The sequence below is a fragment of the Drosophila willistoni genome (genome assembly GCF_018902025.1).
Source record: "Drosophila willistoni isolate 14030-0811.24 chromosome XL unlocalized genomic scaffold, UCI_dwil_1.1 Seg142, whole genome shotgun sequence".
Classification (NCBI taxonomy): domain Eukaryota; kingdom Metazoa; phylum Arthropoda; class Insecta; order Diptera; family Drosophilidae; genus Drosophila; species Drosophila willistoni.
In genome coordinates this window covers 7,243,564-7,387,742 of record NW_025814053.1, presented here as the reverse complement: position 1 = coordinate 7,387,742, position 144,179 = coordinate 7,243,564, and the positions used below count along the sequence as shown (strand labels likewise).

General features: G+C 38.0%; 8 protein-coding genes and 3 long non-coding RNA genes across 12 annotated transcripts; 6 read left to right on the top strand and 5 right to left on the bottom strand.

Annotated features, from left to right (window-relative positions):
- Positions 1–14,121: 14,121 nt before the first annotated feature.
- LOC6644478 (microtubule-associated protein RP/EB family member 2) lies at positions 14,122–14,856 on the bottom strand. The gene has a single exon (XM_002067384.3). The coding sequence runs from the start codon at positions 14,854–14,856 to the stop codon at positions 14,122–14,124; it is 735 nt and encodes a 244-aa protein (XP_002067420.1).
- Positions 14,857–16,799: 1,943 nt separating this feature from the next.
- On the top strand, positions 16,800–17,796 carry LOC124460540. Its single transcript, XR_006954453.1, has 2 exons — positions 16,800–17,509; positions 17,593–17,796. It is a non-coding gene; the product is annotated as an uncharacterized LOC124460540 (long non-coding RNA).
- A 7,879-nt stretch (positions 17,797–25,675) lies between these two features.
- Positions 25,676–26,350, bottom strand: LOC124460565. Its single transcript, XR_006954463.1, has 2 exons — positions 25,804–26,350; positions 25,676–25,737 (listed from the first exon to the last, which is right to left on the bottom strand). It is a non-coding gene; the product is annotated as an uncharacterized LOC124460565 (long non-coding RNA).
- A 9,772-nt stretch (positions 26,351–36,122) lies between these two features.
- Positions 36,123–37,118, bottom strand: LOC6644479 (microtubule-associated protein RP/EB family member 2). The gene has a single exon (XM_002067385.2). It carries the CDS (start codon positions 36,998–37,000, stop codon positions 36,266–36,268), a length of 735 nt encoding a protein of 244 aa, XP_002067421.1. The 5' UTR covers positions 37,001–37,118; the 3' UTR covers positions 36,123–36,265.
- A 7,581-nt stretch (positions 37,119–44,699) lies between these two features.
- LOC6644481 (trans-1,2-dihydrobenzene-1,2-diol dehydrogenase) lies at positions 44,700–45,914 on the top strand. The gene is made up of 4 exons (XM_002067387.3): positions 44,700–44,936; positions 44,993–45,284; positions 45,345–45,591; positions 45,654–45,914. Exons 1-4 carry the CDS (start codon positions 44,726–44,728, stop codon positions 45,912–45,914), a joined length of 1,011 nt encoding a protein of 336 aa, XP_002067423.3. The 5' UTR covers positions 44,700–44,725.
- A 2,656-nt stretch (positions 45,915–48,570) lies between these two features.
- LOC6644482 lies at positions 48,571–49,778 on the top strand. Its single transcript, XM_023177015.2, has 2 exons — positions 48,571–48,926; positions 48,994–49,778. The coding sequence occupies exons 1-2, from the start codon at positions 48,679–48,681 to the stop codon at positions 49,328–49,330; spliced, it is 585 nt and encodes a 194-aa protein (XP_023032783.1). The 5' UTR covers positions 48,571–48,678; the 3' UTR covers positions 49,331–49,778.
- Positions 49,779–54,190: 4,412 nt separating this feature from the next.
- On the top strand, positions 54,191–55,172 carry LOC111518896. The gene is made up of 3 exons (XM_023177026.2): positions 54,191–54,561; positions 54,622–54,804; positions 54,865–55,172. Exons 1-3 carry the CDS (start codon positions 54,349–54,351, stop codon positions 55,084–55,086), a joined length of 618 nt encoding a protein of 205 aa, XP_023032794.2. The 5' UTR covers positions 54,191–54,348; the 3' UTR covers positions 55,087–55,172.
- Positions 55,173–90,247: 35,075 nt separating this feature from the next.
- LOC6644483 lies at positions 90,248–98,738 on the bottom strand. The gene is made up of 4 exons (XM_023177014.2): positions 95,963–98,738; positions 95,799–95,886; positions 94,387–94,465; positions 90,248–92,033 (listed from the first exon to the last, which is right to left on the bottom strand). Exons 1-4 carry the CDS (start codon positions 98,535–98,537, stop codon positions 90,714–90,716), a joined length of 4,062 nt encoding a protein of 1,353 aa, XP_023032782.1. The 5' UTR covers positions 98,538–98,738; the 3' UTR covers positions 90,248–90,713.
- Positions 98,739–98,740: 2 nt separating this feature from the next.
- LOC111518888 lies at positions 98,741–100,882 on the bottom strand. Its single transcript, XR_002724133.2, has 3 exons — positions 100,859–100,882; positions 100,215–100,409; positions 98,741–99,256 (listed from the first exon to the last, which is right to left on the bottom strand). It is a non-coding gene; the product is annotated as an uncharacterized LOC111518888 (long non-coding RNA).
- A 16,506-nt stretch (positions 100,883–117,388) lies between these two features.
- LOC6644484 lies at positions 117,389–141,142 on the top strand. Of its 2 annotated transcripts, XM_047011620.1 has the most exons (11): positions 117,389–117,577; positions 131,796–131,972; positions 134,518–134,730; positions 135,950–136,768; positions 136,835–137,014; positions 137,073–137,459; positions 137,515–137,977; positions 138,353–138,862; positions 139,807–139,908; positions 140,227–140,385; positions 140,452–141,142. In XM_047011620.1, exons 1-11 carry the CDS (start codon positions 117,511–117,513, stop codon positions 140,684–140,686), a joined length of 3,312 nt encoding a protein of 1,103 aa, XP_046867576.1. In that variant the 5' UTR covers positions 117,389–117,510; the 3' UTR covers positions 140,687–141,142. The 2 variants fall into 2 exon arrangements, with proteins under 2 accessions (XP_046867576.1, XP_023032751.1); XM_023176983.2 differs by lacking the exon at positions 138,353–138,862.
- A 1,101-nt stretch (positions 141,143–142,243) lies between these two features.
- LOC6644485 (probable 60S ribosomal protein L37-A) lies at positions 142,244–143,102 on the top strand. The gene is made up of 3 exons (XM_047011563.1): positions 142,244–142,321; positions 142,584–142,719; positions 142,798–143,102. Exons 1-3 carry the CDS (start codon positions 142,319–142,321, stop codon positions 142,941–142,943), a joined length of 285 nt encoding a protein of 94 aa, XP_046867519.1. The 5' UTR covers positions 142,244–142,318; the 3' UTR covers positions 142,944–143,102.
- Positions 143,103–144,179: the final 1,077 nt, after the last annotated feature.

Here is a 144,179-nt window from a genome sequence, read left to right as displayed (position 1 = left end):
CTGCACTTGAGATTAACTCTCATACACACACACACACGCACACATGCATTAAGTTTCGGGAGTTAAGAGAGAGAGAGAAGGGGCTAGTGGTTAAGGACAAGCGAATACAAAAGCAAAGTGAAGCAAAATACAAACACACTCAAAAGTGAAAATGGAAAAAGTTTCAATGGTTTTATCATGTTTACTTTTATTTGTGTCACTGAGTGGTTATATAAGCCCCGGACATGGACACGGCCAAAGTAAGAGTTGGGCTAGAGCTCTACAGCTCCAGAGCCCCAGAGCTTCAGAGCTATGGGGCTATGGGATAGCAATTGGGACAGGGATTTCGACAGGGAACTTGGGAGCATACACCGAAGCCGCAAAATACACACATAAGGAGCGTACACATACATACATACATAGAAAAGCGTATGTTCAACACACTCAAGGGAGATCACTGCCTGGCCGTGAAGTGCTGCCCGGACAAGTGACAGCTTTGGATTTTCGATAAGGACCCAAGGACAATGAAATTTGCCCAAGAACTAGAAGTCCTCACAGCAACACCAACAAGCAGCAGCAGCAGCAGCACTAGCAAAAGAAATTTATGCGAGGAGTGTTTAAAAAGTAAGTAAGAGTAGTGAAAAAAGTTCACTATATTCCGATTATGGTGAATCAGTTGGACTTTCCTAGTTAGTTCTTGTTTAAAGAAGCATACAAAATTTAGCAAATTTTGTAACAAAAACATCTATTTTCGAACATCGAATATTGATACATACATATATCCTTTTCATTTGTTTTTACATCATACTTTGCTTCTGTCATGGAAAAGTCGTCTAACATTTTGTGTTGAAGCACACCTCGTAAATTTTCGGTCGGGTGGAGGGAGTGGCAAAACGGGGTTTCTGTATTGGACTTGGGTTTGAGCCTCAGTTTGGTTGACATTGTTGCCGTTATGCCTTTAATGTCAGTTCACTGGCTCTCTTCAAAAGTGTGTGTGTGTGTGTGTGTGTGTGTGTGTGCATTGTTATCCACCTTACCTCAGTTTACTCTAGCAGTTTACTTAATAAGCTGCTGCTGCTTCTGCTTTTACCTAAGCTCCATTGAACTCATGATTTGGCACAGTTTATGTGGGTCTCTGCCTCTCTCTCTCTCTTTCTCTCTTTTGATTTCTTTTTTCCATGCCCCAACAAAGAGTCTCTCTATCTCAAGTTTCTGTTGCATTATGAAAGAAATGACAATTTGTAAGCCTTTTTTATGCTTCAACTTCCTGTCAAAAAGGGAGTTCCTTTTCACATGCAAAACTAAATGGACACAAAACTTTCAAATGTAAAAGGATTATCAATAATTTATACAACTATTTTCTGGTAGAGGGCTAGAAGGCGAGGGTTATAGAAGAAGAATTATCAAATTGAAATTTAAATGGTCTCATTTCTCTTAGGAGCAGAAAGTAAAATATAGATTTTAATAGTTGTAGAGTCATTGAATCATATTGAGTCATATTTCTATATATCTTTGATGGAACTTCTGATCATAAATTTTGTGTACCTACATTTTTGGATGAACAATTAAATGTCAGGATTTCCGTTTAATCAATAACTAAAGTTAATTTTTATAAGATGTATAGAAAACCACAGAGCCGGGACTAGACTTTTGTTGAATTGTCATCGATGACTTTTTTAGAAATGTCATCGATGACTTTTCAGAAGTGTCATCGATGACTTTTCAGAAATGTCATCGATGACTTTTTTAGAAATGTCATCGATGACTTTTCCTGAATCGTCATTTTTTTTAGAAATGTCATCGATGATTTTTTTAGAAAACGTTTCAAAAACGTTTCAAATTTTGACCCTTTGTACAGTTTATCAAATATAAGATTAATAAAAAACATTTAAAAATTTAACAAAAAAATCATTTACTAAAAAACTAAAGCATTAAATATGCAAAAATTGTCCACTTTATATTGGTTAAAACGTTTATTTTTTTTTTGGGTTTATTACGATTATGTTGTGTGTGTGTATATATGTACATATATTGTTATAAAATACTTGTAGTTTTCGATTAAAGAATTTGATGCTGGGATTGCAGCCAAGCACAGGACGATGGCTTCTGGATTAAGCATAATTTATGTTGGCCAAGTGGCGACCATTAGCGCCACATTGTCAAAGAGAGCCATTGCCATACCGTCGCCATGGTCGTCGACCAAACACTTGTGCCCATACCAAGAGACCACCTCCAACCTCTAGCATCCAACTTCATTCTCATCCGCATCCTTATTGTCGTTGTTGGCCATGATAAATGCTTCACATTAGCGCGCAATGGCAGCAAACAATAAATCCCATCTCCATTTCCATCTACATCTCGCACCCTCGGCTTTGGTTCCCATCATCCATGATCGGTTGGACTTGGACTTGTTTGTTTTTGCCCCAGATGAGAGAACGAGAAAGAGAGAGAGAGAGATAGAGAGAGCGTTTGGTTAATTTCGCTGCGGGAATTTTAAATCATCTTTAAATTAGGGTCATGCAAACTCAATAAACCAAATGCGGAAGTATGCCATGAGGACGTTTGCCCAGCAACTAGTAATGGAGGCGAATGTGAGGTAAGGAATAGCTTGGGGAATGCTTTACGTGTATGTGTGTGTGTGTGTGTGTGTGTGTGCAGCAACAACTCAATTAGTGGCACACTAACAGACACAGTGTAACACACACACACACACATAGACATGACATAGAGCGAGGGAAAACATTTGCCACAATTTGGCAAACAAATCACGTAGGAACTGGCGTTGCTTCGCCGATTCCCTTTACACTCACTTCCCATCATTTAGTTCATTGCATATATTTATATATGTACCAACATATATACACACATCTATATACACATATATATGTATATATTTTCTTAGGTTGTTTGTGTCGACAGGCAGTGTTATGGAAATTTAAAGCCTTTTTAATAAATATTATATAATCAAACAAAGCAGACAATTTTAAGCATCATAAACACCTATGGCCACATAATTAGATGAACTTTATGCAATACATAGGTGTAGCTAGAGGGGGTTAAATGAGAAATATTTACTCCAAAAAGTATGCTATAACTGTGTAAATTATTTATTATTTATACCTTGTCATATATCTTGTAACTGAAAAATGAAAAAAGGAAATTTTTGGAGTATCTATTGCATACTTTTCGGAACAAATTTCCCATCGTAATCTATAAAATTCGAGAAGAGTTTGAACCCCAAGCTAGGTGGCGCTTTCCCCTTGAAAGGTCGTTCCAACGGGAAAATTGGAAAGGGTAAGGATTAACAAAGCTTTTAGAACAATTTTTTAATTTTTTCGGAATGAAAGTATTGTAATTCTATTCCGAAGCAGTTTCTAGTGTAAATTTGCTTTAATTTGGTTAAGGATTTACTTTTAGGAATGTGGGAAATGCAGTTTTTATAACAAAAGTTTGCAAGTCTTCAGAAACATAAAAATTTGTTAATGTTTATAAAAAATTTAAATTAAAAAATTAAGTGTCTATATTTTTGTGATCTGCATCCTCAAAAAAAGGATAAATTAGTAATTGGTGCAATAAAATGATTTCTAAGGTCTTCATTCTATTTAAAACAAAGAAGAGTTATTAAAACCAAGACATTATACTAAAAAACTGTATTTAGTTTATTTATTATTCTTAAGATTTTGTTTTTGTGCGACTAAAATAAAATTTTCTGCCTTGAAGGGTTAAATCGCATGCAAAATTTGTGAACTCGTGACATTGCATGACAGTTTGTGTGTGTGTGTGTGTGCAGGTATGTATGTTTAAGGCTAATCAATAAGATGCGGTTGAGATTGAATTTCATCTGCAGGTGAATGCGAGAAATTTGCATTAATTACATTTGAAAGAAGAAATATGTAAATTCTGCACTTCGGTATGGGTTAACTTCGCTTCACTTTGGTCTGAATAGTGAATCTTTCACTTTATGCATATGCATGAGAGTCTTAAGTAATGCTATTGCTTCAAGCCCCAACCCTCTCTCAATCCTGCGTTGCCTGCTCTCGTCGTGTACGAAATTATCGACACTTAAAATGTTGCAAGCGTCGCGACGCTTGGTTTTATATATTCTGGATGCCAGTTTCCCCAGATCCCCGTCGACGTTTATGTAATCTTAATGTTAATGCAGCTTATGCTTCATAAATTCGCTTCCCTTTTTTCGGTTCCCCCCTACCTCACCCCAACTCACCGTCCTTTAGCAATGGTTTGGCGCTACGAGACGCGACGTCGTCTTCCGGTGCGGCATTCGCCATTTTGTGCTTTGCGCCCGTTTGCTTGCTACGAATTTTTCGTTTCGTTTCGTTTCTTTTCACTTCTCAGTATTTCTTTCCTTTGTTGTTATTGTTGTTGTTGTTGTTGCTGCCGCTGCTTTTGCCTGCACATCCGTTGCCATTTGTTTATTGCCAGTTTCATTGCTTCATTGCGAGCGCATTGCCTTTTGCCAGGGTTTTTATTTCCTGTGTCGTCTTTGCCGCTTTTCCTCTTTTTTTGGCTGATGAAAATATTTTTACGACAAGTTTTTCGCGAAGATTTGCAACATTTGCAGAAAAAGCAGCAACAACAGCATCTCAGTCCAAAACGGAAGTGGCACAAGTTGTGCGAATCAACGCAAAAATGTGACCAAACAACAGGAGATCGGTGGGGTTTGGGGGTAACGGATGAGAATGGGGGAATGGAGATGAGGATTAAGGCCGGGGCTCAAATGAAACGCACACTTTGGTCATAAAACGCTTAACGTTTACTTTAACAAAATCTCCTCCAACTCTCTTTCATGCTGCTGCTGTTGCGCAAAAAAAACCCTGACCTCCATGTCCGGAACATGCGGAAGTGCGGAAGTTGTCAAGTTTTATGTTAACATCAGAGTGAAATGGTAGTCAGCAGGGGGGACGGTGGGAGGTTGCTTGCTTTGAATAGGTGGAGCTACATACAAATGTTTGTACGAATGGCATTTCCTCTTTCCCATCATCTTTCCATTCGTTCTCTTCTTACATTCATGAATTTTGTATGCGCCAGCAGAATGCAAAATTATAATTAGGCAACCTACCCCACTCGGTTGCCCTCTTTGGCCCAACAACATGTTACTGATACCAGAAATAAGCGAAGCGACAGTGACAGCAGTAGCAATATCTCTTTCCCTCGTTTTGTCTTTCTCTCTCTCTCTCTCTCTCTCTCTCTGTTGTTCTCTCTAGCTCTGTGTGAGTGTACCTTTCACTGTCCCTGTCTGGCTCTCGCTCCTCGTTTCATTTGTGTTTTGGCATTTTGGCTCTTCGAAGTCCACGCACGTTCGTGCATAAAGTACATTTTATTAGCTTTGCCTTTTGCATTCTCTGCAACCATTTCTAATCAAGCCGACGGTGCTGCTTCTGTACCGTTAGTCTTTGTGAATGTAACTGTGTATGTGTGTGAGAGTGTCTCGGTTTTCTGTGACCTGTGGTGCCTGCCTTTTGATGCCATCAGAAATTAGTGTGCCCAAAGCAAGTTGGCAAATTAAGTAAGAATTCAAAAAATATTCTAAATTTAAAGACTTTTCGCATTGATCTATCATTTTTCGATTATTTTTAATATATTTAAAAAAGAGGTAACTTTTACTAGCTATAGCGCTTAAATGTCAGAAAAAAAAGTATTTGAAGAGCTTGATTCATTCCTGTGAAAAAAAAACGCTTCTAGCATGAAAGGCAGGTAACTATTTGTTAGGCTAGGATTCTTATTACCAAAACCTAAGATGAGAAGACAAAAAAAAAGAAGAATCACCCAGTCAGTATTCCAGCTGAAATGTCACTCACATTGTTATCTGGCCACACTGACTGAGGTCAGAATCTGACTTGTTTTTGGGTGAAGTTTAATGCTTAGCGTAATAATTTTTTAGTTATACCACGCCCAGTTGGAAGCCAGTAGCAATGCAAATAAATATTCAATTGCGAATGTTTAGGATGGCAAAGAGAATGCCGCCAAATGAAAATGGAAATGCCTAAGGAAGGGACGATAAAGGGAGTATAGAAGTTGGATGAAGCCGGAATGGACGCGTTCAAATTGCAAATTGCGTTCGTTTACAAGCGAAATAAATGAGAGAACGCGCGCCCGGCCATTAGGCAAAAGTTAGGACAGGACAGGACAGGCCGAGTTGAGTTGAGTTGAGTCAAGCCACGCCTAACATTTAGCAACAATTCGCCGCACCACCACCGAGTTCCTGCAACCTCAATCGCTATGTGGCTGTGGTGCCTGTTTAGCCACATTAGAAAAATGAAACGTCGTGCCATAAAAGACAACTTTTTGTCGGTTAGGTTAGCTGCTGGTGGGGTGGGTGATGGGGGAGGAGAGGAACTTGGCATTTTTGTGTTGCGTGCTTTTTTGGGCGCGCATAATTAGATAAGCAGCGTGATGTCTAGCCTGGTAACTTGAACTATACATACAACTCCTGCCCTTTCCGCTTCAGGGCACCCACTGCGTCTGTCACAACGAGCTGCTGACAGATGGCGCGTCATAAAAAAAAGAGGCAAAAGAGACCAAAAAAAAAGAAAGGAGCAACAATGCGCCACAAAATGTCTGTGGTTAGAGGAATGAGGGATTAACATGGAGGTTTGGAGTGTTTTCATTTTCGTTGCTTACCTGTCTGCGACGATAGAGGACACAACAAGAATGTGGACACAACATGCAATTATACGCAATCAACATAAATCATTCAAATTGACCCCCCACCCAGCAGCAGCAAAAAAAAAAAGAAGTAGAAAACGACAAATGGAAGGAAGGATACATATACACTTTAGTCGTACTTGTACATATATGTATATACATACGTAAGTATGTATGCATGGCCAGGATAAGAGGTAGGAGAAAACTGCTCTGAGAGTCCTGACTTTTGGCTAATTTGCAATTGAAATAAATGCCTAAGTCAAAAAGTACTAAATTCTGTATTAAGAATTTCGAAGGCGCGTGGCCTTCATTCACCTGTTTTCATATATCAAAAGCTTTTGACTCAGACAAATGTGATTAAGGCATGCAAAAACAAATGAAAACAGCAGGCAAACGAGAGAAATGTAACATGAAACATAATTAAAGTACAGTTATATGTATATGTACATACGTACGTGTAAATATTAAGTATACGACCTTTTGTGTAATAGAAAAATTAGAACTTTCCAAGTTTTACAATTGCACATTTTGAGAGAAAAACAAAACTATGTTCTCCTTTAATATTAAGACCTTGTCCACCATTTAGATGACAAAAAATTTATGAACTTGACCTGCCCTATTAAAATTAAAATGAATATTTTTAAATTTACATATATATCTCACGTTTTAATTTAAAAAGAAAAAGAAAAATAAGAGTAGGAATGATTTTTGATTATAACTAAAACGATATACCAATGTATAAACGTTTTATCCCTAAAAGCGAGCAATAGAAATTTCAGATAGTAACCTGCTTTCACTGCTTGCGCTGCTTGTATTGTTAATTAGCGTTATACTAACAGAATGTTAGTCTACTATGTTTTTTCTTGTGATCAGAAAATTTTCTTTGAATTTTCCAAGGGAGTATCCGATTACTTTGTCTTAGATTTTTTTGTTTAGGGGTAATCGAGGTGAAGACAGAGGTCCAACAGCTCACAATAAAAATGTAACAGGTGATAAGTTACAATATCTGGGTTTTTATTTTTACAATTAATCATAATCTGATATGCCTTAGAAATAGAGATAGCTATAATTTTAGTCGAAACGGCAGTAGTTGACCTCAATTGTATTGAATAGGGACAAGGAAACCAAATCAAAATAGACCATGAAAATAGTATGATAATGCATGTTTTGAACGAAGGCCGAAGTCTGACCCTCTGTACCACCCAACCCCCTAGATAAGTGAGATAAGATAAATGGAAAACTAATATCTTAAAATCTAACCACAAGTCTCTTGTGTGTTCTTGGATTAATTTACTTTATATATTGCCAAGACCAATTTCAGTTTGATCTCAAGACTTGAGTTGTTCAATCTTGATCTACCAGAAATCATTAAAGAACGCACTTAATAATTATTTACCAATTAAAAACAGAATCTAAATAGTATATATAGTGGAGAGATAGCATCCATCAATTACATTCTAACCATCTTTCAACCATTGCTTTCAATTCAGTTTGTTAGCAATTTGACTTGACTTGAGTTCAGTTGAGCCAAGTTGAGTTAGACAACTTGCTTGTAGTCTCTATCGATCGGGGGTCTAAATCAACTCAAGTTAAAGCCAGTCAAATGCCCAAAGGCTGTCATCGTATCATGTCAATCAAGAGCAGCACGAAACACTTTAGCCTCGGTTCAGACATAAGACTCAGCGCCTGGCATGAAGTGGGGGGTTTTTTGGTGGCAAAACATTAAACTAAGCTACCAGCAAAATGGCAAACTAAGTGGCCAAGAGAACCAACCATCTTTCTAGCCATTAAGAGCAACACAACAACAACAACAACAACAACAACAACAACGCCAACAATATCAAGCATCTACCACCAAGCGACACCCACCATTAACGCATTTATCTTAAATCGAGTTGAGCTTGAACTGGCCTACGTGCTCTCTCCCTCTCCCTCTCTCTCTCTCATCTGTCTCCATTTGAATGTTTCCACTTGGATTGGCGGCGCACTCAACGCACATTTTCATTTTTCCTGTATGCCTTAAAGTATGCAATTGAAATTAAGAACCAAAGCAGAAATCCAACAATTCTTTCAACCAAAGCCATCACATAAAGAGACAGCAAAAGAGCATGGAAACAGAGGTGAGAAATAACTTCAGTCAAAAGACAGCTCAAGGGGTTCAAAGAACAAAAACAGAATGAAAAAACCCAGCATGAAAGCAAAGAAAGAATGGAACAAAAACGAAGAAAAATTCAATTGAAACGATAGAATATGCTTTGAATATGGATTAAGGAAAGCAAAACTAACGAAATTATACAGCACTTGAAAAACCATTGACCAGCTGAAAGAGATAACTTTAAACTGAATAAAAGTCTCAATAAAAGTATGAAACAATGAAATATTAAACCAAATGAGAAGGGAATATCCGTATTAATTTGCTTTTGTTTCACCTAGGGACTTACTTTTCTTGACTTTCAATTAGCCTGTGCTTAGCCCAAAACCAAAATTCTGTAATTTTTAAATTCATTTCAGTTTTTGTGTGCTTTGCCACAAACACTTTTATCACAGAATCGAATCCAATAAATTTAGCTCTCCTATTCACTTTATTTTTGCAGGGGTCTATCCTATTTTTGTATCCATCATAACTCTTTCTCACTAGATTACAGATCAGATTTCATCTAAATGAAAAAGGACGAACCAACCCTTTAAAAGACGAGGTATATTCATTTTGTTCAGAAGGTTGCAAAAGGCAACTCTTCCGACCAAATAAAGTATTGTAAGAGTATTTGGTTTTCAATGTGGTCAACTCTAACTCTGTCTCTTTGGTTATCTTTCATAACGTAGGCAAGCTGCATACAACACACAAAGAAAAAATAAAAAGAAAAAAGAAATCAAATCAGCAGGAGAAAAATTCCCAGCCAAGAGTTCACCTTGGTTGCCTCTTCACAGGATGAGAATGCAGGACCTAGGCGATGGCGACGACCCTCGGGCCGCTTTCATTGCGCAATTTATGAACGCGTTTTTGGCCTTTATTTTTTTTCTTTTGGCACACTGCCGGACGGGAATTTTGGTTGTGTGTGTGTTTTTGGAGTTGGGGCTGGGGTTTTGAGTTTGCCTTATCTCAACATGGAAAATATGAAATCATGTCACTCGGCGTATACTCTTACCCCACTAGCTCTGTGTATATACATATATACTTACTTTATATCGTAACAAATATCTCTCAAAGATCCTAGACCTAGAGGCGTAAGTTGTCATTTTGACTGCATTTGCAAGTGTATGATAAATTTTGCCTTTAAACGCCTCAAACTTAACTCCTTTACCCTCCATACATTACCCTCCGTTGCCCCGCTGGATTTTCCTATGGTCCTGTGACTTTTGGGAAAAATTCCTGAATACAATGTAATTTATAGCTGGGAATTTTCGTTGCGATGCCAAGGCAACAAGGAAGCGAAAAAAAAAAACACACACACAGACACTCACACAAGAATAAAGGAAAAGCAACGAAAGAGGCAAGAGATGAAATGAAAAGGCAAAGCCAAATGCAGAATGACAGCTGGAGGAGGTCATAAGAGGGATAAGGAGTAGCCGGAGGACATTTCATTGCCGGGTATGAAGATGTGTATGCGTTTTCTGCGGACTCCGAGTGTTTTAATTACGTCTGATTTACGTAACGTTAAGCCAAAGTGCAAGCATTCCGTGCGGAGGGGGCGACAGCGCCCACAGCGGTGGCTAATTTGCATTGACGCCATTGCATAACGATGATAGCCATACATTTCCATTTAAAGAGTGCAAGAAAAGCCAACTTATTAACCATTGCCAGTCACTTAGAGAGACTGAAACGAGAGCGAGAATGGCAAACGCTCCATCAGCTGATCTAAGAAATAGTTGTGCAATTGATCCAGTCCAGCCCTCGGCCATAATGAACAGCTCCTTGTGCTCGACGAGCTATTGACCACTAACCACCAGTATGTTAATGCAATGGCCCGGATAGTTATAGCCGCATCTTTGTGGAATGCGACGCGGGTCTACGCGTGGATTTAGCTGGCCAGCAACGCATACCTTTTGGACGTCAATCGTCATGAGATGCTGCTTCTGTGCTCGACGAGCTGTCGACCACTAAACACCAGTATATTAATGCAAGGAAAGTCTACCCGTTGATTAGCTGGCCATCCTTCTGGCCAATATTGTTGTCCTCCAACGCCATGAGGAGCTGCTTTTTGTCAATGGCCCTGATCGTTATAGCCGCATCTTTGTGGAAGGCAAGGCAGGTCTTCCTGTGGACTTAGCTGGCCAGCAACGCAACCTTCTGGCCAATATTGTTGCCCTTCAATGCCATGAGGTGCTGCTCCTTGTGCTCGACGAGCTGTTGACCACTAAACACCAGTATGTTAATGCAATGGCCCGCATCGTTGTAGCCGCATCTTTGTGGAATGCGACGCATGTCTCCGTGGATTTAGCTGGCCAGCAATGCAACCTTCTGGCTAATAATGTTGCCCTCCAATGCCATGAGGTGCTGCTCTTTGTGCTCGACGAGCTGTTGACCACTAAACACCAATATGTTATGGAACGCAAGGCAAGTTTACCCGCTGATTTAGCTGCCCATCCTTCTGGCCAACATTGTAGCCCTCCAACGCCATGGGGTGCACCTCCTGCTGCCGCGTCATCGCCAGGAACTGGAACAGCTTTTCGAAAATCGGCACGATCTTCTGAAGCGAGGGGTCTTCTATTTCGCAGCCAGCCAGTTTACGTCCCTATAAGTCAGCCAGTTTACGCCGGGACTGGTCCAGGGCCAAAAATGGATGGGATTCAACTACTCCAACTGCATAACGCCCTTCCATGCATAATACAAAATATTCCAAAAAACACTTTAAACTATTTTGAATTTTTGTATATCCTTTTAGTACTTTAGTTAAATCCCGCACATTAATTAAAAAACACTTTACACTTTTCGTAATTTTGTAGTTTCAACCAAAAAATATTAAACTTTTTTTGTGTCGTAAACTTTTTCACATCGCGTTGTTTATGTTAATACATTTGAATAGAATTTCACAATTTGGCCAGGATAAAAATATAAAAAAAAAATACACTTTTCGAAGCTGTTTTTCATACAGCATCTAAACACGAACTGAATAAAATGAACACAAATTTTCATTACGTTAGTATTTTTTGTGATTTTCGTTTTTGACATTAGTTTACCAAATAAATTGATTTGAAACTAATTTCAAAGTTCCTGTCTAAGAAAAATGTTGGAAAAATTGAAATTATTATTTAAGTTTCTTAACTGCCAATTAAAATCTGAAATCATTTGTTTTATGCAATAAGCAAAGAGAAATGCGAATTTCTTTGTCTACCAATTCAGATTTTGAACTTTAAGGTCATATGACACCGATCAGAATGGGAATAAAATAATTTGAGCAACATCAGTCACCATAAGTCATAATAAAATGCACCACATGGTGTAACAGCACCACCGGCACCACCCTGTAATCTGTGGTCCTTCGAAACGGGTCAAGGGGTGCGAAATTGGCTATGAATAGAAATTTTCGGTCTGACATTGGGTTCGTACAACTTCGGGCAATGCAAACATGCCAATTTAATTTTAATAAAATATAATGAAACTTTATGAAACAAATAAAAAGAGTAAAATAACAGAGCCACAGCAGCAACAAAACACAAAATACAAAATACGAAAAATGTTCATAGATGCAAAAGCAAGAAAAGCAAAATACGCACAAAAACAAATTGCAAATAGCCTCAGGTTTATATTGTCCGACATAGATGGATAAAGAATGGTGGTGGTATCGTTTGTTGGCCAGAGGGGGAACAGCAGGCCAAAGACAAGCAATTAAAATGGTTTTGTTGCCCAAAACCAAAACCGAATTGAAAATGCTCTGAACAAACGAATCATAGAGCCAAGTTCCACAATGAAGTTATATAAATAGGTAAAAACAAATATCAAAAAGTAGAGGGAAAATTATTTATAAAGTTTTGAAAGCTTAAATACATTAAGTTGAAAAATTTTAAGTTTTTTTTAGATAGGTAATAAATTGCATCGTGTGCATTCTCTCGGCAAAGTGACTTTAAACTAATTTAGACGCCATTTTCCCCCTTTTTATATAAAAACATTTGCCAAGTTCTTTACACTAGTCACAGTGTCTATAGAAAGTGTGTGTGTGTGTGTGTGTGTGTGTGTGTGTGTGTGCAAGTATCTACATATATGTTTTGTGTGCTTACAACTTTAGACAAACTCAATGACAAAGTCCATGTAATCGCTTTTAGTTTGTGGTACTGCTGGCGCCACCTGCTGGCCAAATGGTGTCGCAGACATGAGAGTTGCACAACAAAACTTTGTCAAGTTATTGTTGTTAGTGGTTTTGCACAAATCTCAATAATTGCACCCTGCAGCTAGGCACACACACACACGCACACACATTCTATCCTCATATTGACCTAACCCCAAAAAACACACCTTTCTTCTCCTCTGCCATCCACCATCCTCCCCGCCCACACCTCCTTCAACAACCATGTCGATGAATTGATTTATGGGCTTGTTTGTCAGTTGAACTGCAACTTGTGCATAAATTTCAAAATGGCAAGACCACCCACAATTTTTTGTTTTGAGTTGCTTGTTTGTTTCAGCCTTAAACTAATATACATGCACACACACACACACACACACATATTCACGTTTACCATAAACATATATTGTTGAAAAGATTTTTCCTAAAATGAAAAATAATACAATTTTAGGTAGCCAACTTTGCCTACGCCGAATTTGTATATGCCCTTGCAAAGCCTTTAATTTCTTCCAAAAATATCCTCGGCTTTTGATGTTGATCCTTTTCTGCATTACAAACATCTAAGTTTGTAATATCCCCTAAATGGGTAAAAAGATGAATAAAGTAGGCATCTATCTATCTATATGCAAAGCAAGTGTCAAATCCAACAACTTAGAGCCACCTAGCGCCTAGCTATACAACATACATTGATACCTATGTCCATCGAAACACGAAAACGAATTCTATATAGACTGATCGTCTTTCTCCCTTGACTTGCCAAATAGATAAATGAAAATAGTTTGAACCATTCAGTTAAAAAATACTTATTAATCGATTTGGTTATAGTCTAAGACAGATTGCAAACAAAAAAACATTTAACGTAAAGTGATCTAAGTGGGCACGGCGATTTATGATAGACTCATATAAATCTGTCAAATTTCATAAAAACTCTCAAGCTCGGAAAATATGTAACTATGGAAATTGGTTTATCTTTTGTCACCAACTGCTGTGAGGTATACCAAAAGGTCAGGCCGATGTGCCATTTAAAGGATATCTCTCCAATTTAATAAAAAAGTGTTTTTTGTTCCTTTACTACCAAAGTAGTAGTAGTAAAGGGTTTTTGTAATGTTCATTGCTTTAACGATTAACAGAAATATATAATTTTTTTTTTTACTTTTTGCATCCATATAAAGTGAATGGATGGCACTACAAATTGTAGTTATTGCTCTTCGTCGCGGTTGGCAGCCATGACAATTTCGGCAAGAGTTTTGGTCACAACATCGATTAATTGGCGCTGCTGCGATGGCGATTCAAATAAATTGCATAGCTGCTCGACGTACTTCAGCTTACGGATATAATAGTCACGAGTTGCTTCCATCCTTTTCAACTCCTCACGTGCCTTTTGCGCCTTGGCCTTCAATAAGACAACCTTCTCTGCAGTAGTCAGGTTATCCGGCTCGTGCGAAACATCTTTTACCGAACTGATCTTGGCTTTGGGCACCGTGCATTTTGGTGATGCTATTTGTTGAGTGCTAGCCGACTCGAGCTTCTCCTTCTCTATGTAACCCATGCGACATCCGTTCCGCTCTTTCAAAACGTCGTAATTGCGGCCCGTGTAGTTCAGATCGTAGACGGACTTAAACCATTTGAGGAGTTGCAGATTTTGTGAGTGATTGCCACGAATCAGCTCGAGAACTGGCAATTCTCTCTTTATGTCCATTTTCTCCAAAGCCTTGCTAAATAATTTTAAATTTTTCCGGCTTTCTCTAGGGCATGTGGTTGAAAAGAAAACTTCTCGCAAATTGATCAAGGATTGCGGGAACAGCATGTCCATCAATTGACAATAGGCCGCGCCATTTTTCAGATTCTCAATTCGCTCATATTCCGAAAGAAGTAGTCGGTTGAGCCAATTCAAAAGTTGTTTATCCTCGCAAAGATGGGGATTAAGGGCCATTGCTTTTTCTATACAATAAAAAACTGTAGAAATTTTAGTCAATTTTGTTGTAAGGAATACAATAAGCTACGTATTTTTTATATTCTCTATACGAATTTCTATGAAGTTTTGAATGCTCGATATCGTGCTCGTTAGGTATATGGTTATGGGCATGCCCAAATTGAAGTCAAGGCCTACTTGGATTCTTAAAATTTGATATCAATTTTCTGTGAATATGTAAACAATTGAGTGTAAATTGTGCTTGGTGACTTCGACGTGTGGATGATGAAGACGATCGATAAACTTGGGCAATTGGCAGGTTAATCTACTTATTATCCAACTTATATACATTCCCATGATGGTCTGCCATACAAACACACAAGGGTACACATACACACACACACACACACACCTATTCCCTATTGCTCTCGTCTCGATTATCAAAACATTTGAATGTAATGCACACACACACACATAGAGCGAAATGCAAAAAGTTTGCTTCACTGACATGCCCAAACACTTACACAGTTGCTGCTGTTTCTAGTGGTGTTGGTGTTGGTGGTGGTGGTGCTATACAAATGTATGGTCTGGTGCTGGCTGTGCTTCTTTGCAGTCCCCTACGTCCTTTGGCTCGGCATAGGACTCTCTCACAGCAGGACTCTCACACAGCAGCCTTACGGTACTTTTGCCACTTTCAAAACCAGCAACAAAACGCATAAATGTGCACACAAAAGCAGTTGTGGTAAGTGTTAGAGATGGCCCTTGGCCATGTTGTTGATTATGGCAAATGGAGAATAAGAAAAATCTGAAGAGCAAGGATCCATCTGTTGGACCACAATTGGAATGTAAATGGGATCAATGAAAGAGGTTTCAAGCATCCTTCTCACGATCGTGACACGTCAGTCACGTGCTCTGGCTCTTGCTGGCTCTCTGTTTAGCTTTTTGGCCTTGTTTGCACCAGTGGGGCCAACTTCAATTCAAAGCGAACAAACTAATTTCCTATGCAAATTGAATGGCAGTCAAGTGTGCGAAGTTCGAGATACATTTGCAGCAAATGCTTTTAAAAACAACCCACAAACCCCACCAACACCACTGCCACAACCAACAACACCCACACCCAGCATACCCAGCACACCCAACACACACACACACACATATGCGGCCGAAAAACTATGTCAGTATACGGTTCTGGATCCTGGGCTAGATTTGTATAAGGAAGTGTATGCGGGTGAAACGATACCCGTAAGCTAAAACTACTGCTGTTCTAGATGCTGGTTTATCCCTTTGCCTTGGCTTTATAATTTACTTTTCATTTTAATTACCAAGTGGTTTGTGTAAATTAAATGCCATCCAAAATAAGGGCCTTGGTCCCTTACTTGCTTACACAACAAAAAGAAGAAAGAAAATAACAACAACAACAACAACAACTAACTAACTTTATCTATGTATCTAGCCTATCGCCTATCTATAACCATTTATTTATCCAAATTCTCAATTATCTGCTTCATATGGGATTGCTGCTTTTATTGCTGCTGTGGCAGCTGTTGATATTTTGACAATAAAATTACAACAACAACAAATACAACTACACCAATGTCAAAAACAACAACGACAAATTTGATGCAGTTGATTTTCCAAATATTTGCATTGCATCAAACTTAATATGCATCGATATATTGATATGAATTTCAAATGAGGTAGATTGATATACATGACTACATATATGTACATATATATATAAATATATATGTATGTATGTATGTATAGCAAATACACATACACAGTAGAAGAGGCAATATCATGGTATTGGTATTGAAAATTTATCACTTTTATAATATAAACAAAAAGGCTAGGCTAAATTTGTCATATCACAACACTGGCAAGTCATCCGACAATAAATTTTTAACAAATTTCCATGAGTTAACTGTCAAAATATTCAAAATTTTATAAAAAATATAGAAATATAAAAAAAAAAACACAAAAAAAAAACTAAAGGAATTTTGGAAAGTTTCAAAGGATAATTGTGAGAAAATATAATAACAAATAAATATAAATTAAAATAGTTAAAGTCTTGAAACAAATTGTTTAAAAATTATTCAGTTGCCATTGCAGTATAAATGTAAGTATGTAATGGGCGTATGTATGTGAGTATGTAAAATATTGCCCGGAATCCACAAAAGTCATCTTTGAAATTGGGATATCCTTTGGGATTCGCCTCCCCCCACCCACCACCAACAATTGATATCGGTAGATTGATGATGCACACAGATGACAAAAAAAAAGGGCAAAACTTTGACTACTATATCCATCATCTTCACATACCAATGACGATGACGAGAAAGATGTGGCATTCTGGAGAATGGTTTCTAGCCTAGGGGCACTTAAAAATTCTCAACACAAAGAAGATAAGCCTCCATTGACAAGTAGCTAGTTGCGTGGCTAGTCCTAGAAATGAAAACTCATTCGTCATACGCAACGCAATGGAAAAGAAAAAAAAAGAAGAACACCCAAAGAGGAACAAGAAGGGGAACATGTGTTGGCATAACTCAGAGAGTTGGAGTTGGAGTCGGAGTGGCACGTACATGAAGACCTGCCTTCAGTTGGTTGCAACTATGGCAGCATTTATGATGCTTTGATATATCTGTATATACATACATACATATATTATATATATGTAAGTATATCGAAGTGGCACGAAGCCAAAATAGCAGCAAATAGACGTTTTCTCTTATTCTTTTATAATTACCATGCATCTAGAAAGTGAAATGATATATTGAATTCGACGAAATCTATAAAAGGTCATCAAGGTTTATCATATTGTTAAAAAGTGACTCAAATTTTCTGATCTCTCAACTCTACCAAAATTCTGTTATAAGGAAAATTATTATAATTATAAAACTTTTTGTAAATTATTTTGATAAGGAAATAATGTAATAAATATAATAGGCATGTGATCAATTAGTTGAAAGCTGATACAACATTAGGTAAGTAGATGTTGCACTTGATGCATGGTATGGTAAAGTCGGTGAGATGACTTTATATAATATTGCTGTTATTGTTGTTGTTGTCATGACAAACATGCGCCATCAGTTGACAGTCATAAAATCAAACGCACACACATCAGAGAAGAAAAAAGCGGAAAAAGGTAAGCAAGAGCAGTGGTAGGGTCTGGGACAGGAAACAATATATATGTACATACATACATACATATATATGTATATAAAACACATATGTATATGTATGCATGGCATGGCAGCTGCTACTCCTCCATATACACACAGAGACTCGCACACATTTCTCTCGCTTATGCAGTTCAAATATTTTTGCAACAATTTCGTTTCGCTTACTAGGTAAATTTACTTTTAGTTATGCGTCCGTTTTCAACACGAAACTTTTGTGCATTTTTTTGTACTGGGTGTGTGTGTGTGTGTGACAGAGTTGGACTCAGGACACAGGACTTTGATTGACAGAACTTTCGCCATTGCCGCCCCCGTTTCAACAACAAATGGCAGCGAATGGGCAATGTCTAGGCTCTCAAGATATAATTAAAAGTAAAAAAAAATATATACATATATACCTATGAATGTATTTATTTACCTGTATCAATTGTCGAGGCCAATTCAAGCAAAAAGTGTTGCCTGCATTTCAGGGCAATCATAAAATAAATCAAATAAATCAAAATGTTTCTTCTCTCATTCTCTCTGTTTGTGTGTGTGTATGTGTGCGTATCATAATTTTCAATTACATTTAGTTGGCTGCCCAGCCAACAAGAGACTGAGTTGCCATGCCACTTAGCCCTCCCTCTCACCCCGCCTTCTCAATTATTCTTTAGCCATTGTTCCATTAATTGTAATTGGGAAAATTTATTTTGAGCGTCTGCAAATAATTGCGCATTAATCATTTTTGGCCATAGGAAAAAATAAAAGACGAATCGTTGGGAAACCAAACGACATAGATACTAAGTGTTTGTATTTGTAAATTCAAAATTTTCTACGAATATTCTACCCAGTTGAGCTTGTGTTTATTTTATGGGAAATCTCATAACCAGGAGAGTGGTACGAGGGGAGGGACACTGTGGAATTGGTGACTATTACGGCAAAGACTCAACACAATGTACAACAAAAGAATATTTTTCATTTATTGCCCTGTTGTATTTCCCTTTTGTAGTTTGGCACTTTTACTTAACGCATTGACCTAATTCAATTTCACGCTGCGCCAAACACAAACAACAGTGCACAGCACAACGCAACACAATATGGAAAAATGGGAAAATGTGAAAAGCGAGAAGAATGGACAAAATAATGAAAAAAAACCAAAAAAAAAAAAAAAAACAAAAACCTAGAAAAGGAAAATCAACTTAACTTAACTCAAAAATTGTGTGCAACGACAAGCTTCGGCTAAATTATGAAATACACTCTGCAGTGCACTGCAAAAAGGAAAACTGCGATAGAAAACAAGAAAATGAAAACTCTTGGAAAAATGAAGAAAAAAAGAAACGGAAAAGAATAGGACAGCAACTACAATGGAGGGAGTATTGGGTCCAAGCTGTGCAAAAACTTTAGAAAACTCTTTGCCTTGCTGCAGATTTTTCTATTAACTGAACAGCAACACAAAAGGAGAAAAGAAGTGGGAAATAAGAGAGCAACGAAAGACAGGAGAAGCAAACTAATGTAATAATGGAAAGAAACTTGAAAGGAAAAGAAAGCAAATGAAAAGAAAAGAACAACCAGTAGCCTAGTGACTAGTGACTAGTGACCTGCCCTTTTGTTTCTTAACCCTCCCCTCACTCCACCAAAAAGCAATGCACCAGTTGCAGTTGTGTCAAACCAATGTTTAATAAGAAAAGCGACAAAACAATAAAAACACTTTGCAGCCCCCCCAACACCCTTCGTTGGCTTTTGATTGTTAATATCTTAAATCTTCTAATTGAATGAAATTACAAAGACCTTGGGCTCTTTCTCTCTCTCTCTCTCTAATTAACAATTAGTCAACATAATTTGCCCATTCGATAATGCCAATTTTCATACTTACGTATTTAAGACTCATTTCTGGTCACATATTGCTTTTTGGGTTTCAGACTGGACTTGGTTTATATGTACTTGTCCCTTTAATTAAACTCATATCGTTTGTCAAAGCAAAACTCAAGCTCTATTTAGCTCTGCTTCAATGGTCAATAGTTTTGCCAGAGAGTAGCAATTAATATCGTTTCATTAACAAGTAAATTGGAAATTGAAATAGGAATTTGACAAATTTCATCTAAATGGCCAAACCTCAATTTCATTTGAAATTTGATTTGCAAATGCCTTATTAATAATATTCTTCATTTACATAGAAAATGGCATTTACTTTGATCTGATATATGTATGTTGATATGATTTTTCAATAGAAATTTATATTTATAGATAAGACATCGAATTGGCTATGGATTAATGTTAAATGTGAATGCAATTGATGTGGTCATTTATAAAGTTGACCATGAGAAACAAATATGGAGAAATATTGAACAAATATATTTGTTTAAAAGATTAAAAAAAAAAACAAATTTTTAGATATTTCAATTTATTTTCAGCATTAAATGAAACTTAAATTTAAGTGCTTTATGCATGGCTTTTGGTATTTTGTTATTGTTTTAAATTGAGTAAAATAAATGTTTCATAACCATTAAGAAATATATTAAAGAACTTAATTTTGGCTGCAACGAAGTTAAAATGCCCTTACGAACCATTTTAAAGTCTTAAATATCTTCAATTAAAATCCCTACATTCTATTTAGAGAAATAGAAACTTCTCACTAAGCCTAATTTAAATGGATTTTTATAACTTTCTACTTATTGTTAGATATTTCACAATAAGTTAGACTTCTTGATTGTTGGTTTCTATGCCAGCTATATGTTATATTGTTCTGATTTGAACAATCTTATCCTTCTCCTCCTAGAATACTACGTTTTATTTTATTAGCTTTATAATTAAGGGCTTGAAATTGAATTTGATAGGTTGACACATACATATATACATAGAATCGCCACATAATGCTGATCAAGAATCTTTGTGGTACAAACATTTAATTGTGCAACGATATAGAAATATGTAAATATGGTTATAAAAACTTTAAATTAAGCAAACTCTTGAATGGCAGCAAAAATAATAATTACATGTATGTACATACATACATATAAACACACACTTACACTCGCATGAATGTGGTGTGGGGGTTGGGTAAAGAAAAATATTTTATGTTACAACAACAAAACTGTTGTACCATGCAAATATATACATATATATGTATATATATATATAACATTTTCATTTCATTTCCATTAACATTTTTGCAACAAATGAGACCAAACTAAATCATAATTATGACACCGATTGTTACGTACAGTCAACGCGGCAGTTTTTGCAGCAGCAGCAACAACAACAACAACAACACTGACGGCAGCAACAGCAGCGCCCATTAACAAGTTCAAATAATTTCACATAATTTATTGGCCGCCTGAAAGTATGCCATGCAAAAAAAAAACCAACCAACACAAAATGGCACAGAAGGATACAACACAACAACAACAACAAGAGAAAGAAAAAAAACAACAGCAAATACAAATTACAGGCAAGCGAAGGAACGAACAAGTAGAGTAAAAAAAATGTGAAAATATGTATTCAACTGCTGCTGCTCATTAATTGAATTTTCGCTCTAATAAGTCCGCCAGGAGCATGCATAAATGGATAATTACAATACAAGATAATATACCATGGTGGTGGGTAATAAGTTCATACGGTGGGGGGGGGGTTGGGGCGGTGATGACGACAGAATGTAGACATTTCTATAATAATAAGTGTGGCATATTAATAGGAAGCTATGAGAAATGGTTGTAAGAAGGATTGGCACAGTTAGCCCTCATTTTTAAATACCCTTACGACTACATTGGCAAAGTATTTGTTTCATTTCCACAACATCTGCAGCGCCTGCTTCTCTTGCTCTTCCTCTGTCACCTCCTCCTCCTCCTAGTGATTAACACTAGGTTATGCGTTTGATTGCTCCATAAGACATTCCCTCTGGTTTCCGTTTCTCTAATCGACTAGATATAGATTCGTTTATGACTTTTAAGTAAAATAAGTTCATACGAAATGAATGATAGCTGATGACTAAAACTGTTTGCTTAGAGTAAATACTTTACTACTTATTTTTAAATTTGTCTTAACTGGTCTTGGAGGCATTGCAGTCCATCAAAGAAACTTCAAAAAATTTCAGTAAAGATTGAAACTTTGGTAAAAGCTTTGCTCATGTGCCAATGCAATCTCTTCCAATCTCTCATTTAATCTAAACAAAATATTCAAACAAAATCCAATTTTATTCTATGTATTTTGCAAACTTTTAGCATTAAGCATTATAACCATTTCGGAAAGGGAAAAATGTTAATTTGATTTTGATTTTGGGGTAAACTTTTATTTGACTCTATATAATTTAGTTGCCAATTAAAGTCAGTTGCGGTTGTCAGTAGCGAGAGAGAATGTTTTGTTGTTGTAGTAGTTGTTGTTGTTAATTAACATTATCCTTTTATAACATACGCTGATGATGTGACACCCCCAAATGCAGGCATTAAGGCACACCCAAAGCCAACTAGTGGAAGCTAGTGTGGAGAAATGGAGAAAATTGCTATCATTATATCAAAGAAGCAATGCAATCATTATCATCAACATCAACATTATAATCATCATCATTATCATCATCATCATCATTGTCATCATCGTCATCATTCTCAATCTCATTATATGCTGTTGTGAGTGATGAGTCTACAGTTGTCTCCTCCTTCTCCTTCTCCTGCGCCCTTCTTCAGCCGGATATCCCGCCTCGGCTATGGCATCGGCGTCATCTTTAGCTTAAGCGAAATTTGCATTAACTAAGTGCTGAATGGGCTGCGGGGTAAAAGGGCAAGTGTGTAAGAGGAAGATAGAGACGAGAAGAAGAGTAAAAACAGCAGGTGGAGCACAAAGCAACACAAAAAGGAGTCAGTCGTCTCCTGATGCTATAACAGGTAACGCAACTGTTCAGTGAGTGTTCAGAGTATTCAGTGTGCACCGCCATAAACAAAAACTCATTAACCCAATTTCAATATTAACGCAATGAAAGTGCAACGATGCCAAAAGGCAAACACACAGAGCCACAGAGAATCGAGATGATGGCGAGACTGACGGTGATGATTATGATGACGATGTTGGTGATGGTGAGAGAGCTAAAGGAGAATACGAATAAGAATAAAGGCAAATTGCTACAGCTAGAGCTGTGTTTCTGCGTTTCTGTGGTCAGGTTACACATTTGGGTGTTGGTGGTGATTTTCTCTGTCATGGCATCTTAAATCTAATATATATGTTAACCACTTTAAATGCCATTGGTCATTCATTTATCATTGACAATGCCAACACGAATTGTTTGCGATAAATTTCTTGTTATTGTCTTTAAATATGTTTGACTCTTTATAAATTCATAAATGGAACAGTTGAGCATGGGTTAAATTAAAGCTATACATATGTTTAAAATTTATGACAATTCCAGTAGAGGCTTTGTTTAAACTAAAAGTTGGTCAAGCACTTTGTAGATGGTCAAGTACTTTAAAGTGTTAAGTATCGATTAAATTGAAACCCATCCCAAATTGTGATCATTTTAGAAGATAAATGTTGTGCAAAGACAGCAAATGGGTAGTAAATTGAATTATTTTCAGTATGAGATCTTTTCAACACTAATTATATAGAACATTTTTCCTAGTTGTTATTGTGTTTTTCCTCTCGATTCTCTTTTGGGTTTTCCGCTTGTCAGTTGCATAATTAATCATGACCCAAATGACATCAATATTTGTCATTTGGGGGCAACAGAGAGCAAAATGCATGCATAATAGCAGGTGCAGGTGCTGTTGTTGTGCAGGTGAGAGAAATCGGCCCGAGTTTGAAACCAGAAATCCCCCAAACCTCTTTCCAAAATATATGTAAATACATATGTATATTCATACACCTAACCGATGCCTTGTCCTGTACCTCTCTTGTTAGTTATATTTGGGAGAGCTGCAATTTGTTTAATGTTATGTCCCAGTACTGTTCTCTGCCTTACCCTTCCTTCCATCCACCGTCGCTGATGCCTCTTGCTGCTGCTGTTGCAGCAGTTTGCAGATTGCATAGCCTCAGGCAAACTTTGCCAATAACTGCAAATGCAATGCATTAAGCCACACCGACATACACACACACACACACACACACACACACACAAGTTTGTCCATTCCTGAAAGCTTTTTGGCCCAAACCAACAATCTGCACCCACATCCATATACCCACTAACATCCTTTGCCACTGCCACTCAACGCACCTGTCGCAAAACTGACATTAAATTCACATTACAAAATTGGTTGCTTGCATTCGGCGTATCAGTTCAGTTGAGTTCGTTACGGCTTTTCTTTTTTTTTTTTTTTGGTCGACACTTCTGGGTTAAGGGTTAAAGGGGTTAGGCAAAAAGTCATCGATGCGCTTCCACCTGCCGAAAAGTTTTGCTTTTTAATGGACAAAGTTGTTGGTTTGCCTTACATCTTGCTCTATTTGAGTTTTAAGTTGCAACTTTAACCAACCAACCATCGAAGCACCCAACCACCCATCCAACCACCCATCCACCCAACATGCCAACCACACACAAAATTAAATTATAAGTCAGATTCAGTTCACAGAGGGAGAGAGAGGCCGCTGCTTTGCCGCTTGACTCACTCTCACTTTGAGTGATTTTGCTTTGCTCGTTAAATTTTGCTGCTCTGCCGGTTGGACGACAACGCGGCGTATGCGTAATCTGATATCGGAAGCCACTGACAACGAACTTTACCCTACACACACACACACCCACACACAGCTTACTTAACTGAATACTTTGTGGCCTGATTGCAGTTTTCCCCAACTAACCAGATAAAACACATTTATATTTTATATAAATGAAAATGTTGCCCCAATGTTTAACCGCAAATTTTTGCAAATGAAATGTTCATTACTCATGGTAAATTGCAATTGAGCTAGAAGCCACACCCACTACCAATCAACCAGCAGTAATTAATTACTCTAAAAAAAACATAGACAGATCAAAATTTTTTTTTGAATTTTATTTTAAATGGCAATCAAATTGACATGCCATAAGATTGGAAAATATCATTGATGCTTACAAACACGAATGCCAGGACAAATACATCCGATTAGATTTTGTTTAACAGATATATCGGAAATATTGGCAAACAAAAATTATTGTATGACTATATAATTTTTATGTAAACGCCAAGAAATTTTCATCGGATTTCTAGTTAGAAGCAAGTTGCTTCACGAGCTGAATGTAAAAATTTAAAGGCAAAGATTTAGTCCAAAATGTGGATTACCTTTAAATTAAAACATAAATTTTCCGTTAATCGAGTAGAAATTCATAGCCTGATTTCTATAATCTTCCAAGGAGCTGACCGCTGTAACAAACTGTAATAGATTATATAAGGTGCGCGCAATAAATGGATGCGAAAAGTCACTGGTAGTGACTTTGTATGGGAGCTATACGATATAGTGATCTGATATGGCTGAATCCGAGATATACAAACTGTGCAGTGAATATAAGCCTCAACTCTGTAGCTCTTACGGTCTAGGAGTTTGCGTTGATCCAGACGGACGAACGGACGGATGGACGAACGGACATGGCTTTTTAAACTCGTCTCGTCGTGCTGATCAATACCGAAGATGCTTCCTTCTATGCGTTGCAGACTTCTGACCAAAATTGACTTATCCTTTTTGCAAGTGTATATAAAGAGATAATAAATAATAAATATAAAGAATAAAGCAAGTAGACATGATCCAAAATATATATATTTATCGTTATCCAGAAATATAGAAAGTTGTACTGGTCCTATTGGAAAAAATTAGTTAATAAAAGTTATTGATTGTTGATATTTTCAAGTTGTATGATACGTACCTAAAAATAAGTTATTATATCAATAATTGCTTGTTTTGAATGTTTGCCAGTATTGAAATGTTAGTGTTATTTCTGCTCAACATCTTGTATGATTGATAACTTCAAATGCACTCCAAGGATATGCAACACATAAACAGGAAAGGATACCCAAACTACGTATCTTCTTTAAACATCATGAACGAAACTAGATTTTATTTAGGGCTAGCAATTGCATCTTACGACTTCTTTGGAGACTCCGGAGACTCGATAACTTCTTCCGTTACTGTCTCAGTCGGTGGTTCGGTATTTTCCTCAACTGGCTCTGATGGTGATTGATTAAGATTTTCAAGAATCGTGCCAATAATAATTTCTTGCTGCAAGTCTGTTAATTCAGCCAAGACTTCTTTTTCTTTTTTAGGTCTACGTGTATAAGCACGTGGCTTGCGTACTGTGTATGGTACGACGCGGTTCCTTAGACGTTTATAGCACTTATCTTCCTCCATTGGATACAAATGTTGTTATAAAATTTAGACTTTTCTTCTTTCTATATATATTTTAATTATATAAATTTATATTTTTTATTGTATGTGTATGTTTTTCATACGTTGAAGCAGTTTATGATTTTATTTTAGTCAACGGTTAACGAGGTTAACTTTTTCGTTAACTAAATTTTTGATTAATATCGCTTGGGCCATGTGATCTGGTGTTTGGGACAATTTTTTGTGAATTATTTTTTTAAGTTTGATTGTCGTTATCTGGTTCACTTTAACAGCAAATCAAGTGGGCAAATATTAATATAGAATTTAATATATTTACTAAATTTCCGCTGCAGCAGAAAGAGAAAAGAAAAACAAAAAAAAAAAAAAGGAAAAGAAAGGTGCCTGCTCTCTTTCCGGTCTTTTGTGTAGCTTGGAGCAACAATTTAGTCTTGTGTTGCATTAAATGCTTCAGCTGTTTAATGAAGGAAATTAGCAACGCTGGCAACAGCATGAGACGCGGAGCTAAGATTGTGGGACAACAGGATACAGGACGCAGGACGCAGGACGCAGGACTACAGGACCAACCATGGAGCGAACATTGCACATTGTCTGCTCTGGCCTGATGCCCTGCTGCCCTGCTGCTGCTGATGGGCCAAAGATGGAGGCGAAAAGTTGCTACAAACGACTTCACGCTGTGGCCCAGCTACAATCCTCTCTCACTCCATCTCCATAGACTCAGTCTCTTTCTCCCGGCTCCTGCCCAGTGGAGCATGCAAGTTATGGTTTCTTTGAAGTTTATGAAGCAAAATGTCTTAATTACTAAAATGAGTTGACGAGGACGAAAACGAGAACCAGAACGAGGACGATGCCTAAGATGCAAAGCGGAGTTGGATAATGATGTTGACGATGCTGATGCTGATGATGATGATGATGATGGGCCACACCCTGGCATAATTGAAAGAGATGCCAAGCAAGAAAAAAAAAGAAGCAACAAACAAAAAAAGGATTCTTCATTTTAATTAATTTGTTTTCGGATGTGTGACATTTGAACGAAAAAGAAACAAACAGAACGAAAAAAAAAAAATCATAAAAGAAAGCAAAGCTATTCAAATGAAAATCCTGCATGTCCTGTGTGTCCCTCTGTGTGTGTGTGTGTGTGTGTACACATCCTGCGGCCATAACTCACGAGCACTTTATGCGCTTAAGTGATTTCTAATGCAAACCAATTTCCGAAATCAGCCAAAAAGCACTCGAAGCCATTTCGAAACGAGTCCTTGTATTCCAAAAAGGATGCTTCCACAGGCAGCAGAGAGACGGCAGCCAGCAGTTGGCTTGTCTATCAGTTACCAAAATTCCAAAGTGACAGTCGCGTTCGGCCTGCTATGTCCTGCTTGTGTCCTGTATGTCCTGGCCCTGTTTGTCTTACAAGGCAAAATGACTTCCCTTCACTTCGTTTCGTTCCGTTTCGCTTCGCTCTGGCTTAATATGCTAAGGACGAGAAATATGCACATGATACGAGTATATGCCAGACCAAACAAGACAGCCAAGTAGCAGGCGGCAGGCACATAAAAACCAGCATCCCTTGGAAAAGGGGATCACGGGCAGGACATAGCAGAAGCAAAATCATAAAGGAAATATTGAATTTACTGCAAAAAATGCAAATTTCTTTCTTCTTATGCAAGACGAAACAGAGGAAGGCGTCAAGCAAAAAAGGCACAGAAGCCCAAGACGGAGAAGATATGAAGAGAGAGAGAGAGAGAGAGAACGAGAGAGATAGATAGATATATGGGTTATACATGTATGTACGTATATGTATGTACAATATTTGCTGAATCAAGACTTGAGGGCCTTCATAGTCCGTGATAGTGATTGATGATTCCATTTTGCCATTTCGTCTTTAAGGAAAACAATTTTTAGATTTCCACAAATTGATTAATTTAGAGAAAAGTCTAGTAAAGCATCAAGTAAATCTTTGTGACTGACCTGATATACTTTGAAAATACATTTTATACATCATTAAGGGTACTCACCTGGTCGTCATCATCATCATCATCGGGAGAGAGAATGGATAAAATGTTTATTTTCGAAATACCGCGAGCAATAAAATTTAATATGAAACACAAGAGATAAACAGCGAGTGCAAAAAAGAAGGGTATACTTTTGGGAGTAGCTCAAAACGATGGGGATGGGTTGGTGGGTTGATGGGTTGATGGGGAGGTTTATGTAATAACCACAAATAAAACGGCTGGCAAAGGCAATGACAATAAAGAAAGCAAAAAGTAAGCAGCCAACAAAGTCCAAATCGGAATCAGAGTTATGTCATATGTGTCTGCCAGTGTATGTATGTGTGTGTGTATGATTCTCTTCTTTCTCTTTCTCTATTTCTATACCTACCCCTGTCTATCTTACTTTTTCTTTGTGTGTGTGTGTGCTCGGGAGCGATAAAATTAACAATTCAATGAAGTGAATTCGAAATGGCAAATCGAAAAGCGAAATCAAAAACGGCACAAATAGACACACACATACATACATACATTGCCATTGCCGTTAGCTCGTAAAAGAAATGATGGCAAAAAGGAAAAAAAAAACACGAAAGAAAGAAAAGCTCATTCAATAAAAATTAAAATAAGAAACAGCAGCCAAAAAGTTTTCTCTTTTCGTCTCCGTTTTTTTTTCTTTTGGTTGGAAAATTTTTATGGCTTTAGCTGTAACAATTACAAAGAAGGGGGGAAAAATACATACACACACACACACACACACACATAAGTATTTGTAAGGGTAAGGGTATTCTATATGTCTACAGACAGAGACAAAGAGAGAAAGAGATTGAGAGAGAAATGAACAATAAAATTCGCATTACAATAGACTACAGAAAAAAAAGAAGAAAGAATATGACAAAGAAGATGAGATAAGCAAAGAGATATTTAAATTGGGTAGAAGAAAATATTTTATGAAAATTTTCCAATAAATAGCCAATAGGATATATACATACATATATCAAACTAGATAACTTCTTTAAATCGGTAAAAGATAGATATTTATATATACATAGACATGTAGGTTAGGTAGCTCCTATTTGTGAAATCGTCAGCGAAATAATAGAAAAATGGTCGAGTAAGTTAGGACTACTAATAAATTAGCACAACTTGCCAAGTTAAGTTCAAAACAGGCTCGAAGAGAGAGCAAGGGAATGCTGAGCGGGGGCCAAAAGGGAAAGAATCTTATTCGAATGTATTTAAGATAAGAAACATACAGATTAACTAATTTTCAGCATTTTGTTTGAAAAGAATGAAATTGCTTTTTTTTTTATCCCGGTCATAGGGGAGCTTCAGGAGCTTCACAGGAAAATGCCCATTTCAGAAAAAGAGACTACAAAATTGAGGAAATGTGTTGTTTTCTTTTGTCAAACTAATATTAAGTGAGTACATTTAAGACTGTAAGATGGTAGATGACCTTTCCAGATGAAAATTTTCCTAAACCTTTGCTTATAATTTACTTACTTACTACTTTTCATACAATATTCTGGCTTTTGCCATAAATTATGCAATATCCAAAGTGAAAAAAAAAGAAAAGGGAAACCTTCTGCTAAATCAGTTTTGCCAGGTAAACCTAATTCATTTCATTTGCTTCTCATTTTTATGGTTGCTGGTACTGGTCAGTTTTTTTCATCAGGCGAGAGAAATCGAGAGAGTGTGGCCATATCGATTTCTCTGGGGAATACCAAAAGTAAAAAGAAGAGGAAGAAGAAGCAAAAGTGAGGAATATGTAGACGCCAAGAAGGAAGATGAAACAGAACTTCTGTTGGCCCTGGCTCCTTGCTCGGGCTGCGGTCATAACTCATGGGTCGTGGACTGCTCTCGGTTAACTTTAACATGGGGGAAAACTTGTGTGTGTGTGTGTGTATGTGTGTTTTGTACTTATGAAAATTAGTTTCTGCTGCTACTGCTGCTGCTTCTCATATTTTTCATAATTAAAGTGCAAATAAAAACTAGCAGGCGAACAAACAATTGCAATTAAATGTTCTTGTTTGTAGTCGCTGCTGCTTTAATACAGTTTTCTTTTTTGCTTTCGCTCTGTCTCTTTTCTCTTTCCTGTTTGGAGTTGCCTGTGCACATAATTCACTTTTTATTATCTCATATTTTATGAAAAGTTCAGGCGGAAGGCAAGTGGGATAGAGGAGCAATGAGTATAAGGCTTGTACTTGTAGGCCCCTTTACCTTCCCTCTGTCAGCCTCCTTTTCTCTCATTTCCTTTCTGTTTTATATCGTTTAATTCATTTAGTTTATGTATTTAGCGCCTTATTTGCTTAAATGCTTTTGTACCCATGTGTATGTGTGTGTGTGTGTGTGTGTGTGTGTGTGTGTGCATAGCATACAGCACATATTCGTACAAATATTGCCTGCATTTTGCAATTACTGCCGCTTGGCAAACAGCAATACCAACAACAAGGATCTCTGAGAAATTAATCAAAATATGAACAATTCAAGCACGCCCACGCGTATGCCACGCCCACAGAACACAGTACACAGTACACAGTACACAGGCAGTCGACAACAGCAAACCGCCGCACCCTCTGCCCACTTACCCACAACTACCTTCTTCCTCTCCATTGCTTTCCGCCATTCATCCTTTTGCATGTTTGCCAAATATCAGCAAATTTTGCATTTAACTAAATGTAAACATTTTCGCTCTCTCCATCCGCCTTTGCCTTAGCTTTTTGCCACAGCTGGAACTGAAGTTGAAGCTGAAACTGAAGCTGAAGCTGAAGCTGAACGCTGCTGGCAACGCAGCCATGAATTCATTAAGAAAATGCACACACACACACACACATACGCGAACAAGGTTCAAGTGTGTTCAAAGAGAATTCTTCTTGATTTTTTTCCTTAAAGAATATGCATAGCATACTTTTTTGCGCTTCCTCCTTCCTTAAACCAAAAGCAAATGCCACTTAATTAAAGCAATTAACTTTTCGTCCATATCAATTGAAATGAAGTGAGCCTCATGCTTCTCAAGTTTCTCTTAGGCATTTGTTATTTTCAAGTTTTAAAATTTTTTGTCGTTTTCCAAACTACATAGATTATACAGCCTAAGTCGATGTATATAGCTAGTGTAGGAGTTATGAATGAAAACCACTTTTCTCTTAGTTTTGTTATTGCCGTTTGCGGTTTTCTCTCCATTTGCGAAAGAGCTTTTATCCTATGTAAAGTAAGAAGTATTTTTTCATTTTCCATTTCAATCAATGGAATTTTGCAATTTTGTTATGTTCCGAGTGACTATTTTTTTCTTTTTTTTTTTTTTGTCACAGAAGAAGGAGAAACCTCTTTGATGGGATAGATTCATTTTTTGTTTTTCTTGTATTTTCTTAAGGGTAACGAGGCAAAAGTTCTCAAGCTCCTTAAAAAGCACTTTTTACAAACTGAACAGAAGCAAAGAAGTGGCTACAAGCCGAAGAGTATACATAGCCGGTAGTTGAACTACTTAAAAAAAGAATATATGTATATACATATATATATTATAGTCTGCAAATGTTTTAAAAGTCTACTTAAGTATTGCAATTCATATTTTGCTCCTTTTACACACTTTTTCTCTTACTCATTGTCTTTACTTCTAATTGCTTTATGTAACAGATGTTGTCTGTTAAGTTAAACCAAAGTAAAAGTAAAAGAATATGAATAAAATAGAAGAAAGAAATGCATATTAATGCATTATAAAAGGTTTATTGTGAATTTTTAAGAGCTTACTCTCTTTCATTCTGGCATTGGCACTCTGACTTGATGGCCAAGTTAAACAAACTCATCGAGTACAAATGCACTTACACACACACACACAAACACACACACATATACACACGTGAGTGGTAACAGTTTGATGCTGCCGTATCCAATTTGCATGACCATTGTGTTTGAATCGGTTGCCTTTCTGTCACATTCAGCATACAAGCATGTAGAGTACCCCTAGAACCCTCAGCACACCACTCCCCCCTCCAGCACCATTACGACCGTGCATATTTCCTCCTCCTGCCGGCAAATGAGCGACTGTGTCAACTGTGTGGACCACATTTCCGGTATTTATCAATGGTAATTTCGTGTGTCAACTTTTGAAATAATTTCAGTTGACGGAAATGAGAGCATTCAAGTGTATATGCATCTGTACTTGTGTCTGTGTTTGTATGCCTTTCTCTTTCTCTGTGGTAGTGTGTGTGTGTGTTGGGCGTGGTCTTGCCTACAAAAATATATATGTTAATATATATAGATGTCAGGCATTTATTTGCATTTGTTTAAACCAAAGAGATTGGCATGCTTTTGACTAGCAATTTCTCATCACAATTCGTTACTCAACACTGTTAGCCAAGTGTGACCATCTCCACATCTTCATCTTTGTATCTACATATACAAAAAAGTTATGTCTGTCTGTCAATTCCTGATTTTTTGATTCTGAATATCCCAATATTTACGTACTATTAGTTCCATTGATTTAACATTCAGTTATTGTTTTGACATTATATTAAAGGCAACTAGTTTTTGTTATTTTCTTATAAACAAAAATTACTGTCAAAGATTTCAAGGGTACATTACTTGAACTTTGGGCATAACCAAAGCAATCCTCATTGAAACTTTCCTTCTTTTTTTTTAACATGTAGTATTTTTATCAAGCCTTGAGGGCAATTTTCTTCGTTTTTCTTTTTTGTTGTTGTTGGTCTTGTAAAACAATGACAAGAACAAATTTGTGACACAGACCTTTCGAAGGGTATTATTGGGGGGTGGTGGTGGGGCCAGTTGTAGTGGTCATCTGCTTAAAGTGTCAATACACATATAAATCAATGTTCTGCTCGGAGCTGAACAGGCCGAAAGGTACCTTGGCCTAAGTATGTATGTATACAGATGAGTTGTTGTTGTGGCCAGTAGGCAAAGCCAATCAATTTTAACAAGCAGTCTGCTCCCCTGTCTTCCTCTTTCTCTATCTCTCTGCCTCTCTAAGCATTTGTCTGTCCGTTCTGTGTGTCTGTTTTTTCCTGTTGCTATTGTTGCCTATCCTTGGGGTGCATTTATCATATTTACAAAAAGTTTGTTTTTGTTTATAAAGAGAAAGAGTCAGAGCAAAGTTGCCATACAATTCATGTTTCCATCCTAATTGGTTGCTGCTGGTTGCAGTTTGTTGTTGTTACTGCTTCTGTTTTTCCTCTTCTATTTTTCATTTCTTTCGTTTCGGTGACGGTGACTAGGTTATCAATGTGATCGCCATCAGTTTGTTGCACTAACTAACGAAGTGTTTTCCGAGTGCTTTTAATCAATAGAAGTCAATTGTTACGCAAAATGGCTGAAAGATTGGCATTTCCTTTAGCCAGCTCTAATTGGGTACTTGTTAAGAAAACATTGAATGAATACTTTCCATTTAAGAAGCTTATTTTAGTTTGAGAGCTCATGTAGCATAGACAGAGAGAGAGAGAGAGAGAGAGAGAGAGATCTAGAAAGGGCCATACGAAGCAGAGTATCTACTCTGCCCACATATGTATGTATATAAATCTAACATAAAATCAGCAGCTTAGAGTTCACTAATAGTCAATTAAATAGACTCACTTCAACCAAATGAAAATGTCCTTTGTTATGGAATATCCCTTTTCAAAAAAAGGGCTTAAATTATATATTTCGTTGAATTTCAGTTTTTTTCAATTCAAATTGGTTGGTTTTAAGTGTTTAGGGAGTTGGCATATTCAATTTGGTTATTTATTTTTATGGCAATCGGAGACTGTGATCGAATGCTATTTATGTCATGTCAATGTCAACATTATCCCTGGCACCGAAAAAAGAAAGTGACAAGGCAAACGAATACCCACACACACACTCATATACACACACAAGCACCTGACACTTGTTCCCCTTTTTCTTTTACCTGTTCTTTTGGAGCTTAATGATGCAAAAAAGCAAATGCCTTGACTTCGTTTTTCTTGCTTTTTGTCTCGTATGCTTTATTTCTTTTTCAGGCTCTTTCTCTCTCTGTCTCTCTGTGTCTATCTATCGTTCTCTCTTTCTAGCTGTAGCTGTCTCTGGTTTGCTTGTTTGTTTGTTTGTTTATCTAACGAGTAAATACGATTTTAATTAAATGTAAATCACATTGTCAACTCACACAACAGACGCCCAGACAGCCATAAAAGTTGCACCATATATGGAAAGAAAGATAGAGAGAGATAGCAAAAGAGGGAGAGAGAGAGATAGCAAGAGAGAGAGGTAGAGTGGTAGAGTAGAAAGTTACCACAACAGCTTGAAAATGGCGCAGCGGGGTGTCGACTACATCAGCTGCCGCTTGCCATTCCGCATGTTTTGTGGCAAAACGGAAACCAGGACAACAACAACAACAACAAGAACAACAGCAGCAACAAATATTGCTTTCGCATGTTACGCATACGCCCCGTTGGCTCGTTTATTTCAACCAAAACCGAACACGAACTCCCATCCTCATTGCCATCCACCCTTGAGATTATTAATTAAAAGACAAGAAAGCATAATTTCTAAATTTCCATACAAAACCAGAAGCAGTCAACACACAATCACACACACACATACACACACGCACACAAACATACACATACGCACACACACACACACATATTCACGTTTACCATAAACATATATTGTTGAAAAGATTTTTCCTAAAATGAAAAATAATACAATTTTAGGTAGCCAACTTTGCATACGCCGAATTTGTATATGCCCTTGCAAAGCCTTTAATTTCTTCCAAAAATATTCTCGGCTTTTGATGTTGATCCTTTTCTGCATTACAAACATCTAAGTTTGTAATATCCCCTAAATGGGTAAAAAGATGAATGAAGTAGAGGCATCTATCTATATACCTATACAAAGCAAGTGTCAAATCCAACAACTTAGCGCCACCTAGCGCCTAGCTATACAACATACAATGGGAATATACCTTCATCAACATTACCATTCATATCTGATTCCTATGTCCATCGAAACAAGAAAAGGAATTCTATAAAAAATACTTATTAATCGATTTGGTTATAGTCTAAGACAGATTGCAAACAAAAAAACATTTAACGGCCAACTCTGGCCTTATGGAAAAACATTTATATGCATAACTCGACAATTTTTTGTCCGATTTTAATCAAATTTGGTATTTTGCTGGATATTAGTATCAAATTTGAATGCACAAGGTAGACAATTACGGGAGTTAATCGAGTTTTTTCAAATTACGGGGGCGGAAAGGGGCGTTGTAAAATCTTTACCCAAACAAAATGAGCGCATTTACTAAGCAAATATACATACCAAATATTGTGTCTCTAGCTATAATAGTTTTTGAGATAAACGATTTTTTTAAATTACGGGGGCGGAAAGGGCGTGGCAAAAATTTGAAATAAACTTGATCACTTTACATACTACACGAGTCTACATACCAAATTAGGTGGCTCTAGCTCTTACAGTCTCCGAGATCTAGGTGTTCATACGGACAGACGGACAGACGGACGGACGGACGGACGGACGGACAGACAGACATGGCTAGATCGACTCGGTTGTTGATCCTGATCAAGAATATATATACTTTGTGGGGTCGGAGATGCTTCCTTCTGCCTGTTACATACATTTTGGCGACTTTAATATACCATTTCACCCTATGGGTGTATGGTATAAAAACATCTATCAACTTATTCAACGTAAAGTGATCTAAGTGGGCACGGCGATTTATGATAGACTCATATAAATCTGTCAAATTTCATAAAAACTAAAGCTCGGAAAATATGTAACTATGGAAATGGGTTTACCTTTTGTCACGAACTGATGTGAGGTATACCAAAAGGTCAGGCCGATGTGCCATTTAAAGGATATCTCTCCAATTCAATAAAAAAAGTGTTTTTGGTCCCTTACCACCAAAGTAGTAAAGGGTTTTTGTAATGTTCATTGCTTTAACGATTAACAGAAATAAATAATTTTTTTTTTTTTTACTTTTTGCATCCATATAAAGTGAATGGATGGCACTACAAATTGTAGTTATTAGTCTGTAGCGTCGAGGTTGGCAGCCATGACAATTTCGGCCAAAGTTTTCTTGACAGCTTCGATTAATTGGCGCTGCTGCGATGGCGATTCAAACAAATTGCATAGCTGCTCGACGTACTTCAGCTTACGGATATAATAGTCACGAGTTGCTTCCATCCTTTTCAACTCCTCACGTGCCTTTTGCGCCTTGGCCTTCAATAAGACAACCTTCTCTGCAGTAGTCAGGTTATCCGGCTCGTGCGAAACATCTTTTATCGAACTGATCTTGGCTTTGGGCACCGTGCATTTTGGTGGGGCTATTTGTTGAGTGCTAGCCGACTCGAGCTTCTCCTTCTCTATGTAACCCATGCGGCATCCGTTTCGCTCTTCCAAAACGTCGTAATTGCGGCCCGTGTAGTTCAGATCGTAGACGGACTTAAACCATTTGAGCATTTGCAGATTTTTCGAGTGACTGCCACGAATCAGCTCGAGAACTGGCAATTCTCTCTTTATGTCCATTTTCTCCAAAGCCTTGCTAAATAATTTCAAGTTTTTTCGGCTTTCTCTAGGGCATGTGGTTGAAAAGAAAACATCCCGCAAATTTATTAATGACTGGGGGAACAGCATATCCATCAATTGGCAGTAGGCTGCTCCGTTCTTCAGATGCTCAATTCGCTTATATTCCGAAACTAGCACTCTGTTGAGCCAGCTCAAAAGTTGCTTATCCTCGCAAAGATGGGGATTAAGGGCCATTGCTTTTTCTATACAATTAAAAACTGTAGAAATTTTAATAAATTTTGTTGTAAAGAATACAATATTTATATACGTATTTTTTATATTCTCTATACGAATTTCTATGAAGTTTTGAATGCTCGATATTGTGCTCGTTAGGTATATGGTTATGGGCATGCCCAAATTGAAGTCAAGGCCTACTTGGATTCTTAAAATTTGATATCCTCGTAGGTGGAGTTTCCCCCTGATGAAGCAATACTAAAAGGTAGTTCCGTCGGGGATAATGAAAACGATTGTGGATAACGAATAATTTTTTACATACACACACGCAGAGCTTTTGTTGTTGTCTTCCTGCTTTTCTATAGTATAAATTGTTAGAAGCAAGAACAGCAGCTAAAATATTAACATACAAAATATACTACAACTGAAATTCATACCCAACAAAAGGACAAACAAACAATGCAATTTTGAAAGAATGCTCCTCTGCAAGAAATTCAATGGATTCCTCAAACATTATCAAACGAGTTAATAGTTATAAAATTACATAAATACATAAATTTGCCAAATTGACCCCACAGCATGCAAATATTTGAGGTAGTATGTATGTACATACAAGCAGACAACAACTAACATTCTAGGTGTTCTATTTCTAATTAATAACTCGTTGTAATAAGGAGCAGCAAAAATGCAAAATCCTTTTGCTACTGCATTGTTTTCTCTGGTCAACTGAATGCCGTAATTGGATGATTGAGAATATTTTTGAAATTAATTACCAGTTGATCCCATTTGCTTGATTGCCTATTGTCTATTCGAATAGTCAGTATTAGTCAACGAGTACTAGTCGGCTAACCGGAAAGCAAGGATATTGGAGAGAAAAAACCTAGATTTTTCATCTCCATTACTTATATAACTTTCAAATAATTTAAGGAAGCTCACTGATCAAGTTAATAGCTTAAAAATAATCAACATCATGTATACTAAATAGGAAATTGAGTAAATAATTTCGAACTCATCGTAACCTTTTAACCTTTTTATAAAATATTCAACGAATTGTTGAAAAACCTTTTATTTCATTGCCATTTTAAGGATTGTCAATCAAGTCAAGTCAAAATGTAGTAGCAAAGAGTAACAGATGGCCATGCAATGGCAATTCGATGCCAAAATATGAAAATGGGAGAGATTGACTTTGGCAAAAGTTGTTCGAGCATGTGACTTGATGATAATGATAAAGATAATAATGTTGATGTTCAATTCCAAGCGTTGCCATGACCAATAAAAGATATGAAGTAAGTAAGTCGTCTCGCCGACTTAGGTATACCATACACCAGTAAAGCAAATATTTCAACTTTATTAAACAAATGCATTTTCACATGCTTCTTACAAGCATATCTTAGTATCTCGCTCACTCAAGCATACGAGCACCCTAGCGCCCCCACCAGCCAACGGCCAACTCCGGCCTTATGGAAAAATGTTTATATGCATAACTCGATTGTTTTTTGTCCGATTTTAATCAAATTTGGTATTTTGCTGGATATAATATCAAATTTAAGTATGCCAAATTTGATTGCATAAGGTAGAAAACAACGGGAGATAATCGAGTTTTTTCAAATTACGGGGGCGAAAAGGGGCGTGGCTTTAAATTTTTACTCATACAAAATGTGTGCATTTACTAAGCGAATATACATACCAAATATGGTGGCTCTAGCTGGAATAGTTTTTGAGATAAACGCTTTTTTTAAATTGCGGGGGCGGAAAGGGGCGTGGCAAAAATTTAAAATAAACTTGATCACTCTACATACCACACGAGTCTACATACCAAATTTGGTGGCTCTAGCTCTTACAGTCTCCGAGATCTAGGTGTTCATACGGACAGACGGACGGACAGACGGACATGGCTAGATCGACTCGGTTGTTGATCCTGATCAAGAATATATATACTTTGTGGGGTCGGAGATGCTTCCTTCTGCCTGTTACATACATTTTGGCGACTTTAATATACCATTTCACCCTATGGGTGTATGGTATAAAAAAACGCGTCTGCGACACTTTTGGAACTGGCAGAAGGAAAGGAGTTAGATAGGTAGGTAAGATGTGTGATATCTTCGTCATATGCATACATATATTCATTTTCTTCGCAAAGAAAAAGAGAAAGAGAGAGAGAGAGAAAAAAAGGCATGGTATTGTCATCGTTTATGTCGTCAAAGTGAAAATCCATGCGAGAAATTATATGTCAAAGTTTCACTTTTGATATGGCAAAGCATTTGCCCAACTGCAATGTAGTGTAGGGAGATAGAGGCTTGGCAGACAATAGAGAGGATGAATGGGTAAAGGCTGAGGTGAGGTTGAGGGGTGTGGGGGGAGATCTGCGGCTACTGCTGGTATTGCAACGCACCACGCTTCAGTGACGCAGTGACAAAGACACATTTGTGGAAGACATAACGTTCAACATGGGGCATACGGATGAGGCCACTGCACCAATGGATATGGGTAAAGGGGCTTGGAGGGATTTGCAGGGGAGTGTGGCCTACCAATTACTCGAGTTACTAGCCCAGTCAAAGTCCTGCACGCTGGAATCGGAGCAGAACGACAACTGGGATGCAGAGAGTGAGCGAGGGGGAGAGAGTGAGGATGTCATTTGAAATGTATCCTGCTTTTTAGTCTTTCCTTCTCCGCCGCTTGTCGCTCTTTTCTAGCTATTTGTGCGTTATTCTCTACTTTATCTTCTATTCTATACATTTTTTGTTCTCGGTCTTGTCTTTTTGTCTATGACTCTGAGTCTGCCTTTGCCTTTGCCTTTGCCCATTGCCCATTGCCCGTTGCTTCCTCTTTGAGTGTTTCCTTTCTGTTGATTTTTCCTTGAGTTGTTGGCGCCTGCACGACGACGCCACCCAATTGTCCCTCAGCCACGTTGCCTCAATGGATTATTCCACTGGCCGGGTATATCCGATTGCAGTTCATTTGGTTAACAGTGGCTAAACAATTGTTCGAGCACCATTGGTGTATACGGGGCATCCTGTAGTCCATTCGGAACAAACCCTTTCCGCTTCCTCATGTCTCTGTGGGCATTTTCCGGCATCTTCTCGGCTGGGCATCATTCAAAGCTATGTAATCTACCCTACTTTACAGATGACAACGCAAAGAATGTTGGTCCTGATGGCTTGCCACCATCATCACAATCCATGCCAGTGTCCGGCTATGGCCATCTCTGGCTCCGTGGCATACTCAGTCTCAATCTCACCCATCTCTCTGTCGGTTGTGGTTCATGTCTCAGTGTGGATACAACTCCACTCCGAACCACTTCACATTACTGGACTCAACACGATTCTTGCAATTGCATTGCCACTTTATCAATGTTTGCGCAGTTTGCTTAATTTAATTTGATTTCACATATGCCATTGTGCCTCTTACCAATCCCCCCCCCTACACATGCTTCACGCCCACTCATTGTCTTTGTTTTGGCAACCCCAAAGGATGATGACTCTCAAAATGTGACATCAATCTCCAAGTGCAACAAAAACAAAAGCAGTTGATCAGTTGCAAAATGTTTTCTTAGCCAATTGATTGGCCAAAAGAAGGCGCTCCTTTTGGTCCTAAAGCAAATAAAATTCTAGCCAAGAAATTGTCTTTTTTATTACAGATAAGCTATTGAAAAGAAAAGCAAAGAAAAGATGAAAAATTTCCATTTCATTTCTTAAAATTTTATGCTCTTTTAAATAGAAGTAAACTAAAAAATACGATAAAATTATGAGAGAAATTCTAATATAAAAACCAAGCTGAAATTTTAAGTATATAAACGATTTTGAAAATTGTCTGGCATAAGATTTAATTCGATTGATTAGTCATACAAAGGGGTTGCTTAAATAAGTCAATTATAAATGACTTTTCGGGTGGTCTAGAATATTTTCGTGACAAAGTTTCATCCAAGGATGAAAGGATACAAATTGGTCAACTGGTTAGAGCGAATACAAAATTTTGGGCTTGTATGCAATCAAGGTAAATGTAAACCAATAAACATGAATGTATTCAATGGATTCAAGTTGTTGCCACTTGGATTTATCCAGCTCGCATCGAGGATTTCATAATCATATCTACATATATGCAAATGTATCAAATTTGTAGGCACACAAAAACAAAATGTAAGCCAGGCGGCAACTGACCCGTAACATGTGTCGCCGGTCCCAGTTGCCACACATTCTCTCCATAGGCTCACGCCCCCCTCCCACTCCCCCCTTAGCAGCTTCCCCAGCCACTGGCCGCTATCCACTTACCTAGAACGCCCAATTTCTATCTGGTCTGTCTGGTTGGTTTGGTTTTCATTTCGTTTCGTTCGTTGGTGTAACGTAAGCCGCAAAAGGATTTTCGACATCAACAGGGGCCATGGGAGAGGGGAGGAGGGAAGGAGGGTCTGCAGGGTGGCCGCATATAAAATGTGAAAACCAAAGAGTTATTGCCTTGTCGCTTGTCCCTGACCCGCATGGCCAGTAGACTGTGTGTGTACTTAGATGTGTGTGTGTGTGTGTGTGTGTGTGTGTGTGTGTGTGTGTATGAGCCCAAGCATAATCTTTTTGCCAGGAGCTAGCAGTTTACAATTTGCCACTCCCCTCTACCGATGCTACAACCTCGCCTCCTCTTGAACCTTTTGCATGCGAGGAGGTGTTTGGTTAAGCACATAATTAATACGAAATTTGATTGCCTCTGCCGCGATGGGAATGGATATGGGTATAAGGACGGCGGTTGGCTTATAGAAGGGATGGGGGTAAAGGAGACGGATGCGGGTGTCTACTGTGCATGTGTCTACTATGTGTGTGTGTGTGTGTGTGTGTGCGAAAAGTGAAAGTCAAATTAAAGTAAACTTGGCTTGCCATCATGACTGACGTTGCTTGCCTGCGGTTTGCCGCTTAAACGCTTGCGGTTTAATTAATCGACTCATATGTTGCTCTAGAGCTGATTGTTTCGGCATTCTACAATAACACACAACACACAAACACACGTTACTCGCATACCCATAATCAACAGCAAAAGGGATTTCCAATTTAGTTACACAATTGTTTTGACAAGAGCTTTACCACATCGAATTACCGAACTCCCGCTAATCCAATCAATCAGAAAACATATCACTTTAAAATACTTAAAAAAAAAAAACGAACAGTTTGTATGGCAAGTCTTATGAAATCATAAATTAGAAAAGAAATACTTGTTAGTTTCCTTTTTGTTGGCCAGCTAATGAGACTTTGAGAATGATGAATGAAAATTTATTTCTTTGTGACTCGCATGTCTAAGCGACTTTGCATAGTTTCGGTAAATTTTCGTATGTCTTTTTCCTCGACTTCTTTGCTTTTTTCTGTGTTTTAATTTGCTTTTTGCTATGGTTGTTAGATGGTTTTTAATAACTTGGCCTAGAATGCTTCGCCAGTTGCTTTTGTTGTTGTTGTTGGTATTTTCAGGGCGTTGGTGTGTGGTGGTGGGGGAGGGGTCATTGAGGGGGCGCGCCTGCCTGTCAGCAGATAAAAACTTTAACTTTTGTGTGTTGCGGTCTGGTCGTCGTTCTGTTCGCTTCTTATGGCCAAAAATAAATCAAGCTAGCAAACTACTTTTGCCTCAAAATGATTAATTAACTGCATTTTGTGCTCGACCACGTCCGACCATGGCGACGATGACTTCCTTGGCTCCTCTTGGCTCCCAGTTTCAGTTTCAGTTTTGTGGGCGCCACTTCAATGTCTGAGTTAAGATATTATTAATGTGCTTGTTAGAATCGGAGGAGCCTTTCCAAACCCAACCCAAACCCTGTCCAAAAGAAATGAATTATGTGGGGGGAGTTTTTTTTTTCTTGTTTGTTTCCCATCACAATTAACCGTAAGTGATGAGGCGGATACCAAAAACGTAAGCTGATGGGGTTCAAAGTGGCAAATGGTCATCAAGCGATCAGCTTCATAGGGTAAAGTTAAAGCAGCATTTGGCTTCGCTCTTTATTTTGTAGTTTGTTTTGTTTGCTGCTGTTTTCTTTTCTATTTCTTTTTTTTTTTTTTGGAGGTGGGAGGGTATTTCTCAATTTCTTTAGAAATAATAAGCAGCTTAAGCTGAGTCCAAGCTCCAGCAAGGCGAATAAAGAAAGTGTAAGAAGAAAACTTGTTAACGCTCCAGTTAGATTTCCCTCAGGTATCGAGTCGAAGAGAGTGGAGCTGGCAAAATGAAGCAAGGACGCCAGGCCAAGCATTGTGTAAGCCAACAATGACAGCGCTCGATATGATAATGATACAATTTCGATGAAGCTTAACAAGGATTAGGCTAGGAGCAGGCGCTGTCGATGTCGTCGTCGCTCTACGGATGAACGATGATGGCAACTAATTGGCAATGGGTGGATAATGTCCTGGCACCAACCCACTAGATATATATGTATATACATACATACATATATATATGGGTAAAGAAAAGCCAAGCCCAAAATCAAAATGGCAATCAACTATAATGCGAAGATGGAGAGCATGAAGAGCATGAAGAGCATGAAGAGCATGGGCTTGTCTGGCTTGGCCTTGGTCTGGGACGGTCTGGTCTGGTCTGGTCTAGTCTGGGGATGCAAGTGACAATTTATTAATAAACAGCAGTCAGGTTGACTGGAGAAGGGGGCAAGTAGTCGGTACAAGTAGAGCGTCCTCGTCGTCCTCGTCTGCCAATTACCATTCCGGGCTATAAATTGCATGTCAGACGCCGTCGCGTTGCTTTGCTCCCTTTCCAATCACCAACAAAATTCGATAGAGCAAAAAGAAATACACAGCATGAGAAAGATAGAGAGAGAGTGAGAGAGAGAGACTGAGAAATTGGGTACGAGAATTTCTGCCAGAGCTGCGTTTAATGGTGTCGATAAATTTCTACAGCCTGTCAAAGAGTATGAATGAGAGACGATTAAGGGAATGGGAGTGGTAGTAGAAGCAAAAGAAGGCATAGGATTGTACTGAGACGTCCTGGACTCTCGCTCATCAAATGTTTTGATCAACTCCAAAGCATCAAAGGACATATATGTATATTTTAATCAAGCCATTGGAAACTTTCGAGATAAAGATGTTTATATGAAAGCATTTCCAACTATATAAAGGCCAATATGTTTTTGGAACTAATCTTAACTCTTTCAGACTGGCAGTTAACAATCATTCATTTGCCTCTTTAGCTATCAGTAAATATTAATTTGCTTATTAATATTTGTTTGTTGCAATCCAATAATAACAATAAAAGACCAATGCAAAATCAATAAATTATTTGAACTTAAGTTTCATATGGTCTTAAATTGATAATTGGCTTTGCATGGTGATGATTTTCTGTTTATAACCTTGACATTCAATTGAACTTGGCATTGTTTTTGTTTGGTTTTTGTTTTTTTGTTTACGGCCTTCAATGAAATCTGAAATATAAGTAGCCACTTTAAGTTATAGATAAGTAAATGTTATAGTAATGTGACGTCAGACAATGACAAAGGCTGTTTTAGAGGCTCGCTTTAGGTTATCTTTTTTTTTCGGCTTTTCTAGTAAAACTTTTGTTTGTCCCCTTGAAAATCAGAGAGAGAGGTCAAACTGAATTTCATTGTGAAATTGGCTAATCAAGATTTCGGTTGTGTGTGGAGGTGTGTGGGGGTGTGGCAGACATCCGAGTAACCAAGAGATAAGCCAACATCAGTCTGATAACATTGAATTTCAAAATTACGAACTATTTAACACAGCCACAAACACAAATTTGGACATTCATCAATTAAATATCATGTCGTCGAAACTTTTGCGTTGGGGCATTGCATCCGCTGGCAAGATCAGCGAGGATTTTGTCATTGCCGTCGGAGCTCTACCCTCCACTGAGCATAAGGTGCAGGCTGTGGCTGCCCGCTCTCTGGAACGTGCTCAGGAATTTGCCCGCAAACATGAGATACCCAATTCCTATGGTAGTTACATTGAATTGGCCCAAGACGAGGATGTGGGTAAGTACGATGGAATTGGAGTTGATTTGCCATCGGTATATAACTCTTTTTTCCAGATGTCGTCTATATTGGAGCCTTAAATACGCAGCACTATGAGTTATCCGTGCTGATGTTGAACCATGGCAAACATGTGCTCTGCGAGAAGAGTCTGGCTATGAATAGGAAGCAAGCGGAGGGCATTGTGGCTGCTGCCAAGGTTAATAAACGTTTCTTCATGGAGGCCGTATGGTCGCGTTTCTTTCCATCTTATCAATATGTCAAGGAACTCATTGCCACCAAGAAAATTGGTGATATACAAGCTGTGGAGGCCAATTTGGGCTTCCCTATGCTTGAAGTGGAGCGTTTACAGTAAGTACCAAAAGTAATTGCATTTGTGTGACCTAATCTGGAAAAAATGTATGTTTCTAGGAAACGTGATTTGGGCGGTGGTGTAATCTATGATCTGGGTATCTATGCCATTCAAGCCATTCAGTGGGCTTTTCAAGAGAAACCTCAAAACATAGAAGCGACTGGCACCTTGAATGCCGAAGGCATCGACAATGAAGTCAGCGCCACATTGACTTACAGTGGCGGTCGTCAGGCTCACTTGCATCTCAGTTCCTTGGAAAAGCTGAACAATACAGCTGTCATCACAGGCACCAAAGGCCAAGTTACGGTAAGACACAATAAAAACGAGTTTAACTAGGTAAATCGTATTGACAACTCCCACTCCCCCAGCTGATTGATTTCTATGGTCCCAACATACTAATCGATATCGATGGCAAACAAAAGGAATGGCTGCCACCTCAAGGTAAATTTCCCACAAATTATACCAATACCATTTGCCTGCTTTACGAGGCTGCTGCAGTGCGTCAATCCATACTTGCTGGTGAGAGGGAGAATCAAACTGTTACCTATGCGGACAGCTTGTTGTTTGCCGAAATTCAAGATAGCTTAAGGAATCAAATCGGTGTACTCAATCAATATGATGAACAATAAATACAATTCTAAACAATGCAATGTGGTCCCGATATGTTAATATATGATCTATCTTATTAGAGAGATATAGATTATGGTCGAACAGACCAGAATAAAGTAAACTGTTAGGTAAACAGATGTAACTGTAATAATCAGTTTATATTCAGAAAAAGGCCTTACATTTCATTTTAATGAGGCTTAGGAGCTAGTATATCGTACTCTTCTTCTTTAGTTTCTTTATTGTTAGTTACAATTCACAATTAGTTCCAGCAGTTATTCGCCCTGCCGCTATGACATTACAGGGTTCTATGTTGTTGTATCAAATTCATATGAACCAAATAGTCCTAACCATACGCACTTACTTACGATTAGCAACAATTTGTAAAGCAATTAAATTCAAGTGCTATAAAACTTTATTTCTTATTTTTCTCTTTTTTCTTTTGTTAGCAAGTAGCTGAAGAAAGAACAACAATGTAAAAGCCAAAAGTTATGCACTTTTTTAAGTGAATATGATTGCATTCTAATGTCAAGCCATAAATTAGCAACTCGGCTTGGACTCGCTCGCACTCTCTTTCTCCCTCTCCCTCCCTCTACCTCTGTATGTTTCAAAACTACTCCGTTCTAGCCAGCACGCGATCCGTCCGGCACGTTTTCTCCACCACTTGTGCACCAGCACCACCACCACCACCGCCACCAACATCATCCACTGCAGTGGAGTTGTTAGAGGAAAGAGAATCCCCACTGCGTGTTACGTGACAGGAGTATGTGAAACTTTTCAACTTGAACGAAAATTTATATGCTGAAAAATATATACGTAGCGGCAAAAAAAAACCGAGCAAAAATGTGCGAAAAATTCGTAGCATATATAGTGGATGGGGCGGGGAGGGGTCAGTGGTTGGAGTAAAAGGGTAAGGAGATTTTTGTGCGGTTTCGCGTGCCACTAGAAAGTTGGAACGTGGCTACAGCTTCAGCAGTTTTAGCTTCAGCTGCTGCTGTGGGGTTTCCCCACCCCACCCCCAACGTGGTGGCTTTATGGTGGGCGTGGCAACATCATTGCAACGAAGGCTAAAGATGTCGGGATGAAAAACTACGTCTACGGCGGCTTATGTGGCGGCAAAACTTTTTGACGCTTGATTTTCATGTTGATTGTAATCTTTTATTACACACACACTCACACACACACACACCCACACACACACACACACACAATGCACATTTTCTATTATTTTTCACGGTGAAAAACCCTGAATGAAGAATGGTTTGGTGGGTCGGAAAATGTGGTTTAGTTTTGTGCACATGCCTGGCAATTAAATGTTTTTTTCACGAGACGCAATTAAAAATTGTTCTGCCATGAGAAGAAGTTTTAATCAACTCATTGGCTTAAAGAATTTCATAATTTGATGATATCAAAAGTAATAGAGAGAAACATTGGGATTAAATTAAAAATGTGCTGAATGTGCAGTTCTTCAGCATTTCGAATTAATTTCGTGGAACACTTGATGTGCCCTGGTTGCACATGGTTGCATCAACTGGATGGACAATGCGTTTCTAACTCAGTCTGTGACTGTGGCATTTGCGGCCGAAACTTTCGCGAAATATATTTCGCTGCAAGGCGAGACACATGAAACATGCCCGCCAGTTAACGAGGAGGCTTCAACCAAAAATGCAATTCTCATTCGCTCATCCCATCTCATTCCATCGCAACTGACCACGGCGCTGATTTGCATTTGCCGACGTAACCCAGAAAAGCCATTGTTAACCATGTGTACTGGGACAAGAAGATGCCTTGCATGCCATTTGCCATTTGCCAGTTGCCAGTCCCCAGTTCCCAGTTTTCCAATGTGTGTGTCCGAGCTTCCAATTTCCACTTGCCAGAATGTTACCATTCCCCATCCATCCAGTTTGTTGTATTTGAAATTTTTGGTGTGGGCGTTGCTTGGTCTTTGGTATTTTTTGGTGCCCGCATTCGTAACCGAAACTAATTTATATCCATTAGTCGTTCAATGGCGACGACGACGGCGTTGGCGGCGACGAAAACCCACGGGAAATATTTTCGCTAATTGGCATTTGGCAGGCCACAGTGAACTGGACAGGACAGGGATAGGAATAGGGACAACGACAGGGACAGGGACAGGGACAACGACAGGGACAAGGAATGAAAGGAAGAGATCCGCCATATACCAGTAGGAGTCGAGCGGCAAAGCATTTTGTAATTAATCATTTTCTGATTTGGATTTGGCATTTGGACGAGAGTCAGGGAGAAAGCGATGGGGAGGAGGTCTGAATTTTTCCGTTGGTCCTTGAGCATTTTCCGGCTATTTGGCTTTGGCATTTTACGCGCCGTTAAAGTTTAATCGAAAAAGTATTTTTGTGGGCATCGCCAATGAAAATTCCAATAACAAAATGCCAGCAACAACAACAACAGCAACTTGAACTTTTTGACTTTTTATGCCCGCCAGGAGAAGCCAACAGAAGAAGTTTCTGTCCTGGACAGAACGCACAACAAACAGGACCAAAATGAATGAGGAATGAAAATGATGGAATGGATGGGGCAAAGGGAAAGACAGGTAATTTAGGCTTGATTAGTTGACCCAGAGACTGACATGAGACAGGAAACAGACGAAAACAGAGTGACAGAGAGAAATATGTTGCTCATCATTCTTAAACATGAAACATGAAAACTTTTCACATCATTTTGATTAAAACTATTGCCATGAATACTACTTCAATATTTTAGATTGTCTTTTAAACAAATAGTTAGTAATAAACCGTATATCTAAACAAAATGGGCGCCATGTTGGGCGTTTCCCGTGGCCATGCTGGTGGTAATTTACCCACCACATCGGAAACAGCAACCGCATCCACATCGCCAAGTACCACATCCACAGAAGAGAAGCAAGAACAGCCAGAGAAGTCGGATATCTCTTCTACAGATGACCAAATCAATTCAAATCCAAATCAAAAGAAAACAATCAAACCAAAGAAATCGAAATCGGGAAATGTTTTAAGTGTTATTGAAGATTTGCAGCGACTGTAAGTTGAATTTATTATTGGCCTTTTCAAAAGGCCATTTAAAGTTCTATTCTCCTCTCCTTATTAGACCCAATGAAGCCATCCATCAGGAATTCGATCGTCTGCTCGTTCATACTGGTCGCCACTTTAAGAGTCGAGATCCAAGACCCTGCGAGGATGTGTCGGAAAAATTGCAATACTGTCTACACCAAAATCATCAGCGTTCGTGCAAATGTTTCACTTTAATGGAACAGTATCGCCAATGTGTTTACCGGGCCACACAAGAGAAACTGGATATGTCGAGCGAAGAGGAGGAGCCGCCCCTGTTGCCAATTACGCCTCCAGTTATAATGCCCCAGCCACAGATGCCAGTCCAACAGCAACGTCGTCGCAGCAGGTGGAAGTTCTGGACATGGTTTCGCTAAGCTAATCCCTAAGGCTTCGCCGTACCTTCCCCCCACCCTTTAAAGACCATTGCAGTCTGCTCAAACCTTTCATTCACATCAGTTTTAGTTTCTTTTCTGTTTTCATTATTTTTTTTTTTTGTTTTTTTTCCATGCTTTTGTAAATCCTGTTGCATTTATCTATTCAAAATTTGTAGTTCAGTGGCTAGCCCCTAAAGTAGATTAGTCTGGCCCTCAGTTGAGTCCATGCCACAGTTTCCTTTTATCTATTCAGTGTGTAAAAGGTTGGAATAGAAAATGCTCTTATTAATTAGGCAACTACACAAAATCGTAAATGTTTACAGTGTATATTCCATATAAGCAATTTTTAGTTAAGATCGTTACATAAGAACCGTCAAAATTAAATTCTCTTCAGTTGTTAATTTCAAAATCTAATAAAATGTTTTCCATGAACAAAATTCCCACATTATCTCGACAACAAGTGTTTAAATTATTAAGCTATACTTATTTTATTTTACTTTATACGAGTGTGCTTCTTAAAAGTTAAAAGTACTTAAAATGTCAACTATTTTTCCATTACTTTTAAGAGTTTATTTCTTGCACATTGTTTGCCATTGATTTGGATTAAATGTTGTATTAAAACTGCCAGTTATTTGAAAAAGATGAAATTGTTTAGATAATTTCTTGCGCTGCTGGAGAAGCTGTCAAGTCTTTAGCACTAGACATCACTGTAAGCCATTGCAATATGCAATTCATGCACATATCCCATCCCATTCCATTTGCCAACAGGCCCCACGGGCGATTTTCCTTTGACCCGACTCGAAACTACTGTCGAAACGCTGTCTTCCTTCTGCAAGAGAGAATAACTGTCTATTCATTCATTTAAATGTCTATATCCAAAATGCTCTACTCTATCCAGAAAAAAATAAAAAGAGAGAGAGAGAGAGAGAGAGCTAAGATCCGGACGCATCTTTTACTCTGCATTGCAATTTGCAATAAAAGTAAATCTGTTTGCCCCAACGCCGCCAACCCAACTCAAGCTTCATCTGGTTTGCTTCCAACATTGTTGCCTGGACATTCAGCGTTTGCAGCAGCAGCAGCAGCAGCTGCTGCATGTGCATGTGTGTGCGGTTTCAGGTTGAAAGCCTTTCGGGCAAGGTAAGCAAACATTAGAATTTATTAAATCCAGCTCTTGCTGCTGCTGCTGCCACCTGCTCATGCTTATGTTTCTGCCATCTCCGCCTCCGCTTTCATTTTACCTGTTTCACGGCGATGGCAAGTAGAAACCAGAAAAATTATTGCATATAGAACTCAACTTTTCGGTTTCGGTATGGCATAGAGGATTTTGTATAAGTGTACTGGTAGGGACAACTAGGACATTCAACTTCACACAGTCATTCATGGATAATAGCCGAAAAAAATAAACAAACAGCAGCAAGAAAATAGAAACACCTAATGACAAACACATTTTAGGACATTCAACTTCACACAGTCATTCATGGATAATAGCCGAAAAAAATAAACAAACAGCAGCAAGAAAATAGAAACACCTAATGACAAACACATTTTAATTGTATTTTGTTGTATTTTTTTTGATGATTCAAAAAACAAACTCAGAATCTCCAAACAGATTTTACTAAGGCTTGTTTCAAGTTCATGCATATGGTTACTTTTAAAAAGGGTATCAAAAATGTAACTGCCATCCAAAATCTTGTATATTTTTCTTGTAGTACAACTGAACATTTCTCAGCATCCTTTTAGCATTTTCCATCAGGCAGCATGACAAAGCCATAAAAACCCTTTTCTCTTCTTTTTTCCGGTGTGTGTGTGTGTGTGCGTGTTTTTTCCTCTTCTGTTTCTGTTATTCTTTGTTTTTTTCTTTCTTTTTTTTTGTTAAGTTTCATTGCGCGTTTTTGGTAGTGCGAAAAAAAGTGTAGCATACATTTTTGGGTCGCTTTATAAAAAAAGCAAACAAGTAAACTACACACACATACTAATAGTACATACATAAGAAGCGTATCACAAGAAGGAGCAAATCACAGCTCTCTCAAAAAGCCCCCGCCACCGCCCCGTTCCCACCCACGCCCCTTTTTTTGGCATCCTTCCTTTTGGCTGTTAATGCCCTTTGCCTGCTTTAGCACCAGTTCGTTTAGGTGGCGGTTTTTCTTTTCTGTGTGTGTGTGGGTGTTGGGTATGTTGTTGTACTCTATTTTTTTGGCCAACAACGTTGTGCCATAAAGATTATTATGAAAGTATTTTACTAAGCTTTCTCTCTCATCCAACTCTTGCTCGCTTTCTGACCATTTACTTTGGGATACCCACAGTTTGGTAGTTGGATTGCTCTGCATCTCTGTCATGCCATTTGGCTGGCTGGCTGGCTGGCAGGCACCAGCCTGGCACTTTTGAGGCTTTAAGTGTGCATGCATTATGCCATATGCATACATATACATATGTAACGGTGTGTGTATGTGTGTGTGTGCATTCTCTCATATAATATGTATGCATGGATAATTTATATCAGCATATGTTTGTTTCCACAAACGAACGCACATAGATGCATAGCTTTAAATTTGATTTAAACTTTGGCCTTAGACAATTTGGATATCCACTTGGAAGCTCAAATGCAATTAAATGGTCAAGCCGCAAAACAAATCAAGCGCACATCATAGACAAAGGAGGAAGGAAGAAAGAAACGAACATCCATATCAACCTAGATGCCCATGTACATATAGTAGCTAGTACAACAGACGTAAGATGTTCTTCATGTCCTTACTCACTCTTGCACTTTATCTATCTATCTCAGTCACTCCTTCTTAGACCATATCTTGATGTCTCTCTTACTCTTGGCATAAGGCAAAGTCTGAAAATTAATGACAGCACTTGCTGTAATGTCATTCAGTCAAATCAGTCAGAGACACTGAACAACATGAAACCAAAAACCAAGTGTAAAATTATCTTTTGAAGAAACTTTTATTATCGATTGAAATTTTCAATTAAATGTTATTTCTTTTGGATTTCCAGTTTAATTAAGTTTAAAACTTATAACTTGCTGTATAGTGTCTGGAATAGCTGGCAACAGAAATAGCCATTTCAAAAACAAAGAGCAGCAGCTGCATCCAACCAATTCCAACAACTCTGGCATTATGCCCATGGCCTTCAGACCTTGGTGAAATTCTTGTGATATGCTTGTAGTTTTGGCCAGATGGCAGATGCATCTCTTGGTTGGATGTCAGAGTAGTAAGTAGCATATGGAAATCAGATGGAAATGGATAGAAGACAGATAGACATAGAGAGTGAGAGAGAGGGGGACTGAGAGACGGGAATAGGTGTGTCTTAGTGTGGGGGTGAAATGGTAAAGGGTAAAGGAAAACTAAAGCCAAAGTTGTTTGTTTTTACATATGTATGTAGACGTCAGTCTTCAGTCTTTCAGTCATCTTCAGTTGCATGGCATAAGTGCATTTGTCTGTTATCCTGACGAGCTTTTGTTTCACGCGGCTTCCAGACCCAGACCCAGCACTGAACCATACAGCATGCTACACTCCTGCCCAACCCCCTAGCAACCCAACCCAGACCAGCCCAGTCGAGCCCAGCCATCATTCCACTCCATTCCAAGCACTTGTTTTCAACGGAATCAATTTAGCGTAAGAAGTTTCTGCTCCCGGCTCACAAGTTGTTGTCATGTGCAGACAAGGGAGCCGAGTTCTCCCTCCAAGAGGGTTGGCAAGGAATGGATGGATGGATGGTTGGGTGCCGGATATTTTCTGTCAGTGGTCTCAGTGTAGTGCAATTATGCCAACGCCAGCTGCCACCCGGACCCATTTTCCTGCTCCGCCTGGTTGTCGTCGCTCTATTAATCAAAAGTTATACAAAAAGCCAAGAGAAGTTCGCCACACGACTTGCCTTCAGATCTCCCCATCTTCGGCTCTTGCTTATCCTGTTTTCACTGCTTATGCTTCTGTATATGTATATATCTTTTTCTTTTTGGGTTTTTTTTTCTGCTTTTATCCTGTTTGCAATTTAACTTTGCTATGAGACGAGGCTCTTCATAAGTTGAATAAATAAAAAAACCGACAAAAAAAAGAGAACAGGAAAATAAAACAAGATATAATATTTTATGAACGATCCCCCCAAGAATCCCTCTCACATTTCGCCGCGCTGCCCCTCCACCTTTCTCTCGCTCTCTCTCTCTCTCTCTGTTTTTCTCTTTCTTTCTGGCCACTCTTATGGCCCTCATAAATAAATAAAGCAGCCAAACACAATCAAAAACCAATGAAGCAGACCAGCAACCGCAAATGATAGGCGGAAGGGCAGAGGGGTATGAGCAACCGCACACACACACATACACAACATCCTCATCATCAGCGGCAACAGAAACAGTTTCCTCATCCTCATCCTCATCCTCGTCATCATCATCGTCCTTATTGTTGTCGTTGTCGTTGTAGTTGTCCGCTTTGTCGACGTCGTCGTGCCGTGTAATCCTTGCCTCTTGTTGACTTTATCTTCATTTGGGCCCTAATCGAAGCCATCAAGCTAAGACCTATTGAACCGGTAAACCATTCTCAGACAACCGAAAACGTTAACCATTATTTATATATTACAAATTTATATTCTATTCCAATTTTAAACGGGTAAAAGAAACCAAAAATTTCGGTTATCATTAAATATATTGAATTTATGTTCGATTTTAAAGGTGCCAAGGAACCTGCAAATTACTCAATGTTAATGCCAGTGTTGGTAAATTCCCCCTATTGCTCTAGTGTTGATAAATCACAAAAGAGAGTCAGATTTCAATTATTAGAAAGTTGAAATAAATTTGAGCTAAAAAAATTCAAATCGATATATCCATGACTTTTTCCGTCAAATCAAATTTAGCTATGAAGGTCATAGCTATTCAGTATTCAGTTGTTTTAGTTCAGTTTGTACTTACTGTGCTCCAAACTATATCGAAATTTTCAATATAAAATATAAGATTTCCTTTTACACATTACAAATAGTTTTTTGTAAATTTTTCAGGTTGTGATTTTACCATAACAAGCATAATGATGGGTTTACGTGAAAAATCATGCTATATAATGCAGCATTATTTCCATATATCGGCCATTAATTGTGATTCGAATGACATGTGGAAGTTGCCCGAACTAATATCCGGATTTGGGAAACTGCAAAAATATGTGGGAAGCTGCTCGGTTTGCACAGAGGATATGCTTCCATTTCACAGGTTTTGTCTCGCGCTCTATGGTATTGTGGGATTGGTAAGTGAGCCTCCTCTCTTGCGATAGGTATTTCGACTAATCTGATCGAATAATGTTCAGATCTTCCATATTATGCTATTTACGTCTATATATTACTACCACGATGAGAATGAATTATGGTCCGTCTTGCGTACGATAAAAAAATCGAATAATTGGAAAACATATTGCTTTGTTCGCCTTCGTCTTTTGATTAAATTTGTTGAGATTCAGTGCTGGATGATGCTCCTATATGCTGTGCTGAAGGTAAGTGAAGATCTGTCTCTCTCTCTATCCCCCTCGTTTCATATTTGACCTTTTGTGTAGGAGTCCCCAGACTATTTAGCACCATTCTTACTAATAAATGGTTTCGCTTTGGCTATAAACATTTACTCACAAATAATGAATTATGTCCTTCGCAAGCTCACATTGCGTTCCATATGCCATTTTATTCTGCTGCTGATGACTCAGTGTTTGGTGATCTGTGTCAAAGAATTATACACCAAGACTTTGAAGGGCAATGCGAGTTCCTGGTATGGAACTGAGTAAATCAAGAGAAGATCGTATGAAACTCAGTAAAACAAGAGGAGATTGGATTAGATCAGAAAAGCTTAAATAAAACAACCTCTAGCTAATGTCTTTTGTTTTCTTTTTCACTGTTATGGTAAGTAGTTGCCACTTGATATGGCACAGATGTCCAAACACAAAAAAAAAAGGAAAGGTTTTTGCCTTTCTCTTTTGGCATTTCCACAAATACACAAGAGGGCGGAATTTGTAGCAAAAAGTTTTACCAGTTTCTGTTTTCTGTTTAATTTAATTTGCTTTAGCATTTTAACTCGATTTTGCCTCATGAACGCTCGTTTAGCGCTAGGCGACAACTTTTTTAATTGCCAAGTGTGTTTGTATGTGCGTCGAGATAGGTTCTGTCATTCGCGTGGGTTGGTGGTGCTGGTCGTGGTGTGGGTGGTGGAGCGGTTTGGGTGTGTAATATGTTATCATTTGAATTAAAACTCGGCAAAAAGGCAAAACTCTGCAAATGAAAACCTACCACAAGTATTTTAAAAATACATAAACATAAATGCAGAGGCGGATCCTTAAAAGGTTAGTGAGGGGAATTTCTTTTCTCCTATAAAACTAGACGAATTTCGATATCAACGAGAGATTTTTTCTCTAAAATGCTCAATTTTCCCCACTAAAAGTTGAGATAGTTACGCCACTGCCTATATGTGTTTAGTCGGAATTGGGAATTTAGGTTTATGTTTATTTAATTTATCTTTATATAAACATTGTACATGCATTCAAAACTCTTTGTGGGGTGTAAAGCTTTTTATAGCAGAGTTTACATAACGAATGGAGCCTTATTGCGATAGTTTGTATTTACGAAGTGTAACACCTAAAATTTTAGAATGTATTTAAAAAACCTTTTTGAAAATTTGAAGCAAGTGTGATAAATAGATTCAAAGATTTAAGAATGCTGAAACTTAAAAGTGAAATAGATTCATTTGTAAGGATGCTGAAACTTGAAACGTGTTATTTCTCGAAATTCACAAAAGTCCATACAGTTTTCGTACAGGAACTGATTTATTTGGTTTTCTTATTTTGTATATTTACATGTATGTACATATCTTATTATGTAGGCGATTTCAACTCAGTTTTGTCGTAATATTTTAAAAGTATCGTATTCTATATAATGAATAATCCAATTTTCACTGGCTTTTAAATTTATAATCTTTTTAATTTCCGATACTTTTTAAGAAGACTAGTGATAACAGCAGAATCTGTTTTGATAAATAAAACACCAATGATCAATGTAAAATAATTCTTGAAAAAATTGTTAAAATTACGAGTTTCTGTTGCTTTCAGATGTACATACATATGTATGCTATATTCCCTTAAATATCGACTAAAAAACTAGCGAAAAATCTTCGAAGTGTTTGCTATCAAACTGAGACAAAACTTTCGAAAATCGTTTAGAAACTGAGGTAAATATAGTCAAAGAATCTTAAAAAATTATGTGAATGTGTAATTTTGCCAATTTTAAACAGATTTACAAAATTCATGTCTGGACTTTTAATTTGTAATCTTTGATCAACTTGGTGGACCCCAATACCATGATATCGGATTCGGCGAAGAGATCTAGTTATCTAGTTTCTTTCTGGTCGAATTTTTATTTAACACTTAGACATGCCCATAGTCTAGTCTAGTCTTCAAGTGAAAAGGATTTCAGATTCAATTTTATATTTGAGTTAATAAGTAGAAAAAAAGAAACACATACATATGTAGGTACATTTGGGTCTAATAACGTCTTCTGGTGGTATGAGTTTGGTCATTGATGAATTTTGTTGGCACCAAATTTGGGTAGTCTTTTATATTTCGGTCTTGAACGTTTTGCATCATTTGACTTAATGAACCTTAAAGACAATAAAACGCTTAAGCACACTGTCTTGACACGCCTACGCTACACACACCCGCACACACACACACCCGCACACACTCTCACACACACACACATTGTGTCAACGTCAAACGTCTTCTGGTGGCACTTCCGTTTGGCCTGCCATCTCATTCTCTCTTCAGCATTTTGCTCTTTCTGGTCTTGGTGCCTTTTTGCAACTTTTTCTGTACTCGCGTCATAATTTCTATGAATTTTATACACTTTGATAAGCATTCCATTGGCATGCGAGTCACGTTCGCAGTGCTTGCTGCCACGCCCTGAGCTAAGACCAGCCCCCCAAAAGGCCCTCTCCCCCAACTTCACAGCAGTTGCCATAAACCCCCACACATTTCCGATCCCCTCTTAGTGTTTGTGTTGTGAACTTTTGGCGTCATTCATGTAAATCAGGCCAGCGACAATTAAAAGCGCCAAGCACGACAATACTTAGAGCTAATGGACACAGACCTGAGACAGGGACACAGAGACAGAGAGAGGGAAAGAGACAGAGAGATCATGACTGAATGTGAACGGTGATGGAGCAAGGTGTTTAGAGATGGCAAAGAAATGGGTGGCACGGGGCATATTGGTGACGTCTCGTGGCCAAGCCTTTGGCGCTTCCGTTGCCATTTCCGCTCGTTTGTCGAAAAGTGTAAACAATTAAATTTTAATTACAATTCGCATCGTTTGACAAGGAAAGTGGTAACTTGGACATCAACATGGACATGTCACAGCGTTAAGTGGGCGTGGCATGCAACTTTTTTCAACTTGACAAACTCATTAGACGGACGAGAGAAAGAGAAGCCTAAGTAAAGTAAACCAAATGAAACCAAACCAACAGACCTCACTTCCGGCCACGGCCTCAACCTCTATGTATGTATGTATGTGCTTTTGGTTTAATTTATGGGGCACCTACGCTCCAGACTCATGTCTAACTCTCTCTCTCTCTCTCTCTCTCTCAGTCTAGGACTTTCACGTCTTATGGCCAAAGTGCTTGTAAATTAAACTCCTGACAGTTAATAGAAAACCGAAAGCCTCTCATTTGGCACATTTGTGGTATAGGTTTTTATAAACTTCATGCGGTTTGATGGATTGCCAGCTTAGTTTTAGCCAGTTAACTGCCAAGAGTCGACAATTTATGCACACACACACACACACACGCTCAGAAAAGGTGTTGAGAGCCATAAAAAAGCACAAAAACACACACAGGCACACACAATCTCACACAGGTTAAAGAAGAGGGGAATCCTAATGCCCTTTAAAATGATGGGTCACGTTAAGGCAAAAGTGTGAATATGATTTGTTTGCTGATGGTTTCAATGAGAGGAGAAAACAGAACGAGCAGGATATGTTATAAGAATGTTAATGACAGTCCATTTAAGGGGGGGAGGAGGCTACAATTAAAACTTGTATCAATTTTTTGCAAGAAAGGAAAAGTTATATTCCCTATTAACATATTCTACCTACTGACGATTGTGAATATGGGAGATAAAGCATTCTTATCTCTTATTTGGGAGATAAAGCATTCCAAAGTAGAACAAAATTTGATCTTAAATTTTATAAAAATTGAAAAATAATGCAAATTTACTGTGCAAATATGTGGAATGAAGTTGTTAGTGCAAGATAACGAAACTTTTGGCCGGCATCTAAATTTAAACTGTGTATAGAACTTGTCAACATTTTTGGCTAATCTGAAATGTCGTCGGCTGGCATATAGGACATGTCATGAGACCTATGAGATCCAAAAGTCCAGAGACCAGAACCTTGTAATCGGTAACAGCAGCAGCAGCAGCAGCAGCATCAGGAAGAAAAGGATGACACCACTGATGAGGACTGACAGCGTTCCTGACAATGCCGCTGCTTCTAGTCCTGCTGCTGCTGACCCAGTTTATGTCAAAAGTTATGGCATAAGCCGCCATCTCCATGCAGCGACAAGTGACTAGTAAGCTGGGGGAGGGGGAGGCGATGGGCCGAAATGGGTAACATGGAACGGTAGTTGCAACACATTTCCTGTTGCCAACATGCAGACATGTTGGCGTTACCGACTCTAGCTAGTACCTACATATTACGTAGGAAGGAGTCCAGGAAGAAATCCATCAGGATTTGCTGTGGCCTAACTCATTGCTCCAGTGAGATATGGCATACACAGAGGAACAAAGAGGGTGGAGAGGATGAGAAGGATGGAGAGTGAGAGAGAGAGAGTGAGATACACGTTGACTCAGAGATGCTCATCGATGTTTATTTGCTGCCACTAAACTTCGATAACAATAAAATATGATTTTTGCCTTCTACGTAAACACAAGGGCAAAAACACAAACACACAAATAAAAAGGACACACACACACACACACAGAAAGACACACTTATATACACACAACCAAAAAGAAATTAAGGAACTGGCCAAAATCTTCGTTTCCTTAAAAAAAAAAACAAGGAGAAAGGGGAAAAAGAGACCAAGTCAGAAAGTAAAGATTTTAGGGGAAAAAGCAAATAACAATAACGAACCAGAAAAACATACGAATAAGAAATTACTCTTTCGAAACGGCACGCAAAAGAGAGTAACTGTAAATAGATGGGGAGGCAAATATAAACAGGAAAGCAGAGAAAAGAAGAAGCAAAAGGGCTAATAGCAAACACATCTAACACATAAAGGAAAACTCAAAAGTATCTTTAACATCTTATCCGAAAGATAGTGGCAAAAGATTTATACATATATACATACATATATAAAAGAAAACCCGAGAAAATGCCTAGAAAACCTTCTTGAAAAATGAAAGAAAAGCCAGCAAAGAAAGAAAACGTGATAAAAAGAAAGTTAGATCTAGAAGCTGAGAAAAAAAGCAGATTAAAATAAAAGTTTGGAACTATGAAAAAATAATTGAAGTAAAATGGAATAAAGAAGAATTGAATCAACAGGAATGAAATGAAAAGAAATTAAAAGAAGGGAAACAATAATACAGAGATAATTGAAGAATGTAGAGAAGACTATCTAAAAATAATGGAAAAAAACAGATATTCAATAATTAAAAGAAAAGAAACGAACAAGAATGAAGAATTTAAGTAATGAAATGGGAAATGTATAAGAAATCTAAAGATAAAAGAAATAAAATGGAATGGAAAGTAGTTAAATATAAAGAAATAGAAATAGGAAAAATAGAATACAGAGAAAAATATTGGGTTAAAGATTAACTAAAAACTTTTAAGTAATAAATAATGATATTTAAAACTTGGATTAATCAAATGAAAAGGTATTCATTCAATAAAAGAATAGAAACGAATAAGAATGAAAAATGGAAGAAAATGGAGTGGATATGTATTATATAAGAAAACTAAGAGATCTAAAAGAAATGGAATGGAATGGTGTAGATTAATGGAATGGAGAGGAATTGAATAGCGGGAGGAATAGAATGGATATCATGCAAGATATAACTGGAATTAACTTTGATATAACGCACAATACCTACTAGTAAAAAAAAGTGAGGAATGCAATAAAAAGAAAAATCATTTAAGATATAACTTAAACTACCTTTTTAAAACATTTACCCCACAAAATAAATATAAAACGACAAATTAAACTCTTTGAGAATAAAAAGTGAAAGCATTCGATTCAGATTGCAACCGAATCGATGGTAATTCCGAGTTCAGTTCATGACTCTCACTTATAGATTGCGGATCCAATTGCTGTTGCTATCTTTGTTCCTTTTTTTGTTCTTTTTCGTGTTCCGGATTCATGTCAAAGTTATCATACCTTTTCCCCGATGAGTGAAGATATTACACAAAAATGTATTACACAAAAAATGTGTGGATGTTGGAGAGAGAGAGAGAGAGAGAGGATGGGGCGGAGGGGTGAAGAGAGAAAAAAACGACAGACGTGACAAAAATGCTTAAGTGAAAAGTTACGAACGTCGGTGACGGTAGCGGAAATCGCTTTTCCTTTTTTCCCCCCACATCTCTCTTCTTTTTTTTTTGGTTTTTTGAGGGTATCTGTTTTTTTTTCTTTTTTTTTTGCTCTTTTCTCATTTGTGTGTGTGTTGTGTGTCGTTGGTTGGTTTTCTTCGTGTCTCTTCCTCCTGCTCATCCATTCGCATTGGGCTCACTCACAATTTTTGTTTGTTGTTACCCCGCAAAAGTTTTTCGCGCATTTCGGTTTTCGTTTAGGTTTTTCCATGTTGTGCATGTACATATATGGGTGAGTGTGTTTTCCTGCTGTTTTTTTTCTTTTCGGGTTCCCTTTTCGTTTCTTTTTCTTCCTTCATCTGGCTTGTTTTGCTGCTTAATATTTTCTTGTTTACGCTTTTGTATATGGCGGGTCTGTTGTTTATCATGCTGCTGCCGCCAATGTTCCCTCAAACAAAAAAAAGGATGCGAATCCTTCTAGCTAGCATCGAGCAGACGTTGCCCCGTTGTCTTGTTGGGTCGCTGTCGCTTTCTGTCTCTTTCGGCTTTTACCGCTGTCAAACTTTTCACGCACGCCTGCAGCCGGCAAGCGATTTCCCGGCTTTCCCTTGGCAACTGGCACGGGTTGAAGTCGATGCGCACCAAATCGATTTCCGCTTCATTACGCTGCCAACGCTTCTGGGGTCCACGACTGAGTGTGGAGGAGGACTCTCCGCTCTCCCCTGCTCTCTCCCTCTGCGTACATATGGAGTAAGCAGCCCAAGCACTTCAAATCGTATCAATCATCTTTCAAAAACACTTTACGCACAGGACGAGACAACAAAAGCAAGAGGAATGTGTGCCAGTGAGTGTGTGGCAACATTTTACCGCCCCAAACACAATAACAACTCATATGTCAGAGAGACATAAGACACACACACACACACACATAGAGACACAAACAAGACTCTGCGAAATTGTTTGTTTGTTTATTTGCTTTGCATGCCATGCTCCCCTCTTACCCCTAAAGACCATTGTCTGTCACATATCTATATATGTATATATATATGTATATATAAACGTATGTGTGTGTGTTTTTTTTGGCCCGCTTTCGTGTCATTTTTCAAGTTTACACAAAATATTTCAAGTGTTTGATGTCTTTCGCACCCAAGAGGCATAAATTTTCTCTTTTTGGAATATCTCCAGATGCTCCCCTTTATCATAATCCCCCTGCCCCCTGCCACATGCCACATGCCACCCCGCCCATTGCTTATGACTGGGCCGGGCCGACCAAACCAAACTCAATTAAAATGTAAGCCAAACCGCATAGCGTAACCAGCAGTCAGATTTATTCATACATTTGCATATATACGAGTGTTTACGTATGTATGTTCATACATGTGTGTGTATTTTGTGTATATGTTGGCTATGTGTGCATCTATATAAATATTGCGCATACGCCGCGTAAATCCATAATTGCATTTTGTTTGTTATCGCCACAGCGTGAGGTAGAGAAGCCAATGCCATGTATTATGCACAAATTCCATTTTGTTTCAAGGTTTGAAAAACAATTTCACCCAACACATTTCACATAGCATTGGAAAATATTACGATGAATTGAAATCGTTACATCATCTGTCCTTCTCTTATTCGTCTGAATCTCAATTACTTTCGAAAGATTTAGAATGTTGGAAGTGCTTTCAATAGCCATGGCCACATTTGTTTTTTTTTTTTTTTGCTCTGTCTACTATTTTTTTCATTCGGTTTTTTTTTTCTCTTCTTTCTCGTTGTTCACACGAGCTTTTTATATGCATTTCGTTGCATTTCCACTTCAATTTGAACGTGCAATGTATTTTTAAGCACTCAACTGGCGAACGCGGGGCAAACGTGGGTGTGTTTGTGTGTGTATGTATGTGTGTGTGTTGGTGATTCGGTGGGGCGTGGCCAGTTGTGTATGTTGGCAACAATTGCAAAGTGCAGCAGCCAGGAATGATCATCATCATCGTCGTCATCATCATATTCCACATCCCCAGCCACATCAGCACAACATTCTCATCATGATGATTGCCACTTGAGCGCATTTTAGTGTAGAGCTTCTGCTTCTGCGAGAGTTTTTTTTTATCCATGGCATACTTTTCAGCGCAAAGTTGCGTGAATGGGAGTGTGGCACAACTCTGTCTGTGTGTGTGTGTGTGTGCAATTATTTGCTGCTACTTTATAAACTGCATCCATTTTGTTTTGCTTATAAAGCAACGAGGTGCATAAATTGACCAGAAAACTAAAGTCCAACAACAGCAACAGCCGCCAAATGAAACAGTAGGCGGATGGGCGTGTTCATTTTGTCTGTGTGTAAATGAGTGTGCTGGATATTGCTATGCAATTTTTTGGATTTTTCAGTTGGCATGAAAAAAACAGCTTGATACCTACCTGAAATCAACACGAAAAATAAACTAACCAATTTTTATTAATTTTAGTATCATTTTCATTTCAATAAAAAACCTAACATATGATTTTGATTTCGTTTTTCGTATAAGGGGTTATAACTCCATTCAATACTTTTCCCAATGATCTTGATCGATTTGACAAGAACAGTACATACATACATCTATGTCTATCCGTCTATCTATCCATTTGGATCAATGGATTTATAAAGAAATCATATAGACCCCTTAGGAAAGTTCGGTGTATATCATAGACAGATCCAGCATCCAGGGAAAGTCCATTTCAATCCAAACGCCATATAACCATATCACTAGAAACTCCTTCATTTAGGTTGGTTGATGTGATAAGCAGATTTCGGTGTTAATACTCCTGTGTTTGCAATAACAGCAATATCCAGATGGATATTATAAGGACATTAAGGATGTATTCTGTTGAAAACCTTTCCACGTGGTATATAATGGGATAAAAAAAATCATTAGGTATCACTTGAACTGGTTTACAAGTTTCATTTAATGAAAAATAACATTTTTTTGCCCCTTGTACTATTTTATTTAACCATGTTAGGTGGCAACTAATTTGAATTCTTTTTTGGTCCCTAACCAAGATATACATATACGCACTCAATCAGCTGGTACACATACACACACACACGAACAAACAGACAAAGCAATTCGGCAGATGAAAAACTTTTCATATAAATTACAACAATGCCACTTGGCTTAAGCTCACCAAAAAAAAGAAGGAAGAAAAAAAATGGCAAGAGAAGAAAAAGAATGAGCCAGGTGGGTTAGATTTAAATAGTCCTCTGGATGAGTGAATTTCTCCAGGGAGAAGAGAAGAAGGAGGAAGGAGAAGAAAAGCAGGCACAGGGGGATTATGGGGTAGATGAACTTTCATCATTTAACATTCACTTCAATGAAGCGCTAATATTTATTGAAGAAGCAAACTCGGTTGCTAAATGCTGCCTCACCTTTTTGCTTCTTCGTCTATTGTTCGTATAGGTAGGTCAGGTAAAAGGCAAACAACAAAAGAACACGCACACCTATACACACACACACACACGCACATGCTCAGCTGGCTCTCCCTTGGCATTCACCACATTTTCGATAATTTGAAAGTAATTCGTTTAAAGAAATTTACGTGATTTGCTTAACAACCAATAACAAAAACGAAGAGTATTCCCATTGTGTGTGAATGTGTGTGTGTATGAGTTTGTGTGTGTGGTTTTTTCTCTTGTTTGGTGGATTGATGGCATAACCAAAGGATGGGTAAGCTACCAAAAATTGAGTTGTTCAATGACACGCCATATTCGTTTGGCATGTGATCTTTTGTGGGTTAATATAATGCCAAATGAAGAGAGAAAAATGAACCCAGACAAAGGGGGAGAGATACTTACATAGATAGATAGATGGATGGATGAATGAATGAAGAGAGAAAGAGAGAGCGAGCGAGCGAGAAACATTTTTGTTGCCTAATCACTGCTTTGGGGATAGCAGAAACGTGCCCACTCCCACGCTCGAGGTCGAGGATAGGGTGAGATTTGTGTGGCGTAGATGAGATGTTGGCAGAGACACAGTGAGCCAGTGAGACAGTGAGACATTGGTGTAGAAGTAGCAACAGCGAAAGTAGCCGCAAGTAAAAGTTTTTCATCTGTCCCATTCTGGTACCCACAACAAGCAACCACTCCATTCCCACTCCTTAGATCCCTTGTACCCACCAAACCACTTAGCCAATTTGGGCCAAAAGAAAATTTGTAGGCTATAGAAAGTTTTCGTCTTCTGGCCAAGCGTTGGCGTAGAAAGTTCGTACTTTCTTCATTTTTTTCCTCGTTTCTTGGCAATTTTTTCTTTTTGTATTTTTGGTCTATCCATTGTTTAGTTGCCTAAGGGCAGAGGCAAAAGCAGCTACAGGCAGGCTGAGCCATGCCGCCTGGGCGTGGCATGTGGAAAAAGTTTTTGTGCGCTACTTGCAAAGCTTCCAAAATAAACAGGCAATGGCAAGTGGCAGCGGTTTAGTTGACAGCAGAAGGCAAAGCCAGAACCCGACCCAGAGTTGGCGTCGGAGTCAGAGTCAGAGCCAGAACCTGGGATAAAGTCCGGCCGAAAATGCGGCATTGTAGTACTAAGGGAACACGAGGAATGCCAGTTAGATATAGCCAAAGAGATAAAGCGCTGAAAACTTGAAGCCAGCGGCAAAGTCGCTCAAGCAGCTAGCAGAGCAGAGAACGAAAAAGAGAGAGGGAGAGAGAAGCACAAGCAGCAGCAACAGCACAAAATGAAAACAAATTGTGTATTATACACGTTCTTTGTGTTGTTTTGCTTTATATTAGGGGCACTCGAGTCCTAAGTGCAAGTTGATTAAATTTGGGGGGAGGCGGTTTGGTAGTGGTTGAAGCAAACAATGTAGCAAAATGGGAAATTGAAACAAACAAAAGAATGCAGAAATGAAAGTAATTTTTGCATATAACAATATAAAGATTTCAAAGTTTTCAATTGAAGTCAAAACAAAATCCTTTTGTAAAGAAAAGTATTGCCTACTTCTAGGCTGACAATTGCAATTGAAATGAAATAAAGATTGATCGCATAGAGAGACAGCTTGACTCTAGCTCTCTCTAACTGATGAATTTAAAGGCAAGAACGTTTATTTTGCCATACAAAAAAAAAAAGAAGGAAATTCCATCAAAGTGCCACGAGTAACCCTAATGCCTATGGCCAAAAGTCAAGCAAAATTGAAATATTAAGCCATACAAATCAGGCGCACATTCGACACGCGCAGCATTTATCAGTGCCAGGGAAGCAGTAAACGAACAACAAAGAGTAGGAGAGGTGGGAGAGTAAGATTTGCTCTCGGTGGAATGGGCAGGAAGCGGAAACGGAAACAGAAGCAGACTGCCAAAAAGGGCTGCCAAAAGAGTCAGCAGCAGCAACATCACGCGCTTATTGACGTTGAGCAACGCTTATTGGCATACTTAATCCTTTTGGCAAATTCCAATAAATTACCAGGACGCAAGACAACCAGAAAACATACAAAAACAAAAAGCAAAAGCGAACAAAACAAAAATAAAAACAAAAAAAACACGAAGCGCAACAAAAAAATACATTATCCCCTTGGGGTCTTTGCAAAGGTCGAAAAAGGAGCAACAACGTTGAGAGCCAACATCAATAGGCCATGATGAGTTTCTGATTGCGAAACCAAAATGAATAAAACAACCAGACCAAACTGGACACTGGCTACGATATTGAACTGAACCTCTACTCCCCTGTCAGTCAGTCACTCAGTTGGCTCTGGCTCTGGCTCCTGCTCGGTTCAAGTCATAAAATTTGAGCTGACATTTTATGTTGCTAAAGGTACAAGGTACTCACTGTCGATTGGTGGTTACCGACTACCTTCCATGCAAAGTTAAATTGAATGCTAACCATTCCCCAAACTCTATCGATATATTGGATATTGCCCTCCGTATACAAGTGCTTGGACCTTGTTTGGCCTACGCTTTTGTTTTTTTGCCTGCCTTTCTGCTTTTATGGCATTTGACTCTGGCTTATCTCTTTTTGAAGTCTACATTTTGTTTTTTATTGTAAATACTTTGCATATTTCTGCTTGTTTGTTTCATCCCCATCCAAAAGAACAAGAACGAGAAGAAGAAGAAGAAGAAAAACAAAACCTTAATGCCCATTTTAATAAATTCGTAGATACAACTGTTTGCCCACGACTGATCGATTCTTTGCTGATAAGATCACATAATTTCAGACAACTTTGGTCTTTGGGAAATCTCAATTGAAACACTATTAGATAACTATTTAGAGAGTTGAAAGCGCTTTTAAGCTTTGAGATTGTATGCTAAGGTCACCTTGATACCTGCAAGGTCATTCTTTTAGTCAAATATTCGACTTTAGCTCCTAATGCTGCCATCAGTTACAGACGACGTTTTCCGTTGAGAGCTCTCTCCTCGGCCACTCAAGTCGTCGACACATTTTTCTGGAATCAGCTCCTTCAACGCGTGGCACGACACGACGCGCTTTTTGATGGCAACGTCTCTGTTAGAGTTGGAAAATGTTGTAAATTTCCTGCTTCAATGACCATTTTGGCAATTAATCATTAAAAGGCAGCCAACAGGCAACTTTTTCGTAAAAGGTTTACCCTCTCTACAGCAAACCACTTCCATTTTGACGATTTCGCTCACTTCGCTCTGAACTTGAGGATGATAAATTACAAGTACACAGGCGGAACATTATGTACTTACATATTTAGTATGGGAGTCACAACTACACCTAAAGTCTCTAGAGAGAAACGAAGCGTGTCTCCGTACCATGGTGTACACAAGTAAAAGCAACTTAAATTCACAACTCAACAAGTGCAAGAACTATTGTTGTGACCAAACGTAGAGAATTCAATTTGGGGAATTGCTCAACGCTCATCTTGTTGATACAATGATCAATCAATCATTTGATTTTGCTTATGATTCTCTTCTACATGCATTATCCATTATCCATTAACTCATTTTGCTTTCACGCAAAATCTGATTTCATATTAATGGCAACTAATTTACTTTTGCCTTAAGATTGATTTGACTTTTCTGCGTATTTGCCTTTGAACTGATTAGTATTCAGTCGCCATTGCTTTTGCCCCAACAAATCTCATTCTCGGCATGCAGCTGTTGGCCAGAGACCATTGAGACCCGAGCAAAAGCGAACCAAAAAGCATTTTGCCGATGTGATCCCAAAATTAAATCCTTCTTCCTGAAAGCTAACCATGCAGAAAACTAAATGTTGCTTGGCAGTTATATCGATTGCGCTTTTAAATACTGCACACTGGGTCTGAATAGACACAAAAGTGGCTTAAATTTCAAAATTTTTTTCAACTCATATTATAAAGTATAAAACATCATAGAAAAAATTCATTTATTATATCAAAACCTTTTATTTACTTTCATATTAAACATAAAAGACTCGATTCTACTTTAAATAATAAAGATCGGAGAACTTAATTTTTAGTCATCACTCATACGCCATGTTATCAAATAATTTTTAGCGGTCAGCATAGGCGGTTTTGGCAAAATTAACTTAACATTTTGTTTAAATATTGTTAGAGTATTATAATAATATATTATACTAGTAAAATTTAGTCTACTTATTTGTCGAATTGGCCCAGGGTGTCCATTTTGAGACAAAGATCACATATAAGACGAAAACGACCATTGTAATTGTTATTGCCCGAGCATGCTTTAGCTACCATGTAGTTAAAGAGCGAGAGGGATATGCTAAGAGTTTGTGAGAGAGAGAGAGAGAAAGAGAGAGGGAAAGAGTCGGCGCTGTTAATGGCATTTCACGATTTTTTCTTCTCTCCGGCTTTCAGCTAATTTAACGTTAAATTACGCGTTTTGGATGTGAATTTTTGATTTACTGTCTTCTGTTTCATTAGTATTTGCATTGGCATTGGCGTTGATTGATTTCCATTAAGCTGTGCCAATAGTTTGTCTTCCTCAGCTAAAATATATTGACAAAGTTCATTGGGTTGGCCAAATTAATTAAGCCTTGTGGTTGAACCACTTGAAGAATTATTTGTATAAGTGGAAGTGTGGGGAAGTGTGTGTGTTTTGTTTTTTTTTTTTTTTGGCTTGCTTTTTTTCTGTTTTTGTTTTTGGAAAAGGTCGAGTGAAAGTAATGGAATAAAGGATGCGAATAAAAGAATGTGGGCCAGGTGGTGCTTGGTCCTTGGTATGGCCCTTACCCAGTGGCATACAAAAAGCCAACAAAAGGCAACAATTCTTAGCCACTAATAAAGAATAATATGACTGCCATAAAACTCAATTTATTACCAAAATGTCGACAAGCAGCAAACAGCAAAAGAAAGCAGAGAGCAACTCAGAATGCGTATGTGTTGCTTGAAGCAGCTTCTGTGTGTGTGTGTGTACTTCTGTCTGTGTATGTGTGTGAATGCGAGTGTGAAAGAATTACGACTCAGATCCAGAACCAGAACAAGGGCAATAGATGGAGACGAAGACGAAGACAGAGTGGAAGTGGCAAAGAACCATGCAACGAGCAACAAAAATAGCGAAATGGCCAAAGTTTATGCTGCCATTTTTGTTTGGCAATTTTCTATTTCTATTTCAATTCTATTCCACATTTTCTTTTATTTGCATTTTGTTGCTGGCTTCTGTGAAAATGTCCAGTGTTGTGGATAAGCCCACACAATATACCCTTCACACTTTACACAATGCTCAAGCAGATCTTCAAAGCAATGAGCAACGAGATCTCAACTCTCTTTCTCTCTCTACATAAGTGTTGGTAAATGGAACAATCAATTGCCACATTAGTGCAGACAAATAAGTTAGAGACTATTTCTAACCAAGTTGATATTCAAATAAAAGAGCAAATCTACTTTCTTCACTTACTTCCCTTACTTCTTTTATCGTTCACATTGGCTCTGTTAATGTCATGTTGGTAAAATTATCAATTTCCTTATATATTAGTGTTGGTAAATATAGCAATTCATTGCTTTATATGTAATTGGTGGTAAACATTTGCAACAGTATTGATATATATCTCTATCTATGTGAGTAGCCAAACAAAACGTTTGCTCGGACTGTGCAAGCAGACTGCTGATATACATTAACCTTTTGCCAGTGTTGAACAGTTGTTTAAATGTTGTCTAAAAGCTGTCGTCGACAAACAAACTTCAGGGTATACACTTTTCACCATCCTTATTGAAATGTTTTTTCACCTTCTTTTTCTTTTGTACGCTTTGCACGGCCTTTGCACTCGTTCATTTTCCATCTTTGTTCAGCAATTTTATTTGCCATTTTGGTTTACTTTTGTTGCTGTTGCTGTTGTTCTATTGTATTGTTTGTCTACAGTTGGCGATTTGTTGCTTTTATTTCATTGTCCTGGCTCGGAGACTAGTCCTGCATGCTGTACCTGACTGCGGCTTGCTGGCCAGCTGCAATTTGAGCGTATTTTATCGGCCGCATTGTGGCCACAATTTGGCTGACTAGCACTAGGCTCTCGCAAGGGTGAGCCATGAAGATGAAGAGTGAGCCAGGAAAACAGAAACGGTTTGTCAGCCAATAACACCGTAACAGACAGAAGATGGGGCTTTTCAAAAAATTTAAATGGAAATAGAAGCTGTCAACTTAAGACCGCAGAATTTCCATTACAACAATTACGCCAACACATATTTTCAGCTTGAAGTGAAATTAAAAAATTGTTTCATCACGCATACGTATGGTACGTATGTACATATACACTTACTTATGTATGTACATACGTAAGTATGTATGGATGGCCTTGTCACTTTTTGTGGCCGCCTCTTAGGGCCTTCAGCTGTGTGCCCCCCTGGCCTATGGCTTGAGCTTGTCAAAGTTGTCGCGACATTGTGGCATTGTCAGTGTCATTGTCGTTGCAAATTATCGCGGCCTGAATGCGTAAATGATGCTTAATTAACATTTACAGAGACCGCATAGTCAACCAACCAGCCAGCCAGCCAGCCATTCAGTCAGTTATACGACAAAGTTCTCCTGGAATGTGTCTACAATGTTAGCTCAACTCGAGAGCAAGTTGAGTCTATACCTGAGGCCACTGAAATTGCAAATTATGTGCGTTTACAACCAAAATAAGCATCAGCCAACAATAACATGAAACGAGGCCGAGGAAAAGGGGAGTTAAAAAACACGACCAGAAGCTGTAGCTGGCGTCAAAGAACATTAAGGTGAAGTGAAGCGCGCCCTGAGCTAAAGGAAGCGACAGCCTCAAAATTCCCTTGTACAAGTCAGTCAGTATATAACCGAGGCCATCAAAGCTAAAAAGCAAAAAAAAAAAAAGGAAAAACGAGTCAGCACAAGAATGTTGGTAATTTTGGCTAGAGAGCCTACCAAAGCGTATGCACTACAACCAAAAATTAAGAAAAATATCTGTTTTGTCAAAAACTCATATAATTCTTTTTGAAAAAAAAAAACTGCATTTAAAATAGACTTCTTCCATTAGACTTAATGTTTCTTCCTCGTAAGCAGATCGTACGGAATGGTTTCAGGAAAAAAAAGCATAAGAAAAAGTTTTCGACCACTTTTTAAGTCACCTAGAAAACTGAACAATGTAATCTTTACGGGGACTGAACCCAAATGTTGCCAATTGGAACCGACTAAAAGTCAAGCTAAAATTTAAGTTTCAGTGTAATGCTCACAGTGACAAGAAACGTTCAAATGTATCTTGGTAATTGCCGCAGTTTGCCGTACGTTGACATCTCTCCAGCCAGGCAGGACAGCCATCCAGTCAGCTACAATACCCACGACCCCGATCAAATTTAGTGCGTAAGTACAACCCGTTTTGTGTGCTGACCTTAATTAAACCATAAGCCATAAGAACAGGAAAAAAAAAGACCAGGAGAAAAAATGTTGGGGCAAACGAATATAAAAACCAGAGGGCCGGGGCTAACTTCGACCGCGTCAAAGTTTGTATACCCTTGCAATTTTTTTGGTAACTTTTTCCTTACCTATAGCCATCAAAGTGGAAAAACGTTTAAGCTAAAAAGCCTAATGTTTCCAAAAGAACGGCCTACATAGGAATTAACGAAGATATTGATCAAAGTCACTGTTTTCCACCGATTGTTCCTATGGGAGCTATATGATATAGATACCCGATCCTTATCGAATTTGGCACAGTCATTAACAGACATATTAAACTAACAAATGTTTAATTTGAAAGCAATCGCGGCAAAAGTAACGAAGTTATTGACAAAAGTCACTGTTTTCGAAAGATCGTTCCTATGGGAGCTATATGATATAGTCACCCGATCTTGATAAAATTTGGCGTAGTCGTTTATATGTGAAATTAACTCACCAATATTAAATTTCACGACAATAGCTCAGAAAATAACGAAGTTATTAAGAAAAGTCACTGTTCGTGACTTTGCCATTTGTATGGGAGCTATATGATATAGTGATCCGATCCGGCTGAATCCGAGATATACAACGCCTGCAGTATATACAAGCCTACATGCAAAATTTCAGCTCTGTAGCTTTAACGGTCTAGGAGGAGTTTGCGTTGATCCAGACGGACGGACGGACGGACGGACGGACGGACGGACGGGCGGACGGACGGACGGACGGACGGACGGACATGGCTATTTGAACTCGTCTCGTCGTGCTGATCAAGAATATATATACTTTATATGGTCGGAGATGCTTCCTTCTATGCGTTGCACACTTTTGACCAAAATTAATATACCCTTTTTGCAAGGGTATAATAAGGTTCGGCAAGACCAAGTGGGAGAGGAGAGGCAAGTGGAGTCATAACAACAAGAAATCTGCCATCACACGCACACGAAGATAACAGCTAATGAAAATCACTTAGTTGAATTAGCCCCAGAGACAGGAAACAGGCACTGGGATAGAGGCACAGTCACAGGCCCTGGAATATGGAAGATGGCACAGTCACAGACCCGAGAATCTAGTGGCGCCAATGTCAACGTCAACTATGTGGAAAATACTGTCCAAATAGAAAACGATGGAGAGGGGATGGGGTGAGGAGGGAGGAGGAGGGAAAGATAGAGGCAGCAGGACACGCTTTTAATACAATTAGAGCGCTTAAGTTAAGTGCTCCCAGACTACGCAATGGACACCAAACAAGCCAGATGCTGGAGAACAAACCCCTCAGCTCGCTTTACCAAATACCCTCACCCGCCCCATACCACCCCCTTTTTGGCTATCCAGCTCCAAGCTCCAACGGATGCCAATGACACTTTAAGATAATGGCGCAAGCAACATGACGAAAATGTTACGCAAAAAGGGAAAGGGGAGAGGACAGAGAACTAACGAAAATAGGGGAAAAGAAGAGAAAAGGATTGAACTTTGCATTGAGGGCAGCAACTAATGAAATAAAGTCCAGGTGCAATGAAAATGGTGGGGGAGGAATAGGTTAGAGTGTACTTAATAGGGAACAGGGGGCATCAGGGGCATCGTGGCAGGGCACAAGACGCAGCTGTTTACAAATGAGCAATAAGAACTGGAGGACTTTCCTAAGGAATACTTCAAGTAGGACAATGTTGAAATGAAATCGTAAAATGTGTATTCTCATTCTTAAATTGTATTCGAATCGTGTAAAACTACAATTTATTTACTTATTACTTAAATAAAATGAATATCAGATTTTAGTAAATTTAGCCATCTGTTAGGTGAGGTTAATATTAGGGCAAGGTTTGCTCAATACTGAAGCAAATTTGAATAAATATTCGTAAGTTTTTAGATCTAGTTCTTATCTTAGTTCAATGTTAACAACAACAATTGCTAGTTTAAGTTAATTAAGATTGGTTAAGATACTAGCGTATATGATCTATTATACTTTCTATGTAGTAAGTATTTGGAAAACATAGAAAAATCTAGAAAAGTTTCTAATAAAGTTAGTTAAGTTAATGGATATATTTATGAGAATTTTCTCTATTTTCCATTCCATTATATTATTTGCGCACTAATAGGGCTACGTTAGGTCATTAAAGGTATAGGAAAGAAATGGTAGGTGGTAGGTGGGTGGGGTCACCGAAGGCCACACCAGGTGCTAGTGACCATCATCATCGTTCTGGTCTGGTTAGAGCAGTGACTGGCTGTGCTTCTGCTTGTGCCTGCTGCTGGCATAGTGTTAATTGAAAATTAATGGTGCGATGGCAAAAACTAAACATGAAAATGAAAATTTCGCTGACTCGCGTTCCAAATGTCCGCCAGGTGGCGTTCACAAGTTATGAGCGACGATGGCAACGACACGACGCAACGATGAGGTCGGGTATCGGGCAGGAGTTGTCGGCTGAAGTGCTAAGCAAATTAACATTTCCATAATTAAATGTGGATGACGATGAGAAAGAAGGGCCAGAAGCGTTATATTTTGGTGCGGTGCGGCGCGGTGCTGGAAAAAAGGCGACGTCACAGAAATTTGCAATTAATCACAATTAAAAACAGGCGGAAAGCTTGCTTTATATATATTTTTTTTTTCTTCTTTCTTTTTGAAATATACATATATATATTCTTTCATTGTGTGGGTGAACCCTTCCATGAAGGAAAAGGTGCGTTGTATATGGCTGGGCTGGGCTGGGCTGGAAATCCCGGGGATGGGGGATGGAGAATGTGGCAGAAGCAGATGCCAACAATGGCGACAAGCTTAACACTTTGCAGTCCAAGGGTTGGGTAGGTTAAAATTAAAATAAATATGCCAAAAGGAAGGTAAGTATAACATAGAATGGAATGGAATGGGTTAGACCAAGGCGGGCGGGGACAGTGCGGTTGGGTTGTGGGTGAGTTAAAAGAACTGTGACTGAGCCTTAAAATGAATTAAATGCCAGCAAAAGAAAGTGAAAGAAAAGTTGCTTAAATGCCAAAGTAAAAAGATTACAAAATTGAAAGAAAAGCACCGAAAACTTTAACACACACACACACACACACGCAGACGAAAAAGCAGGCAACTAAATGAAAACAAAAATAGACAAGGAAAAGTAACAAATGACAAGAAAATGCCAACAAAAGACAGAAATCCAGAAGAAAAGAGAATGAGAGCACATAAAGAGAGTAAAACCCCAAGCAAATGTAATCTAGTTAACACAAAAGGAGTAAGTAGACAACAGGAACAAAGTCTCTCATTGACCATGACAAAGTTTGTATACTCTTGCAAAGAGTGTGAAAGCAAATTGCTTAAATATTGTACAAATTGGTTGTACATTATTTCAGAAAATATCCAAAAAAGGTTTTAATCAACTTGGGATGAAGTCAAAGTTTTGGTTGCATTCTCTTTCTCTTAAAAATGAAACTAAATTTTTCTTTTAATTTCGCTAAATCTGAAATGACAAAAGATTGAGCAAAACTTATGCAGAATAAATGTCATAATTATATTTTGATGCTCACTGGGGCTTGTATCTCCACGGACCTCTAAACGGGTCTAGGTATCGGCAGTGGATACTGAAGCGACTACAAAATATTAATAAAAATTTTGAAAGTGATTCCAATCCTTCACCTATTCACCGGTCTCTCATTTGTAAGATTTAGTGTTAGTAAGCTCTTATTGTGGCACTTTAGCAGTGTTGCTAAAACTGTTTAACCCAATGCAAATCACTAAACTATTCGGGTCGAAGAGATTTAAAACTATAGATAATGTTGCCAGATCTATCAGAGATATCCACAATGTCTGAGATATGGATACAAATTTTTGTTAAAAAGTTCATTCTTGGTCATGTCGGGAATACATGGTTTGTATTATATGCCTAATTCACTTATCATTAGACAAATGTGCGTATGTGTGTGTGCGTGTGCGTGTTTTTGGAGCCACTTAACAGACTGTTAAATTTGGCAATTTCCACTCTGTCTCTTTCTGTCACTAAGTGTCTCATGTCTTAATAAATTGTTGGCAAAACCAAGAAATTTGATTGTCAAGACGAGGATGGAAGCAAAAAAGAAAAAAAAAAAAACAGAGCTATGGAGAAATTTGCTTACGAGCAGAAATAATACCGTTACTTAACATTTTCTCCAGTAAATGAGAGCAAAACTAAGGAACCAACTAGACAGGGGGGCCAATGCTAACGTCGACGCCAAAGCCAAAGCCAAGGCCAAGTTTTATGTCCTTGTCTATGGGTGTATGGGTGTATGGGTGTGTATGTGTGTGTGTGTGTGGGTGTAACTATAAATGTCTCTTGTGACCAGGAAAAGTTGCTGCTTAAGTGATACAAAATGCAAATACATGACAGACACAATGATGATAGTACGAAATAGAGGTGAATATGTGGCATCACACACACATACACACACACACAGAGAGACACACACCAAAGGCACAGGAGATACGTGGGATACTTGGAATACAAGAACAGACACAAAGACGATGCCAAGCAGCCAGCCAGCCAGGCAAAAGTCACTTGACGAGCATCCGGCTTTAGGTTATTTGCACGACTCTATAGTCTCCGGACTTTGTCTGCATATCCTGTTAGCCTGACTGCCTGCCAGTCTGTCAGCCTGCCCGCCTGTTGTGATATCCACTCGTCGTCGTGTTGTCCTGCTTCCAGCTATATGAGTATATACATACATACAAACATATATAGATAGATAGCTGCCTGCTTCATTCGGTACCATTTGCCATGCTTTCCTGGCTGTAAAAGTGGCGTCCATGTGACAAATATATGGCGGCATCTTGTCGCAGCTTAAGACCAAATGTAAACACAAACAGGGCGCAACATTTTCACCATCAAGCCATGGGGTCTCCACCCGCCTCAGACTCCACCATTTCCTTCCCCCATTCCCGCGCATCACAGTAGGTTAAATTATGCGTGACAGAAGATTTTTGTGTTGCTGTTGTTGTTTGTTATTGTCGCCTAGGTTTAACTATTTCTTTCGGGGTTTGTTTGCATTTCCTTCATTCGTATACTCATTGTATTTGTTTGAAGCAAAAAGGAAATATTAAGCCATAGATGAAATATGAATCATCAGCGAGCCACCATCACCAATTAAATTACAGGGTGTCACCAAGTCGACAAAAAGATTGTAAAATGTTGTCTTGTTCTTTCCGCTTCTCGTTCGTTCGTCACCAGTTTGTCAGCTCGTAAAACGCAGTTACCAAAAAATATAAATAAAAATGAAAAGAAAACAAATTTTGCAAAATCAAAAACTCATCTACATGGTGCAACGTTTAAATCACTTTGGTTTGGCCCTAACCCCGTAGACACTTACCCCCACCCAAACCCCATAAAATGGTCACGTCAGCAATGAAATAGATAGATGGAGTGTGAGGGAGAGACAACTGGAGAAATGGAGCATTAAGCCCTAGAGATGTCTAAACCATAAACCAAACGATGTGACGAATGATCGTTGTGACTGAAATAAATTTCCAGCTGTTGCTTTGTCGCTAAATGGAATGCAATGGCTAACATTCTGAAAAGTTATTACGTTCCCTTTTTCTGGAATTGCCAAACTAGTCATGAATGGCAACAAGAACGATATGTTCTCATTTTGTTATTCTTTTATTTCCCCCTCAAGTATGTGCAAATAGTTCAGTCAATCTTGATTTTAGACTATAAATAGTTTCTTAAGTTCGTCTCAACTAATTCTCTAGGATGAAGCAGATTTCTCCATATTTCTCTCTAATGTTATCGAACATCATTTGTGTTTAAAAGGGGAGTATCCATCTGATGATGTAGAAGCATAGAAAACAAATACAGGAAATCCTGATAGCTCTCAGCTGTCTCTAGAACTTGCGAGCTATGAATTTTTTGCAAGCCCATTCAAAAAATTGCTGCTACTCCAACTCACTGTGGTTTAGCCCTTTGTTTGCTCGACTTTTCTCCTCGATTGCTGTATGTTGGTGGTTTTCTTCTCCAGTTCCATCAAAGGTTTATTGAGAAGGTCTTGCTTCTTGTCGTGTTGCATGTCAGAGTAAAGGCCTTTCGTGTTGCCTTTTCTTTTCATTGTCGATTTCCAGTCTTTTCTCTTTTTTGTTGTTGATGTTTTTTCGGGCTCTTTAGTCAAGTCACTCATGCCATAGTGCGATGATAGACCAAGCAACCTATTAATGTTAGCCCGAAACCTACATTTGTTCCTTCCATTCTCTCCATTCTCGCTTGAAACCCCCAACCCACCCTTTTTTTTGGTTATGGGGTTGCTGGCGGCGCTTTTTGACGCCTCATTCTCTGGGAGCCTACGTCAATTCAATACGTTTAAAAGTTCATTTGCTGTTTAGCTTGGTCATTATGTGCCTAGACCCATAACCATCTTTGCCTCCATCCGACCATTGGCATCGACCATCCGTCCATTGAGGCAAGCAACCATCATCTTGTTGTCCAGTCGAACCCTGGACCCATTCCGCAGTCAAATGGGTAGGGGAATGGGGGTTTTGGCCATTAAATGGGCACTCAATGTGTTTGTCTAACTTGCCATTTGCGATGATAATAATGTTGTATGGCCGTAACATTGATGTTACGGCCGGACAGGCTTTTGTTGGTGTTATTCTCATTGTTGTTGTTGTTGTTGTTGTTGTTGGTCCTACTGCTGCTGCTGTCGAAGTATTTCCAAATCGTTTCGCTCGACGTTTTGATTTCGTTATCAGTTTTTATGTTTATAAGTATTCGGACCCACACGCACACACACACACACACACACATACACACACACACACGTTCACATAAATACACACACACTTACTCATACCTATATACACTCACACTTATGTCTTTTATTTTGGCATTGCTTGGTCAATTGGAAAACATTTCGTTGCAGACTCTTGGGCGCCGACGCGACGGGAGCCGTTTTTATTTATTATACCCTATATGTATATACCCGTAGGATAAATGAGTCCATTTAAGTAGTGAACAAGTATACCATAAATACATATATATAAATATATATCTATATATATTTATAATTAATTTTTTTGTTTTTGTCATGTTGAGCATTGAAGGGGGAAAACTGATTCCTTTACAAGGTATCTTCTTAAAGCAGGGTATCAAAATGTTAGTGTGCTCAAATATTTTCTTGTATTTGCCTTATACTGTTGTCTCGATGTTGTTGTTGTTGTTGCTGCTGCCATTGGCATAATGGCGTCGTTATTATTTCGGCATTAAAAAGAATTAATACGCTTCAATAGTTTTTGGCCCCGTCTGTCGTATAGAACTTAGCAAGGGGAGACAGAGAGTCCGCTAGAAACGTAAATAGATCGTTAGGCAGCCTGCCATAGTTGTTGAGAGCATTCCCCACTTCACTTCACTCCACTCCACTTCACTCTGCTCTGCTCTACTCCATTCCACTCCACTCTACATTTTTTGTTGGCATAGCCTTAGCAATGACTTTTGCCTAGTTTTCATTCTTTCTTCCCTTTTAGCTTTTTCACTTTGCTTTGTCATGGCATTGGCAAATATACTTTTTCCTGCAACTTCTTTAGTTCTCCCTCTCTCTCTCTCTCTCTCTCTCTCTCTCTCTCTCTCTCTCTCTCTCTCTCTCTCTTGAAACATGGCAAAAATATCAAAATGAAACCCATTCACGCATTCAAAAGGAATGGGTTACAAAGAGCTTGGCAAGCAGGCTACATGGGTAGGGCAGGAGGCAGGAAAACGTACGTGGTCAGGATGAGCCTTTGCTTGGCCAACCGTTCGGTCACTCTCATATCGCTTTCAATAAATACTCACTTACATTCGTACATTGATATAAACCTACGTGTATTTACATTAAGTTATTTGCTTTCTTCTATCTACGTATTCCACTTTTGATGTCTTTTTTGTCCTTTCAGACATTCATTTGCTCTTGAGCTGCAACAAATTTAAGGATATATTATATATTTAGATAAGAAAACTCTCGATAAGAAGTTAAAGAGTCGGTTCGTCCATAAGTCAAGTATTTAAATTTGTCATTTGTTAAATAAAGATAGTTATTCCAGAAAATTTGTACACTTACCATGTATCTAGAAAGATATTGATTTTTGTATTTAATTATAAGGTTTTTCTTAACAGCAATGTCTCCATATCTTAAGAACAATATCGGCAAACGAAAGCGCTCTTGCTATATATTTTATACTCCATACTATAGTTAGATTAAGCATAAACTCTTTTACTTTAAAAGAGAACTTTAAGAAAAAGGGATATTCAAAGAAACTTCCTTTAGCCTGTTATATACCTATGCAGAGCAAGTCCTCTGGTTGAAACATCCTCTTGAAAACATTTGATTGGGTGGCATGTTAATATAATTGATCAACTATCAAATAGACGAATAATCATTCTCAATATCTTAGATGACTAATTAGTAAGAGTTTTCAAGCACTTCAGCATTGTTAATTTGCTTGATCAATTTGAATTTTAATGGCTTTCTATGTTTTTTTATATCCATAAAATAATTCAAAATTGCTTTTCTCATATTTCAACAACAAAATAATGGTTTTATTATTGCCAAGTTAACTTCTATGGCCGCCAATGACTAGAATGGGAATATGGATAAGCTTCCCACCAGTCAATAAGTTTCCATTGTATATTTATTACATACATTGTATGTATGTACATACATATGTATATATGTATAAATTTTTAATATACATACATATTAAATGCATATATATTATGTTGGTAGAGATATTTGATTTAAATTTGCAATCAGCATGCACATGCACATTTTAGTTTATACACATATTTGGGCATAAATCCAGTTGGAAATGAAACATTTTTGTGTATATGTACGTACATATTTATATATAATCTCGTTATGACCATGCATTCGACTAAGGTTCAATCTCACATATATTATTATATTAGCATATAATACACTTTAATCTTTTGCCATAATAAACATTAATTGTTTGCATGCACAAATAAATAGAGAATTTTTATTAAATTTTCTTTTTTTTTGCCCATTATTATTATTTGCCATTGTTTGTTATTGGCTGTTTCATAAATGATATAACATATAACTAACAAATACATATATACCTATTTATATTAAATTATAAATAATCTAACATTAAGAGTTTTATTTATGAACATGAAATATTTGTTCATAGGTATATTTAAAACTAAATGGTAATTAAATTGCAATAGACATTAATTATTATTAGACTAATAATCATCATCCTTATTAGAAGTGGAAAGTAGAAGGTGGAAGAGATATGTACATAGAAATGGGAGAAGAATTCAATGACTATTTTTGGGGGCAAGCATTCCAATTTCGTTGCAGGCAAATATTTATTTAATTTCTATGCAAAACTTGGCAAACACACACACACACACTCATACACACACACACACACACAGTGAGAGATACACACAATCGGACAGCTACAGAGATGCACAGATAGAAATGGAAATTGCAGATAGAGATACGCACTAACTGAAGATACATAAATAGAGGTGCTGTCACTGCATATCTAATAGATACATGGATGGCCTTTATAAACATACATATATACGGAGCGATGGAGCGATGGAGAGATGGAAAGATGGAAAGATGGAAAGATGGATGGATGGATGAATATTTTTGCCTCGTTGGTTGGTTGAAGGTTAGTGGAAGCTGCTCCTACCAAATATCCAATTCGAAATGATATATATACATATGTACGTACATGTTTTCATTTTGAAACTGCATCAGTTTGCATATCTTTCACCTGAATTCCTCTGTCCTGCCATTTTACAATTATGCACTTTTTTTTTATACCATATTTGCTTTCAATTTTGGCCAACGTTATTAAAAAAATATCTATACACATACATTAGTATTTTCAAATGCATACATATAGCTGCAGTTGTATTAGTTATTAGAAATGAAAATATGTACAAAGCAAAAATACTAAATATTTTTTCAACATTCCTCTCCAATTCTCTGTACATTTTGATGGCATTTAAACACGTTTTGCAATTTGTCAACATTTTCCCAGTTGCAATATTTCGGACAGGTTTAAATGGGGGGCCAAAGAGCCATAGAATTGATAAGAAGAACGAATGAAAAAAACAAAAAAAAAACAAATAAATATATATATGGAAAATGTGAAAAATTTCATTGAAATTGAACAAAGCGAAACATAATGAATTGCATTGAACGAACACCCTTTCAGCATTTGCCAAGTCTGGAATTTTATGCAATATTTGCTTGTCTTTTGGATGGCTTCCAATGGTTGCTAATGGTTATGAATTGCAATTAATTAACTACGACAACAGCAAAATCAGAAAATTGTGCACATAATTTAACGATATTTTATGCATTTAAAGCAGCAAACATTTCGTTTACCATAACAGGGATGAGTGTTTGATAAATTAAATTCAGGATATCATCAACTAAAAAGAATTTCAATTAGAATATAACCAACAGGGATATCATCTTTAGATTGTTTAGGATATGTTATTTCTATATATTTTTTTGGTGAATAATGATTAAATAAGTGAATTGCATACGAATATGGTTTACCAATGTCATCTGCATTCCCATGGCTAAAATTTCTACAGATTAAAAGAGAAAAACTATTTCGATTTGGTTTTTTACCTCCTGCTGATTTGTTATATTTGCCATAAACAAATTTAACTACCCTGAACTAGAGAGCTGACTGATGTTGTGACTTTTCATCTCGAAAGCAAAGCCAAGCTAAATGCATAAATTGCCAGTTAGAGAGAAATAAAAACGGAGTGAATGGAGCAAGGTGTATATGGATGTCCAAGTGTTTTAGTATTGCACAGGTACGGTGTATTTATGTGTGTGTGTGTGTGCGTGTGTGTGTGCTGGTTTGACTAGAAGAGAAGAGAATTTTTGTGGCTAATGAACATGACAGAAAAGGTTAAGGCGGAGAAAGGAAGAAAATAACAGCAGCAAACAGACAAAAAACTAAAGCTAACTTTCTGTCTCTCTCTCTCTCTCTCTCTCTCTGTCTCACTCTGTGTTTGTGTGTGTGTTTGTTGGGGGGAAAGGATAGCGGGGGTTAATTTAGAACAAGCGTAAAATTTGCAATTAAATGCCAGCATAGAAACTTGCCACGCCCACGTACATTAAACACAACACAAAACAAAACCAAAAAAAAGAGGGCAAAACAGCAGCAACAACTTCTGTCATGGATATAAATGAGGTCAGTTGCTTTTCACCAGTTTTGGTCGTTGTGACATTTTTGGTGCATTAAAACAACAACAATAACGACAACAACAAAAATAATAACAACAACAGCCTGAGAGGCAGCAGTAAAAACAACAACAACAACAAACTGAAAAGGGAAAATGAAAATTGCTGCTCTGCACATTGCGTATACGCCATGTTGGTCACGATGCAATAATGCCAACGAAGGCATTAAGACCCTCTCGTATGAGAGATGTAAAAGAATCAGCTTAAAAAAGATATCATCTATGTTAAATGTATACGCACAGTTTGTTACCCTTTAGCAAAGTCAAGACTAAGGAAACTAATAAATATTGGTTTAGTGGGTTTTTTATTTAAATTAACAAAATCCTTATAACATGTACTTACACATGAGATTAAGGATCGCATTCAATCCCGATTCCGCCAGAAAAATATGGTATAGGGAATCTGTGTAAGGACTTGATGATTGTTTAGTTCTATTTTGTCAGCAATAATTGTCCTTTATACCCTGAATAGAATGGACATGTAGCGTCAGCCAGCATACCGGTTATAAAAACGCAGGGGCAACAACAGCAACAAAAACAACAACACAAACAACAATGGCAATGACAATAACAGATACAACAATTGGCAACAACAAGCAACACAAGAAAACAAACAAACAGACAGAACAGAGCAGAGCAAAGCTGAACGGAACGACAAGAAAATGACAGAAGGTTTCGATTATACAACGCGGTTACAAGGATAGGCAAAGGATAGCAGGATGTTGCAGAGGCGATGGTCCATAGAGGTGGCAGGGTGGTCACCAAAACTGAAGAGCATATGAAGGAGCATATAGGGGTAGGCAGCCGGAGGATGAGGTGCACGGTGTGGTGCAGTGCAGTGACACTACGCCCGTTACGTTGACCCGCATCCGCAATCCGCACAGTCGAGGGCGGAGCAGAAGTGGCAGCAAAATGAGAACGTGCAAAAGGATTCGCAACCATGGCAAATGATAAATGACAAAGGATATATGCACAAACATACATATCTCTCTCTCTCTCTCTCAATGTGTGCTTGTGTGTGAGTTGAGAACGTATACGCAACGCGTTTTCTGTTTTTTTTTTTTTTTTTTTTTGTTTTTTTGGATTACAGTCTGCCGGCTCAATGTATCCGAGTCCCCGTTTGAGTGCCATGGTTCTGTAATGTTGCCAGTTTTGCTTCATAGTTCATGCACTTGGATAGTTCCAGGGCTTTGCTTCTCCTCCTCCTTTTTCTTCTGCGCTTCTCTCACTTTATTTTCCTGTATGTCAGCTGGTAATTTCATTTTGAATCCTTTCGTCTTTGCGTTCATTAATCTCAAGTGTCAGTGGACAGCATAAAAAGTCTTTGCATATACACACAGAGACACAGAACACATAAATATGCATTACTCACACTATTCACATTTGATTTGATTACGAGTCTCCGATTTTGATTCCATTTAAAGTCCCCCCGCTGCGGCAAGCGTTCCACTGTCAATCATTTTAAATAGATTTGAACGTTTTTGGGGGCACTTTTCTTTCCGTTTTTTTTTTTTTTGTTGTCGTTGAATGCGCGTGGCCAGAAAATTAATTGATTCAAACAATTCAAACGATTTGCACATTAAAACGCGGCCATACTCCGCTCTGATGGCCATGCCGAAGCTTCATGGCCGTGGCCGACTCGTCTGCAGGATGTCTGCCCTGGCCAGCAAATCAAATTGAAATGCCAATGAAATGTTTCACACGGGAATGGGGTGGGCGGAGGGCGATGCAGTGGTGGTGGTGCTGGAGGGGAGAATCGACTATGGCCACACTCTCGGCGGTCTCTCGGCATGAATTTAATTTTGGATTTTTATTTGCTATTTTATTTGGTTTTTTAAACGTCGAACAGTTTAATTGAATCTTGCACTCCCTTTCCCACTCTCTCTCTCTCTCTCTCTCTCTCTCTCTCTCTCTCTCTCTTTCTCACTCTTTCGCTCTCTCTCTCTCTCTCTTCCTCTTGTTGTGATTATGCAAAGTGGCTGCCAGTATCGACGTTTTACTAATTTCATCATGCCTCCTGCTCCAGCTCCAGCTGTTCCGCCTTATTTCGATGTGACCATTTTTGGGTCGGAAAGGAACAAACGAATTGTTTAACCAATGGCCAATGTCCGGTATATGGGAGGCTGAATTAAGACTTGCCTTTTTCATGTAGCTATAAATTGAAAAGACTCGGCCAATGGATTCATTCCGAACATCCTCTCTGGCCAATGGCTGACTTCCTTCTTCTCATCATTAAACTTAACTTAATCATTTTGTTTGTTGATTTATCTAATTAAAATGGATTAGATCGAAGTGGTTATGGGTTTTGTGGCCTAAGAAAAGCTGTCAAAATAAATCAAATATTTTCTTTAATTTAAATTTGTAGAAATATGCAACAGGAATGGACTTACTAGGCGTAAGAAGTCAGTTGAGTAAAAATATAGATTTTTAGTTATTCAAAATGAGCTGAATTCAGCCCTGACTTCATGCAATTTATGCAATGTTCATTGTCATTATGCTATAGCTCAATTGTGTGTATCCATAATTGAATTCAATCAACCATTACATTGGTCTGGCAAAAGCTTCCATTCATCAATCAATCAATGCAATCAGTGTAAGAGCAAGAACAATACAAAAAAAAAAAAAAACTAAATTATTTTTCATTCAAAATGTATATATATTTATTTATTTTTTTTTTAATTTGTCGCACTAATTTGATGAAATTGTTTTGTTGGTTCTTTTTTTGTATTTTTACTTTTTTAGTTTAACGTAATTACCTAAAATATTAAATAGAAATCAATTCAATAAATTCATATGTATAGGCTAGATCAGCTTAGCCATTCATCATGAAAATGCAACTGAATTTGTATCCTTTTTCCTGTTTACTAATGACCCGCATTTCCCGGAGGCTGCAACTTCAGTTTGAAACTAAATTGGTTAAGGGAGTTTTGATTTCAGATACAGATTTTGGTTTTGGTTTCCATAATGATTGGCTAGACGGGAGGAAAATAATGATTGAACTGATTGCATCATACGAGTTGGCCAAATGTCAATTTCATTTTTGTTTGTCATAAATTTGCTGCTGTCATTCTACACACACACACACCCACACACACACACACACAAACACACAGACACTTTATCTTTTTGATGCCTGAGGGCAAATTGCATAATGCTACCCATCATAATATCCCATCCTGGACTTTCCGGTTGGCCTTTTGCCAGGTCACCCTTCAGTCTGCAGCCAGATAGAGTAACCGCATTCAACTGTCAATGTGTGTGTGTGTGTGTGTGTGCAAGTTAATTTGATTTTAATTATAAAAGAGGCTGTGTGGTTCACCCCTCCTACACATGGTTGTTACTTCTGGTTCTGGTTGTGGTCCTGGTTCCTGGTTCCAGATTCTGGTTCTGGTTGTCGTTCCGTTTCGTTTGCCTGTTTTTGCGGTTAATCAAACTGTCCATGGCATAAATATTTTGATGGCCACAAACGCCACACAAAACGGACATGGTAAAGCCGCAAATGCGCCAAAGTGGCTCCAAAAAAGTCATGGTAAAATTGTGGGTGGTTAGAGAAGATAGAGATATCCTTTCATGTCTTTGACAGGGCCACTCCTCACTCCTCTTGAGTGAGCTGTTTTTTTTTTTGTTGTCGTTTTTGGCCCCAAATGAAGCGCCACAAACATGACAATTAAAAATAATTTGAAATGCAGACGCCCAGCGGACAGGAGGCAAGGCAAGAGACCCATAGAAAGGCAGCTTTCCAAAAATTCTAGTCAGTCGCCTGCAGATGGTGAATAGGAATAGGAATAGGACCCAGGGCCCCAAGCCCAAGAGTACCGAGCATTTCATTAAATTTTCAAGTCGGCTCAACTTTCGAGCACACTCACACACACAGACACACACTCACACACACAGGACGACGAGGCTTTAGCACTTGACAACCAGTCAAGTACCCCAAAACCTACGCCAGCGACGCCAACCAACCATCCAGGCATCCTGCCATCCTTGGTGAGAGCAATTTAAAATTAGTAAAAAGTTAAAGCCAGTACAACAACAAAAAATAAAGAGAAAAACAGCTAGAAACATGAGCTGGCCTGCAATTAAATGAAAAAGTATATGCATGTGTTAAGACCAATAAGGTAACGACTAGTTCTCTACCCAGCATTTGAAGTCCTTTAAGAGTTTTGAGTTCATATTCAAATGCATCAAAATTGCAGTATCCTTAGAGTGCCTCTAAAGCAGCTTGCAATTTATTAAGTATGAGGCATAAAGGCATAGAGTAAAATTGATTATACCTACCGTCTCAAAGTTTAGTTTCTCGTGTTGACTGTATAATAAACAGTGCATAAGTATATACAATCTTGCTGAATATAATGCAATGCATTCGTAGCCAAAATGCCGTAAATTAAGGATGAAAATCATCTGCTGAGTATTAAATAGAAAACCTGAAGCACTCGTATTTGTGGCTGTTGGTTGGTTGGTTGGTTGTGTTGCCCGCCAACTCCTGCACTTCGGTCTCAGATGAAATTCAAAACGTTCAGCTCTAAACTGCAGCGCCAACGACCAACGACCAAAGACCAAAGGCATCCTTCAGCCTGCAACCTCCAACCAGCCCAAAATAAGGAGAAATAAAAAACCAAAACCGAGTCATGAAACCTCCAGCATTACAAGCACATTGCAGTCATAGTTGTATGTGTGTGTGTGTGTGTGGGGGGGCGGGCCTTCGCCTTTCGCTCGCCTCCTCCTCTTGCAGCTGGTTCGAATGTTGGGTGTGTTTATGGCAACGTCCTTTTGAGTCCTTTCGGTTGGCAGCAGACAGCAAGCTTTATGGGTCTTTAAGCGAAACGCTCATGGATCTCTTTCTCTCGCTCTCTCTCTCTCCCTCTCTCTCGCTCTCTCTCTGTCTATCTCTCCTTCTTCCTTGGCGCTACTCTAAGTGGCGGCTGTTAAGGGCTTGTTAATTTTTATTGATACCCCACCGCCCCCGACTAAAAGCCAATCGAACATTATATTGTTGGCACATCTGTGTAAAAGTGTCCTGGACCTCCAAAGGACATTATTTACCCGATGAGTGGACAAATGAATACAAAACTTGAGCATTTGCTTTTTGTATTGAATTTCATTTTTATTCTGTATGGATTTTCATGTGTTTTTTTTTGTCGTTTTTTGCTTACATAGTTTTTGTGTTTTTTTTTTTTTTTTTTTTTCTTTGCATTTGCATTTGCATTTGCATTTGCCATTCGGTTCGGTTCAATTTGGTTTTTGTTATTTATTCAAATACACATACATACACACATTTCAGTTGAAGTTTTGTTTGTTTTGTTTTTCATTTATAACTTAAGGTTAAATAACAATCACATTTACTTATTCATCATTTTTTACTTTTTCCATATTTGTTCGTTATCGAGCAAAAAAAATAATGTTTACTTGCCTAAGATTAGTTTATCCGTTTTTCATATGGGTTTTCCCATTTTCTTTTCTATTATTGAGTAGACCTTTAGGTTTTCACATAGTACCTAAGTATGTGTGTGTGTGTGTGTGTGTTAATAGTAATATTATATATATTATTAATCGTAACTGCTCATTATCATCATCATCCACTTCTAACCATTTAAAGAAATTGTCAATAAAACAATTGTAAACAATTTTAAACCAACTTTATCTTCAAAGACAAAAAAAGAATTAACAAAAACAGAAAAACGAACAAAATGAAGTAAACACATAACTCAATCTCAATCTCAATCTCAATCGTATGTTATATGTATTACTCTAAACCTAGATCGTGCTCTAGACTTTTTATAGATCCTGCAACTTCACTAGGTCTCATTCCATTCTCGATTATATATATATGCCTTATGTATTCATATTTTTGGTATATAATTCTACTATTTGGAAAAAAAAAAGAAGCCAGGCCACTTCTAGTGCTTGGATTTTCTCTTTTTTTTATTTATAATTATGTACGAAAACGGAAAGACAAAGGCAGAAGGAGAGAGAGAGAAAGAGAAAGTATCAATGACTAAGAGAAAAGAAAGTTCTTATTTAGAGTTCTCTAGTTTTTTCTATATTGAATCCAATAGTAGTATTCTAATTGTTTGTTTTTCAAAGTGTTTTCTATTTAACCCACAAACTCACAGGCAATCAATCATCAGCATTCCATAAAAAAAAATTAACTATTTCCTAATTACTAATAATTTTTTTTTTGTTATTGATAAAAGTTTTCATAAGTTTAGGTATATTGTATAAATTACTGCCATCATTATTTGCCTTTTTTCTTGGGGTTTTTGTTTATATAAATTATGTTTTTGTTTAGTCGGCACATTTATTTTGTATACCCTCACAAAGACTACATCTGCATTTGTTATTCAACGGGTTAAATTTCTTCTCAACACTAGTTGAAATTTCCATCTATCTGACATTTTGCAAGGGTATTCAAAGTTCGGCATTACCGAAAATAGTTTGGTTTATCTTTTCTACTTGCTAAGAAGAATAATGTAAGTGTTGGAAAAGGCGAAAACTCTGGCTAAGCTAACATAGCCCGCCCTGTCATTCCTGTTAGTTAACAGAACTTGCACTGTACAAGATGTTAATGCGAAAGATCAAACTTTTCACAGATTGACACTTGCTTATCTTATATAGAAAAGTATATATATTTGGAACATCAGTTTAACGGACTATTGAAATGATTATGAACATATTGGACAATGAACAACTGGAAATGAGTTTTAGCCATAGTCTTTACTCTGTGTATATCGTCTATAGTATTTGCTGATCTCTTATTATGTCACGAAACCGATCTTCATTTTTGTTTTCCCTTTTACCCTTTCACATTGCTATTCCCTCCCTTGGTCTATACACAGAATCAGCTAATTAAAAAAAAAAACTTTAAAACAAATTTAATTTCAATTCGATTTTTTCCTTGTTTTCTCTCTCTCTCTCTCGCTATCTCTCTGACTCGATTACATTACGTTTTTACCTTTGGCAATTTGTTGTGTAAATAATTTAAATAATTAATTATGCATTATTAAATTTACTTATGTTTTAATGTTGTTGTTCAAATTTTGTCATGTAGATGGTTCGTTTCGCTTTGTTTATTGGTTTTTTTTTTGGGTTTCTTTTATATAATTTTTATTTTTGTTTTTTGTTATAGTTTATAGACATTGAAATACTTATTTTGGCAAGGGTTTAGTTTGGGGTTTTTGTTTTGTTTTCCATTTTTGTTTTGACTATTTTGTAAATTGTTTTGTTGGCCAGCCGCAAATAGGCAAACAATTAATTATTTTACTTTATTAATTAATCCCATTCAATTGGATGTTGTTGTTGCTATTACGGCTATTCGGAAATATTTTATTAATGCATTTATTTATTTATTTTTTTTTTTAATTTATTTTTGTTTCTTATTTTTTTTGTGTTTTTTTTTTGTGTTTTTGGCTTTCAACAAACAGTTAAGTGGGAAAAATGTTGGGTTATTTAGGTGTACTTCGTATCCTAAGAATAAACTTACATATATGACTAAGAAGATGTTCTGCATCTCTTCGAGATATCGATCCAAGTAACATGGAGGGGAAGTGCATACACACACATGCACACGCACACACACATACAGGATTTGTTGTAAATTACTTAAAAGAACCCTTCTATGTCTTTTTCAAAGGATTACATCAGATTAGATTTTCCATTGGCTTAGATGAGTTCCTTAAGATTAGGGAAATGGGAAATCAATTCCCTAAAATCACCTGTGTGTATTTGTTTGTGTGTGTGTGTGTGTGTGTGTGAGCTTGAGAGTCGTAGTCCCCTCGACAGGCTTGCTTATTATTTTGTTTATATTTTTATTGGTTTCTTTTTTGGCTTACCCAGTTGCTTCTTAACTTCCATTGACATCAACTGGCATAGGATGAATGATGCCATTGGTGAGCTGACCATTGCCGCTGCCATAGATGGTCGCTGGTGGTTGTGGCGGCGGTGTTGCTGGCGGCGAGGCGGGGGGCGTTAAAGTGGTTGGCTCATCGCTTGGCTGAGTGACGCAAACAGAGACGGAGGCAACTGGGACAACGACCTTGCTGGTAGCATTATCATTACCATTGCCATTGCCAATGGTGGCTCCTGCTTCCGCATCGAATTGTTCTTCGGTTTTAGCATGTCCATTGCCATTAGCATCGGTTGGTGGTGGTGGCGGTGGTGGCGGTGGTGGGGGCAACGAATCCAATTGATTCGATTCGATGAGCGTAAAATCGTTTAGCTCTTTGATTTCCTCTGTGGATGGCGGAGCCGGCAAACTCATTAGGCTATCATAGGTATTTTCCTCCTGCTTTAGGTCACCCTTGTCATCAGTCTCATCAGCTTGATGATAATTACCAAATGCTGCTGGGGGTACAGCAATATTTTCCAATGTCTCAGTCTGCGTCTCTGACTGTGGCTCTAACTGTGGCTCTAACTGTGGCTCTGACTGTGGCTCTGACTGTGGCTCTGACTGTGGCTCCAACTGTGGCTCTGACTGTGGCTCTGACTGTAGTTCTGGCTGGGACTCTCTCTGTGGCTCTGCCTGTGGCTTTGGTTCAGGTTTAGGTTCAATCTGTGGCTCTGCCTCCTCTGCCGGCTGCTGTTCTTGCTCCTTTTCGTTGTTGTTGTTACTTACTTCTTCTGTGGGTGGACTTGGATTCGGTATTATTGGCTGAGCTGTTGGCGAAATAGTTGCATAGCCCGGCTGCTCAATAATATACAACTCCTGGTTGCCATATGTGTAACGTTTGTTTGAGTCACCCGACGATGTGGAACTAAGATCAGATTGAGATAAGCCCGTCTGTGCGATTTTCTCTTGTTCTAGGTTTTGGTCTGACTCTAATTCGGGATCATTCAGTTGCTGTTCCTCCTCTTCAATCAAGTGCAAAGTACTCGAAGTGCCACCAACCATTGATGCAATCGCTGATGCTGGCTGTGAATTGGCAAAATCTATGGGTGGGGCATGGATTTGCACCTGCTCGTGACTGGGTGGCAGCGATTGCTCATTGAGCACATGCAATCCATTCGCCTGCTGCTTGGTATCGAAGGGCAATTCGGTTGTCTCCAGCACACCAGGACTGTCTGGTGGCATTTGTTTCGAATCGATGCCACGTGCCACCTCCACCACAAACACTCCATCCTTGTCCGTGTGCATTTTCGTTTCGCGAGCATTTCTCGAAATGTCCTGCGAAAAGTAAATTGAACACTGAATTCGCGATATTTTGGCCTACTTTATGTGAAATTGGTGCAAGATACAAAACAAGATACAAGAAAAGAGAGAAATCGTGAGGGGATTGTGGGGTTCGTGGGGATGCGGGGTGCAGCATCTACAGTACAACAACCATAACAAAAGAAAAAAACATAAAAAGGAAAAACTCATTTGTGTGGGTCGCAGAGATATGGGTTGAACTTGAACGAAAAGGGTGATTTTTTGGGGCAATGGGCCAGGAGTAGATAAATTGAGTGGCTGCCATGCGGAAAGTGTCGAAAATTGCATTTGCATACGCTTCTAGCACATTTACACCTTACACATTTAAACATATAGAAAATACAGTCAGAAGACTGACTTCAAGGTTCTGACAAATGGTTGACACTTGGCTCTAGCTGGAGGAATCAAAGGCGACAACACTCACACAGATAGACAAATGCTGGCTCTCAGTCCTGATAGCCTCAAGGTGCAGCATTTATACACACACACACACACACAGAGAGACATACCCATACACACCTGTGATGAGAAATGACAGATGACAAGCAGTAGAATGGGCAAATGTGTGAAATGAGATACTGGGGCATCGCAAGGACAACCATCTTAGCAATACTGAACACTGAACACAACCGGTTAAAGTCACTTTCAATTCAAGTAAGAGAGTGAGATAGAGAAAGGGAGAGATAAAGTCACAGTGGAAAAGAGCAATAAATGATTTGAAAAGAGACAGCCATACATTTTGGGTATTTTCTTTGCATTCCATTACAAGATTAGGCAGGCATTAGTTAAGGTAAGTAGTTACAAGATAATAAACAACACCGACTAAATACAAGTACACACACACACACTCACAGAACAACATTAAGATCAAGTATCGGGGCTAATAATACAAAAAAAAAAATCTTCTAGTTGGATTTATTTGATAAAATTTTCTAATCTTATCTATAATAAGTATTTTTAACTAAGAAATATTATGACAATCGCCTGAAAAGGTAATGAGCTTGCATTAATGCAGACAGACAGACAGTCAGAACAGACAGATAGTATTGATCAAGAATATATATATACTTGGAGACTTTTGGCAATAGTTAATAACCCTATTGACAAGAAGATAACTGGATCTAATTATTTCTAAAAGTATCGAAAAAGTGGTTTAAATAAAATACACCAAAAAAGAAACAAACTAATAATAAATTTTGCCCCTTATGAAACAAAAAGACAGAGTTGAATATAGAGTGAGTAATAGAGAGAAAGAGAGAGAGAGACAGTTAGGTCAAATTGTGTGATTTAAGGCGAGCGAAAGAGACGACGTTAAGCACAAGCACACGACTAAGTTAATACGAAACACACTTACATGGCGCTCTTCGGTTACAATAATCAGATGATTATCTTTGAGCGTCATCTTTGTTATCGATCCATATGGACCGATAATCTTTAGAGGGTCATCCACATTATCATCACTAACTGTATCTCTAATCACTGACAATGCTGGATCAATTGTTTTTATCATTGTGTCCTGCTCAAACTGAAATCTAATAGGCTGAACACAGTGCGCCATCACTTGCTGATGATGTCTATGGATGGTATGTATGGCGGGTGCTTCTCTTCCGGAAGATGCTGAGGATGCTGATGGCGACGACGGTGACTGCAAGTGTGAAAAGCTTTGTACAGTACACACCCACACAATGGAGGGAGAGAGAGACAGACAGAGAGAGAGACGGATGATAGGAGCAACAGTATCGACACGAAGCTATTTAATTTCATTTCTTTAGCCAAGAAACTTTTTCGGTAAGGATCTTAAGGAAAAACTACTGCAAGGCAACTAACAATCCACCCAAACCCCCAACCACCCCACCGCCGCCCCATTCCTTATCCTATTCATCAGCCCTACCAACACTTTTCAACGCAATGAAATTACGAGCGGAAATTTTTGCCATTGTTTTAATTTTTGTTTTAACAATAGAAAGGGAACGAAGAGGTGCAAGAAGGGAGGCACCTTGAAAGATGGTGGAAGACTGAAGGGAGAGAATATGTATGCATTTAATTGTATGAAAGAATGAAAAGTGGTGAAGGTGAAATAGCTGTGGGTGAGGGGCAGTTGGGGGTGGTTGTTATGGGACTGCTGAAACTGGGACTGTGGTGCGGCAAAGTTTTTAAGACACTTTGACGGCATTTTGCGTTTAAATTTCAATTGAAGTTTTTCTTGGATGCCAGCACATTCTCCATTGTTGTTGTACTGTATGTATTTTCGGTGTGTGTGTTTTCTTTTCTATTTTTTGTTTTTCTTTCTATAGAGTCGCTCTCTCCATTCTATGGTTCAAAAACTTACCTCATTTTTAGCCGAGTCCTGGCCCTGTTCGCTGTCATCGCCTTGGGCACCCGTTGCTGTATTCTTGTTTAGCATATAACTGCAGAGAAAGAAAGAGAACAAGACAGAGAGAGAGAGAGAGTGAGTGAAAGAAAGGGATTGAGAATTGGCTGAATGAAAAGTCTAGAAAAAGTTTCTCCTTCCAGCCAGCTATACCATGACAGGCTTCTCTTAAAATCCTATGCATTTCTAATGTTGCCACCGAAAGTTAAACCGCCACAGTTCTGAGCCCTACTGATTATCTCACTCAAAGTTTCCCTTGATACATAACAATCAAAATATTAATATGATTTTTCGTAACTGAAACTCTAAAATGTTGCCACATTTCAGTTAAGTCTGTAAAGTCTTAAGCAAAAGCCTCTAGCCTTGGCTTATCCTCTTTAAAACCCAACAGAAAAAAAATGAGAATAAAACGAGAATTTATGACTTTTTACACACCCAAACACATAGGCGGAAAGAGAAAGACAGTGTGAGAGAGAGGAAGGGAGTCTGTGTGTGTATTTTTTGGTTGAAGTTGAGAAGCCGCCGCGAATGAGCCACACGCACAACTAATTTCTCGTCTCGAGAGTTTATTGTGCAATTTCCTCCCAAACGAACGAAACGAAACGAAAATTTATTTCCTTTTTCCTCATTTTCAGCTCTCGCACTCTCTCTCTCTCTCTCTATGGTTGGCACCTTTTTTTTTTGTTGTTGTTTAATTTTTTTTTTTTGGTAAGGGAGGCACAAACAAACTGGCAACGTTTTGTGGTTGCCATTTTGCCGTTTTATGCGTTTTTCCTGCGGCTCAGTCACCTCTCACAGTCCTCTCTGCCTTGTTAGCCTTCTGCCTTGGCATCTACATCATCTCTTTGTATACGAATCCAGTCATCCAGAGCCAACCAACTGGCAGGCTGGCTGGCTGGCTGACTGTTGTCTCGTCTGGCGACTTCCGCTTCCGGCGTTGACTCTCAACTCAACTGCTTGCCTTGATTTGTAGCGCCTTCATTTTGGTCCTCTCATTTTGTTTGGCATTTTGGTGTTGTTTGGTCCCGGTGTGTACAAATTCGCATTTGGCGTTCCTGGCATACTCAAGATTTATGTATTATGCCCGGCGGGCAGGCAGACAGACAGTCAGACAGACAGAGACACCATCACAGATTTGTCTTTCCCTTACAACACTGTGCGTATACGTAATATGTTAAGGGTAACTTGTGGCTAAACTACTCTTATTCCTATACTTAAGCAATTGTCTAACTTTTCAGGGTTAGGGAGTTTCTTTCAACTTCATTGGGTTTCTTTTAGAATGCATTTGCCAATTATTTTTGATTTGTAGCTGTGACATTTGGCCACACTAAGCAGATCAAATCGAAGTGTCTATTGGGGCTTCAACTTACCGAACAGCACAATACATTGAGACCAACAGAGCCGAGGGTAGAATAACTATAATCAGACCCATGGAAACTGCAAATAGATTGAGGAAACCTGCCAAGAACAAAACAAACGATTTAAGTTTGAGATGTGTGAGAGTGTGTGTGTGTGTGAGTGTGTGTTGACTTACCATCAAAATCGTTTGAAGGATCTTCAGATAAAGCTGTTGCATTGCCCATACGTTCGGGCATTTGACTGCCATTGGCCAGAAGTGGAGCCATGGCCGATGCCCCGGCTCCACTGTCATTGTGTTGCAGTAGAGTGGCATTCAACATCTCGGCCATGGGTTCGTTTTCTCGATGCAAATGATGATGGTGCGGAGCCACCGCCTGTTGCATACGATGGGCGGGACTGTCAAAGGGATAGGAACCCTCGACGCCATCGAAACCACCACCAGCTCCGTCATCAATTAGATCGCCACCGTATTGTATGGAGCTTTCGATGACATCCGGTTCACTTTCACTATCCGTGTCCATGGTCAAGGAATTGCCTTGTATTTCGTTCTCATAGATCCCAATGCCATTTGGACTGAGTCCCAATTCACCGGGCATATAGTCGATCTCCTTGAGCTCAATCTGTGGTGGAAGTTCACCAATAACAGGCACTCCAATTGCCAAATCGGGTAGAACTGCTGGCTGTATGATAATGTCGGGCATTGGGGAACTACTGCTCGGCAATGATCTCATGGTGGTTGACTGACTGGCTGCTGGGGACTGTTGCTCCACCTCGATTACCGATTCACCCACATAGGTGACATCGAGAGGTGGTGCTCCATCTCCAGTATTGCCGCTGCTGCTGCCACTGCGAAAGATCTTCAAGGTGTCTGCCGCATTGTGATGCAAGGGTGATAATATGATATCCTCCTCATAGCGGGGCGTGGCAACAGATGTTCGCTCCATCATATAGTTGGCAGGGAAGAATTGATTCTCCAATTGCATTTTACGTTGTTGCTGCTGCTCCAAAGTAGCGCCTGCACTGCTAACTGTGGGCAGAGATTCACCCACCTTAACCTCCGTATTGGAAATGTAGAAAATCGTATCCGAGTCACGATCAATGGCACTGGGTTTACGTGGCGGCGGCGGCGGTGGTGGAGGCGGTGGTCGTGGCACATCGCCCTTCACATCCGCCATAAACAGTTCATCTTGAGCATCCTGCGGCAATTGGGGTGGTCGTACTTGAGGTGTGGCTATGGCCGCATCCGAACGGAATGTAAAAATCGGATTTATATGCTCGGCACTGCCACTGGCCGAATTCTCAGTGCTGTTGTCTCCGTTGTCAATGATTTCCACCACCAAAATCTCATCGCTTAGCTTGCTGGACTTCTCATTTGGAGCATTGCTTGGCTGACGATATGAGAACTCTAGATCTTCACTCTCCCCGCCCAGGGCTTCGGACACATTGATGTGAATCTCAATGGCCGCTGGCACTTGCTTGCCCAATCCTGCCGCAGGTTGAGTAGAAACATCGGCTCTATCGATTACATACTGTGTGAAACGCTCTTGAATCATCGGTTGGGTGGGTGGCTTAGTGGTGCCACCCATTCCCGTTTCTTCCGCCTCTCCCACATCCATAGCTGGCCGGGCATAGTAGCCTTCATTGTCCCGAAAATTGGTTGAGGCAACAATCGAATCGACCGTGGAATCGTAAACTTCAATCTGAATATCTGATATTTTCGATTCGGTACGCGGCGGCAATTGGGCTTGGAGGGAGGCCAACGTCTCCTCGGCTGGTCCACTAGTTGCGGTGCTGGTGCTTGTCTGCATATCGGCAGCCACTTGAAAAACCGTTGTCGATAGCTTCAACGACGACGAAGATGCAGCCAATGAGGCGGGCGGTGCAGTTGGTGGGGCAATTGTCGAGTCTGCGGTATTCTGCTCTAACAAAGCTGTCGGTGCCAAGATCTCAACGATGCGTCCATTCCGTAATTGCGATTCAATTGATGACACATGTTTGTTGTTGTTGTTGTTGTTGTCGTTGCTGGGTGGTTCTTGTTTGGGTTTCTTAAGTGGATGCAATACACTAAACGTTTTCTCACCCATAAAAATTGGACCCAAGTAGCCATTGTGTTTGGGCTTAGGAGTGATGGAGGTGGTGGTGGTGGTGGTGGTGCCTAGAGTGGTGGTGGTGCTAGTGGTGGGACTTGTTGGTATGCGTTCCATTTCACTTTCAATTGTGGTTGTTGTAAAAGTGGTTGGTCTGGTGGTTGGATAATTCTCCTGCTGCAATTGCTTCTTCCGTGTAAACTTTTCGCCATCGTGTCCACTATTGATAGGTGGCGCCACTGTTTGCTCCAAGTCCAACAAATGCACCACCGGTGAATATATATTTGTTGTCTTCAGAGTGGTTGTTGCCTTTGTTGTTTGCTCAGTGGTGGTTTGAAATGTGGTTGTTGTGGTGTTAAATTCAAAATTTGCTTTGGTTACATTTAAAGCATTATCACCCATTGTCGTCCTTGTTGTTGTAGTTTTTGTTGTTGTTGGTGGTAGCGGTGGTGGTGGTGTTGGTGATGATTGTTTCTGTTGCTGCTGCTGCTCTTGCTGGGCAACTATCAAAGTGGGCATCGCCCCTTCAACACCAATCTGCAAATGATGTGACTCGGGTTTTCGATCCAGTTTGGATGCTGGCAATGCAGTTGCGGTTACCAGAAGTAACACTAGCCAAAAGAAGGTGGCGTTACGCCCACTTTCATGTAATGCAGTTGACATGTTGCTGCTGCGGTTGCCTTATGTGTGTGTGTGCGTGAGAGTGCTTCTGTGTGTGTGTGTTTGCTTGTTTTTTGATTACGCTTCTCTGCTTCTACTTTGCTCCCTTGTCTGCTTTTCTCGTCTTTGTCCTTGTGTCTTTTCAAACTTCACGCCTTTTTTGATGTATATAGAAATTTATATATATATGTATATATATTGTTTTTTCTTTTCTCTTTTTGTCCTTGTATAAATTTAGTTTTGATTTTGTTTAGTTCGCCGCTTCTCTTTTGCGTTTGTCGTTCGTTGTTGCCTTTGGCACTTAGTTAAACCTTTTGCATGGATTGTTGCTGTTGGCACTTGGCATGGTTATGCAGCTCTGCATCATCATCATCTTCATCATCATCATCATCATCATTATTATCTGCATTTGTATCATCATCATCTTGTGCTTCATTTTCAGTCTCATTCATTTGCTCAGTTCGTCAATATGCTGCACTGTTGCCGCTGTTGCTGTTGCTGCTGTTGCTTCTGTTGCTGCTGTTGCGGCCATTTTATGCGGCTGCAGCAACACGGCTTGGTTGCCTCAATTTAACTTGCCTTTGGGGTAGGCGTCGTTGTCTTTGTTGCCAACGAATACAAAGACAAACAAAAAGTAAAACAAAAAAGAAATGAAAATTAAGGAACTTTTGCTGCACTTAAAGCTGGCGTCCTTCGTCCTCCTTCTTATGGCCTTCCACTCGCTTGAAATGAAATTTAAGAATAATGAAATATGCTGCATATTAAATATGTAATTTCTGATTAAATCAAAATGAAGTACTAACAATAAACGAAGTAGAGACAAGAAAAAAACCAAAAATAATAACTGTAAAACTATATTTAATAGACTATCCAATTTTTGTACTCTTCTTTTGTGTATGGCTCAATTGCAAAATTGAATAAAACGGTCCTAGCCAAAGGAAAATTTACTTTCATCTTTTTATTTAACAACTCAAGAACCTTTTCTCTTATCCTTTCCACAGAAACCGCTCAAAAGAAATGCCATGCAAATTAAATATAAAGCCTACAAAATGATTCGATTTTGACCTGTTATGGTTAGAATGTTCTTGCCTGGTGGTGGGTATTTGGGGTCCTTTTCCGTTAGACACAAAAATAATACGAGTATATACACTCGAAGGAGGAAAGAACAGAAGAAAACCGCAGGCAAAAGGTTTCATCATCATCATCGTCATCGTCAGTATCATCCTTATTGTCATCATTGCCATCTCATACCCATACATAACAAGTTGCTTATCATGGTCGTTATCGGAGACCCCAAAGACCCCATTTCACCCCGCCCATGCCATCCCATCCATATACAGTGCCGCCCTCAACTATTCGCTTTGTAGTCTTATTTTCTTCTATTTTCCTTCTTTATTTTTTTTCTTGTCGTTGTTTTTCTGGTAGCACACACAAAATAATTTTCAGTATCCTGAACATCAAAGGCAATAGAAAACAAAAAAACAGAAAAAAAAACGGGAAAAACCTAAAAACCAGAAAGATACAACGAAAGAAAGGAGCAAAAAAAGGCGCAAAATAATGATGAGTTGTTGCTGTTGTTGTTGTTGTTGTGGATGATGATAAAGGATATGCAAAGAATGGTCTGGGAATGGTCTAGATTTTTTTTTTATGAGTTTTCTTTTCTCTTCTCTATGTATTTACCTCGCTAGAGCTTATCTTTTTTGTTGTCCGTTTTGTTGTTTGATAATGTGTCTTTACAAGGTAATCCAAGGGTCCTTGCAAAGCCAATTTTGAACTTTATTTCGACTTAAAGTGTTTTTAAATGTTTTTGTTTTTAATTTTCCTTAAATATTTCGCGTTTTGATCTTCTTAAATTCTGTGCACAAGAAAAAATTTCTTAAAAAAAACCCTATATTAAATTCATACCACAGGCAATAGTTATAAAGTTATTCACACACACACATACACTAGGGGCACACAGACACACACAGAAATAAAAGAACGACACGCCCGGCACATTTTAAAAATAACAACAACAGCGAGCAACGAACTAAACTTGAAAGCAAAAGACCGAGCAAAACAAAATGTAAAAAAACACTCGACTTGAAATAAAAACCGTTAAGAAAAACACACACACACACATACACACAAACACACTTTAAAAGCCGACACTCAAATAAATATGAAATTCCACAAAGAAATATTTATAAAGAATGCAATTTAAATAATTTTTAACAACGTTCTTTGTTCTGGTTATTATTCAACACTTTTGTTTGCTCACTTCGATAGATAATCAGTTAAGTAGTGGGTGGTTGGGTTTGCGGGAAACGTAAGAGAGTCCTTACATCTGTATTTTTTTGTATTGAGGCTCCTTTTTGTGTGTTTTTTGTCGTCCTCCGGCTGCTGCTGCTGCTCTACTTGTAGCTGCTGCGACCTTTTACTCCGAAAACCGCACGCAAACTGCGCAAATTTCGTAGCATCCTTTGCCTAAAAAGGACTCTACCATTGCCGAGACTGTGGCTTCGTCTGCTGGACCCGAATGCAGATGACTGTGTGGCGACCTCTTGCTTGCTGCCGCCATCTGTCGTTTTTGCTTTGCCCAGTGGAGCTCTAGTGGCGACCTCTATGCATATGCTGATTGGCGAATAACGTGAGCTGGAAGTGCTAAGGTCTGAGTAAAAAGTGAGCCGGAAGTCCTAAGGCCTTAACCGAGGCCAGGGCGGGCACATTTAAACAAAAATGTAGTCTGGATAAATAAACTTGCATAATGAATGAAATATACAACCGGAGCAAAATCTTAAAACATTGAGATTATTTACTTTTTTTTATTATTGCGATACTTGTTTTTAAACAGGAAACAATGAAAAAAATGAGTTTTCTTTTTTAATTCAAGAATAAAATGATTTTCATTAAACATTTTATTAGTAATTATTGGCCTAACTATTGCGATCAAGGAACAGGCGAATGTAAAAGAAATGTCAGCCACGAGATGTCCGTTTTTGTTGCCCCCCTTGTCCTTGAACTTGCAGAAGAGTCGACGAGATGTCAAATCAGTGTTTTTTTTATCTTAACTATATATATATATTCAGAATGTTTCGAAAACCCACGCTACTACATTAACCAAATGAGAACATTTAAAATGAATGCTAAAAAGAGTATTTAGTTGAGGAGACATCGACAAAATGTAGTCACAAGATGACTTGATAATGTTTAGTGGTACGTAAGAAAAGTAACCTAATTCGATCTTACCAAACCCCACAAAATCTAACAGAAATGATTAAATATCTTAGCTTAAGCCATATTATTAACATCCTTTAAATTATTATCATGTAATTACTTAATGTAAACAACCAGCTATGACTGTCATATATGCATGTATCTCCATCTATGTGTATATGTATATATCATACCATCTATATATGTATATAAAGTTTAGACTTTTTCTAGAAAACAGTATTTAGACATTCAGATTCAATTCACTTTGCTCAAATTTGTTGTCTTACTACAAAAATTTCTTGAATTGTTTTCCCTGCTCAAAAACAAACTTTATAAACATTTTTATTTAACAAATGTTTGTCAATGGTTAAATTTACAAGAATTATAAAAGATAATGTGTCTTTATAATAATGTGTCAAAATTTTTCACGACATTTGTGCTATTCATGATCAAGTAGTAGTCATTAAAGTAGAGTTTGGTAATATGAAACATTGAATCAAACCTTTTTAAACACTTTTAGAACATGTAAATACATGTAAAACAAAGTTTCTGAATATAACTACAATATAAGTATGTATGTGTATTAGGCCGGATTACTTTTTTTTCTTTGCCAAAAGCGGATCCCTAGAAGAATTCTAAGAAACTTTTACCAAGAAAAATGTTGTCTGAGATGACTTCTAGGCCCCAACTACTGATATTTTTTGGGTACCTCAATGAAATGTTCTGTTAAAAACCGAATTATAATAAGTATCACTTTTCTTACAATACCTTAAATAAACCCAAAGAAAACCAGAGCCCAATACTCTTCATCCAAAGGAATTCATCTAAGCTACCATGTTTTTTTGGTGAAAGTTTCCTAGAATTTTGGTATACGCTAGGTAATCTTTTTTGGCTCCATACAAATTTCAAACATTTTTAAAATGCAATTTCTTCGATGTCACTCGAAACCAAGCAAAATGTCATGACTACCCTTATTATGAAATTGCCCTAATCCATGCTTAGGCATTTAAAAGTTAATATACGCTTAGGTGCAGGGTATATTCAAGTCGTCAAAACAATTTACTTCATCTTACATCGATTGATGACTCATTTTTAAAATATCATACGAAATATACAATATTCATAGCAAAATTGTTTTGGTTATGGCAAATCAATTTTACAAAACGAAGCAACTCAAAGAGTTGAGCTTAGTCATTGGACTGAGTTAGTTATTAATCAGTGCCCCAGATGGGGGGGATTGAACGAATATCAATTACAATTCCATATATATATATATATATATATATATATATATTGATCATGTGTATGTACATTGTATTCAATTCACTTGTTGTTCTCTTCTGCCTTTCTTGATAATCCATTTGATCATGCAACACGCACCTTAATTCCCATAAATAATTCACAATTTATGTGGATTATGTAAGCTCTTTTTGCTTTTTGTATATTTTTTTCGTTTCTTCTTCTGATTACTTACGCTGAGGAATTTCTGTTAGCCGGGCCCCAGGCGACACTCCTCCATCAATGTGGCAATGTGTCTCCATCTCCATCTCCATGTCCATATCCATGTCAGAAACCGTTGTTGGAGTCTCTGTTTCACTCTCTTTCTCTGTCTTTGTGCCTGATATTGACAGTGTATCCATCGATTTGGCACAACATAGCCAAATACATTTGCATTACCACCCACACACACATGCACACCCCCACGTACCCTCACATATACACAGACACCCCCGTCACACATGAAACAAACAAATAGAAAACTTAATTGACTTTGGATTAAACTCATTTCAATTGTGTGACCTCAAAGAGATTCATTTTGTTTGGTTTTTAAGTTTCTATAAAGTTTTCGGTTGCTGTCGGTGGAACGCTTTCTTCTGAATCGTTACAGTTAAACGACGTCTGTCGAGGCCGTTTCCAGTTATTGAGCAGGTAATAAGCCAACTGCCAACTGCCAACTGCCGAATTGCCGTTAACACACAAATTTCAATTGGTCTTCGTGTCGAAGTCGAAATGAAATGGAAATCCAAGTCAAAGTTGAAGTTCGAGTTTTCAAATATATATTTCTTCTATCCAACAACTGCTCTAAATATATTTCATAGTGAATATTGTATGAACTATCTTTTTTAGATTTTATTTAACATATGAAATTTAAAACTTTTCTTTTGATATTTAAGTGGATATTTTTTAATAGGACTAAATTGGTTGAAATTTCCACAAACACCAGGCAAAAGTTACTTAATAGATAGCTCGTACATTGCAAGATTCCAATCCATCCGCTCCTATCTTATTCCAATCCGGATACCTCTTCCTATCTATGGCAAAGACACTTGTTAATAAGAGGTATTTATAAACATAATATAGACATTCTGTAAAAGACTGATAATAGAATTCTTCATTATTATAGAGGCAAAAAAGACAAAGGGACAAAGCGAAAAAGTGCTTTTAAAGTAGAGTATAAGAAAATCGTTTTAATTTCATAACAGTTTTGGATTTTTTGCCTTTGGTAGTTTTTCAAATTTTTCTCTTTTGTGGGTTAAATGCTAAATCCATCAATGGCACATACCGACCGCCAAAAATGTGTATGTGTGTGTGAGTATGTGCATGTGTTTGTGCTTTTGGCCACTGACTATTTTATTGGTTCAGCTTGAGCCATTTTCTCGCTTCTTAACGGGCACATGAGCACTTGATGGCTTCGCTCATGGCTTATGGCTTATGGCTCATGGCGGCGGAACGGCAACTTTTCAGTTGGGAATTGAATTTAAGTAGACGGTTTTCAAATCTATCGACAGATCCAAACAAATCCCGCCACCAATGCCGTACGATGGCCAACGATGGTGGCGACAACGGCGACATGTTGATATGTTGCCGGCCAGCTATTTATGCGCAACTTTTCATGATGATGGTTTTCAATGCCTTCCCGAAAAAAAAAAAAAACGCCAACCCAAACCCATACTCAAACCCCCCACCAACCGACCAATCGGCCAATCCATCGATGTCGTGCCCGGCATGCCAATTCGCCAATGCCAATCCGTTTTGCCATACCAATTGAAACTGAAACGAACGGTAAACAAAACGACCAAGCTCCAAGCTGGAAGCTTCAGGCTTAACTCCAAAGTCCAACTCCGGTTGCAATAACAATTTTTCAATTGCAGTTGCAGTTGCAAGACCAAAATCAAAGTCCATTGATCAATTGATCAAGTCTGATCTTTGCCCATGACAATGCCCTTTTGTTTATGCAGGACGAACGATTACAATATGTTTTAATTAGTCAAACGATCTTTATCTCTTCTACTCATCGTCGGCGGGCTTTGGCATTATGCAAGCTCAATTCAATTCGTAGCATTCAATTTTAGTATGTTGATTTTATGCAGGTGAAATATTTCATATATACCCTATACAAAACAAGTAAATAGAGTATATCAAATGGTCAAACATAAATATGATTCATCGAGAGGCACCAGCAAATGGGCTTAGGAAAAAAGGGACATAGGTGGGCCAAAAGTTAAATATGTCCCTAAAATGTCCTTAGAAGGTGTATGTTATGTTCAGAAACCCTTCGGTTAGTCCTGTTTTGTTTCTCTGTGATCATCTCTGCAAGCTTTTGATGTTTCGATTATCTTAGATAATGACCTTTTGAGTTGATGCCATTTGATTACCTGGTACTGGGTATCTCACAGTCGTTGACCCAATTTAGATCACAAATACTTTTGGCTTGCTTTTTTTTTTTTTTTTGTTTTTTCCTTATATTTTTTTTTTTTTTGGTTTTTCTGAATTGATAACATAAAACTTTCGCATTTTTTACATAGTTAGTTTTATCGGGGCAGGCGTGGTCGTGGTCTTATGGTCGATGCTCGATTGAATCATCGAATGTTGTTTCACTTTCGCTTCTTTCTTTTGTTTTCACTTTCTTTTTGAGTCATCTTCTCCTGATGATGATGATGTCGGTGGTGGTGGTCGTCGGTGCTCTTTATGACTCTTTTCAGTTCAGTTTTTGTTTTTTTTTCTTACTTTGTGTGTGTTTTTTTGTTTGCTTTATTTTCGTGGGTGACTATTTGAGGTATTGCAACATCGATGACTGACTGAGTGACTGAATGACTGACTGACTGCCTGCCCATAAACAAAACAAAGACATTGCTCTGTGTTCAGTTCAGTTGAGTTTACTTTTAGTTGAAGTAATATCTAGCCACGCCTCCTTCACTCCCCCCACAACAACATAAAAAAAAACACCTACCATATAACCATATTATAACAATTAATGGGGCTTATTGTCAAAAAAAAAGGGGAAAAAAGAAATATCCATGTTTATTTATTTGTTACAGTAGAAATTGTTAAGCAAATATTTTTACTTCCCCTCAAAAAAAAAAAAAAAACTATATAGGTATTTACATATAAAAAAGACACAGAAACCTGTCGAGAAATTGAGAAAATTGTATTTGCACAGTTGTTGTTGTTGCTGTTGGGTTTTCGTTTTCATTTTCAGATCTCTCACACACACACACACACACAGTTACATACATCCATATTGGCCCGGGCATGAGTCAAAAGTTGGTTGCTGCTGGTTGTTTGCCTTTTCAATGAAAACTTTCTTTCATCCGTGTCTGTTGTCGTCGATTTCGATGTCGATTCTGTGTACTGCCAAAGTCACGTTCCTTTTTGCCTGCCTGCCTGCTTGCTTGCCCTGAATTTGGCCAAGAGTTCATTTGCCTGCAAATTGCTGTTGTTGTTGTTGCTGTTGTTGGCCGACAAGTGGCCAGCCAAGTCAAGCCATGGGCTAACTTTTGGTCAGTCTTGTCTTGTCTTGTGTGCACAGAAATCATAATTTGCTAATAAATTTTCATTTCCATGTCGCGTCGTTGTCGTTTTCGTCGTTGACTTGGCAAGTTCACATTTTTGGTTAAGTGAAAGTTCTCCCAAAGAAAAAAAACAACAACAAAAAAGAAGCCTTTAACAATCTTTCGTCTGTCCATCTGTCTCCCTATGCCTTGGCATTTCCATTATCAATTTTCTCACCTCCTCAAACTCATAGCTACCGCCCTCGCTCACCCTTCCCCACCATCTCTATCAATATGCTTGTAAATCATTCAAGTACTTGAAGAATAATTAAATGAAATGCATTATCATATATTTTCTATTTGATTATCGGTACTAACTTAATTCCACTTTCGTTTTTTTTTGTTTTTTTTTTTGCATTCACAAAAAAATTTCAACAATAACTTTGACAACTTATGACAAGAAAACTTGTTTCCATACAGAAATGTTTCTGTTTTCAAATACCCTGCAAAATTGTAAACCTTAAATGGGGTATACCCCTAACTCGCATAGTAAATCTATGCCTCTATTTACTCATTCTCTGTCATTATAAATATCCTTTAATATCACTTACTTAGTCGATCAACTTTACTAACTCCATTCCCTCTCAATTATTGATCGATAACTAAAGAATGTTTAGCAAGAATTATCTTATAGTTAAGTGAGTTTGTTCTTTCTCCCAGGGTATCGTTTCTTCGAATTTGTCAATTATGTTTTGTATCTTGTCATTCAGTCACTTCATCTTGTCGGATAATTTCACTTTTATTAAGTAATTTAGCAAACGCAAGTGACACTTGTCATAGAAAATGTAAAGATAACCAAAGACAGATACCCGGTAAACGTCGAAATGCTGAAATGCCTGAGTGAATTGAGTTTGTTTAATGGGTAAATGGCAAATGAAACAATTAAAATGCGGCCAAAACGCTTCAGAGCACAATTCTCTAGACAGTTTTGAGATGCAAGTGATATATATATATAGACACACACACACACACATACACACACACAGAGATACAATAAACGATACACATTTATAGGACTGACTGTAGGACAGAGAATGAAACTTTCATGGCCTGCACATTTGGCACACAAATCGGTGAAATGTTTTGGGAAAGAGAGTAATACATATAACAGGTGGGACTGTGGTGGAGGGAGGGGGGGTATGGAGGGGCCAGAAGGAGAAGCATGTAGGATTGATGAGCATAGCAAAGCAGATCACATTTTCTTGCCATTAAACTTAAGTGAATGATCAAAATCAGTAGCATTAATGATACCAATTTCAGGCCACAGTAAATTTCTATGTCTTCCTCACCCTTTTTCACCACCTTCATTTCTCTCCCCTTCCCTCTACTCTATAGACTCTGAGACTCTTGGCGAACTCTCGTTTTTCATTTCCCCCTCCAAATTTGGCTCATCATGCAAATGCTTAATGACTTGTCAAGTCTAATTTATTTAAAACTTTAGTTCTAACACCAAAATAAAAATAAAACACAGAAAAAATAAATACTCTCAAGTGAAAGTTATCTACCAAAAAGCATTGCATTGAGGCCAGAAAGAGGAGAGGAGAAGATGGTTGAAGGGAAATTAAAATTATTACTCTGCCATAATTTACAAGGCATCAACTGGCATAAAACAAAAAATAAAACTTTGGTGTGTATTTTTATTTCATACCCCAACTTGCCCTAACTTCCCCTTCAGACTCCGCCTCCTCAGCCCCCTTTGTCCATATCTGTTAACTGACAGTGAGGCGATTCTCACGCATTTGTCACGAGGTTTTTCTTCTGTTTTTCAACGTTTTTTTTTTTTAATGAGCGGATCATCAGCAGTAACAACAACAGCAACTGAGACGACAACAGTTTGGCCAAGGCTGTAAATTATATATACTGCATTTCGCACACACTCACACACACACACACACACACACACACACACACACAAACTAAGAGACATTCATAGAAAAGACATTTTTGTTGTTGTATCTTGTTGCACAATCTTTTTTCAGTTTTCATTTTCGTTTCACATTTTCACATATAGCAAAAGTATCTTTTGCATTGCCATTTGATTGTTTCCTTTACGTTTTGGCTTAGGTTATACTTAAGGCTAATAACTGCATTTAGATTTTACATTACTGAGATTTGCATTCAATCTCTTTGAAATTTCACTAGAAGCTTGTCAGAAATGTTTTGACCAAATTGAACACACTTATTAAGGCAAGTTTCCAGTTACTTAAGCTCAAACTACATAACGATGTAAGAGCAGAAAGATTTTGTTAACTAACTTCATTTGGACTTAAACTAACTTGAAACAGTAAAAGTCGCCTATACTTCGAAGTCCTCAATAAAAATATCTACTCAAGAACGTATTTATCTCTATGGTTTCTGATTTCTTTGCGTTTATTTAGTTTATTAATCGAAATGCCATAAAGTTATATAAGCTTATTAGCACTTTTAGGGAGAAAATTTATCACATTTCTCTCTTCCATATTTGCCATTGCTTCCATGTCTTTAAAGCTAATGAGAATTCATTGATACAGAGTTCGAATATGGTATATATTATATATTATATGGTATAAAATAGTTTCCAAAGTGTTTTCGACTAATTATTAATATATGAATATTATAATGAAAAAAAAGTTCTTGAACTATAAATTGTTGACTTCAATTCAATTGGATTTCTTTCAATGTGTTTCGACTGATGGCATTGTTCCTCTTTCTTTCGATGTTCGTTGCAGCCTGTTAAACAAGGCGTATGCGCAATATTTGTGGCACTTGAAGTAGTCAGGTGTGCGCAGCTGCTGCTGCAGGTGACAGCCTGCCCGCTTGACCTTGTGTGTTTCAAAGACATCCATCTGTTTATTTATCTATTTTTGTTTGTTGCCAGCGACGACTTTCACAATGTCGCCTGGCTTAGAGAGCCTGATGCGGAAGCTGCATATTCCGGCACTCTACAAAAAAAAAAAAAACACAAATCTTAATTTAAATCCGAAAACCAAATCTGACTGCAATTCGCTCGATGCACTTTCAGGCCAATCGTCACACGTCTCGTCACACGATGTTGTTGCTGTTGTTGCTGACGACAGTCGCTATAGTGCAAAAGCCCAATCATAATTTCAGTCAATTTAGCAATGAAAACATCAACAACTACAACAACAGCAACAGAAAATAGCGACAAGTGTTTTATATTTATTTATTTTTGTTTTTTTTTTTTTTGCAATTCCAATTCTTTTGCCAGTGACTTTCTCCCGACCTCGTTTACGTTTTACATACCTACGTAGTTCAAATATCGAAATTCCAATAGCAATTCCAATTCTGATTTTAGAAACTTTATGCCACTATATACCCTGTATGTTTGTGCCCCTCCCACACGACCTCCCTGCCCATAGGCATAAGCATAAATAGGAAGCCACAAGACAACCAAAAAATTTATTTGCATAATTTCATTTTCTTTTTTTTCTTTCTTTCGTTGTTGTAGTTGTTGTTATTTTTTTTTTTGGACTCTGCTTGGAATGCGTTAATTGGCCTGGCCCAACTAAGCAAAAAGCCGTTAACAGTTAGTCTTAGCCACAGTTTGTTAGGTGTTGCTAGTCCAATAATTCATGGGCCTAACGAGGCATTCATTCAGTCAACTGAACCAACCAAAATTCTAGGCAACGAAAGTGAAGTTCAACGAAAAGAAGTAAAACAAACCATATGAGTAGTCATGAATACTTTAGCCATTTATTCAGCCATATCCATAAAAGTTCAAGTTTGAAAAAGTTTCTAAATAATCACAAAAACGAAATTGTCTCATACACTTTTTTTTTCAACGAGTTTCTTTGACTATCAGAAGAAGAAAGTAACGAATTTTTGTAGATATATAACGAATTGTTGTAGATTTAGTTACTTTCGTCATTGGTTCTCTCTGAATATACTCAAAAGTAGGTATATATTACTTGTAATCTGTAAAGAAAAGATATCGAGAATTTATATGTTTGAATGATCATAACTTCAATCTTTCACTGAATATATTTTTATTCTTGTAGAACGAATCTTATCATTAATTTTAATTGTATTCGTTTTTTGTTTAAATCTATCTTCTATTATAATTGAATGTGATTTATCTAATCTAAATCAGATTAATTACCTATTAAATTTAAAAATCAATCTGAATCTTATTCTGATTATTTACTTATATTTATGACAAAATTGTAAAACTATAATGATTAAATTGTCAGAGAGTCAAAGGCTTTGTATCTAGTACTTGTACTTTTGTCTAAGTTTAGTATTCATACTAAATCTAACCGTATAAACATATAAATAATTATCAGAAGTTGTATTTTTAAAGAGCATATGCAATGCGGCCTAAAGGCAATTGCCATTAAGAATTGTAATCTTCAATTGCGGATCTTTTTCATTAAATTATCATTATCAATATGAAAGTAGAAAATTTCAACTACCGCATTGTTTATCTTACCTACTATATTGTTGTTGTTCTGTTTTTATTCTCTCTCTCTCTCTCTCGTTTCTGTTATTATTATTTTGTTGTTTTTTTTTGTCTTCTTTCTGGTTGTGACCCGCAAACGTGCGAGGGGCCATGGGCACGTACCATTAAGAGCCATCAATAAAATTGTCAAATTGGCAAAACGAGGTAAAAGAAGAAGTGAGCGAGCGAGAGACAAATAGATAGATAGCCCGATCACGAGACAACAGTGCGAGGGGTTAGTACAGTAGAAAAAAGTACGGGGGGGGAGGTGTATACTGGTTAAATGGAAGGGCGTGTTATTGCGTGCCGCGCATAGTTAAGTGGTTAATATTAGTTACATTTTTGTCGTATTCTTTATGGATCGGTTGAATGCAAATTTCTTGGTTTCATTTCTTTTCCTTTTCACATCGAACATGCAAACAAAAAAGAAAAAGAAAATAAAAGACTTAGGCAACAAACTTTTTAATTCTAATTGCAATATAATACGAGGTCAATCATATTTATCTACATATGTATATGAAATGGCAATTTATTATTTATTAAACAAATATTTTCATTAATAAAGTTGTTATCTACATATATTGATTCAAAGGAAACTTGTGATCACTTTTCTTACATATTGGTTCAATTTTCCTTTTACTTTTTGATATATGTAAATGAAAATACTGTGGCAGCAAATATAAAAAAATGTTTGAAAATTGTTTATTTATCTGATAAACACTTAAAATTTTTCAATAAGCTACATTCTCATCTAGAAAGAAGATTGGGTGAGAAATGATTTGAAAGTCTTAAATGAAAATTTGAGACAATGTTGTCTTAATGTGGAAGATTGGTATTTTGTTTTGTCCTCTCTCCTGGAGAATTCTCCAAACCAGTTTGTGGAGCTTTATATTCGCAATACCAAGTTCTCTATAGGATTTGTGGTCCTGGTGGTCTTGGCCACCTCTCAGTTAACACAGAAATCGTTCTTCTTTATTACGATTTTATTTAAGGATATAGTTAAAGCTAAATTAATCAGCACATTGTTAACTCTTCACAAACTCTTTCTCTGAACATTGCCTAGAACCATTCTCTTTGAACTAAACGATATTCCATCTAAATTCTCTTATCTCAATTTCAGTTAATTTAGGTTACTTATGCTCGGACTTAAATAAGTCTATGAAAATATGATGTATAGCCCACTTTTTAGACCATATATTGCTAGAATAAGTCTCAAACTTGTTGCTTTGCTTGGGGTTTTTCTCAATATTCTTCTATCGCAAGCTGGTATGCCCTTTTTTATGTCATATTGCTACATTTTCTGTTTCTTTTTTTGTTGTTTCTGTTTTATGCGAGTTGACACAATCCAAGTAGTTACCCAGTCATCTAAGTCAGATCCACTTGAGGCTGCCCTGTCTCCCCAATGGCCTTTGTTTTTGTGTTTGTAATGTTTATTGTTGTTGTTGTTGTTGGTGGTGGTGGTGGTGGTGGTGTTACTGCTACTGCTGCTGTGGTTGCTGCCGTCTTATGTAAGGCCTGAATTCTCTTCAACTCTGGACATCCACTTGGTGGTATTGTTGCATTCATCATCATTGTCATTAGTGTCCAAAAATGAAATTATTGCAAATATCTATGTGAATTTCAGTGAGTGTTTGTGTATGTATGTGTGTGTGTGTGTGTGTGTCAAACAACAACAAAAGAGCTCTCCAGACCTGTCAGTTTTGCCATGGAGAAGGAGGATGAATGTATGAATGGATGGTTGCTTAGATAGATGAATGGATAGATGGTTGGTTGGTTGGTTGTATTGGAAACCCAACAATTCATGTTGTTCATGTTGGCAAATGAAAAAAAAAAAAAAAACACAAAAAAAAAAACAAAGACAAGATTTTTACTTTCGTTTCATGTAAGCGCACACATTTCACTTTATCTCAACTTCAGTTTTTCGCTGCTGCTATTTTGTTTTTGAATTTTTTTTCTCTTAATTTTTTTTGCAAACTAACCACAAAAACCAAAAGCCCAAACCTATCCCTGGTTACCTCCTAGTCTTACGTTTAGGTGGTTAAGTTAAGGAAGGGTAGAGACGTTCGGTGCAGAGAAGGCGGCAGATTGTGAGCTAGGGTCCATCTACCTCGGTGCGTTGTTAAGTGCAGTTCACTTTCTGTGGGCGACCATTGTATAATAATAACTACACTTAGGCTTAACCAGGCCTTAACTACTTGCCAACTGGGGGGAAGCCAGAGTCGGAGCCAGAGAGCCCAAAGTTGGAGTTGGGCAATTCACCAAAAACATGAGTTACCACAGTGGTTAATGAACTGCAAGTCACTTGTTTTGCGGTCTCTTTTCAAACTGGGAAGCGAAAAGGAACTAAATATCCAAAATGTATATAGATATAGGATGCAATTCAATATTTACAATCGAATCTTATGGTCTTAAGCTAGTTCTTTCAGTTTTATACTAAATTACAGATTTAGCATATTTCAATTTTCTCAATTTCAAATCTCAGCATCAACTAGTTGTTTGTTTAATAAGTAGTTCATGCCCATTATAATTATTTGATTGTTTAAAGATTGAAAATTGAATGATTCCTTAAACAATTAAGAGAATAGGCAACAATTAACTTTTGTATAAAGAAAAAAAAAACGTTGGCTCACAATTGGGGCACTTCCCCCTTTCCACCTCTTCTCAAAGGTATTTCCGAGGAACTTTAAGTGTGTGTGTGTGTGTGTGTGTTGGAGAAACTGGTAAAAATTGGAAAAAGGGAAGCCTAACAGGCAGCGACTCAGAACATTAATCTTGAGGCTTGAAAATTAAAAATAATAAAGCACTAAATAGAAAATGAAGCGAAAATGGAAAATAGTTTTGCCGTACTTGTAGTATAGAGTGGAGTGGGGTGAATGTGGTGGGGGGAGTTAACTCTGTTAATTGAGCATCGTGGGGCATTTCAACAAGAACAACAAATGCAGCAATTGGTTAAGCTTGGCTGACTTGCTGCCTTCTTCTTCTTCTGCTTCAGCTTCTTCTGCTCCAGCCTTCCCTCTGGCAAGAGATGGGTACTTCTTTTTTTTTTTTGGGTGATGTTGCGTGTGCTTTAGTTGATTTCCTTGTTGTTGCAGAGACCAGACGGCGGTCAGGTGGAGCTGGCAACTGGGAACTGGCAACTGGTCACTGGTCAGGTGGGCGTCGATCGGAGCACGTGTCTATCGACAGTCAACGGTGCATGCTGTGGGCATGGGCAGGCTTCTTCCACTATTGTCTGCCTGATGTGGCCAACAAAGCATGACCATGGGCAAGCCCAACTCCAACATCAACTCCATCTGTAACTCCAGTTCCAGCTCTAGCGTTGGCTTCCCATTTGAACATCAGCCTGAGCGATTTTTCTAATTAAATGTTTAGCCGCAAGCTTAATTTTTGTTTTTGTTTTCTTTTGCTTTCAGCTAACTGTAAGCGAACCAACAAAAAATGTCGATCGATCATCTTCCACATAATCATCGTAATCATCATCGTCTTCATATTGGTCATCATCTTGGTTAGCTTGATCAAATTGGAAATGAGGCAACACAATCAACAAGTTGTTGCAAGTTGCAACATACAACATTTTGTGTCATTGTTGGTAAAAGATGAAACTGGGTTAAAAGTACAAAACGCAAAAATGTGACAGACAATTGCCAAGAGCCCAGACCATTGTCGAGAAATGTGTAAGGCACCACAGAAACAACAACAGACACAACATCACCAACAACAAAAACAAAAAGAAAAAAACTTAAAACAAAAGTCGTTTACTTTAACTAGCAAAAACCCAAATCGTTAATACAGACGATGATAATGATAATGATAAAGATAATGATGATGATGATGATTATAACTCTCGGCTACTGATGCTGATGTTAGATACTAAATAAAGCTAATCAGCAAAAGTTCTTACCAGAGCAAAGCAATCGAAAATGGAAGCTCTATTGAAAAGTTAAAACTGATTAATTAATCTAATCTTTTGTTTTTCTAAAACCATATCCGTTAGTCTTGATCCATCAGTGCAGTGTATACACTCATTCTATTTGACTATACAAATCGATAAATATAAGCCACTTTCATTTAAAAAGATTCAAGCAGTGGTGAGTCTACGGCTTTGAAATGGGGAAATTTGCCCCCTTAAGTATGCAATTAATATAATTTTCAAATATGTATAAAAGAATTTGTAAAATGTACAACAACAATAAGAGAACAATAAGAAATAATCTTCGAAGCCAACATTATTTGTTAGAACTTAGAAAAGTTAGACTTAAGACAAGTTATAAACTTATTGAATGCTTTTCCACCACATTGCATACTTTAAGGGGCAAAGCTATCCTATTCCGCAGTTCTAGATCCACCTATGGTTCAAGTGAACTACTTAAGCATATAAATATATATTTAATATCAATGTATATTCAAATTAAATTGGAATTTAATGGTTGCCATTCCCAATTTTGGCCATCAATAACTCCAGGCGTAGGAGTAGCTTAAGCTCAGACACACTAGCATCAAAAATTAGCTTCACTTATTTATAATTATTTGAAATTATATAAAGCTAATCAAGGTTTAGGCTCTCGTTTATAAAGAATAGGAAACAATACTCGACTCCCGATAGGTTGATTCGCACTATGTCATTTTAGCATAAGTGAATACTCTTATTCAAAACGACATCCAATTATTAGTAGCTAAAATGTTTTTGGCGGTCTCCATCCCAAGTGGTAGATTTCTAGAAGATACAAGACGAACTCAGACTTGGCATAAGCTGTAATTTATAAAAATTTATTCAACATTTGCTTAGCGGCAATCCCCATTTCCTCTTGGGTCATTATTTTTGCAATGCGTTTTTTTTTATTTTTTTTTTTTGAGATTTGTCCAACAAACATATTTACATACATAAATGTCTATTCTTTTTCTATGGTTTTTTGCCATTTGGCCCACTTGTGTCACACAAATTATGCGTTGGCTGACCACCCAAAGCAAAAACAAAAAAAAAAAAAAAGAGAATAAAACAGAAACCCAGTTGGAATGCTGATGCCGATGCTGTGCCGCCTGTAACTGCAACTGCAACTTTAACTCGATTCCTCCAATGAGATGCTCCAATTTGCTGACCATTTGGCTTACTTCTACATCGACGATTTCTGTTTTGTGTTTTTTTTCCAAGTTCTACGTCTTCGGTTTGGTTTGGTTTGGTTTGGCTTGGCTTGGCATGGCTCAGAGATCTGTGGCATGCAAATATACACATATTTTTATGGAATAAAGCAAGTTTGTATGCACATTGTGCAACGTTTTGTGGCAATGAATTGACCAAGTTTGTGTTGGATCTCGGAATATTTCTAAAACAACAAAATTGGTCCACACTCACACACACACACACACCAATCGAGTTGTAGAGTCCAAGTTGAAGTCAAAGTCGTAGTGGAAGTTGGAGCAACAGTTGCATAACCTGTATTAGTTGTAATTACCGTTTTAGAAGCTGATCAAAGTAGTCTCTAGATTTGCCATTGATGGATGGCCCTAATACAAGATGCACAAGAGCATATACATACATATATATTGAACACCATTGACCAGGTTGGAAGGGGGAAGTCTTGTCTCTGCACTTGCCAAAAGCCTTCTACCTGCAGCAACAACAACAACAACGAGCAACAAGTGTGCAGCGTCGCGTCGTCGCTGCGTCGATTGTCGGCGACAGAAGAAGTCAAGCGCCGCCTCTTACAAGACGCCTAACGCAATGAATTTTCAGTTGCTTTTCAGCTGCATCAGACAACAGTTCAAGCCGAGCTTACGACACGAACTATCCATCTAACGAGGGGAAAGAAAGACACATCAAGATAGCTAGAGAGAGAGTGTGAGAGAGAGCGCGCACTCGAGTGAGAGAGTAAAGTGAAAGATGTTCGTTCGTTTTGTTTCTTCGTGTGACTCGCTCGGCCCCAAAGCTTAGCTAAAATTTTTGGTTTACGTGCAGTAACTTGAAACTTCTTTGACTTCAGTTGAACTGCAGAGCTCCAAGCGTACGGTTCGTGGCCACGGCAAACCGAAACGATAACTGAAATAAAAAGAAACACAACAAATTTTAACCGATCTACAAAATCGGTAAAAAAAATTTCTAAAAATTAACAAAATATATTTGAAAATCGTTATAAAAGAAAGTCGTGCGTGTTAGTTGTTTTCATTTTTTTTTTTTAACCAAGTGCTTTTCAAATTCTAAATTGAAAGATTTCTTAGTTTTTTTTGTTGGTTTTTTTTTTGTTTTGTTAGTTTTTATCTTCATGTCTCCTGCAACCTGTGTAAGGTTGAAACAAGTGCACATGCAAAAACAGTGAAAATCAATTCCGGAAAATCGAAAAACCAAAACTAAAGCAATAGATCCTCAAAAACCAATAACAACAACAAAAAAAAAAAAAAGAAAAGCCTTACGAAAATTTAAACATCCCAGCGCGAATAAGCCGCAACGAGAGCGAGCAAGTGAGAGAAAGAGAGAGGAGAGATACGCCGTGAGTGAGTGAGGGAGAGAGCAACAACAATGCAAGGCACGCAGTTGTTGCTGCCGCTGCTGGTGGCGTTGGCGTTGGCGCAAGCGCAGAATATAGGTGAGTGTGTCAAGCGAAAGACGACAAAAAAAAAAAAACCAAACACAAACAAAAAGCAAAAAGAACAACACGAAATTGTGGAAATTCGCCAAGTTAAATCTATTTCGCCACGAATTCTGAACTCCCTTTACCATCTTAAACGTTGAATGGATAGACTTTGAGCAAAACTATTGCATACTTTAGGGGGTTGCAAGCGCTTAGTAACGCTCATTTAATCGCTTATTTTTATTAATTGCCAATTGGTATTAAGTAGTAAAACTTAATAGTAGCAAAAGAATTCATAAATGACAACTTTTCAATTGATTACCTAGCTGAATTATTGCATACTTTAATGGGGTTAGTTTGGGGAGAAACTATTCTTGCAATCAAAATTACAGTTACTAAAATCCTAACAATGACTTAGCTTGTTTAAAATTACTACAACAAATTTCTCTAGAAAGTTTCCAAATAGTTTGCTTAACAAATAGAAAGGATTTGAACACTTAACTTTATTTAAATATATAATTGTTAGCTGTTAAATAGATTTCAAGCATTCAAATGAATTGCTATTCAAATTAGTTCCTGGCTATATATCCATTCATGTATGTATATATTGGAACAGTCTTGTGTTTTAATAGATTTTTCCAGCAACTTCATGACATAAGAGATTTTTATAAAGTTTTGTCTTTTGGTTAGAGGACTTGAGCCAAGTGCTCAAATATATTGATGTATAACATTATGTGGTCAGAGTATAGAAAATTTTATGATTTTTCAAAAAGAACAAATTTTCTCTCGTTGCAACTTGTTGTTGCTTGTTTTCATCACCCATTTTCGGATCGGTTAAAGTTGTTCTTGCTGCTGCTGCCACACCTTAAAAACGAAAATTCTTTTTCACATTTTTTGCATATATTTTTTTTGCTGCCGTTTTTTGTGTGTGTTGTTTTGTTTTTTTTTTTTTGATTTCCGTTTCTGGTTTCAGTGCATTTTGTTTTCCCACGTTCCCAGTGCCCAGCACCGAGAACCGAGCAACCAGACCCAGTTCCGAGTCAAGTGTTTGGTCAGCTTGTGTTATTTTTATCGGTCAACTTGTTGTTGTTGCCTGTTAATTGTTTCGTGGGATATAGGCGACAACAAGAATCAAAAATGAGATCATTTATGCACACATATAAAAAACATGTGTATATATAGGTGAAGGGGAGGCGCCGTTTTGGTCAGGAAACGGATGTTTGTTTGGGTCAGAGAATGAGAAAGAGAGAGGGAGAGAGAGAAAAATATGTGCCACATCAAAAGACTTAGGCAACAAACTTGCCTTTTGCACGTGGCAGCAAACGGAGAGAAAGACAAGTGAAGAAGACAAGGCAAATGCAAAAATAGAACGTCACCTGTTCAACACCTGCTTAAAAATAGATCCGATTACATATTAACTCCTCCTTTACCTCCTCTGCACGTGGCATTCGATTCAAATTACTAGGCCAAAGAGAAGCCACCTTGAACTTAAGTAAGAAAGAGGAATGCATAAGATAGAATGAAAAATTGCAAAAAGACAATGGAGAGAGAGAGAGAGAGAAATATATATAGATACATATTCACATATATGTAATAGAAGAAGAAATTGATGGACTCTATAAATAAAATTAAATTAAAAGCAAAAGAAAAAAAGAGAGAGAATTTGGTAGAAGGAGGGAATAAAGGAAATAATAGTGTATAAGAGAAGGAAGGAATATACAAAACATAGCAAAAAGTCGGAAAGGAAGTAAATTCTATTCAAATATCTACCTGTCTCTTGGCTATTTCTACTCACCGTTGGATTTAAAGCAAATTTGTTGAATGTATAGTCATTATATTTTCCGTAAGGTATGGCATCTAGCAATAGTTACAAAACATATTTTCAAAGGCGTTGCCTAGGGCCAACGAATGATATCTTCTAGCATCAGCCTCAGTAATGCAATAAAAAATAATACAAATCAAACAAACAAACAAACAACTAAAATGATGCTGGGAAAGTTGATGACAATAAAACGTAAAAAGTAAAAGTAAGAGAGACAAGTAAGAAAGAAGCAAAATTAGCGGCTAATTGGCATGTGTATACATAAATATATACCAGCAGATACATGTACATTTATATATATATATATATATATATATATATAAATATCTATCTGTATCTGCATGATGTATGACCAACTCCTCATCATCATCAGCAGCAGCAACAAATTGCGGAAGTTTTACGTTTAATTGCAATGCGAAACTTCATATAGTTATAATATGGATACCTTTTGTATCTTGTAGTTTGTTTTCAATGTATCTTTTTTTTCGTTTCTTTCGCTGTTGCTGTTGCTGCTGTTGGCTTTGCACAATGAACCGAACCACAAGTATATATGGCTATGGCCATGTCTATGGCAAAAAGGGCGTTTAATGCATAGGCGTGGCAATGGCTCGGTGCACGCATGCTTGGCAATAATCATTATGTTGTGGCTGCTGTGGTCGAGTTTACATAACATTATAGACAGCTAAAACTAAAGAAAGAGATAGAGAAAGCGACATAGATCTAACAAGGAAGTAGGAAGAAAAATCCTAGTTTGAATATGCGTGGGTAAATTGCAAGAGAGACCTTCAGAGAGTGAGAGAGGGGGAGAGAGAGATTTTCATACTCATATACTCATCTTTATATTTACTTTTACTTTTTTGTCTAACCACATTTTGTTTAATGTTTGTTTGTTTGCCGAACCAAAAGTCATTAGGCCCATGAGAATTATGTGAATGATGATGCGGGTGACAATTGTAACATCCCGAGTTAAAAGTTTTGCCAACCAAAGTCAACAGTTTCTTTATGTAATGAGATAAGTTTTTGTTGTTGTCTTTGTATGTTAGGTTTTAGGTTTTTGTTTTTCTCCGAGCTTGAAGGTGTGCAAAGTCAAACGGAAATTTACAAAATGTTCCAGTTTTTTTTCGCTTTTTTTGTGAATTCTCTGGCAAATAATACTTTTCCCATTAATTTTTGCCAATTGGTGACCCCGACGTTTCATGATTTTTAATGAATATGATGAAAGCTCATTCATCAACGATAAAATTCAAAATGTTTATATTCGAAATGACCCCGACACATCTTTTTAGCTACAAAATGAAAGTGTCTCAAAAGGCATTTTCAATTGGTTGTTCGGTTCAATATTTAATGGCAATTTGCTGATTTTTTGGGGCCAAGTGACGAAACGCAATAAATTCAGCCAACGCGTTCATACACACACACACACACACACAATGTTTGAATCGAGTATTTAAAGTTATTAACAAAGCAATTATTAATAACAATTTCAATTGTTGTCGGCATTGGAATCGTCGTGAATCACAGAAGCCAATTTGTTGCCATTCGAAAATGGCAACTGCAACACCAGCAACAATTGTACATATATTACAATTAATTAAAGTTAAAAGAGTGAGAAAGACAGGGAGAGAGAGAGAGAGAGAGAGAGAGAGACAAACATAAACCAGCAAGTCGCATAAATTCTGCTCAACATTTGCTACACCTTGTGTGACTCTTTCTTCTCCCTATCCTAACGCGATGGCATAGCTGGCATTTAAATGCGTTGTTAATAGCAAACAATTTCATTTATTTATTAGAGACGTTAGTTTCACTTTTCAAACATTTTCACTATGACATTAAAATTTCTCACACACAGACACACACACAAGCAAATGCGAAAGTTGCAAGTGTGGAAAAGTATGTAGTTTATATTAACTGCAGTCCGCAATGCCATTTATATTCAAAGACAATTCAAAACGCTCACGTCCCAAAATCCCAAACACTGCTCTCTAGGGGGGGCAGAAGAGTAGCTGTAAACAAACGGCAGTTAGTAATAATAATAGTAGTAGTAGTTGTTATAGGAGGTTGTTGGCCAACCCAAAAAAAAAAAACACACAGCAACACCACGTTGATTGAAATTTATGCGATAATAATAATAATAATAATGAAGATGATAATCAACCATGGGACGAATTGAGATGAGTTTGAATGGAATGTTGTCATAGACACACCCTCAATTCTCCAGTATAGAATCAAATAACTAATTGATTACTTTTGGCCAAAAACGAATGAGTCAAATGAATCAAACTCTTTGCGAAAAACATACCTAAAAACTTTCACCAAAAAACAATATATATTTAGGTAACTTAAGAAGAAGCTTTAACTTCAAAACTACACCGCATTTGTATATACCCTCACCAAAAATGGTTAGTTGGGAAAATAATTGGAAATTCATATAGTAAATAATCGAATCTGTGTTTGTTTAACAAGCTTCTGCATATCTTCCTTATAAAAACTCGAGTTCTTCGACCATCTGGATCTTTTTAATTTATTACAAAGATATTGAGAAAGAGATTGAGTCATATTTATTAGAACAAAAAATCAGCACATCTTATTTAGATATTAAGACATAATTAGATATCAGCATATCTTAAATATAAGAAAATGAGACAAATATATAGAAATATGCAATGAACAGACCGACCAAGTAAAATTTTTAGTTATGTAGTTTTGTGCTGCTTTTGGAAATAATTTTGTTTGAAACTTGGAAGAGAATTAAAAAAAACAAGAAAACCCAAATCTTAACAGAGTTATTTTTCATATTAAAGAAAGAAATGCTACATTTTTCGAGACATCCTTCTAATCTGCTAAAAAGAAAACCTTTTAAATTTCCTCTTAAAATTTAAAATAAAATAAGTTGGTTAAATTTTCAATTAATAAGTTTATAATTTTTCCTACAGTTTTTTGAGTCTTCCGCTCAATTTATGCAAACAGTTCAATGTTATTTAAATGAAGCCAATTTTCGTTGCTTGAATTACGTTAATCAAACTTCGTTTTGTTGTTGTTGTTGAGCATAACGTTAATTTTTGCAATATTAATATTAGTTTTTTCTTTTTTTTTCTTTATATTTATAATCATTAAACATATATTGGGAGGAGATAATGGCAGACAACTTGTTGGAGGGAATGAGGAAAGAGGCAAGAAAGAAATTGCAATTTGCCGTTTTTGCCGTTTTGCATTGTTTCGCTTTATTCGCCATTATCATCATCATGATCATCATTTTCTGTTCATAAATGTTGATGATCATGATGCAAGTTCAATGACTTTACTTCTGGCTTATCTATATGTGTATAAATATCTTCTGGCCTTAAGACAATGTTAACAAAGCCAATCGGAAGTGTTTGGTGATCTCTCTGTTGGTCTCTCTCTCTCCCTCTCTTTCTTTCTCTCTTGGACCAATCAATAACTACAAGAAAGCTACAGTTATATCTTGTTGCAACCGACTGTATCCACCTGCTGTGGCTAAATAGATTTCAATTCATTTCAGTTTCGTAATCTTCATTCCAGAGTGGGGGCTCTCTCAAAGTCTTTGGCTAGCGGTAAAACTAAACAAAATTCCAAATATGTTTTTTTATAATTAAAATGACTTGAGATTTCTAAAGGGAAATCCACTCTGTTTATCTCTCTCTCTCCCTCTCTCTGTCTTTGTAACGCTGTCTGTGGGACTTTGTCTATTTGTTTTTTTTTTTTTTGGGTCCACCTTTTATTATTTGTTGGCCCATTTGCATATCGTAGCAGCAGCAGCAGCGTTGACAAAAATTCCAAAATTGTTTTTTATTATTTTTTTTTTTTGGTAGGGAGATTTTCTTATGAACACAAAAAGAAAGTCGACAAAAGTTTATTTGATTTAGTGTCTATAGACAAAATGGTGGTTTTTCCTTTTGTTCTTCTTTTAAGTTTTATGCAAATTGTTTTTTAAACTATTCTTCATTTCCATTTTCTGCTGTTCTCAAGCAGATTAACCTGAATGGAAAGAAGAAAAAAAAATATCTTCGCATAGCATTGAAAATGTTCACAAACTTACAAATTAGGCGGACAACACCAAAAATAAATGCTAACAGCAATAGCAATAGCAGCAACAAAAGGTAAACGAAAAAATTAGGCAACTGCTGCTGCAAGTACAGTAAGCACTCAACAATAAGTGCTCACTGTGACTGTTCCATAGCACGAGCCAGTAAACTGAAATACTTTGATATTGCTGATGTTGCAGGTGTTTGGCTGCAGCCGCAGCAGCAGCAGCAGCTGCTCTGGCAAGTGACAGACAGACAGACAGACACACGCAAGCAAGCAACTTGCTTTTGGGCTGAGTGCTGACCCAGTTAGTGTCAGAGAGAAGGACAACAACAGCAACAGCAACAGCAACTGTTGCTGGTGTGCAAAAACTAAAAAAAAAATAATAATAAATACATTGCCGCCAGCAACACTTTTCTACAGCTTGCACATTGATTTGTGTGTGGTGTGTGGTGGCTTGTGTGTGTTTGGAATGCGGTCAACTGGGCATCCAGCTTTAGATTCAGCTTCAGTTCCAGCTACCCAACATCCAATACCCGCCATCGTCGCCGTCGTCGTCGTCGGTCAATGTCGTCGATAGTCTCTCTCTCACCACTTCTTTTTCTTCTTGGTCTTCTTTTTTTTTTTTTTTGTTTGAATCGATTGCCGTTGCTTGGCCTTGCTTTTGAGAGAAGCGGCGGCAGCGGCAGCGGCGGCAATCAAGCGTTTCCTTTGCGGCAGAAAGTGCCGCAAAATCATATCGAACCTGTTATAAAAAGCTTAGAGCGAGATATCAAGAAATTGTTAAGAAAGAAGAACGAGAAAGACATATTATAGACATAGACCCTGTTGTCATCAGGTGAAAGATGCTGCCACTTGGTGGCGTAGAGAAAAAGAGAGAGAGAGAGAGATGGTCTGTGGGGTGGGGGAACGATGGTGGGGTGCGGAGGAATGAATTGCTGTTGGATCGCGTTGTCGATGCTTGATGCTGTCATTGTCATGTTGCCAGCGGCTCGCCTTCTTCTTCTTCTTCATCTGGTTGTTGCTGTTAATGTTGTTATTGTTAGTTCTATCAACTTGTTGCTGTTGTTGTTGTTTTACGTAACTGTTTACGCTTGAAATTTATTGTTGTTGCTGTTGTTGTGCGTACCGTTACATAAATGAGAAGTCAAGTCAGAGCGCATGTTTATTTAATACGCTTAGCAGCTTTTAGCATGCCAACTTACAGACAAGACCCACTCATGAAGCATAGACAGCAGACAATCACACACACACACACACACAACCAACTCTCATGTGTGCCGTGCGTGTGTGTGTGTGTGTGTGTGTGTGTGGTAGACGTTCTTTTGATGTCTCATTTAATGCCCATGATGGGCAATTTTTATGCGCAATTAATTCTAAAAGGCAAAGCAATGAAACGCATAATGAAAAAACAAAAACCTAAATAAATAAAATCATTATAGGTACTCTACACTATATTATACGACCACTTTGATGCTCTACTTGAAATTATTTACTTGAGCAGTGTATAAATTGTATATTCAATTGAAATGAATATTTTATTTTGTATTTGATATTTAAATTTCTGTACTTAAATGCTTCCAATAAATCGGATGATAAAGATTCATTTATTTCTTAACAAGGTTTTTACATCAAAAAATAATATATATTCTAATATTTATACTATAATATATATACTAAGTAATATATGCCAATATAATTTTTCTGAAAATTATTTCTTGTATTTCTTTTTTCTCAATAAGCAATAAAAATTTATTAGAACTTCTTTTTACTCTTCCCATTGGCTTAGAAATTGAACTAGCTTCATTTTGGGATTAAGTTTAAGAAATTCATGTACTTAAATGCTTGAAAATATAAACTAATTGAATATGCATTACAGCTCTGTGAGCTCTAGTCTAAAAAGTTCAATCAAGTTTTTAACCATACCATCTAAAAAGGTTTTAAAATTGGTAAGAGACAACTTGAATATCATATCCAAATAAATTTTCTAAGCAAAATGATTAATTTTGAATAGAAATATATATTTTTTCAAGCCAAACAAGTGTCTATGTTATTATAGCCAATTGTTCTTTTGGTAGTAAAGTGAATATGCCTTTAATTTTATTGCCTTAGAGCAAATGGCCAAGCATTAGCGGAAGTTCAAATCAAAAGACTTAGGCAACAAACTTACCAAAAAAATTAAAAAAAAAAACGAAAAGAGAGAAGAAGAAGAAAAAAAGGCAACAAAACATTGAAAAAGTTTCATTTGACTTAACAAGGCGCATCTATTGCGCAAAAAAAAAAACAAAAACAAGCGAAACACTTGCGAAATGCATTTTAACGAGGTTCTACTAATTCGCCGACAACTCCGACTCCAACTCCAACTTCAACTCCAACTCAGAGTCAAACTCGTAGCACCAAGCTACTACACTCTTAACTGGGTCAAAAGAAGTAGAAGAAGACGAAACAGAGCTACAAGATGAAAAGAGATGAACCATAAGAAACAGAATACACAAAGACATGGAATAAAAGCTAAGAAGAAGCTGCGTGATTCAGAAACAAAAAAAAAAACACACACACACACACACACTTGCACAAAAAAAAAAGACAAAACAAACTGGTCAAGTCAAGCGCCAATTTATGTAAATCCAAAACCAATCAGCCTCAAAACGGCAACCGACAACATGATCATTATGAACATCATCATTCTCATCTGCATCTGCAGCGTCTCTTCATTAAGAAGATGGGCACCTGGAATAGGCTAACGGTCCAAAAAGAAAAAACCGTTTTCGACCAGGCCAACACAAATTTCTTTTCCATAGTCAAAACTTGAAATTATTTAACATGAATCATTTGCCAAGTCCCCGCTAAGCCAAAGAAAACTACAAAACAAAATCAAAATCTAAAGAAAAAACCAAGTAGACAAAAAACAAAAAGGGAAAAAGGGAAAAGCGTAAGTTGTAAAATTTTCACTTGATCTAACGATCTCTTCAGAAGAGAAGACAAAGCTCAGCTATCGCAATTGGGTCATCAAATTGAGTGTTTCTGTTATTTCTGTTTTTGTTTTTACAAGCACTTGCACTTTTCAATTTCGTAATTGAAGCGGCAAGAACAGATCAGATGGAGGAGTAGGCGGAATAGGAATGAAGTAGATGAGGAAGCCACAGTCAGTCGACGAAGCGTGGGCGGTTGGCAATCAGCGCATGACGCCTACCAAATGCCTTTAGAAGACGACTCCCTAGCAATTCCTCTGGCACAATTCTCCTCCTCCTCCGCCGTATTCAGCAACTTCCATTGGCTGCGTCTATACAACTTTAATTAGCGCCTGGGTCAAGCAGCAAGCAGTAAGCAGTTCACAATGAACAAAGAAAGCAGTTGGGGAGTTCCCCTCTCCCCTCCTGTCTCACTAACCACCACTCTACACCACATAACTTTAACTATTTGCGCCTCATTTATGTAGAGAGACTCTGCCTACCTTTACCTTACTCGCATGGCAATTAGGCTAAAACTGTAGCCTCCAGACTGAGGTAAATAAGCACGGGGTAAGGGAAGAGGTACCAGCAATGCATCTGCACATTCAACGCCATTGTGGTCTTCATGGGTCTTCGTCTTTTCTTTTGTCATTTCCACTTGTGCACTTGACGTTGCGCATTTAAAATGAAATTAGCCGCCATACGCAAATTGCAGACATTGTGTATGTTGTTCAACCGATTGGAGACGTGGCCTGGGACGAGCGGGCACAAAGGGGTGGCGGATTGTGGTGGCTTTAGCTCGACTTTGGGTTGGGTCACTAATTGTTGGTGTTGCTGCTGCTGCTGCTGTTTTTGTTGTAGAAAGTTGCAACAGACTATGCCAACTGCATACCAATAGACTAATCAAGTTTCTGTCAGATTTCTGTTTTTTTTTTTTTTTTTGGGAAATCACTCAATATTATGTAATGCTGCATTTTTGTTTCGCCCCTCCCCCCGTCCAACACTTTATCATTAAACAAATTTTATGTGGGCTTAAGAAATTAATCAATTTTCTTAAAATCGTGTTGAGTTTATTTCATAAAGTTTAAAGCAATTTTTTCACTTTAGCATTTCATTTTGTTTACTATATAAAACATTTGCTTAAAACAAATGACAACTAACTAATTAAGCATGGCTTTCGCTTTCCTGCTCTTCATTTTCACTTGCTTTTTTTCACATTTTTTTTTGGCACAACAATTCGAATTTTTCTTCAAATCAAATTCCATAGAAATGGTAACAAAAAAGCCGAAGCAAAAAACACAAACGTTAAACAAAAGAAAAGACCAAGGCGTTGATGGACAATTTGTTACAACAACAAAACCAAAAACAACAACAACCACCGAACCGGACCATGTCCAAAACAAGTTGGAAATTATAACGGTTATTATGATTATTATTATTATATGATTTTTATCGCACAATGAATATTCCGTCTGCATAATATAATATTGTTGTACAAATTGCTCTTGCTCTTGTCAATGTAATTTTGTGTGTGTGTGTGTGTGTGTGTAGGTCCGAATGTCTGTCTATGTGTGAGTGTGTGTGTGTGTATATATGCGGGATATCACTTTCACTTAGTTCGCGCACGTAGAAAGCAAATGAAAGCAAAGCAAACAACAACAACAACAAGTACAGAAACAAAAACCTCAGTACTAATGCCGCCATGTGGAAGTACCTACCAACATCATACACACATATACACACACACACACAGACACATATGTAGCATAGTGTAGCATAACTCAAAGAGATGGAGACAAGCGAAGATAGCGTGAAATTATATTGCACATTTAAAACAGATAAAGACACGAAAAGAAAGAAGCTTATGCAAAACCAAATTGATCCAAAAAGATCCACAGCAAAAAAACTTACAAAATAAATATATAGAAATGATCTAATCAAAAAAGAAGAAAGAATTCTATGCCTTTCTCTTTAATCACTTACACTAAAAATCACATTTCTGTTTAACTTTAGTGACTAAAGCAATCAATCAAGTTTCATAGAAAATTTTGGTAATTTCTCTTTGAATATTTTTATTCACTTATTTAATTGAAACAAATATCTTATTATATCATATTACCATGGCTATCTAGAGACTCTTCGTGTTTGAAATCACGTCCACTATGAACAAAAGACATGCTGAAAGTTAGTTAGATAGATTAAAGAAGTTTTCGCCCATGAGTGGTACCTCTTATATTTGATAGATATACATATTCTCTCTCAATGTATAAGAATTTCAAAGAATCAAGAACCTACGATTCTTGAAGTGAACGTGGCGGCGCCTAATAACGTTTTGCATACATCAAGGAAGTGCATTTCGGTCTGTGATAATGTTACAGTTAAGCTCACGTACTCATCTCCATTTGTGGCCTCCTCCCACGATTGGTGGTTCCCCTCGAGGGGTGGAGGCACAACTATTTCATGATGTCTATGTAGGTGTAAGTAGCGAGTGTATCATCAAAAACTCAAACCCGCATCAAGTCGCATTCATTCATTGTTCATGCATGGTTGCCTTGGGCGATCTTCTTCTTCTTCTTCGTGTGCTTTTTTACTCCTCATCGTGGGAGTTGGAAGTTGCTTCTTCTTTTTCCTACTTACCTTCTTCTTTTTTTTTGTAGGGTAATTTTGTTTCTGATTTTGTTGTTGTTGTTGGTAACTGAAACTGAAATTGAAAACAAAACAACGAAAAAAAAAAAAATAATGTTTCATGAACTTGATTTCTTAATTTGCGTGACAAATGACTCAGTCATATTTCTCTTTCTTTTTGTTGTTTTTTTTATTATTATTGTTGTTGTTGGTGTTGTTATTTATGTACTATATCTTACCTATATCTATATCTGTTGCAATTTGCCTGAACTAATTTCGTTTGGGGTCCACGTTGTGATGGTGTGGGTAGAGAGCCGAAGAAAAGAAGGTGGCGAAGGCGAGAGAGGGGGCGGTGGAGATGGCACCGTTATGATGAAATTGCATTTGGCATTGAGATTGTATAAGAGGCAAGAAGCCAAGAGCCAAAGATTGGCTTAGTTAAGAAGAAAGATGATGCTGCGACTGCTGAAAATGTGTAACAACACCAACAACAACAACAACTTTGAGAGAGCAAAGCATGTTTTTTTTTTTGTATTTAGTTTGTTTGTTCGTTGCGTTGTATTTGTATTTAATGGAGTTGCAGCTGTTGCTTTTGCTGCTTCTACTTGAAGTTGGAAAGTTGCACTGGTCAAATGATGTTGCAGTTATTCGACCATTTATGGCATGCCTGACTGGCCGACTGGTTACCTGATGAGTGGTCTTGACTGCAGTTGAAACCAACTACAAAGTCGAAGCTAAACCATAAGTTGAGCTACATATGTACATATACTTCTTGTACAAGCGATTTTTAATGATTTACCAGCCTCTCTCTTTCTCTCTCTCTCTTGCTCGAATCTTTCATATTTTATTCCTTTCCATTCGACCAACTTCCCTTGCAACTTCTATAGTTGATTATGTAAAGATCCAGCTGTACTTACTAAAAAATAGTATGGACTTACATAGATCTAGATGCTTAATTATTTACTTGCTAGGTAATAGCTACTTACTATTGACTCATTTAGAAGTAAATACCAAAAGTTCTAACTAATAGTCTCAAACCATAATCCATAAATAATGTTTACTCCAAAATTGAGTCAATATATGTCTATGAAAAACTTACTAACTTACTTACTAAATCTTTACGCTTTCATTGAGGCTCAAACTTAATCTATAGGATAGATTCTTTTGGAGATAGCACAAATAGTTAATCATATTCTTTGTTGGGCTCAAATCGCATCATTAGCCAATTTTGCTAAAGAACTTTTTTCCATGTAGCTAAAACTAGTAAATAAATCTGGAAAAAAGGTTGGCAAAGCATCCAATACGAGCCTTAACCTTTTTGTATATGACCTCAGATTAATACTTAAAGTCCTGAAGATTTTTAGAAGATAAATTTACAGAATACTTTTTAAAATTAAATTAAAGATTGAACAGAAATTCATTAAAGAAAAATGGAATATTAATAAAAAGGATTATTTAAATTGATTAAATACATATTTAAATTGATTATGGGATAAGAAAATTAATGAAATAATAATAATTTGATGATAGTTTAAATTAAAGTTATCAGTTTATGTAAATATTCAAAAATATATGTATTACAAAAGAAAGTGAATTTATTGCCACGTCGAATGAGATATTCATTGATTAAAATCGAATAGAAATTAGATAAGCTTCAGGGTCTCGGAGAAGAAGTACGGTTCATCTGGGCTCAGTTTCTTTTTCATTCAAATCTAGTGTTTTACCTGAGTTTTCCATAACGTCAATTGACAAGATCAACATATTAATGAGCTAAAAGATTATATAGAAACAAGTCAAGTCATTTTATTATTTAACACATTGTCGAAACAGTCGAAAAATTATCACCTGAGGCAGATTCTTTAAATTTATCAATCAATTGATAATTAATTGCATTTTTTTTTTCTCAACACTGAAACAAAGCACTTGTCACTGGACAATAACAAGTCTTAAGTTTTGGTTAGCAGCAACGTATTTTTTTTTTGTTTAATTTCTGTTTAACAATTGGGCAAGTTCCGTTCCAGTTTTTTTTTTATATTTTTGTTAGCAGTATTATTGTTGGTGCTGAGGTTGCCTTTGGTCACTTGGCTAAGTGAGTCTGAGTGTGTGTGTGTGTGAGTGTGTCAAAAATGTTAGGTATTCAAAGATTGCAAAATGTTCTCGACTTGTTGTTGCTGTTGTTGTTGATATTGTCAATGCAAAGCGTGAGAAAAATAGCTGCAACAGCAGCAGCAGCAAGCGGCAACTGTCAAGCATAGAAAAAAGCCATCAATTTAGTTGGCATTTGTTGTTGTTGTTTTGTTACTTACTCGTTTTGTATATAAGCGAGTGCTTTTCCCCCTCTTCTTCTCCTCCTCCCCCTCTCCATCAACCACAACACTTTTATTCATGAAGTGTTTGTATCTATGTTTTTTGCATCTGTAAGATATGCAAAAATTGTGAATACCGTGTGCAATTTCTATGATTAGTTTTTTTTTGCTTTTGTTCCGTCCATTTTCAATTTAGTTCCCAGGCTTAGCCCAATGTCAATACGTTTTCATATTAGATGAGCCGAAAGAACTTCATTTCGTAAATGATTAATAGATGATTGAGTAGCCGTTGGGAGATATAAAGATAGACAGATGAAATGTGGGACTGGCATATGAGAACATTAATTAAGAAATCAATCAAATGGCATTAGAAATCAATTGGCAATCAAGAGATTCGAAGAATAACATATCATACGAAGATTTCACCGAAAATATTTTCAATTTTTTTTAATTCCTGGTTTTTTATTTTTCGTTGCGTTTTACAGAATCGGATTGCAGTTTTCCTGGATCGCCGGCTCACAGTAGCGTTGTGTTCTCGAATGCGAATCTAACACAGGGTACAGTTGCCTCCTACAGCTGTGAGCGAGGATTTGAGCTGCTCGGTCCCGCACGACGTGTGTGCGACAAAAGTCAATGGGTGCCCGAGGGTATACCATTTTGTGGTAAGTAATTTACAATATTTGCAAAAGGCTAAAAAAACGTGGAAAAAAAAACAAACATTTTAAAAATTGTATGAAAAAAACGAAAGACTTATGACACGAACTTGCTGTTGGTCAATCAATTAGCACCTATCGCACACATACACATACACACACATAGAAACTTTCACCACAATATAGCAGCATTATAAATTTGAAGCGTTCTCAAATCGAAGCAAACATTTTCACACACACACACGAGCCCAGCGGAATAATGCAAAAGTTGTCGTGGTGAATGCGAACTAAAAAGTGAAACATGATTAACACAATAAGCAAATCGAGCCAAACAGAAACAGAAACAGCAAGATTGTGAGAGAGAGAGAGAGGCAGAGTGAGAGACGGAAAGGGAGGAGAGAGGGAGTCGAAGTTAAAGATGTAGTAGAGTCAACAACAAGAAGAATGTTAACGATCAACGACGGCCAACAACTCGCCACACAAATTGACCCACTTTTTGTCGGCTTGTGTTTTTTTTTTTTTTTTTTTTGGGTATTCACCCAAACACGAAAAGAGAGCGAAAGACAGAGACAGGTGATGGCTATGTGTAGTTAGACAGGGAAAGAAAAGATAATTCTAAATGAATTTCTATAGCACTGACATGCACTTCCGCCATGCCGCCAACAAACAAACAAAACAGAAGAAAAAAAATACCCCAAAATTGATTGACATAAACGGAGCAGACAAATAGAATTTAATGAATGAACGAATGAAGCGAAGAGAGATGGAGAGAGAAAGAGGCAATGGATGGGACGAAGGTGGAGGAGGTGCAGCCATGACACAGCGTGATCTGACAGTGGGCCAAGTTAATAATAGAATTAACTACCTTTAAACCCATTTTTTTTTTCTTCATTGTTTTGCTGCAAAGAAAGAAAACCCATTTTCACATGATTTTCAATTAAATTCAAATCAAATTATATTCAAATCAAACCGAAACTTCAAATAATTCATAAATAACGAGCACAAATGTTTCACACACATAAGCCACAATTTATATCCCAAGAGATTTTTGAATCCTGTCCCAAATGAGCAAGTAGCAATATGCAAGATAGGAAGTATAATTATTTGGACTCTTCACTCTCTTACAGAGCTTTTTTCCATAAATTTTGAATACATAAAATGCAAGGAATATTTCAGTATGTAAAATTTTATATCTTGAATGACAAATTGTTGCTATAACATCAATGTTTTTAGACTTTTCTGTAAAGTTCTATTGTCGTTTTGACTAAAGATTAAGAAAATTGATCTATCAGGCTTCTATAAATCGTATAAATATTATGATAATATAATATATTTAGTTTATACTGACACAGAAAAAATCTTGTAGAACATCAACTGATTACTTAGTTGGATTTATGTAACAGATTTTAGTTTTAACTCCAAAGACACACTTGCCCTTTAGGTCTTTCATTCCCATGTAATATGGGCTAACCGAATGGAGAAAGAGAGAGAGGGAGAGGGAGAAAGTGTGAGACACAGAAACAGAGAGAGAGAGAGACTGCGAAAGAAACTTGTCTCTTCTGTTTGGGTGAGGTTGATTTTGATTTCGAGGGACCCATAGCCTCCAGGGGTCTCTGACAACCGATTGTACCAAATATAATGCCAAATTGAATGATGATGATTATGTTTCGAGTTTCGTATTCGTCATGACACAGCAGGTAGTCAAAAGTAAAACGAGAGCGAGAGACAGACAGAGAGAAAGAGAGAGAGGCAAAGAGACCAAATAGATATAGAAATAGAAATTTAATTAAAAGGCAATTAAAAGCATTTGTCACACATGCCGGCAAAAGAACGAAAGTGCCGACAGTTGGCATCCCAAGCACCTGCTGGCTTAATGGACTCGGAGGAGGTGGGTAAGGCAGATTGAGCGGGGGGTGTGGTGGGAGAAAGCAGTTTTACGATGTGATCGCTTAAGCGTCATGAGCCGCTGAACTGAACTCAACTGAGCTAAACCCAGCCTGAGAGAGAGACTCGACTTGACTTTGGGTTTGGGTTTTATCCGACAGATGCATCTGATTAATGAATCTCAATGCGTAGCAATGTAATTAAGGCCCAAGTCAAGTAAAAGTTTAAGCAATGAGAAATTTCACTTTTGCTTTTGTTTTTCATCTGCATTTTAGTAGTTTTTTTTTTGGTTTTAAAATTTTTGGTTATTGTTTTGTTTCTGTTGGAATTAATCGTGAGCTCGTCCACAAGGTCCCTAGAACTTTGTTTGCTGAGTGAAAAACCATGTCAGGGCTTAACTTGGTCAATTAGTTGTCGTCGTTGTCGTAGTTGGTGTTGTTGTTGTTGTTGTTATTGGACCTTGATGTTTGTGGCCAATGTGGGAAACTGAAAAAGCCACCAATTGACTCCGACTGTCTGACTGACTGAATGACTGCTGAATGACAAAAGAACCCACACACAGCGAGAGAGAGAGAGATTAAGACACAGAGATAGATCCCATCTTATCTAATGGCAATCCATATTCAAATTTAAATTTAAACTTTTTCATCTTTTGTTTTTTTTTCTTTAGTTCTCAATGTGGCCGCTGGCAAGGCTCCCATGCAAATATCCACCGAGGGCGCTGGCGCTCCCCAGAAGGCCATCGATGGTTCCACATCGGCCTTCTTTACACCGGAAACCTGCTCGCTAACAAAATCGGAACGTTCCCCATGGTGGTATGTGAATCTATTGGAACCCTATATGGTGCAATTGGTGCGTTTGGATTTCGGCAAATCCTGTTGTGGTAAGTTTTCATCACCTATTCCACACACACACACACACACACATTCAGATGGTTTAAGTAAATTGCATAGCAAATGTATGGGAAAATAATACCTGGTTTTACCAACTGGCACTGGCATCCAATGTGAGCCAAACTCTCGCCTAGTGGCCCCCATCATCATCATCATCATCAGCAGCAGCAGCAGCAGCATCAGTGGCCAGGTTCAATGCACTTTTTTCCCATGCTTGCCAATCGTTTCGTTTCGTTTGAAATTGAATTGAAATGGCAAACGCTGCACGAAGAAAACTCCTCACCTGGCGACGACGAGTGAGTCAAAAGGGTTTTTCTTTTTATACAAAGAAAACAAACAAAACAAAAAACTGCCAACTAGAGTCAGCCAGTCAGCCAGTCAGCCAGCCATCTAGCCAGCCAGTTTTCCTAATGCTTTCACTTGCCAGCCAACAACAGCAGCAGCAGCAGCAGCAGCAGCAGCAGCAGCAGCAGCAGCAGCAGCAGCAGCAAATCTTGGTCGTTGTCGTTGTCTGCATCGTCTTTGGGGCCCGATATTATATTGTGTATATTATGTGACGACAGCGACGACCACCAACACCAACACTAACCCAACCAACATCATCAGCTTCTCCAGCTCCCCAGCTTTAGCCTCTAGTCGTCATCGTCTTCGGCATCGGCATCGGCATTGGCGGCGACTTAGTGACTCAGTTGGCGCGTTGGCAGGCCCGAAAAATTTATGATTACTTTCACTTGACTGAACCCTGACTGACCTGTTAGTGCAGCACAAAAAACGAACAACAACGAAAATAACAAACAATTTCTAGAAAACACCAGCAAACAATACGCAAACTAATAATAAAAAAAAGATTTGAATTTTCTTAAGGTTTTCCCAAAAATATATTACCAGTTGATTTTCTCTCTTTAAACATCCGTTGGATTAATTCAATAATAAGTTATTACCATATTTATAATTTGGTCAGTTTGATCATCAACATCTTAATTTTAGAGACTTAATTTAGTCTCGTGGACCTTCATAAACTTTTTGGCCTCTTCCTCTTCCAGAGACAAAAGATTGCCTTTTGCAAAGCGATTACCATTTAGTTTAGATAAGCTTTTCATAGATAATTTCACTAAATCGTTTGGCTAAATTATTAACATGAATGTTTATTTTAGAATTTTGATTCCTTTATCTTTGTATAACATGGAATATCGTCTGATTGTTTTACAGGAAATAAACCAGCAACTATTGTGGTGCGTGTGGGTAATAATCGTCCCGATTTGGGAACAAATCCAATTTGTAATCGTTTCACTGGACTCCTGGAGGCTGGTCAACCTTTATTCCTGCCCTGCAATCCACCCATGCCGGGTGCTTTTGTCAGTGTGCATTTGGAGAATAGTACACCAAATCCTCTGTCGATATGCGAGGCATTTGTCTACACGGATCAGGCATTGCCCATTGAGCGTTGTCCCACATTCCGGGATCAGCCACCCGGTGCATTGGCCTCGTACAATGGCAAATGCTATATATTCTATAATCGTCAGCCATTGAACTTTTTGGATGCCTTATCGTTTTGTCGCTCCCGTGGCGGAACTTTGATTAGCGAGAGTAACCCGGCCCTGCAAGGCTTCATTAGCTGGGAACTGTGGCGACGTCATCGCAGCGATGTCAGCTCCCAGTACTGGATGGGAGCGGTGCGGGATGGCAATGATCGCAGCATCTGGAAGTGGGTCAATGGCGATGAATTGACCGTCTCGTTCTGGAGCCATCCCGGTGGCGATGAGGATTGTGCCCGTTTCGACGGCTCCAAGGGTTGGCTATGGAGCGACACCAATTGCAACACGCTCTTGAATTTCATTTGTCAGCATCAGCCAAAGACTTGCGGACGTCCCGAACAACCACCCAATTCCACAATGGTGGCCCTGAATGGCTACGAAGTGGGAGCCCAGATCAAATACAGTTGCGATGCCAATCATTTGTTGGTGGGACCGGCGACACGTACCTGCCTGGAGACAGGTTTCTATAATGAGTTTCCACCTGTATGCAAATGTAAGTGACACCTTTTCGAGCCAGCTTGGAGCTGGAATCTCTTTAATTTCTGAATAATCTTTGCAGATATTGAATGCGGCTTGCCGGCCAGCATTGCCCATGGTTCATATGGACTTTTGAATAATACGGTGGGCTACCTCAGTCTGGTGAAATATACCTGCGACGAGGGCTATGAGATGATTGGACGGGCCCTGCTCACTTGTGACTTTGATGAACGTTGGAACGGACCTCCACCACGTTGCGAGAGTAAGTTGATTACTCCGTCCGTTGGGTCAATTGATGGCTAATCGAACTTCTTTTTCAGTTGTGGAATGTGACACATTGCCGGGCAATTATTACAACACGATTATCAATGCTCCGAATGGCACTTACTATGGATCCAAGGCGGAAATTACATGTCCACCCGGTTACCGCATGGAGGGACCACGTTCGCTGACTTGTCTAGCCACCGGCCAGTGGAGTAGTGCCCTGCCGCGATGCATTAAACTGGAGCCGACCACTTTGGCCACAGCTGCTGCTCCAACTGTGCCCGTCTCATTGGCCACACAACCGCCATTCCGGCCCAAGATAACAAGCACAAGCAGCAGCAGCAGCCCCACCACCAGTCGCACTCCAGCTTATCGTCCAGTGTCGACAGCTAGCTCCAACTATCCCAGCATTAGTACACCTCAAGTGGAGATCAATGGAGAATGTAAGTAGACTAATCCATTGACTTGGAATATAACTAATCCCCATCTGAATTGCAGCCGATTCCGAAGAGGAAATCAATGTGCCAGTACCTGGAACAGTGCGTGAAGAATTCCCACCACGGCGCACAGTGCGTCCTGTCCTCATACCGAAGAAACCGAATAGCACGCCAGCCTATGCACTGCCACCGAGCACAGCTGCACCACCAGCCGCTGCATCACCCACACCTTCGACATATGCTCCAACAGTGTCGCGGAATCGTCCCAATGTGGAGACAACGACCAGGAATACACAGCAAATTATACAGAACTCACATCCGCAGGATAATGAGATACCCGATAGTAACAATATTCGTCAGAATCAATCGCCCAATGTCAATGTACCGTTCGCTGTCGATAATCCCGATCGCAAGGAGACCAAAGAGGCTAAACTCAATCTTGGGGCGATTGTTGCCTTGGGGGCATTTGGTGGTTTTGTCTTCTTGGCTGCTGTCATCACGACCATTGTGATATTGGTCCGAAGGTGAGTCCTCCACGCAAACCCCTCGAGCCTATCTTTGTGTTAGCAGCGGCGGGAAGAATGGATGTCCTTGGGGATTGAATTAGAATTGTGGGGGTTAAAAATGTGCCCCATTTTTTTTTACTTTTTCACTTTTCTCTTAATCTTAATCGTTATCTCTCTCTCTCTCTCTCACTGTCTACCTATCACTCACTCTTTGTGATTTCTTGTTACCCCTCCACTAAGAAGAAAAAGAAGAGAGTCTCTAAAACACATTCACACACACACACATACACACCCAAAACCACCCACCTACACACGCATCGAAACGCTATCTCTTTCTCGTTGTACAACTCTCTTTTCTTCTCTCTCTCGCTACGGCATCAATCATACGATCAGCACCCCGAACAGCAAACGGCGGCACATTGCAAAACACTTGACCGACTATCATCATCATCATCAGCATCTGCATCATCCGCATTCGCATTCGCATCCGCATCATCCACATCCGCCGCAGCAGCATCAGCAGAAGCCATATCATCAGCAACAACAGATGGAGCAAAGGTATCGACAACGTGGTCCGGCACCACCGCCGCCACCACGACCCACAGCCACTCATCGTCTGCCCAGTTATGCCACAGCAACGGCAACTAGTGCCACTAGCTATGCCTCCACAGCCCAATTGACGAGATGCAGTGGCAAGGGGATGCGGATATTTGGTTCCAATTCGGTGGGATATGGCAGCATCAGTTCCAGTACATGCTGTGAACCACAATCGGCGGCGTTGCCAACTTCCTCGCTGTGGTATAGTGTGCTGGCGTTGCCATTCGATGATCAGAAACTGGGAAGGCGGGAATTTAGTAGTTATGGGCGTGGCTATAAGGCACGAGCCGGGCTCTTTAGCAATTCGCGGGATTGAAGCGAAAGCTAGCTAAATGAGTAAGAAGAAGAGAAGGAGGAATTGTGGAATCGAAACGAATTAAAAATGAAACGAACTACCTGCTCGAAAATGTGTGCCAAAGATGAACAACCGATACCAACTCTATACGAAATGAAAATGAAACCAAATTAAAACGAAAGCAATTGCAATTAATCAATCAAAACAAAGAACATACAATATAGCAAACGATCAATCAGTCAGTCAGTCAGTCGGTCGGTCGGTCAGTCAATCAAACAATCAAATGGCCATAATAAATAAATGTAAGCAGTCAATGAAACCAAAAAACCAATACCAACACCAAAACACCTACCAACAACTACAACAACAATAAACAACACACCAACAACAAACAACAGATAACAACAATCCACATCCATCAGTCAATCAATCAATCAATCAGTCAAAGAAAATGCTGCCAAATATTAATCCAAGAATGAATGCTGTGCTCTCTCACTCTCACTTTCTCCCACTCTCTCTCTCTCTCTCTCTCTCTCTGTTTTTGTTTTTGTTTTTGCGGTTTCATTTTCTCATTCCACACGCACATGTACACACACCCACACCCCACACACACACACACACACACACACACATAGAGAGTGGGTGAGTGAGAGAGGCTCAGAGGAACACGAACAAACACGCACACTTGTACATCAAAAACAAACGGGACTCTCTCTTATACAACATTCAACTCGTTCTCTCTCTCTCTCGCTCTTTGTCTCTATCTCTTATGCACGTCTGGGCTCCTTTATGTATGTGTCTTCTCTTTCTCTCTTTTTGTATCATTATCCTCTGTATGTGTGTGTAATTAACCCTTGTGTAACTAACAACCCTTTTAAATATATTCTTTGATCTTTCATTTTTCAACCTGTTTTTATTTTATTATATAATATTGTTTATCTTTCTTTATCCCTAGAAATCGCACTACCCAACACTATCGCCATCGTGCCTCACCAGACTGCAATACCGTTGCCAGCTTTGATAGCTCCACCTCAGGATCCCGGAATGGTCTCAATAGGTAATAACTAATTTTCTATTATGTATAAGTTAAAGGCCATCAAACACTTTAGAATCAGGAGTGTTGTAAAATAACGTAAAAGTGCTAAGGGTGTGCAGTAGAGAAGCAATTAGTGTTGTAAAATGGCGTCAAAGGAAAGTACCAGAAAGTAACCAGTTCATGCTTACGTAAAGATTTAGTATTAATCCCAGCTTCTAAAGTTTTGAGATCTTTGGAACAAGTAGAATTACATAACATTCCACTTTCAAGTACTGCATTTTAATATTTTAAGTAATTAAACTGTATTTTAATAATATTATAAATTCTATTACTTTTCAGATACTATCGCCAAGCTTGGGAAAATCTCCACGAATCGGCATCCAAGAATAGCTCACACAATGCCCTGCGCCGCAAGGAAACCTTAGATCCACCCAGTATGACCCGATCTCGCGATAATCTGCGCGACAATATGCAACGTTCTCGAGAGAATCTTGATAGGTAAGATCTTGAAAAATGGTGGGATAAACAACAAAAAACATTCTGATTTCGTATTTATCCCATTAGATGTGGTCGCGACAATTATGGCATGCGCGATGACTCCGAAATGGTTGTCTCCGATGTGTGCCTGAAGGGCGAAAAGAAGCGTCATCACCATCATCATCACAAGAGCAGCTCCCGCAATGGCGACTATCGTGATCGGGATCAATCGGCTGGCAGACGTGATCATCATAGGCACAGCGGTGGTGGCGGAGGCAACGGAGGAGCCGGCGGCAGCGGAGGTGGCGGTGGACACTATTGACCAACCATGGTTATCACTATCAATGTGGAGCGGCAATAATCTGTGTAGCTGTAGCAATTCCTTCTTGTGTGTGTATGTGCGTGTGAATGAATGGGTGTGAGTATGTCTGTGCGTGTGTGAAAGAGTGAGATATTGTAGAATGCAACATCGAAAGAACAACGGCAAAAAAGGTTTTGAATAATTGTAGCAAGTTAATTTTTTTTTTTTTTGTGTAATTTTGTTCACTTTGAATAAGATGAGAAATAAGTTTAGTTTAAACCAGGGCTGCAAAATGCGGTTTGTTAACGACATTTTCGACCGCTTCAAACATTCCTGGTCAGAGCAAGAATATCTATTTCCCCTCGAACAAGTCAATTTTACTTACCTAGATCACATATCACTTATCTGTATATCGAAATTTTTTGATGACCGACACTGAATCGTATATACATATATTTATTAGCAGAAAAGTTTTTTTCAAAGGGTTTTTTTTCAAACTTGTTTAGTTAAATTATTTTTATGAATTAGTTTTGTATGAATTTTTAAATGTTAATTATGCAAGCACAAAAATCTACAGCACCCTTACTTAACCCAACCCCATACCCCCTCCCATCCTCATCTCATCACATTACCGCAAAACCCCCCAGCAGTCAAATTATGTGCAACTTGGTTTAGCTTGGACTTGAGAGCTGAGAAAAAGCCAATTTTCCCCCGTCAAGCCAAATCGACTTGCTCATAGTCACAATATTAGTTATATATATATATATATATACACACATACACTTACATAAATGTATATGTGTATGTAACAGGTTAATAATAATATAATATTTACTAGATAGCAACGATAGATAAAAAAATGAGAAATTTAAAAAACAAAGAAAGGAAAACGTTTAAGAGTTTGATTCCCAGTCCATCGCGACCAAATCACAAGCAGGCAAGGACAGAAATCTATATATTGTATACCCGTGGTATATAATCAAATACGAAATACGATATGTATGTATGTAATTGTAGTACGTGTGCCATTAACGGCAACAGAATTTACTATAAATCAACAAACAAAAAACAACAAAATTTTGTTTTGTTTTCTACAATCTTTTTTTCTTTAATTTTGTTTGGCTGCATAATTTCGAACAAATTCATACCTTGTTTTTTTTATTATTATTATTATTTTGTAAACATTTATTGTAACGTATCATAATTTGTAGAAGAAAGAAAAATGAATGGTATACAATATTCATTTGTATTTTGTGCATTATTTTCCAAATGTAAATAATAATAATTTATTTCATAAAATAAAAACATATAAACATTTTTACTAAAAACAATCAAAGATAATATTTCTTTCAATGTTCAAATTTGAAAATTGGAGCGTAAAAAACCCGCTATTATTGAAATTAATCGATCGATTAGTCGATTAACTTTTTACGTTTTTATCGCACAGTGGCGCCACACGTCGCCTTATCGATAGGTACAGCTGCATTGATAACCTTTCACATAACTATCGATATACCGACCTATGTAGATAACATGTAGATATTATTAGACATCGATAGATCCCAAAGCAACCCTTCGTGCTACACGCCAAATTGTGACAGCAGCTGTCAAAATTCCTATCGGCCTTTCTTCTTTGAGCGTTCGCCATACAAGATGGTAGGTTAACGAAATTTCCACGTTCAAGCCTAAATAAAATCGTCAAATTTCTGTGCCATCCTATGTGATTTTGTAAAAAAGAAAGTGATTTACTAATGTGTACACTTAGCTGAATGTGAAAATCTAAAAATTATGTGATATTTGAAAAGTTAACAATGAATAAACAACATAAACAAAGTTTGGCGATTTTATTTTGTGATACTCCACCGGCTACTTTTTAACAAACTAATTGCAACCACTTTTTTTTGTATTTCGCTTACAGACGAAGGGTACCTCAAGCTTTGGTAAACGTCATAACAAGACGCACACCTTGTGCCGTCGTTGTGGACGCTCCTCCTACCACATCCAGAAGTCCACTTGCGCCCAGTGCGGCTATCCCGCTGCCAAGTTGCGTTCATGTAAGTATTGCCCACCACCCACCGACACCCATTGACAACTCCATGCTAATTACTTTTCTTTTATTCATAACTCAACAGACAACTGGTCCGTCAAGGCCAAGAGGAGGAAGACCACTGGCACTGGCCGCATGCGTCACCTGAAGGTTGTGCGCCGTCGTTTCCGCAACGGTTTCCGTGAAGGTACTCAGGCCAAGCCCAGGAAGACCACCCAGGCCTCCAAATAGGTTGTATGTGTGGGCCCAAGGATTCAATTCCAGCTCCAGCGAATGAAATAACAAACATCAACAACATCCAACGCGCCAGCAACTGAAATCCATAAAGAATGTGCTCCACCTATTTGTGTGTGTGACAAGGAGTTAATAAATTAACTTTTTTTTGATTAAGTGAACGTTTGTGATTCTTTTTTTTGTTGTGCCTATGAAAAGTGTTTAAAGGAAAGAGGGGAAAACCGAAACCCAAAAACCTTCTGTGCCGTCGGCACTGCTGTGCAAGTGTAGAATATGCTCTAGTTTCGACATGAGTTTGTCCCTTTCTGAAAACGTTACCGTTTTTCAAGTGGAACAAGAGTTCTTAAGGGGTCTCTACTTTAAATCTTTTTTGGCCTTTTGTATCGTTTCTTTGCAAATTATATTCGGCTTATTCACCGATTCCAAACAAGTGTCATTAATGTTGCTTATTTTGCTGTCTTTTTGGAGGGAACATGATTGACGAGATGGTAACTTTTACTGCTTGATTCAGGGCTAGGATTAAATGTGCCTGATTTTATTACAAATCGAATGATTTGTTAATGTTCTCAAGTATTTATAATAGAATATGTCCAAAAACCAATAGGCCACTCATGTGTCGACATTCAAAAATCGAAAGAACTTCATTTGTTACTGTCGTCTTCTTTATTGTTAATTTTGAACCATATACATATAACTATTGCCCATATCGGAAAATATATTGTTCTCTAATTAATATTGGCATTTCAACGCCATTTTTCGTTTCCGCTCTGTTAAAGTAAATAAACGTCAGGATTTTGCATGGCTTTCCTATTTAGTAGAAGAGTATGAAGTATTAATGGTGAACCCAAGTTTCTATATTTTAATTTACCTTCACAAATACTTTTTGGACTGTATTTATTTGTTATTAACCTTGACATTCCTGACTGTAATCACATTATTAAGGATGCCCTCGATAAGCATCCTCGTTGATTTTCCGTCGAGAGATTTGTGTAACTAGTGAAATAGCTTAATACACACAATGACTATTATTAGTAATCCCTTATCCCTCAACAAAAACGGTGTTGGTTGCTCTTACCGATGTTTGGTTTACCTTTCTGCTAAATATCACCTCATAAAGTGAAACATGAATTGAGGATGGGCTTCATTTTTAAATTGTTATATGGCTCTTAAAAATCAAAAATATTTTTCTGCAATATAAATACTTTTTTAGATGACAACTATAATTTCAAAATT

Bases quoted from the DNA above. Each gene is read 5' to 3' on its own strand.
- LOC6644483 (XM_023177014.2), bottom strand. From the start codon at position 98,537: ATGTCAACTGCATTACATGAAAGTGGGCGTAACGCCACCTTCTTTTGG. The intron at 95,887-95,962 runs GTAAGTCAACAC...TGTTCTTGGCAG, and splicing joins TCCTTCAAACGATTTTGATG to GTTTCCTCAATCTATTTGCA. The intron at 92,034-94,386 runs GTAAGTTTTTGA...TACTTTTCGCAG, and splicing joins AGGACTCGGCTAAAAATGAG to GACATTTCGAGAAATGCTCG.
- LOC111518896 (XM_023177026.2), top strand. From the start codon at position 54,349: ATGATGGGTTTACGTGAAAAATCATGCTATATAATGCAGCATTATTTC. The intron at 54,562-54,621 runs GTAAGTGAGCCT...AATAATGTTCAG, and splicing joins TCTATGGTATTGTGGGATTG to ATCTTCCATATTATGCTATT. The intron at 54,805-54,864 runs GTAAGTGAAGAT...CCTTTTGTGTAG, and splicing joins TCCTATATGCTGTGCTGAAG to GAGTCCCCAGACTATTTAGC.
- LOC6644478 (XM_002067384.3), bottom strand. From the start codon at position 14,856: ATGGCCCTTAATCCCCATCTTTGCGAGGATAAACAACTTTTGAATTGG.
- LOC6644484 (XM_047011620.1), top strand. From the start codon at position 117,511: ATGCAAGGCACGCAGTTGTTGCTGCCGCTGCTGGTGGCGTTGGCGTTG. The intron at 134,731-135,949 runs GTAAGTTTTCAT...ATTGTTTTACAG, and splicing joins TTTCGGCAAATCCTGTTGTG to GAAATAAACCAGCAACTATT. The intron at 137,460-137,514 runs GTAAGTAGACTA...TCTGAATTGCAG, and splicing joins AGTGGAGATCAATGGAGAAT to CCGATTCCGAAGAGGAAATC.
- LOC6644482 (XM_023177015.2), top strand. From the start codon at position 48,679: ATGGGCGCCATGTTGGGCGTTTCCCGTGGCCATGCTGGTGGTAATTTA. The intron at 48,927-48,993 runs GTAAGTTGAATT...TCTCCTTATTAG, and splicing joins ATTGAAGATTTGCAGCGACT to ACCCAATGAAGCCATCCATC.
- LOC6644481 (XM_002067387.3), top strand. From the start codon at position 44,726: ATGTCGTCGAAACTTTTGCGTTGGGGCATTGCATCCGCTGGCAAGATC. The intron at 44,937-44,992 runs GTAAGTACGATG...TCTTTTTTCCAG, and splicing joins GGCCCAAGACGAGGATGTGG to ATGTCGTCTATATTGGAGCC. The intron at 45,592-45,653 runs GTAAGACACAAT...CCACTCCCCCAG, and splicing joins GCACCAAAGGCCAAGTTACG to CTGATTGATTTCTATGGTCC.
- LOC6644479 (XM_002067385.2), bottom strand. From the start codon at position 37,000: ATGGCCCTTAATCCCCATCTTTGCGAGGATAAGCAACTTTTGAGCTGG.
- LOC6644485 (XM_047011563.1), top strand. The intron at 142,720-142,797 runs GTAAGTATTGCC...ATAACTCAACAG, and splicing joins CGCTGCCAAGTTGCGTTCAT to ACAACTGGTCCGTCAAGGCC.